General features: G+C 42.2%; 1 protein-coding gene across 1 annotated transcript; it reads left to right on the top strand.

Annotated features, from left to right (window-relative positions):
- The first annotated feature begins 37,009 nt into the window (after window positions 1–37,009).
- On the top strand, window positions 37,010–128,017 carry CERS1 (ceramide synthase 1). The gene is made up of 7 exons (XM_089670793.1): window positions 37,010–37,852; window positions 73,134–73,293; window positions 80,648–80,828; window positions 97,385–97,546; window positions 97,654–97,801; window positions 125,496–125,635; window positions 127,694–128,017. The coding sequence occupies exons 1-7, from the start codon at window positions 37,607–37,609 to the stop codon at window positions 127,734–127,736; spliced, it is 1,080 nt and encodes a 359-aa protein (XP_089526919.1). The 5' UTR covers window positions 37,010–37,606; the 3' UTR covers window positions 127,737–128,017.
- The last annotated feature ends 11,013 nt before the right edge of the window (window positions 128,018–139,030 follow it).

The raw sequence follows: 139,030 nt of genomic DNA, 5'->3' as shown, positions 1-139,030 counted from the left end.
TTACGGGAAATCAGTTTGATTTTATGGAGTTTCGGCAATCTGACATTTTGCAAGCTATTTTCTATAATTGTGCTATAGCTTTATGTATAGCCCTATACAAACCCTCAAGCTTCAACCTACTGTGCTTGTGCATTTACTTCTAGTCATTAAATATTGTGGATCATTGTTTTTCTCTGTGTTTCACCATTAGATCTTTATGACAGGTATCTCCTCTATACCTGTCATACAGATTTGACAGTGAAACACAGAGAAAAATAATGATCCGATAGTTTTAATGACTAGAAGTAAAGGCACAAGCATGGTGGGTTGAAGTTTGAAGGTTTGTATCCTGGATTCTGATCACCACCAGTGATGCTATCTACACGGAATTTGTATGTTCTTGCTTTATTTTTATGGATTTCCCCAGAGTGATCCATTTTCTTCCCACAAGAAATGGACTGGTTGAATGGGTTCCACTCAAATTGGTCCTTGTCCTGACCCTCCAATGTGGCCCTCTCCAGTAGGCACAAAACAGTCTGCTACTCATAACCTCTCTGCTCTTTTGTTTACACTCCCCTGACAGTGAAGTAGATATAAACTCAGTCACTAAAATCTCACATATGCATTAAAGCAGAACTAGCACCTTACACTTCCATCCGGTCATCTCTCAGATCCTGAGAATAGGTATTTAAGGCATCAGTGATTGTTGATGCAAAGGGCAAGGTCTCAGGAGTTCACATGAGCTCCCCATTAGGGAGAGCTCTGCTGCAGATGGCCACAGTTCCTCATTAATGTATTAACGACAAACAGGCAAACGACATTTTCAAAAAAGACAGGTTTGCAATGGCAGAGTATAAACTTACTACAGGTTTTATTTAGGCAAACCCTTCACAAGAGTTAACTAACATTATAAGGCCTCAAGAAATTAGATTGTCAGACTGTCAATCAATCCTGATTGAAAATTAATCAATCAGGATTGATTCAATTTCAAATACTGTAATTGGTATTTTGTTGTGTGTGTTTTTTATTTTTTATTTTGTAAGCTGCATCTTTGCAGTACCCAGAACCTTCACAAAAATCTTATTGGTGCCCCTATAACTTTCACACCCACTAAATATTATACACTGATTTGGGTTATTTTTTTACCAAAAAATGTAGCAGAATACGCATGGCCTAAATTTATAAGGAAAGATTTAGTTGCAAGATTTATAACAGAAACTAAGAAAAAAAAAACATTTTTTTCAAAATGTCGATTTTTTTTCATTTATACAGCAAAAAAATAAAATAAAACCTAGTAATGACCAAATACCACCAAAAGAAAGCTCTGTCTGTCTAAAGAAAATAAAGATTTAATTTGGGTACGGTGTTGCTTGATTGAATATTTGTCATGCCAAGTGTGACAGCACTGAAATCTGAGATTTGGCCTGGGCAGGAAGGGGGTGAAAGGGTTCAGTGTCGAAAGGGTTAAAAAATTGCTTTTCATTTCAATCTTCAGCACTGTAATTTTCTGTAAAATTCAGTGCTACAGTGTATATGGCAACCTACAGGTGTTCCGTACACCATTGGTGTACGGAACACCGCTAGAAATGTAATTTCCTGCTTGTGTGATCAGCTCACTGATTTTTCCAGACATCTGCAGTAAGATACAAGTCAGCTTTTAGGCATCCTCTGCAACAAAAAAGTAATTTTTAGTGAGATACTCCAAAAGGGTTAATCACTTCTAAAGAGATTCAGACCCTGCAACTTTCATCATTAGAACACTGCAAATGTATCAGCTGATTACTAATGAAAAAGTCACTTTTATTCAGATTCACTTTGCACACAATAAATAGCTTTTACTTCAGAGCAGAAATAGGTAGGAATTTGCAACAAAGTTTGTTAAAACAGTAGTAAACTCAAATTAAAGAAAAAAAAGGTCCTTTTTCTTTTAAGCCATAATGAGTTAGTGCCACATACTTGTGACTTGCACATTATGACAAACTTACCTGTCAAAGGAAGCCCTCCATGCTTTGGGTGCTTCCATCATCACCCAGTCTTCCTTCTGCAAAGCATTTTTTATGGCATCCATGAAGAGTAGCCTACCTCCTTTGTTCAGAAAGCAGCAGGGCAGTCGTTCGGCACGTAACCCGGAAGCAAGTGAAGATCCCTGGAGTAGCTGTGATATATATACATAGTTACACTCGTCCAAACTAGACCATTGTAACTATGTATAACATATCCATACCTGGAATTAATCTTTAACCACTTCCTGCCTGGTATATTGTAATAAAATGACTGGGTTGAAGCACTATTATTCCGGGAGGGTGTCATATGACATCCTGCTACTTGCATGCCTTGTGCATGTCCTAAGGGGCACACAGCATCGTATTCTGTGACCCACAGTGGCCACCAGACACCGCGGAACACAGAACGTTATAGTGGGCCACTGTGCGTGGGTCTGGTACCATTTGATCGATGTGACTAATCACAATGATCACAACAGTTGTCAACAACAACTTTCATTCGTAGCCATTGTGTGTACTATTGTGATATATGTGATTGGTCAGTGATCACATGGTACAGGGGCCAATCACAGCAGACCTGTACCAAGTTATACATGTGGCCAATCACAATCACCACCATGTGTACAATCACAGTACACAATGACACATAAATGGATTCCATTCATAAAACTAACTGTTTATATACAGTGATATTCACTGTAATAAGCAATCATAGTAGGGATGCAACGATACTAAGTATTTTCATGAATGAGAACTCGTACTCATGAAAATACTACTGATACCTTAACCGATACTTTGCGGTGTGATTTGCACTAATGGATGCCAATTGCACCGCAAAGATTAGCATGCGATTTGAATAGGAATGCAATTTCTGTCCAAATCGCATGCGGTTTCCCCACTGCTCCTGTGTTAACCCAGGCTTGTCATAGCCCGAGTTCACACAGGAGTGGTGTGGGAAACCTTCCTGCTGGACTCCCATGCTTAGTGTCATTGGTAGGAGAGGAGGGAAAGTACTGGGGATTTGAAATCCCCGCCGCTTCCTTTCCTCTCCTTGCAGCGATGACAGTTGGGGAAAAAAGCAGTGGGGAAACCGCATGCAATTTGGACAGGAATCGCATGCTATTCTTTGCCGTGCAATTTGCAAAGTATTGGTACTCAGTAGGGTATGTGACCGAAAGTATCGATACTCATACTCACCGATAAAAAAAACAGTATTGGTGCATCCCAAGTTGGTGTGATAGCACTGAGGTTGTATCATACCTGGTAGCACAATTTCACCTTTATGATAAGCCTCTGCTTACCAATAGTACAAATCTGCAAAACAATGTATTTTTGTAATACTAGATACTGACCATTGTTATTAACCACTTGTCACCTGCATTTCACTGCAAGTGGGAGGCTATTACAGCCTCAATAATGTACCTGTACATTGGTGATGGTTTCCAGTGGGACCACTCCTCCCCTCCTCCCGGCCAACTCCGGCTGTGATTGGACACAACAGGATTTTGTCGGTAGGTTTCAGCCAATAAATCATGCATGAAACCTGCTGATCAGCTGTGTCCAATTACAACCCAGAACCCTGTGTTGACAACCAACCATCTGTTGATGAGGGAACCATCTGTTTGTTTCTGTGGGGGCCTGAAATTTTTTGGGGGGGATTTTAAGTTCTTGGGTGCAACAAAAGCAGCACACATTACACATTGCTAGGTACACAGTTAACCCTTTGATCTCCCCTATATTTTAACCCATTCTGAGCCAGTGTCATTAGTACAGTGACAGTGTATCACTGATAACTGTATTAGTGTCACTGGTGATGTCATTGTCAGTTAGTGTACCTCCCAGCCAATGTCAGTTAGTGTCAGATTGCCTACCACATTATCTCAGTTTCACTATAAGTTGCTTATCACCGACATTTCAAGTATAAAAAAATTAATAAAATCCAGTCTATACAGCGAGTAAAATAAGTATTTAACACGTCACCTTTTTTCTTGGTAAACATATTTCTAACTGTGTTATTGACATGAAATTTTCACCACGTCGGTAACAACTCATGCAATCCATACATACAAAGAACCCAAAACAAATAGGTTCAGAAATTAGGTTATGTGTAATAAAATGGAATTACACAGGGTAAAAAAGTATTGAGCACACTAACTAAAATGTATTACACATACCTTAATTTCTGAACTTATTTGTTTTGGTTTCTTTGTATGGATTGCATGGGTTGTTATTGACATGTGGTGAAAATTTCATGTCAATAGCACCTTTAGAAATATAATTACTGAGAAAAATGGTGACGTGTTCAATACTTATTTTACCAGCTGTGTACCATAGTTTGTAGACACAACTTAACCAATTAATATACACTTATTGGGATTTTTTACCAAATTTTTTCAATTGAATATGTTTTATAGCAGAAAGCAAAAAATATTGTGAGGTTTTTTTTCAAAATGTTCAGTCTTTTTTTGTTTATATAATACATTTTTTTTAATCCAGTGATGATCAAATACCATCAAAGGAAAGCTCTATTTGTGTGAACAATATATATAAATTTCATTTGGATACAGAGTTGCATGACCACGTAATTACCAGTAAAAGTGGCACAGTGCTAAATAGCAAAAAAAAAAAAAAAAAACAGCCTGTCATGGATGGTGCATAACCAAGTGGTTAACCACTTCCCGACCGGCCGTTGCATATAAACGGCCGGACGGTGGCAGTACAGGGTCAGGTGGCCGTTTATAAATGGCCTCCCCGCACCCTGCTTGTGCGCGCTTCCTGGGAGCGCGCAGCACCGCGATCCGGTGCCCGCAGTGAAACACCGATCGTCGGACGGGACCTCTGTACGAGGTCCCGATCATGTGATCACTGATTGGCCAATCAGTGATCACATGCAAAGTAGTAAGCAAGATGTCACTTGTGACATCATTGCTTACTACGTGTGAAATCTGTGAATGATCACAGAGGTCACATGGTACAAGGCTATTCACAACAGCCTTGTACCATGTGACAAGCTGTGACCAATCACAGCTCACTCTGTATTTCTCAATGAGTTCAGGAATGCACACAGAGAGAAAGAGAAATGATTGCTTTTACATCCTATATGGGTGTAAAAGCAATCATTGTAAAAAAAAAAAAAAAAAAATCTTCATGACACTGTACTGCTAGGGTGACAGTATGTAAAAAAAAAAAAATAAATAAAAAATAATAATATAAAAAAATAAAATAAAAATGTAAAAATTTTTTTTAAAAAATTATAATTTTTGGTTATAAACTAATTTGTTTTTGTTTTTTTTTTACTAAAAAGATAACGAAATACATTTTGGCAAAGATTTATGATGAAATATTATTTATTTGCAAAATTTTATAAAAAAAACACTTCAAAATTTTTGGACTTTCTCATTTACATACCAAAAAAAATAAAAATCCCAGCAGTGAATAAATACCACCAAAATAAAGCTTTATCTATCGCAAAAAAATAGTAAAAAATTAATTTGGGTACAGTGTTGCATGACTGCGCAATTGTCATTCAAAGTGTGATAGCACTGAAAGCTGAAAATTGCCTTGGTCAGGAAGGGGGTAAAAGTGTCCGGTCTGGAAGTGGTTCAAGAACCCTGGTAGTTGTAAATAATAATAATTTATATTTATTTCTAAAATGCTAATAATGTATATTCTATATCACTGATGTTGTGTCAAACAATCTGAAATAGGAGAAATGTGATTGGTGGCATAGCTTTGTTTGGAGGGGCCCCAGTGATAACTTTGGCCAAGACCACTCTTAGAAGGACTTGTACCTTTCCCAGATTCCTGCTCCTTGACAAGGCAGAGATGTATTGTGACAACAAGAGCTGCACAAAGATAGACCTCAGCAGTGGCACTGTACCCAGCCACCTCTATGACTGCTGCTAACCCTTTTACTACAGCAGTGGGTGGGATACCATGCAACGGGGGGGCCCTACCAACAATTTTCTATAGCACTAAGGTGACAGCTGTCTGCATATTTATTCTTTCTACTTTCTAATGAACTTGCAGGCATCTTTACAGATTACCATGTTCTCAAATGTGACAAGAACAAAAACTTTTTTACCTTCAGCCATTCTATGCATGAAGGTAAAAAGCCTTGTGTGTGCAGCAGCCCCCCTAATACTTACCTGAGCCCAATCTCGATACAGCAATGTGCAACAGAGCCTCGGCTCTCCGGGAACTCTCCCTCCTCATTGGCTGAGACAGCAGCGGGAGCCATTGGCTCCCACTACTAACAATCACAGCCAGTGAGCCGAGTGGACAGAGTGCCCATTGCAAACTGATTGTTATGGGGACAGGAGAGAGGGACCAGGATCGCTGGCGGGGGGGACCTGCGAAGAGGGGGATCGGGACTGCTCTGTGTAAAACCACTGCACACAGCAGGTAAGTATAAAAATCAATCAGTCAATCAGCCTTTAAAATCACTATGACTTGTTCTGTTTTGGGCGAGTAAAAAAATGGTTGGTTCACCCGAGTCTTTAATACTGTCATTGACTTTAGTATGAATACCTTCTCCCCGACCCTGGTAAGGTCAGAACACGCAGGCTTTTCTGCATACTGAGATTCCTCTTGTTCTCCACATAATACCATTGTGATTCCACTAGAGGGCAATGAGCAACTGATTGTTGGGGTTTCCAGCTGTAGAGCCCTGAGCATCATTAAATTGCTAACATTGGAAGGAAGCTGACACAGGAAAATATGTCAGGGAACATCTTTCTAACAAAAACAACCACTGAAAAGATCATTGACACTAAATGAGAGAGTTAAGCCTCATTCACACTAGCACTGTCAAACTTGGGTTTATATTTGTTTAGAGGGCATTTCTAAATGCATGTCATAATTTATTTTTTATTTCAGGTACTTATATAGCGCTGTCAATTTACACAGCACTTTACATATATATTGTACATTCACATCAGTCCCTAACCCTCAAGGGGCGTACAATCTAAGGTCCCTAACTCACATTCATATACACATACTAGGGACAATTTAGACAGGAGCCAATTAACATACCAGCATGTCTTTGGAGTGTGGGAGGAAACTGGAGTACCCGGAGGAAACCCACGCAGGCACAGGGAGAACATGCAAACGCTAGGCGGGTAATGCCATGGTTGAGATTCAAACCGATAACCCTAGTACTGCCAGGCGGTAGTGCTAACCATTTAGCCACGTGCAATCGTGCCATTCACACTGTACGCAGTGGTGTATTTAGGTTTTGTACTACCCTAGGCAACACAAAAATCGTCCGCCCCCATGGACACCAACCAACACCACCAACCCCTTTTCCCCTTCTGTGGAGAGAGCCTGACATTGACCCCTGGCGATAGAGGGGTGCTGTGAAAACGCCCTGTAGGAGGAGCGAAATGTGTTGATGTACTTCCGGTTCTGCCGTCATATGTATTACGTCATGTCCGGTGAGTGGAACGCACGTGGGTGTGCAGCGTTCCTGGGGGCCATCTTGTGTATAGGAGATTCTCTATGCTGTCATCTGCTGCTGACTGTGGGATCTCTGGAAACTACCCTGGTGTTGTGACGATTGTGGATTCATCTTATGCAATTAAAATGCTGATTTTTATCTTAAAGAATGTGAGTGGCCTGGTACTTGATTATTGATATAACCAAGTGTTGCAGTATTACACTATGTTATTCTGTTTTTCCCTACATTATACTGAGTATTTCTGGAGAGTGGAGTCTGGTGGTCTTGGAGATTGGAGGAAGGCTTTCCTTTGGTGGAGTGGAGATCTGGAGGCATACTAAATGGGTCTAGGATCCCAAAAATACCTAAAAGACGTTTTTTCACCATGATCTGGTGAGTGCGGTATATATTGTTTGAGAACTATTTTTGGTGGAAGCACATTTCTTTGGAAGGAGGACTTTCTGAGTTTTTTAAGGATTTTTTTCACATATTTTTTCACCTACTTTGGAGTGGGACTTTTGTTCTATTAATATTAATTTTATTAATATTATTTATATCCTATTCATATATGTCATGACCTAACACATTATATAATTTTTTTTGCGCTGTTTGTGTTGTTTAGATATAATATTAGTAACACTTTAACCTAAATCTAATTAATGCAAAACAACTTATGTAATGTATCCAAACAACAGCGATAGTGCAAAGGGGAACGTTTGAGACTGCCAGGAGCAGGATTGGAAGCTGAGTGAATGTGCTTGACAAATAGCTGCTGGCTAATTTAAAGGTGTCAAGCCAGCACAAATAATACTGCAGATAATTTAGCTCGCACGCAACACAGTGGATAACTTTTAGATTTTAAGCAAACACAGTACATGTCTCTTCAATACAATATAAGGTGAGGCAGTTCCATGAATTGTGGAGTATACAGCTCTCAGTGGTGTAGACCCAGATTATAGGTGGTTATCACATAATAATACACTGGCTGTAGATTCACTGAGAGCCGCACAATATATGTGACTGAGGCATAGTATTGCATCCCGATGAGCATGAAAATACACTCTGACAGTTCGAACAATATAGACAGATGCCCTGTCATCCTGTCAAGTAAAGCCTTCTGGCAATTCAATATCTAGATCTCCAACTCACGTACAGGTGGCCTCACTTGCCCAAAGTTCAGGTACTGCGAGGTAGATGCATCATCCTTCTATGGTCAAATGGAATGCCGCTCTCCTTCCCAGTCTTGCACCACTTCCTCCGTTGCAGCGTGGGGGCCACACAGGTGCAGAGAGAGCTTCCCAGCACTCAGCCCCCCTCCACCGTTATACATGACAATGGGATGCCAGACATCAAGTCACTGCACCTGGGATACCATGATTATGGAAGCTACTGTCGACGCATTTCACCCGCTTGTTTGGATGCAGGTTTTCTCCTTCAAGCCACATCTATTTAGCAAAGAGACATGTCTCATATACTGTATATTTAGCGAAGAGAAATACCCCATATATTTAGCAAAGAGACATACCCCATATATTTAGCAAAGAGACACCCCCATATATATTTAGTAAAGAGACATGCCCCATATATCCAGAAAAGACACATCCCCCATATATCCATCAAGGAGACATCCTCCATATATCCATCAAAGAGAGATCTGCCATATATTCAGCAAAGAGAAATCCCCATATATCCAGCAAAGAGACATCCCCTATATATTTAGCAACGGAACATCCCCTATATATCCAACAAAGAGACATGCCCCATATATCCAGTTAACAGACAGCCCAATCCAGCTAAGAGACAGCACAATCCAGCTAATAGACACTCCAATCCAAAGTCCAATCCAGCTAAAAGATAGTTCCCATCTAAGAGACAGCCCAACTCAGCTAAGAGACAGTCCCAGCTAAGAGGCAGTTCTATCCAGCTAAGAGACAGCCCAATCCAGCTAAAAGACAGTCCAACCCAACTAAGCGACAGTCCCAGATAAGAGACAGTCCAATCCAGCTAAGAGACAGTCCCCACTAAGAGACAGTCCCAGCTAAGAGTCAGCCCAATCCAGTTAAGAGACAGTCCAAAACAGCTAAGAGATAGCCCAATCCAGCTAAGAGATTGTCCCAGCTAAGAGACAGTCCAATCCAGCTAAGAGACAGTCCAATGCAGGTAAAAGACAGCCCAATCCCTCTAAAAGACAGTCCAGCCCAGCTGAGAGACAGTCCCAGCTAAGAAACAGTCCAATCCAACTAAGAGACAGCCTAATCCTGCTAAGAGACAGTCCCAGCTAAGAGACAACTCAATCCAGCTAAGATACAGTCCAGTCCAGCTAAGGGACAGTCCCAGCTAAAAGACAGTCAAATCCAGCTAAGAGACAGCCCAAACCAGCTAAGAGAGTTCAAACCAGCTAAGAGATAGCCCAAACCAGCTAAGAGACAGTCACAGACCCATATCCAAGCAGCTAAAAGACAAAGCCCCATCCTGCAAAATTGGCAATAAATATTTACCAAGGTTGTACAACTTCTATCAACTCTCTGTTTCCACAGCAGGCAAGCTACTTCACATTCTTCTTCCACATAGCTCCAAGTGCGACTGTCGCCAAAAGGAGCATCTAGTCTGCTGGGAGAGGCAGAGTGTGGATGATATCACTCCACCTTCCACGCTCTCAGGCTGCAGCTGAAACTATAGGAGCCCTATCACCAGCTTATGAAGCCACCAGCTCACTTTGTGGCCACTTTGCTAACTGTCCTGTTAAACAGAAAGTGCTTCTGTTCCCTGACTGTGCTTGACGGAGGTGCCCAAACTCCATTCCGCCAGAAAAATTGCCCTGGCAATAGACAAATTAGGCAGCCGCGAGGTCCTTGTGAGTACAAGGCCTTAGGTGACCGTCTAATTTGCCTAATTAAAGAGCCACCTCTGTTGCTAAGTAATATTAATTCCAGGTATTTATTCCCTTTCACAGAAATTACAGTTCTCCCCTTTACAAAGCATTCATCTGACTTTCTTTCCAGAAGGAAGGCACCATAGGCCAGGGTCAGTATTTACCTTTTGGACTAAAATGCTCAGACAGATATGTAAATCTTGGTACCTGTGCAGTTCTGGGTTATGTTCACAAATGTCTGAAACAGATCAGCGCCCTTCTGCAACCTTGCTGACTTGCTGCACATTTACATTGTACAGTCTGATCACTAGGGGAAAGGAGACTGATGAATTGCTTCCTCCTGCTGCATCAGATTGATGACATCAGGAATTTATTCATGCAAATCCAATAATATATTCTTATAACTGTATGCAGTTAAACCTGAATTCCAGGTATGCATTTTTTTAGTTAAGTTACATTTGTCCAGCTTGGACCAATGTATGTGCAATGTGTCATATCTGTTAGTAACTAAGGTACCTGTCTACTTATCAGCCAGCTACTGGTGCATCCGCCCACTGACCACCACTCAGTGCATCTCTCCATGTCCGCGGTAGGTGTCTGTGCTATATACAGGGCAGGCATAGAGTTCTTAGAAAGGTTCCCATCACCACTTTTGGAATCAATTGGAGTCAGATAGTGAAAAAAGAATTAGAATTCCAATTGCAATCTTTATATGTATATGTCTAGTCTGCAGTCAGGCTTAGTGCCATCCTCCATCTTGTGAAAGCACATAGTCACACAAGCTTCCCGAATTTCTTCTGAGAGTGTTTAGGACTGTTTCTCTACATTGAACTATGTTGCCCAGCCTATTTAAATCAAGACAGTACTCATTTTCAGCAGAAAGCACAAAATGTTCATTACATCTCCTAATGCTGAAACAAAGAAAGTATATAATGCTGGTGTAACACCGTCCAGGTTTCCTAGATAGCTGTTTGTATTTTTCTCTTTTTAGGCAGATGCTGAGTAGTAGCCCGGGGATGAGTCAGCCTGTGAGTGAGACAGGAGTTCACCTCAGGACAGGTTGGGAGGCTATAACAAGTCAGGGCTTCTGGAGCCCTGCCATTCTTCCAGAAACTTAGAGAACTTTCTGGAAGAGGGATGGAGGAGAGGAGGAGGCCCAGATCTGCTTGTTTGAGGGACCTTGGCCAATCCCCAGGCAGGAAGCTGGGTATAGTGACCAAGGACAACCCTTAAAAGTGGCAGAGCCTGTACAGCAGGGTCAGTGAGTGTTGGGTGGAAGATGAAGTGAAGGCTGGAGTGTGGAGCCAGGGAGGGGGCCCAGGGAAGGGGCCTATTAACAGGCAGGTGCTGGAGGACAGGATCTCCATTGTATCACCATCCTGAACAGGAGGGAAGGAGCCAGCCCAGTGAAAGACCTGAAGGCACCAACCCTTTGAGCTATCAGGACAGGACTGTGTGTGTATTCTTACACCCCCTGGGCTGGACAAGGGGAGAGGGCAGTCAGGTGGAAAACCCAACTAGCTTCTCATCCGGGACTGCTGCATTAAGTTGGCATTTTCTGGGCCCCCTTGCCCAGGGAATACCCACAGTACAGCTGGGTGAAGAGGAGGATTCATCTGGGGTCTTAGGAGGTACATCAGAGAGCTGGAAAGCTCTCAGGGGGACAGACAATTTTTTCCATACCTGTACATAGTTGCTAAGGCGGTTGTCCTCAAGTTTGCTGTTTCATTAGGCATCCCATACACTGCTCAACCCCATCCTAGTTTTAAACCCCATAATAAAACAACAAAACCAAGCTCAAGGCCTGTTTACTGTCTCCAGTGTGCAAAGTGTGGAATTCCTGTGCAAATCACATGCGAATTGTGTGCAGTGCGACTGAAGCCATACATTTGGTATGGCTCAAATCATACCGCATCCACACCAAAAAGGTGCAGGACCCTTTTTTTGGTCCACACTAGAATCAGATCTCATGGGTATTCATACCCATGCAATCCGATTCTGAACATCGCACCGTGTTTTGCGGACTGATTTCGGGGTGTTGTTAACTTAACCTCTTGGCGCTAGCCGAACGCAAATGTGCGGCCTCCCAGCATCTGGGCCTAGACGCCGAGTGGCTGCACATTTGTGTTCTATTAAAAAAACATATGTGCTGAGAGCGTGCTCTCAGCACATATATCCGATAATCACGGAAAGATCCCGATCTCCTCTTTCGATCAAGACCTTTCCCGATCATGTGACCGCCGTGACGGCGTGTCACGGCGGTCACATGACCCTAAACTCCGCCCCGCCTCCTGAAACCCTTAAAGGGCTGGGAGGCGCCTGCGCCAAGGGGTTAACATACACACACGCAGTGGTTCGCATGAACGAGGTGCGATTCTGATGTGGTGTGGAATTCGCACAGAAAAGGCTGCAAATTCTGCACCGCATCAGTGTGAACCCAGGCTCAACCAACAAAGAGATCTGTTAGTGCAAAGTGCTAAGGAAAAGGCAGAACTCCACATTTTTCATCTGCAGATCTCACAAATTTGCATCAATTCGGTTCACAGCATGATCTTCTTTCGCTTGTGATCAGCATTTAGTGACAATCTTACAGAGGTTGGTGCAAATGTGGATGCAACTGAAGTGCTAATATCCTTTGCTATAAAAAAGAGAAGAGATTGAAGCTCAAATGAGAACTCTTCAAGCACAACAGACAGAGATGGGAGACTCTAATGAAAATAGGAGAGGCAGATGGAAACCCAAAGGAGCATACTTTAACCATTAGCCGCCCGGCCTATAGCCGTTTGGCGGCCGCAAAAATGGTTTAGCTTTTTGGGGTGTATGCCATTTGGCGCCCTCCCGCACATGCGCAGTTCGCGCGGTTGCAGAGCCGCGCAGCGGCGCGATCTGTCACTGGCCGTATACCTCGGACACGGCCGATGACAGATCTGAGTACCGGCCCCCTTTGCTGGTAAAATGTGGCCTGCTGTGACCAATCACAGCAGGTCACATGACAGTTGTATACAATGGATGGCTTCATTCATGCCATACATTGTATACTAGTGCCTAGCTGTGAATGGTCACAGCAGGTCACATGCACATGTCATGTGATTAGCTGTGGCCAAATCACAGCTAAGCACAAAAAAAAAAACCTGAATGAATCGATGTCATTCAGGTAAATGCTTGCTTATAGCAAAGTAATTCTTTGCTATAAGCAAATTGTGTAAAAAAAAAAATACTGATCTCTTCCCCAAAGTAGTACAATATTACTATGGTAACATTGTACTATTTTGGACATAGTGAAATATGAAAAAAATATTTTTTTTTTTTCATACTGTCACCAGTCGTGTCCCTGTTCACCGCCGTGCCAGTTATATGACGATGCTGTACTGCACTGGTGACAGTATGTAAAAAAAAAAAATAGTGAAAATAATTTTTTTCATTTTTTCATTTTCCGAAAAATTATGGCAAAAAATACAACTTCAAAAAACTCACCATTCCTCTTATGAAGTACGTCCGACTGTCTACTCTGCAAAAAGGGGTCATTTGGAGATATCTGTACTATTCTGACATTCTTGGACCTCAAGAAATTAGATTGGCTGTCAGTACTTCAGGATTGATCAATATTCAGATCTATACCATAGTCTGTGAACTCTATAACTTTCCTACAAACTAAATAATACATCCTGATTTGGGTTATTTTCACCGAAGACATGTAGCAGAATACATCTCGGCCTAAATTTATGAAGAACAATTATTTATTTGTAAACTATTATAACAGAAACAAAGAAAGACGTGTTTTTTTCAAAATGTTTGGTCTTTTTTTGTTAATTTAGCAAAAAATAAAAAACCCCAAAAGAAAGCTCTAGTTGTGTGAAGAAAATGATAAAATTTTAGTTTGGGTACAATGTTGTATGACCGCGCAATTGTCATTCAAAGTGTGAGAGCGCTGAAACGTGAAAAATGGCCTGGGCAGGAATGTGTAAAATTGCCGGGATTGAAATGGTTAAGTAAAGGTTCTCCAAATAGAAATGAAAGAAATAGCTGCTCCAGCAAAGTTAAAAGTACCTAACAAGCAATGGGAGAAAGCAACAATTCAGGTTGTTTTAACCTAGCAGAAAAAGAAGATTGCACCAGTGATTACCTCATAAAGCATAATATTTGCAATGATACAGAGCTGTCTTTGCACATCTTACTAGCAGCACTGCTGTGACTCTCAGTACCAAGACCTCCAAGGTACAAATGCCTGCACCACTTCAACTTTGCGTGTCTATACAGCACAATACATCACCTCCTACCATCAACAAGGTGACTTCCAGCAACAAGCCACTATTCAAGCCACAACCAGCAGAAGTCTTATAGACTAAAACACAGCCTAACACTCTTGTAACATCATTTTATCCTGGTATACTTTACCTTTATGCACCAAAGAATGTACACACCCAAGGGGTTCCACAAGTTACTTTGGCACCACAGAGATCGGATCTGTCTGACTTTGCCAGGTATATGATACATCATGAGCTCATTAGTATCGTTCTCTCAAGATTTGACAACTGTCCAAAAACCTACAGGGCCAGGATCAGCCATTAAAGCTGCAATTGCTGATTTCAACCTTACTGCCAAGGATGAACTTAATTTACCTATTTGCTTGTAAGGTAGCTAGGGCCAGAATCTTCAGAGCATTTTAGGAGATTGAGAGCAGCTCCTGTGGACTTTCCAGAAGCAAGCCTTTTGCTGTTGCACGGATAAGTCTTGAGAAAACCCATGGTAGCTCTGATGCTATAGAAAGTGCTTTATTCAAGAGACTTCTAATCTATCCAAAAGTAACCAGCAGGGATCACCACAAGCTCCAAGAACTAAGTGGTTTTCCTGATTGAGTTTTAGTTGGCAAGTGCAAACCCTTGTCTGCAGGGCTCAGCTTTTTGGACACCGCTCATGGTATAAACCCGGTGGTGTCAAAACTGCCATACAACATGCAAGAGAAATGAACAGCACAAGACTCAAAATACAAAAGAGACCATAATGTATCCTTCAATCTCATAATTTTGCAGGTTCATCAACGATTAAGCCTGGGTGAGGAATGATTCCAGTTTAAGCTTGAGCAACCCCAACCTGCCAGCCTCATCATAGTTTCATAGTCAGTCTGGCTGAAAAAAGACAAAAGTCCATCCAGTTCAACCATTAAAAAAAAAAAAAAAAAATTATAATTCTATACCCACAGTTGATCCAGAGGAAGGCAAGAAAAACCCAGCAAAGCACGATCCAATTTGCTCCTGTTGGGAAAAAAAATCCTTCCTGATCCCCCGAGAGGCAATAGAATATTCCCTGGATCAAATTTACCTGTAAATGTTAGTATCCAGTCATATTCTGTGTATCTAAGAAACAATCCAGGCCTTTTTTGAAACAATCCACTGAGCTGGCCAGAACCAACTCTTGAGGGAGTCTATTTCACATTTTCACAGCTCTCACTGTGTAGAAACCTTTCCATGTTTGGAGATTAAATTTCTTTTCCTCCAGACGTAAAGAGTGCCCCCTTGTCCTCTGTGATGACCTCAGGGTGAATAGCTCTACACCGAGTTCACTATATGAACCACTGATGTATTTATACATGTTGATCATATCCCCTCTTAATCTCCTCTTCTCAGTTTGGTTGCCCTTTTCTGTACTTTCTCCAGTTCCCCAATGTTCTTTTTGTGAATTGGTGCCCAAAACTGAACTGCATATTCTAGATGAGGTCTTACTAATGATTTGTACAGGGGTAATATGATAGCACTCTCTCTGGAGTCTATACCTTTTAATACAAAAGAGGATTTTGCTCGCTTTAGAAACCGCAGCTTGGCATTGCATGCCATTATTAAGCTTGTGATCTACCAGAACCCCCAGATCCTTCTCCACCATTGATTTCCCCAGTTGTACCCCCCCCTAGTATGTATGATGCATGCATATTCTTAGCGACCAAGTGCATAATCTTACATTTATCAACATTAAACCTCATTTGCCACATAGTTGCCCAATTAAACAGTGCATTGAGGTCGGCTTGTAAATTGAAGATATCCTGTAAGGACGTTATTCCACTGCACAGCTTGGTGTCATCTGCAAAGACTGAAATGGAATTTTTAATCCCAGACCCTATATTGTTTATAAATATAGTAATAAGTAAGGATCCCAACACTGAACCTTGGAGTACACCACTGATGACCCCAGACCATTCAGAGTATGAATCATTAACCACTACTCTCTGAATATGATCTTTTAGCCAGTTTTCTATCCATTTATCATCATCAAAGTATGACAATTCAGAAGCTAAACAGAGAGACTTAAGGAGTCTAGTATCTGTTAAAAAGACAGACATTCCACTAACCACAACATTTTCTACTGATTAGCATGTTTATGGTGATAGAAATAAAGATTCCAATCTCCAGTGCCCATTTCACATAAATATCCTCCTAAAAATGCCATGGGTTTACAACAAAGATTTTGCAAGAGTGCAAGGTGCTTCTTCAGAAATGTGGGAAATGCTATAGCTTCTGTGCCTCTTCAGATAATTTCACTAAAGAGTGTAAATTTATTATCAAGTGCATAGAATGTTACAGTGATACGCATGTTACAGTTATGCATCTTACTCCACTTATTGAAAATCCACAGCATCCAGGTGCATCCAGCCTTGCCTCAAATCATAGCAGGGAGCCCCAAAGTCATGTTCCATCTGCAGCAACTGTTCCCTCTTCATGTACTGATGTATGTAGGGAAGGCTCTGTGTGGGTGGGACTTTAACAGGGTGGTGCTAACAGACACTGGCTGGGAGGGTCACTAACTGACACTGATGTCGCTAGTGACACTAATACAGTGATCAATGATAATACTGTACACTGACACTGAACTAAGGACACTGGCTAGGTTAACATCTAGGGGCAATCAAGGGGTTAACTGTATGCCTAACAATGTGTAATGTGTGCTGCTTTTACTTTCTGATCTGGCTGTTTTTTCTCCCTGCTTTTCAGGGAGAAGAAACAGCCAGATCACTGTTCCTTGTACACAGAGTTCTTTCTTTTTGTAAACACAGAACTCTATGTGTGAGTGGCCACAGCCAATCAGCAAGTTTCAGCCAAAATCATTGACTGAAATCTGCTGCCAAACTCGTGCTGTGTCTAATCACAGCAGGGGTCAGCAGGGAAGACATGCATGCATGCCCAAAACCCGGAAGAAGGCAGTCACATACATGTAATGTGATCATGCCTGTACCTGCTGCCCACTCACAGTACATTTACTGCAGGTGGTTAAGAAATGGCATACCACTCATTTCAAACTATGTAATAATCATTATGAGGTGAAGAAGAAGAAGCCTAAAGACATCATCCAAGTGCCCAATGTCATTTCTGTCCTCTGTGATGGCAACTTAGGGAGCACAGTGCTTTGTATTATACCTGAAGACAATAAAATAGCCCTCTCAGTCGAAGACAGAGAATTCATCAGAGTAATGGTCAATGGTTTCTTCATAGATGATGCCAACAGCTGGGTTTTTACCCCTTTGTGATGTAAGAGCCAAGCTTCCAAACATTCGTGAGCAGGCCTTATCCAGATTTGTCTCACTCCAGTAAACACTAAGGGACAATCCTGAGATGAACAACCATTTTGTTGCCTTGTTGAAGAAGATATTCAGCAATGATCATGCTGAGCTAGCTCCACCATTAAAAGAACTTGCTGAGTGCTGGTAACTCCCCTTCTGTGGAGTGTATCACCCATGTAAATCTAACATCCAGTATCAAGTACTGTCCCTTCTGTATGTGGATGATGGCACTCAATATACAGCTGTCAAATGACCTAGCTCTTTCCCAGCCTGTCTGCAGGGAAACGTAAGCAGAAGAATCTTCTAGTCCTCTGCTGCTGGTCACATGTTTAAAATAAAAAAACAGCCTTTGGAATACAAAGTAAAAATAAATAAATAATATCAATTGAGTTAAATTGGCATACAAATATATATTTGAAATTAAATCTTTGTTATTTTGTGAAAATAACATGGTGTGGGTAGATTTCTGCCAGTTACAGGCTGTGTCACACCCCTCCAGCCTGTGTCTTAGAATGAGAGGGAGGTGAAGCCTCCATCAATCAAGATGTAATATCCCACCCAATTTGTGTTTAGCTGGTTAGCAGGCATTCAGGAGGAGGGCGAGAGTGGGCTGTCATTTACCACTGTGTATATGCCCACATGTGTGACTCTATAATCACACGGGCTTCTCAGATGCGATAGGGAAGAAATGCTCATCATAGAAACTCACTGAAAACTGAGCATGTGCAGAGTTGCCACTAAAGCTGCAAAATCCTTAGCTAAATTGGGGATATGAACAAAGGTGGACATAAAGAGCAGCAGGATCAACCAGGTTTTTTGCAGAATACAGAAAATGAATCTCTTAATGACTAAGTATGAACAGCATGCAATACAGCATTTATTGATCATTTTTTATGATATGGGTTTAGTGACACTTTAACCAAAAACCTTGTAGGAGTACTTATGAGGTTCAGAAGAGAGCCAGTAGCCATCAAAGCTGACATTGAACAGACTGCTTTATTGTACAAGGAGACCATAGGAGCATCCTCAGGTGTCTGTGGCACTGAGACAACAACATTGTGACATACCCAATGGGGACATGGTCTTTTGGAGGGGATTGCAGGCTAGCTTCTTGCCTACTGATCATTGCCCTTGCATCTGAGGGGGCTCTATTCTTTGGTCGGTGCCTGGGAGAATATTTTGAGTAGTTTACTTCGGATTAGGTCCATGTCTCCCCAAAACACACAGAGAGAACTGGAGTACCAGGATACAGATTTGGGGTCTCTGTGCCCAAACCAGCATCGACTGCTTCAAACCCCCCCTCTTCTTCCTAGACTCAGAGATTCTAAGAAGATGTTGAAATAATCAGCTCGAAACAACCTCATGCTGGGGACTCTTGCTCTAATCTGTTTATTAAGGTGTTATGTGTTTCCTATCTTCTCACATTGTGTGCCTCCCATTGTTATTGAGTTACCTATTGTTTGTCTGGCAAATCATTCTGGAGGTGCCTACATGATAGGATCAGACTGATGCAAGGGCGGACTGACCATTTGGAAACTCGGCACTGCCCGAGGGCCCGGGGTCAGTAGGGGGCCCCATGAGATGCCCCTGGTACCTTTTTCATAGGCTTTTTTGAGGTTGGGCAAGTACACAGGGGCCCCATGATCCCCTATTGTCCGGGGCTCCCATGAGTTGTCAGTCCGCCCCTGGACTGATGTCAGCTTCACCTCGTTATCTAATTAGTGTGGGATGTTTATCCTAATGTATAATATTTGTGTTTGTTGTACCTGTGTGCACTGCTCCTATTTCTGGAGTGTATAAAAACATATATCATATATCATATAAAAACGTTCCAAAACGCCATTCCCAGTACGATATTACGTCACTTCCGGTCACGTGGGGACGTTTTTGTCCGGACGCAGCGGCCATATTGGTTTCCCTCCCTGCATGAGAGTACACCCATGATGTGAGGTGAAAAAGCGCTGTATCCAAAGTTACCATGTGATTTCTGTTTGTGCCCTATATGACGTGGTGAGAGGAGGTGGAGTGGAAGTCCTGAGGTTCCTGCCTGAGTTGCCTGGAGGAAAGGATTGCCTTTAAGGAGAGCCTTTTTGCCTTTTGGCCCTGTGTGGGTCGAGGAGGGGAGGTGAGCAGGCATTTCTGCCGTTGGAGGATTCCTTTCTTGAGCACTAGAAGTGAAGATCACAGAGTGTTTCACATTTTTTTGCATGGATTATTTGAGTTTTTTTGAAACACTGAGTTTATCTATTTATTTAAAAAAAATTTTTTTTTTTTTTTTTTTTTGATTTAAGAAGCAATTTTTTCTAATTTGTTATAGGGTTCACCACAGACATATGTATTTACTTATCGCAGTATCACTATATATCTTTTTTTGATATTCAGTTGTGTCACAAGTATCACGATTTGTCACATTTTTATGAATTAGCAGTATTATGTTAATTGGTTTTATCACTGCTATTTGGGTATATATTATGAATTGTATATTTTGGTATTTTTATCACAGATCTATTATGAGTTAATAATATATGGGTATTTATTAGAAGTGTTTATGTAATTCTTCACTTATTGAATAATTTTTTAGATAATTTGGGAGCGCTTCACTATTTTAAGACTCAGATCTTTACCCACAGATGAGGAAGTCATCAACCTACACAAAACATGCGTTCTGAGGCCTCCGACTACACAAGATTACCTCAAACAGTGCTTCTGTCATGTAAGCATTTTAGCCTACAGATCATGCCGCAGGATTTAAAGACTTAAATCTGGGAGTGGATAAACCACCTGTACAGAGAAGTCTGGGTTTATGGTAGAACCTATTAAAAGACTCTTTTGACTTTCAAGTTAACTCTACAGACAAACTATTTACCACACCTGGTGAACAGCCTGTATAATCCACTGTGGTTCATAGCTTCTATCGCCATACAAGACAAATCCTTACTAAGAAGTTATCAAAGACTATGAAGGACATGGCTACAAACTGACAATCAAAATGGGTGTCAGGGATCCGAGTATAACCAGAGATGTGTGGACTGACACAGGGAAACAGCAGGCTTCTGGAACACTGGCGTAGTCAGGCTGGAGAGGTGGAATGGTCAGGCAGGCCGTAAGGTACTAGTGACCCACAGAACAGGATTCCCCAGGACGCGGAGTCTAAGCCCCAGTCTGCCTTTTCACCAGAGCCCCTGATGGTGGGGATGGACTTGGCGCAGGACTGAGACCAGGTCGCAGCCCCTGAGTGCACCCAACTGTGGTAGAGGGGTCCGCTGAGGGTATGTACCGGGGGAAAACCTGATGTGAAGGGGCTGGCAGGTTCGGACAGTAGTGACTGGATCCGTGCGGGATGGATAAATGACAGTATGGAGTGTAGCGTAGTCAGACAAGCCGGGTCGGTAACGGTGGAAGCAGATCAGTACAAAGCAGCAGGCAAAGAGTAAACGGGTCACAAGCCAAGGTACAGCAACAGGAGGTCAAACAGCATAGGAATAGGCAGAAGAATAGTCAGGGACGAGCCAGGAGTCAGAGCAGGAGAAGTCAGCAGAGGTCAGGATCAGGCAGGGTCGGCAACAAATCAGATAGGCAGAGGAACAGGAACACAGGATACAAGGTACAGGGGCTCATGGGAAACAACACCAAGGCACTGATCACAGGCCTGGTCCTGCTTAAATACACCTCTTGCAATCAGCCTCAGGTGATGGCCTGATTGCAGGAGTGAGATTCTGGCTGCTGAGAGCACCCGCTGGCCAGCCTTGGTACTGCAGCCCACAAGGCAGGTGAGTCCCACCACCATTGGCGAGTCCATTCCTGACAATGGGAGTTATGGAAACAATTTCCACATGCCTTAGAAAGGATTCAAATATTCTGTTGCCACACTTCCATTTCCTTTCCTGCATGTCATAGAAAGGAGATTCACATCTACTCAGATGCATCCACAGAGGCCATAGCAGCTGTTGCCTACCTCAGGGTAACCAGAAACGACCTCTCCTGCGCTCTATGACCCAGAATAAGGATGGATGGATGAAACCAGAACTTGAAAAATTCGACCACCAATGCATATAGGGTTGTGCAGCTCTAAACAAGGCTGGGGAAGCCTGACCAGTACTGCAAAGTGAAAGAAGAAAGAAAGCGCACCAACGTTGCGCATTACCTCAGTAAACCATCATTTTATTAAATTCAGAATGATACTCACAAACAACGAAGTAAATCAAGCATGTAAGTCCTCAAAGGAACTTTAGAAATGTGAAGCCTGTGCGAGTCACATCGTAGGGGTAGACTCTCAGAGTACGGCTGATGCGTTTCGAAGGGCATCCCTTCTTCAGTTAGCTCTGATGAAGAAGGGATGCCCTTCAAAACGTGTCAGCCTTCACATTTCTAAAGTTCCTTTGAGGACTTACATGCTTGATTTACTTCATTGTTTGTGAGTATCATTCTGAATTTAATAAAATTATGGTTTACTGAGGTTATGCGCAAGGTTGGTGTGCTTTCTTTCTTGTTTCACTTTGCCTACATCAAGGTAACAGACGTTTGCAATCAAACCCATTTTGGGTTTTTGTTTGGCAAAGTCACATTGGCACCTAAGCCTGAGCATACAATTCCTAGGCTTGAACTTTGCAGGAATGTGCTAGATGTGGAAATAGCAGATTTCATACTGCGTAAGCTAGACGTTCAGGTACATGATGTCAAATTCTACACAAACAGAAAAGTTGTTCTGGGCTACATAGACAATCAGACACAACACTTCTATGTATATGTCAGCAATTGAGTAGAAAAGATGAGTAAATCCTCCAAGCCTGAACAATGGATCCTACAGATCTTGCCACCAGGCCAGTGTCCACAAGCGACTTTGCAAATTAATCCTCGTCAAAAGATCCAGAGTTACTGCTGATTCATGCAGAAGGACCCACAGGTCCATCCAGAAGTCAATCCAAATCTACAGGGTTGACACTTCTTCCTGAAAAAAGACCAGCAAACACAGTCAATGTTGATGGGGGAATGCTTCCCGTAGCTCTTTTCCACCACCACCACCACCGCCACTGATGTCAGCCCTATGCCCACCACTGCCACTGATGTCATCCCTATCGCCCCATCACTACTGCCTGATGGGTGGGGGGATGGGATTGTTCAGAGACAGTGGTGGTGGTGGTGGGGGATGGGATCAATGTCAGTCAATCCCCCCTTCTTATCCTTTCTCAGTGTGTCTCTACCTGCGTCTGGCTTCCTTCACGTTCCTCCAGTGATGCCTCTCTTGACATGAGGTCTACTTGCAGAGCAAGGAGAGCTCCTCCCCTTCACTCTACTGGCTGTCAGCTTTTCCTCTTTCAGTTTCTGCCACACAGTTCCTGACATGGCATCTGACTGGCAGCAATGGGTGGAGAGGATAGGCAAGAGGTCTGGTGTGGCAGTGATAGTGACTGCTCAGCCACAATGTACTATCTCCACACCGGGCAGGTGGCCCCTCCTCACAGTGGCAGCAATTGCCCCCCCCCCCCCGGCCCAATCCACCTCTGCACTGCGTTAGGCAAATTAGGCAGCCACATGCCCCTGTGAGTGTGAGGCCTTAGGCGATAGCCTAGTTTGCCTCTGATTTAAGACTCTGACCCTGGGTTTTGGCATGCTTTATGCGTGTGGCTAGAGTAGGGAAAGGTTCCCTGTCTGGCAGGGACAGTGCTAGCGATAGGAAAGATTACGGAGGAGTCGGGGAAGAGCACGGACTACATCTACTTTCACAGGAAGCTTCCATTTTGGGTTGGACCAGCCAGGCCATACTTCGTTCCTCGTGGCAGATGCCATCGGCAGCACTGAGTCTTCTTACTGCTGTTGCTACACTGCAGTCTTGTGAGTGTCCCTGGTCCGGTGAACCTCCCAGCTGAGTCTGGTTGTACTGTTGAATTACTTTTACAGTATATCACTTTTCGCAAAACGCGACTCTGTGTGCTTACTGCCCGCCACACCACGCTGGCACTATACATCCATTAAAGTATGCTATAAGCAAGTAAGAGTTTGGACATTTTGCAGGAAATGACCAGAGCGGGATCATTTTAATGAAGTTTGAGAGCTTGAACATGTATTGCTTGAATATGTACTGTGTTTGCAATATATGCGTGTAAGTGCCCCTCTTAGTAAGGCTGCTCCTCAGAGTGTTTGTTGGGTGGAGCTAGTAATCTGTTTATAAACTGTGGTGGTTGGAGCCCTGGGCAGATAGGGTATGGGAACAGGTCACTACTGACTTTAGCTGGGTGTCCGAAAATTGGCTGGTTCAGCAGGAACTGACTGACTTTTGGAGCAGGTGTACAGCTGTCCTTCAGAGAGAAGATGATCTATGGACCAGATTTGATTGAAGGGACGTGCTGGAAAACCAGCATCCAATCAGTGCTCGCAGCCAATGGCTGTGAGCACTGATTAGTGTTTTCTGGGAGGGGTGGGGAGTCCCCCTGTCAGAACACAAAGGCACAGCGGAAGAGATCACTGTACTATATTCTTTAGTTAGTACAGTGATCTCTCAGTTTTTAAGCCTGCTGGGCTAAATGTGTGTATTAGACTTTACAATATATGTAGGTTTGTGACCTGGACAGGAGAGAGCACTTCTGGGCTGGACTGGCAGGAAGCCCTGGATGGTGAGCCACAGTAGGGGGACTCACAGTGGAGACAGCAAATGGGAGAGATGTCTGGACATTCCAAGATCAAAGTAATTTGTACTGAAATAGCATGTACTGATGGCCTACAATGTGACTTTAGAGAAGTGGCTGTACTTCATGAGGATGAGATCCTCTCTAAATGCAGTAAAGAATCTCTTGAGATTGTCTGTAGATGGTCGACCTTTATTAGGGATAGGCTGGTTCACAACCACAATACACAAAGGAGAGAACAGATATCCCCCTGTAGAAAAGGCACCTTCAGATGTGGAAGCTGCTCCTAATGTCCATGGTTTCAAGAATGTACCAATGTGATGTTACCAAATAATGAAAAGGCATCGTGTGACCTGTGATACCATTTACTTAATGATGTGCACTTGCAGTAGGTTTTATGTGGGTAAAGCCATTAGACATTTCCACCAATATATACAGGACTGCAGTTATTGCACATCAAATGGAAAGATGGTAACACCAATCAGTAAACACATCAAAGTGATGTTTATGGCACTGAACATGGAGGAGACTTTGATAGGCTAGTCCTCCAACACAAGGCAATATGGATACAAAGATTGGAGGCCACAGTAAAGCCAGGCTTAAATGAAAAGTTAAGCTATAAACCATTTTGTAGTAGATTTCAGGACTTCTGATTGATTACAACCTTGCCCATCTGACATCAGCATAGAAGCTAAGGAATGATGATATTAGTGTAGATTCTGCAATATGGCTGGGGGTAGTTGAGTTTGGTGCTTGTAAGTCCACTCCAGTCAGTTAGTACAGTTTAAGGGCTGGTTGGCCCACTTTTATTAAAACAAAAAGAAAGATTATCACAACAAATGGTTTCCATCACCAATTCAAAATATGGAAGGTAAGACCTGGACACGGGGTAGAGACTTCTTCCCTCCCAAAGCTTTTCAAAGCCTCTGGACTTCAAACCCCAGAGCAAAACCTTTGGAGTAGTATGTGTTGAGGGGGCTGATGGGGGGGGGGGGAATATGCCGGTCTATGGGCAGCCTAATATAAACAGACTTGAATCCATATACATCCACCTACCTCCAAGTCCATCCAGATCTGGAAAACAAATGGAAAAGGAATGCATCCTTTTCCTTTTTTCATGGCTTTATTATTACTGATCAGAGGTAGCCTGGTGTAAATGGACACAAGTCCGTTTACATCAGGGAGTCCATAAATCCAGCACGGGTTCATTTTTGTGACATCTGCCCCATTCTGCTCTGATTCAACAGGGGACTTGCTCACTCATCCCCTGCTAAATGGAGCAGAGCTTGCCCGGAAGAAAGGACCCTTAGGTCTGTGGCGAGGCCAATGTAAACAGTTGTGCAGCTATTTACATCCTTTTACCTCTAGGCTGTCACAATTAGGTCTGAAAAAACAGAAAAAGACACAAAATGGATGTAAATAGATTCACGACTGTTTACAACTGCCTACACATACACTATATTGCCAAATGTATTGGGCCAGCCCTCCAAATCATTGGATTCAGGTGTTCCAATCACCTCCATGACCACAGGTATATAAAATCAAGCATCTAGGCATGCAGACTGCTTCTACATACATTTGTGAAAGAATGGGTCGCTCTCAGGAGCTCAGTGAATTCAAGCGTGGTATCGTGATAGGTTGCCACCTGTGCAATAAGTCCATCCTTGAAATTCCTTGCTTAGTGGTATTATAACAAGGTGAAAACAACTGGGAACAATAGCAACTCAGCCATAAAGTGTTAGGCCATGGAAAATGACAGAGCTGGGTCAGCACATGGTGAAGCGCACAGTGCGCAGAAGTCGCCAACTGTCTGTAGAGTCAATAGCTAAAGAGCTCCAAACTTCATGTGGCCTTCAGACTAGCACAACAACAGTGCGTAGAGTGCTTCATGGAATGGGTTTCCATTACCGAGCAGCTGCATCCAAGCCTTACATCACCAAGTGCAATGCAAAGCGTTGGATGCAGTGGTGTAAAGCATGCCACCACTGGACTCTAGAGCAGTGGAGACATGTTCTCTGGAGTGACCAATCACGCTTCTCCTGTCTGGCAATTTTTAGGATGTGTCTGGGTTTGGCAGTTGCCAGGAGAATGGTACTTGCCTGACTGCATTGTGCCAAGTGTAAAGTTTGGTGGAGGGGGGATTATGGTGTGGGATTATTTTTCAGGGGTTGAGCTTGGCCCCTTAGTTCCAGTGAAGGGAACTCTTAAGACGTCATCATACCAAGACATTTTGGACAATTTCATGCCCTCAACTTTGTGGGGATGGCCCCTTCCTGTTCCAACATGACTGCGCACCAGTGCACAAAGCAAGGTCCATAAAGACATGGATGAGCGAGTTTGGGGAGAAGGAACTTGACTGGCTTGCACAGAGTCCTGACCTCAACCTGATAGAACACCTTTGGGATGAATTAGAGCAGAGACTGCAAGCCAGGCCTTCTCATCCTACATCAGCCCCTGACTTCACAAATGCTCTTCTGGAAGATTGGTCAAACATTCCCATAGACACACTCCTAAACATCATGGACAGCCTTCCCAGAAGAGCTGAAGCTGTTATAGCTGCAAAGGGTGGGCCAACTCAATATTGAACCCTATGGACTAAGACTGGGATGCCATTAAAGTTCATGTGAAGGCCTCTCAATACTTTTGGCAATATAGTGTATTTATCAGGCCACCATACAGGTTACACTTTCACTATACAATCTTTGACCAATCAACTTTAGATTTACCAGAGCAATGTAATATGATCTATGCTATCCAACCAATTTGTATCCAGTACTGTATAGTTGTCTAAAGGTGTCTAAAAGCACGCTTCACTTTTTTTTTTTACCAACGTGGGATTTGATTAGATTGACTGGATCTGCAAACAACTGAATAGCCAAAACTTCCTTTTCAATCAATTTAGACTCATATTCAACTGGATTCAGGGCTTGTTCACACCAGGTGCAGTGCGGGAATGTATGCAAAATCATATGTTTTCCTGCACCACACAAAAATACGCTACCTTTTGCAAATGCATGTGGATGCCATTAATTCTTACTGCCTCTTGGGGGATCAGTAAGGAATTTGTTTCCCCTGCTGGAGCAAATTGTTTTTTTTTTGCCATCCTCTGGATAACCTATCGGTATAGGACTGTGTAAATGGAGGTGTTCTATTTTTTTTCCATCTGTGGGTTGACCTAGATGGACTTGTGTCTTTTTTCAACCAGACTAAGCATGTAACCCCAATGTATTTACCAAAGGTGCGTGCATTTGCGCTTGTCAAAACGCATGGTATGTAAAAGAAAAAGCATGCGCTTGGTGCCCGTTTAAACCAAAAACTAAGAACAAATCAATTGTGAAAAAGCAGTATCACTCAGGTATACCAAATACAAATGTTGAGTACAATGCGTTTTGGTGTGGCCCATTTTGCACGCACTTGGATCAGTTTTTCCAAACTCCTACAGCATTTCTTACTGACATAACATGGAAAATATATTGCTGAAGCACATTTCTTTACTGACAACTTGAAAAAGGACATTAAATACTAAGACAATCAATATTTAAACAGTATAACTACCAGGGAATTTTCCAAGAGACTAGGTGCAGGAATTCCCCCCTTCTGAGTCACATATGCCCAGGGGCTGACTGACAACTCATGGGGCCCACGGGCAATAGGGGATCATGGGGCCCCTGTGTCCTTGCCCAAACTCAAAAAAGCCTATGAAAAAGGTACCAGGGGCATCTCATGGGGCCCCCTACTGACCCCGGGCCCTCGGGCCCCGAGGGTCAGTCCGCCCCTGCTTATGCCCCCCACCTCTAAGCGCCATCCCTTGGTTTCACCTCCCCACCCAACTCCCAGCAATGCCCTTTTAGAGAACACAGATCTATGAATCATTTTGTGTAATTTGTATGAAATTTGGTAATGATATGAAAAAGTAAAATAGATCCCCTGCAGCAAGCAATAGATCTCCCAGCAGCCAGCATAGACTCTCCAGCTACCAGCAACAATAGACCCCTCCCTCAACAGTAGATCCCTTCCAGCAACAATTGACCCCTCAGCAAAAATAGATCCCCCATCAGCAACGTCAGACCTCCCCAGGAACAATAGACTGCCATGAAAAAATAGATTCCCTCCAATGACAATAGATCCCCCAGCAGCCAGCATCAATAGACCCTCCAGCACACCTCAGCACTCCTTGCTATTATATACATTCAGTGCTGGAGGTGCCAGAACTGCTTTCCCCTGCGTTCCCGCTGAAAAAAAGACCTGATAACCACAATATGGAAACTCTGACAATACCCATAACAATTAATTTGACTGGTTTACACTATCATAAGTCAACACAGCATGACAAATTATCAGCCCGATATTTACAGACAGCTACAGAAATCACTGATTTTTACAAACTGTCTGTAAATTTAATGACGGTTGGCAACCCTGCCTCGCATGCACCTCCTAGATTGAACAAGCCTTCAATCAAACTGGGTCGACTGGCCAGGGTGGAATAGTATCCATCATTTTGCATTGATTAGCAGCCCTGAGATACTTTTTTCATGAATATGATTGTATTACAAACGATCAGTTTCATGAGATGACGTGGTGGAAACAGAAATGCGATCGATAACTGACAATTGTATCCACTTCCCTTGTATGCGGTATATTGATCGCAAAAGGCTGCTGACTATAGATTGAGTATTCCTATTGGGAGAGATTGATTGGAATTGAAGTATGTATGGCCACTGTGTGTCGCTGATCCCTGCAGAGCAGGCAGATGACAGGTCCGTAAGTGGACATGGACACAGCCTGCTGTCCTCAATCACATGTAAACAGACTGCCTGTCTGTTTACATCTGACTGTCATCCGATGACGTGGTGGAAACAGAAATGCGACTGATAACTGACAATCGTATCCACTTCCCTTGTATGCAGTGTATTTTTTTCGCAAAAGGCTGCTGACTATAGATTGAGCATTCCTATTGGGAAGGATCGATCGGAACTGAAGTGTGTATGGCCACTGTGTGTCCACTGATCCTTGCTGAGCAGGCAGATGACAGGTCCGTAAGTGGACATGGACACAGCCTGCTGTCCTCAATAGGAAATCACATGTAAACGGACTGCCTGTCTGTTTACATCTGACTGTCATCTGATGACGTGGTGGAAACAGAAATGCAACTGATAACTGACAGTCGTATCCACTTCCCTTGTATGCAGTGTATTTATCGCAAAAGGCTGCTGACTATAGATTGAGCATTCCTATTGGGAAAGATCGATCGGAATTGAAGTGTGTATAGCCACTGTGTGTCCACTGATCTTTGCTGAGCAGGCAGGTGACAGGTCCGTAAGTGGACATGGACACAGCCCACTGTCTTCAATGGGCGATCAGATGTAAACAGACTGCCTGTTAGTTTACATTTGACTGTCATCTGATCCGCTAGACGTTTGAGGAATGGATCTGTTAATTTTTAGTGGATAGGATTGGATGTAGGCTTGTGTAAACGGACACATGTCCATTTACATCTGCCGCTCCACAGAGGGCAATAAATGGTCCGATCAGGTCCACCTGAGAAATGGACAGGCGGACCCGATTGGTCCACCTGTGTGAAAGGGGCCTAAGAAGAATGATTAACATTATAGAAAAAGGGCAACAATTTGGTGAAAAATGTAACGAAAAGGAATTGGATGCTATGTAATACAGATATATGTCTTTATATAGAATGTTTTCTAGCCATCCTCTTTCTTCAGTTCACTCCTGATGAAACTTAGCTCTGAAACGCGTTGAATATTCCCGCTGAAGAAACACTGACCTTCCTTCCCTCTCTTCTTTTTCCACAAGTCAGCAAGTTCTCTTGCAACCGCCTGTAAATGTTGATCCTTATTCCAGCTACATGTACAAAGTGTGTTGATCTAATAGGTTTTTAATCTTTTTGTAATAAAATGTGTTCATGTTTTATCTGTGTATATGTTGCCTGTAATGTCCCATAAGGCCGCTTTCACACGGGCATTCTGTGTTTTCATCAGTTCAGTCACATTTTTTCCATGAAAAAACAAATCAGTTCACATCAGTTTTTCATCAGTTTACATCAGTTTTTTATCAGTTTACATCCGTTTCGGTCCGTTTACATCTGTTTTGTCCATTTATATAATTTTTTGTCTGTTTACATCCATTTTTTGTATGTTCCGTTCTTTTTAATGGAGGAAAAATAGGTTTTTCTTCAGTTCAAAAAAATTGATGTTAACTGCTTGCCGTCTGCCCTATAGCAGAAGTACTGCTACAGGATGGCACGGGTGCACAAAATCACATATATGTATGTGATTTTGCAGTTCCTGGTAGAGGGCATGTGCGATCTGCGCACGCTCTACCTGCGCCACGGCTGTCACTCACTAGGTCCCGGCTGGTGATTACTCGCTGGCATCCGGTGATCGCTGAGTATTACCGACGGAGGTAGAGAACTGTATGTAAACAATACAGTTCTCTCCCCTGTCAGCTCCTGCACACTGCTTTGTATGGCTCTGCATAGCAGAGCCATACAAAGCAGTGTGCTTACAATGAAAGCACACACACAGCACATAATGTGAAACAGCACACAGTTAACCCTTTGATTGCCCCATATGTTAACCCCTTCCTGCCCGGTGCCATTACTACAGTGTCAGTGCTTTCTATTAGCACTGGTCACTGCATTGGTGTCACTGGGGATGTCAGGGATACCAAGTCAGTTCCCCCCAGTGTCAGAATGCCCACAGCCGTCCCGCAGTCCTGCTAAAAGTCGCTGATCGCCACCATTACTAGTAAAAAAAAAAATTCTAGTATATATACCACCATTTTGTAAATGCTATAACGTTCATGTAAACCAATTAATTTACACGTATTGGAATTTTTTTGTAGCAAAGACATGTAGCAGAATATATTTTGGCCTAAATTTATGACGAAATTTGTTTCTTTTAATAGTTTTACTGGATATGTTTAATAGCAAAAAGTCAAAAATATTGTTTTTCTCAAAACTATCAGTCTTTTTTTTTTATAGCACAAAAAATAAAAAATGCAGAGGTGATCAAATACCACCGAAAGAAAGCTCTATTCGTGGGAAAAAAAGATCGTAAATTTCATTTGGATGCAGTGTTGCATGACCGCGCAATTGTCAGTTAAAATTACACACCGCCGTATCAAAAATGGCCTGGTCATGAAGGAGGGTAAATCCTCTGGAGCAGTGGTTCTCAACCTTTCTAATGCCACGACCCCTTAATACAGTTCCTCATGTTGTGGTGACCCCCAACCATAAAATTATTTTCGTTGCTACTTCATAACTGTAATTTTGCAGTGGGAGGAATAGTGCCTCATCATTGGTGTCAGTGGGAGGAATAGTGCCCCATCACTGATGTCAATGGGAGGAATAGTGCCCCATCATTGGTATCAGTGGTAGGAATAGTGCCCCATCATTGGTGTCAGTGGTAGGAATAGTGCCCCATCATTGGTGTCAGTGGTAGGAATAGTGCCCCATCATAGGTGTCAGTGGGGGGAATAGTGCCCCATCATTGGTGTCAGTGGGAGGAATAGTGCCCCATCATTGGTATCAGTGGGAGGAATAGTGCCACGTCATTGATGTCAGTGGGAGGAATAGTGTCCCATCACTGATGTCAATGGGAGGAATAGTGCCCCATCATTGGTATCAGTGGTAGGAATAGTGCCCCCATCATTGGTGTCAGTGGTAGGAATAGTGCCCCATCATTGGTGCCAGTGGTAGGAATAGTGCCCCATCATAGGTGTCAGTGGGGGGAATAGTGCCCCATCATTGGTGTCAGTGGGAAAAATAGTGCCCCATCATTGGTGTCAGTGGGAGGAATAGTGCCCCATCATTGGTGTCAGTGGGAGGAATAGTGCCCCATCGTTGGTGTCAGTGGGGGGAGGAATAGTGCCCCATCGTTGGTGTCAATGGGAGGAATAGTGCCCCATCATTGGTGTCAGTGGGGGGAATAGTGCCCCATCATTGGTGTCAGTGGGGGGAATAGTGCCCCATCATTGGTGTCAGTGGGGGGAATAGTGCCCCATCATTGGTGTCAGTGGGGGGAATAGTGCCCCATTATTGGTGTCAGTGGGAGGAATAGTGCCCCATCACTGGTGTCAGTGGGAGGAATAGTGTCCCATCACTGGTGTCAGTGGGAGGAAAAGTGCCCCATCACTGGTGTCAGTGGGAGGAATAGTGCCCCATCACTGGTGTCAGTGGGAGGAATAGTGCCCCATCATTGGTGTCAGTGGGGGGAATACGGCCCCATTATTGGTGTCAGTGGGAGGAATAGTGCCCCATCATTGGTGTCAGTGGGAGGAATAGTGCCCCATCATTGGTATCAGTGGGAGGAATAGTGCCCCCATCATTGGTGTCAGTGGGAGGAATAGTGCCCCATCGTTGGCATCAGGGGGAGCAATAGTGCCCCAACATTGGTGTCAGTGGGAGGAATAGTGCCCCATCGTTGGTATCAGAGGGAAGTATAGTGCCCCATCGTTGGTGTCAGTGGGAGGAATAGTGCCCCATCGTTGGTGTCAGTGGGAGGAATAGTGCCCCATCGTTGGTGTCAGTGGGAGGAATAGTGCCCCATCGTTGGTGTCAGTGGGAGGAATAGTGCCCCATCGTTGGTGTCAGTGGGAGGAATAGTGCCCCATCGTTGGTGTCAGTGGGAGGAATAGTGCCCCATCATTGGTGTCAGTGGGGGGAGGAATAGTGCCCCATCGTTGGTGTCAGTGGGGGGAGGAATAGTGCCCCATCGTTGGTGTCAATGGGAGGAATAGTGCCCCATCATAGGTGTCAGTGGGGGGAATAGTGCCCCATCATTGGTGTCAGTGGGGGGAATAGTGCCCCATCATTGGTGTCAGTGGGGGGAATAGTGCCCCATCATTGGTGTCAGTGGGGGGAATAGTGCCCCATCATTGGTGTCAGTGGGGGGAATAGTGCCCCATCATTGGTGTCAGTGGGGGGAATAGTGTCCCATCATTGGTGTCAGTGGGGGGAATAGTGCCCCATCATTGGTGTCAGTGGGGGGAATAGTGCCCCATCATTGGTGTCAGTGGGAGGAATAGTGCCCCATCACTGGTGTCAGTGGGAGGAATAGTGTCCCATCACTGGTGTCAGTGGGAGGAAAAGTGCCCCATCATTGGTGTCAGTGGGAGGAATAGTGCCCCATCACTGGTGTCAGTGGGAGGAATAGTGCCCCATCATTGGTGTCAGTGGGGGGAATACGGCCCCATTATTGGTGTCAGTGGGAGGAATAGTGCCCCATCATTGGTGTCAGTGGGAGGAATAGTGCCCCCATCATTGGTGTCAGTGGGAGGAATAGTGCCCCATCGTTGGCATCAGGGGGAGCAATAGTGCCCCATCATTGGTGTCAGTGGGAGGAATAGTGCCCCATCGTTGGCATCAGGGGGAGCAATAGTGCCCCATCATTGGTGTCAGTGGGAGGAATAGTGCCCCATCGTTGGTATCAGAGGGAAGTATAGTGCCCCATCGTTGGTGTCAGTGGGAGGAATAGTGCCCCATCGTTGGTGTCAGTGGGAGGAATAGTGCCCCATCGTTGGTGTTAGTGGGAGGAATAGTGCCCCATCGTTGGTGTCAGTGGGGGGAGGAATAGTGCCCCATCATTGGTAATAGTGACACCAATGATTGGGCACTATTCCTCCCACTGACACCAATGATACTTACCTTGCTGACCCCTGCTCCAGCCTGGGCTCGCTCGCTCCCTCCCTCTCCCATGGTACAAACACTTACCGGTCAGATGGCTTCCTTCTCCGGCCGCTTTCCTCCTCTTCACTCGCTCGTGCTTCGCGGTGCCGTTCGGCTCCTCCTTTCCAAGCTCCACCTCCTCGCCGGTGATTGGCCGCCTGTGTGCCTCTCTTGAGCTACAGTTCCGGCGGCCAATCACCGACGAGGAAGGATTGATCCCGGGGCTGTGTCCAGATGACAGGGACGGCATGTCATCCCGCCCACACCTGCAGACGGATCAAGGAGCGGTGTCTCGGTTCCTAAGGCCATCGGAAATATGTGTTTTCCGATGGTCTTAGGCGACCCCTGGGAAAGTGTCGTTCGACCCCCAGGTTGAGAACCGCTGCTCTGGAGGGTAAGTTGTTAAGTAAATGGTATCACAGGTCACACGATGCCTTTTCATTATTTGGTAACATCACATTGGTACATTCTGGAAACCATGGACATTAGGAGCAGCTTCCACTTCTGAAGGTGCCTTTACTACAGGGGGATATCTGTTCTCTCCTTTGTGTATTGTGGTTGTGAACCAGCCTATCCCTAATAGAGGTTGACCATCTACAAACAATCTCAAGAGATTCTTTAGTGGCCTGGTCAGGTAGGGGGTTAAATCCTCTGGAGAGCAAGTGGCAGATGCGGACATCAATGGATGTAAACAGATGATCATCCGTTTACATCCGCCAGTCCATAGAAATATATGGGTGTTTGTTTTTCATCCATAAACGGACAGATGAAAAACGGACCTACGGAGCACCCGCGTGAAAGGGGCCTAAGGCTGGCCATACATGGGTCTATTTTCAAACGATTTTTTGAAAATTGGACCTAAGAATAATGGGCTGATTTTCACTCTGTTAATGGGGCAATGGCATCGGACGATTTTCCTGGTTCCTTCCCATTTCGTTTATCGGGCATGCTGGAAAATTTGTGAAAAACAACCGATTTTCGAAATCATTGGTGGCACCATCGGATTACAGAACGAACGATGTTTTAAATTTTTGATCAAAAAATCATTTGGAATTCGACCCATGTATGGCATGCTTTACTTAGGCTGGCCATACATGGGTCAATTTTCCAATGATTTTTCATTTGAAAATCGGACCTAAGAATAATGGGCCGATTTTCGCTCTGTTAATGGGGCAATGGCATTGGATGGTTTTCCTAGTTCCTTCACATTTCGTTTATTGGGCATGCTGGAAAATTCGTGAAAAATGACCAATTTTAGAAATCATTGGTGGCACCGTTGGAATACAGAATGGATGATGTTTTCGATTTTCGTTCAAAAAATCGTTCGGGATTTGACCCATGTATGGCCTGCTTTACTTAGGCCGGCTATACATCGGTTGATTTTCGAACGATTTTTCATTTGAAAATTGGACCTAAGAATAATCGGCTGATTTTTGTTCAGTTAGTGGAGCAATGGGACCGGCAGATTTTCGTGGTACCTCCCCATTTTGTTTATCGGGCATGCTGGAAAATTCATGAAAAACGACCGATTATAGAAATCATTGGTGGCACCGTCGGATTACAGAACGAGCAATGTTTTCAATCGAAAAATAGTTCGGAATTCGACCCATGTATTTACTTAGGCCGGCCATACATGGGTGGATTTCTGAACGATTTTTCGTGCTTTAGGTGTGGAAAAATGCTTGCTCCAGGGGCGGACTGACAACTCATGGGGCCCCCGGGCAATAGGAGATCATGGGACCCCTGTGTTCTCGCCCACACCCAAAAACACCTATGAAAAAGCCAATGAAAGGTACCAGGGGCATCTCATGGGGCCCCCTACTGACCCCAAGCCCTCGGGCAATGCCCGAGTGTTCAAATGGTCAGTCCACCCCTGGCTTGGTCTATACCTTTCGGGATGTTTGCAACTAGGCAGTGAAACCTGTAATGAGCTCATTTACACTAAACATTATAGAGAAAAGTCTGCAGATAAGATACATTGCAATAACTGGATAATACAATGTATGCACAGTGGCTAAATGGTTAACACTTCCGCCTGGCAGTACTAGGGTCGTTGGTTTGAATCCCAACCATGGCACCATGCCTGGAGTTTGCATGTTCTCCCTGTGCCTGCGTGGGTTTCCTCCGGGTACTCCGGTTTCCTCCCACCCTCCAAAGACATGCTGGTAGGTGAATTGGCTCCTGTCTAAATTGACCCTAGTATGTGTATGTATGTAAGTGACCTTATACAGGCCATAGACGATTTATCGGCTGAATTTTCGTCTGAAAGAATAATTGGCCAATATTCGCACCGTTATTGGGGCAATGTCATCGGCTGATTTTCGCAGTTCCTCATTTCTTTTATTGGTCATGCTGGAAAATGTACGAAAAACGCATGATTTTCGTAATCATTGGTGGCAACAGAATGACCGATTTTTCATTTTTCGGCCGAAAATTCGACCGATAAAAGAACCGTCTATGGCCTGCATCAGATTGCACACCCCTTGAGGGTTAGGGACTGATGTGAATGTACAATATATATGTAAAGCGCTGCGTAAATTGATGGCTCTATATAAGTACCTGAAATGAATAAATAACTCCAAAATCCCCAATGTGATGAGTGTTCAGCATTTTGTAGAAGGTGAAACCTCTGGGCAGAATCCAGAGTTGCATTTCATCCCTTCTCAGCAGATCCAATGACAGTTGTCTCCTGGTCAGTGCTGAGCCTTAGAGAACAGTTACTTGAAGGATCTGACATCACGTGGCTTCTGTCAACTCCCCCCTCCCCGCTCTCACTCTCCTCTGCCAGTCATTGGCTGCCGGACATTCCTTCCCTGATGGCCCCGCCCCTCCATTCAAACGTGCTCTGAATATATCAGGCTGCTGCTCTCTTTCCCCAAGCAGACTCTGCCTGTACCCAGGACTGGCTGTACCAATCAGATGCCCACATCATGCCAGGCTAGCCTTGCCTGCTCACATTTCCTCTCCAGATCTGATTGCCATCTGCATACAGAACAGGCAGCAGCAGCCTCTCCTCCCTGCTAGAACCTGCCCTGCTACACTGGATTCTTCCAATCACAGGGAAAGAGATTCATTGCACCAGCTGCCCCCTCCTCCCTTATCCTCCAGCAAGAGAGAGAAGACTGGGGGCTCAGAGCCTCTCCCTCCCCTGTCCATCATCACCCCCTTGTCTGTGTCCCCTTTATTTCTAGGAGCCATCCCTGCCCTCTTCATCAGACCCACAGAGATAGCCCTTTCTACAAGGGGGTCCTCAGCAGGCAGCTTTGATGTTTCTACAAATTCCCTCTACTAAATGGATGGCTAGGCTATTTATGGATGTGTTCTTTAGCTTGCATCCTTGCTGTTTATTAATGTGCCAAGCTGGTTTGGAGCAGATCTGGTAAAAAAAAAAACGAAACGCGGTGTCGCTTGGGTCTGAATTCAACCGGAGAACAAAGTCATCCATTGTGACTGTGCCCATCATGGAGCAAGAGCATAAAATACAGAACATCCAGGTCCCTTCCTCCTTGGGGTACGTGGACCTTCTCATCAAAAGTGGGGAACAGTTCCTTGGGGCGCTGAAAGAATGTAAAGACTGTGGCCTGACATCTTCCTGGAATACATTACAAGCACATGCCAAATTCACCTGGATGGAGATGCTGTGCGTGGTCCTGTGTGCTCTGGCATGGACAGGTCTCCGAAGAGCGACTACCAAATGGATCTTCCAGGTCAGTAACACCACCGTAAAGAGGTAATAAACCCAAAACATCAACGTCATGTATTGCAGCTTATTTATTCTTCTTAGATTTAGTGGCTGCATTCGTTTTCATTTTTGTAGGCTTTTTTCCTTTTATTTTAATCTGCTGATCTGTTCGTTAGGTCTATTATTTTTTGAATTCCTTTAACAGGGCAAGCTGTCCAAAGTGGCAGCTAGAAGGTAATATATTACAGTTTATTTATTCTTAGATGTACTGGCTGCATTCATTTTCTTTTTTAGGCTTTTTTCCTTTTATTTTAATCTGCTGATCTGTCCAGTAGGTCTATTATTTTTTGACTTCCTTTAACAGGGGAAGCTGTCCAGACAAAGTGGTAGCTAGAAGGTATTATATTGCAGCTTATTTATTCTTAGATGTAATGGCTGCATTCGTTTTTCTTTTTTAGACTTTTTTCTCTTTATTTTAATCTGGTGATCTGTCCAGTACAGTCTTTCTCAACCTTTTCGAGACAGAAGAACCCCTGAGATAACTTTCAAGTCTCAGGGAGCCCCTGCTAAAAATGACTATATCTACAACTCATAATACATCAATGTGATGATCAGTGGGAAGAATGCTCCTTATACTTGTGGTTACTGGGAAGGATTACCTCCTTAAAGGTGGTTAAGATCAATGGTGTCAGTTGGGAACTTATCTGAGAGGCAGAAATTTTTCATTGCTCAATGAACCCCTAGCAACCTCTGGAGGAACACTGGTCCAGAGGGTCTGTTATTTTTTAACTTCCTTTAACAGGGCAAGCTGTCCAGACAAAGTGGCAGCTAGAAAGTAATATATTGAAGCTTATTTATTCTTAGATGTAGTGGCTGCATTATTTTTCTTTTTCTTTTTTTTTAGGCTTTTTTCCATTATTTTAATCTGGTGATCTGTCCAGTACAGTCTTTCTCAACCTTTTCGAGACAGAGGAACCCCTAAGATAACTTTCAAGTCTCAGGGAGCCCCTGCTAAAAATGACCATATCTACAACTCATGATACATCAATGTGATGATCAGTGCGAAGAATGCTCCTTATACTTGTGGTTACTGGGAAGGATTACCCCCTTAAAGATAGACTTTTTTCCTTTTATTTTAATGTGGTGATCTGTCCGGTAGGTCTATTATTTTTTTACTTCCTTTAACAGGGCAAGCTGTCCAGACAAAGTGGCAGTTAGAAGGTAATATATTGCAGATTATTTATTCTTAGATGTAGTGGCTGCATTTGTTTAAATTGTTTTAGGCTTTTTTCCCTTTATTTTAGTCTGGTGATCTGTCCAGTAGGTCTGTTATTTTTTTACTTCCTTTGACCACTTGTCTACAGGGCACTTATACCCCCTTCCTGCCCAGGCCAATTTCCAGCTTTCAGCGCTGTCACACTTTGAATGACAATTGCGCGGTCATGCAACATTGTACCCATATGAAATTTTTATCATTTTTTTGAGACAGATAGAGCTTTATTTTGGTGGTATTTAATCACCTCTGGGAGTTTTATTTTTTCTTAAACAAACCAAAAACCACTGAAAATTTTGAAAAAAAAAACGTTTTTTCTTAGTTTTTGTTATACAATTTTGTAAATAAGTGATTTTTCTCCTTCACTGATGTGCGCTAATGAGGCTGCAGTGATGGACACTGATAGGTGGCACTGATGGGCACTGATGAGGAGGCACTGGTAGGTTGCACTGATGGGCTTTGAGAGGCATCACTGATGGGCACTGAAAGGCAGCACTCATACATGACACTGATACATGACACTAATATATGGCACTGATAGGTGGCACTGATAGGCAGCACTGACTGGCACTGATAGGCGGCACTGACTGGCACTGTTGGGCAGCACTAACTGGCACTGATAGGCGACACTGATTGACAGCACTGATAGGTGGCACTGATTGGCATTGATAGGTGGCACTGACTGGCACTGATGGGTGACATTGAAAGGCAGCTCAGATGGGCACTAATATGTGGAAATTGATGTGCACTGGTATGCTCTGATATGTGGCATTGATGTGCACTGGTATGCTCTGATATGTGGCATTGATGTGGCACTGATGGGCACTGGCACGTGGCACTGATGGGCACTGGCACTGATGAGCACTCACAGGTGGCACTTCTGGGGCCACACTGATCATCAGGGCTCACTGATCATCAGTGCCCTGATGATCAGTGTACATGTCCCCTCCGCAGAAAGCCGATTACTGGCTCTCCTCTCGTCTCAAGCTGTCAGCGTGACAGCTCGAGAGGAGAGAAATGCTGATAACCAGCATTTCCGTGTTTACATGTGATCAGCTGTGATTGGACACAGCTGATCACATGACCGAGCCGACATCTTCGGCTCTTTCCATGATCCACTGTGTCCGAGGGACACAGCGGACCGGCGATCGCAGCGCTGTGTGCTCCCTGAGCCGCGCATGCGCAGTGAGAATGGTAGGACGTCATATGACGTCCTATCTGAACGAGAGAACCACCTTGCGCCCGTCTTTGTACTATAGGGCGGGCAGAAGGTGGTTAACAGGGCAAACTGTCCAGACAAAATGGCAGTTAGAGGGTAATATATTGCAGCTTATTCATTCTCAGATGTAGTGGCTGCATTCATTTTCTTTTTTTTAGGCTTTTTTCCCTTTATTTTAATCTGGTGATCTGTCCGGTAGGTCTGTTTGTTTTTTACTTCCTTTCACAGGGCAAGCTGTCCATACAAAGTGGCAGTTGGAAGGTAATATATTGCAGCTTTTTCATTCTTATGTGTAGTGGCTGCATTTGTTTTTCTTTTTTAGTCTTTTTTCCCTTTATTTTAATCCGGTGATCTGTCCAGTAGGTCTGTTATTTTTTTTACTTCCTTTAACGGCAAACTGTCCAGAGAAAGTGGAAGTTAGAAGGTAATATATTGCAGCTTATTCATTCTTAGATGTAGTAGCTGCATTAGTTTTCTTTTTTTAGACTTTTTTTCCTTTATTTTAATCTTGTGATCTGTCCAGTAAGTTTGCTATTTTTCAACTTCCTTTAACAGAGCAAGCTGTCCAGAAAAATTGGCAGTTAGAAGGTTGATGCAAATCATTTAACACTGACGGGTGAATATAGTAGTAACTTTTATTATTTTTATTTATGTAAAACCTTTATCCAGAAGGAACAAAACTGTATGCTGTAACATCTTAAGAAATTGTTATCTAGAGTTCAGCATTAGTTTGTTAGTCAACTCCATCTAAATCTGCTAGTGCATCTAATACCCTTTTTCCAGACTGCTGTCCAAAGGTGTCTCTGTTGCTCCTCCATCTACAGTGGAGACACCCTAAGACAAGAAGTGTATTACTGGCCAGATCACCAGGTGGAATTAAAGGAAAAAAATCCTAACAAAGAAAACGAATGCAGCCATCACATTTAGGCCTCATGCACATTGGACGATTTTTGATGCTGCTGTTAGCTGAGTCTGGCTTTTTTTTTCCCTGCCTCTAAACACCTCTGCAGGTTTGCCTATGTGCCATGCGCACAATGGTGTTTGGAGGCAGAAAAAAAGAACATCACAGCCAGTGCATCCAGAAACAGCAGCATTTTGGCAGAAAAAATGGCCAATGTTCCTAAATGCATGTAAACACATCTAAACGCACAATAACTCTAGGCACGTTTAGTGCTTGAGCGTTAATTCATTTCAATGACCAGAATAAATGATTATTCTGGCCAATGAAATGAATGAATTCCCAATCGCTTGATGCACCTGAATGCATCTCCATGCACTTACAAGCATTATTTCAGCCAAAACACTGGTGCCAGGAGGAAAGGTGTCTAGGTGAGCTGGGCAAAGGCCTACAATAGGTACTGTAAGCTGCAATATGTTACAGTTTTGTTTTTGGGTTTAATACTGCTTTTAAAGCGTGGACAGCACAGTGGTTAAATGGTTGCACTTCCGCCTGGTAGTACTAGGGTCGCTGGTTCGAATCCCAGCCACGGCACCACCTGCCTGGAGTTTGCATGTTCTCCCTGTGCCTGTGTGGGTTTCCCCCAGGTACTCTGGTTTCCTCCCACACTCCAAAGACATGCTGGTAGGTTAATTGGCTCCTGTCTAAATTGTCCCTAGTATGTGTATGTATGAATGTGAGTTAGGGACCTTAGATTGTACGCCCCTTGAGGGTTAGGGACTGATGTGAATGTAATATATATGTAAAGTGCTGCATAAATTGACGGCGCTATATAAGTACCTGAAATAAATAAATAAAGTGTACACTGGGCCATGTGCCTGAAGCCAAGTGAAATGTAGGAGGATTGTAACAGATAAACATTTGCCCAAGGTTCAACCATCACGATAGAAAAGCTCCTTTCAATCTGCTTACTGTGATATGAAGGAGACAGCTAGACACATGAGCCTCATCACATTCTCACTTTCACATTGTATTGAATCATGAAAAGAGTCTTTCTGCTTGCCATCAACGTTCCTTCAGTAGGCACAAGGCCCATAAGCAATGACAACTGATTAGCATGAAAGGAAAAACGTTTTCTTTTTATTTTGTAGCATGAGCTCCTATACACTTGTGGTTGAAGGGGGGGGGGGGTAAAAAAGCGTGGTCCAGCCGCATTTATACCTTCCTTCCAATCATTTCCTCTTAAGCCTCAAAAAGACAGCAGAGGGGTGTGCATATCGCAGCTTGACCCCAATCTACTCCCCTCAAGCTGCAAAGACAACAAGTGGGCGTACATATTGAAGCGCAGCAGTAATTATCCACAGTGTCGCATTTAGCAGACAGTATCACCAACTGATTAAACTGAAGTGGCGCTGAGTTAACCCTTTGAGGACCAAGGGACGTATTTGTCCCATGTTTTTAATTGCCTCTATCATCTGATTAAGAACTTAAAATACTTTTCTTTTTTTTTTTTGGTTTGAGTCAAAATATTAGTTCTTATCAACAAATGGATCTAGCTTTTTGCCAATTATTTCATGAAATGGCTTAGTTACAGCAACTGAAGTGTACGAACTTTAAAAACAAAAAATTGATTCTTTTGGCGTTCCGTAATCTTATGGTCCTCAAAGGGTTAAGGGGTTAAAACAGGTGACGAGGAGGCGATATAGTGCCTTCTTACCATCTGTTAAACTCCCTCTGAAGAGAGATTCTGATCGGAATGTGGATAATTCTTCAGAGAGCACAGAATACATGAGCAAGGCCTAAAGGTGGGAATACACGATTAGAAAATCGTCATCCGACGACCGAGAGGCGTTCGTTCGTTGGTCGAAATCATGGCCCACATTATCCAATCTAAAAAAATCTTTCGTCGGGCAATACATAGTGTTGACGTCTTCCGTACAAGTGGAAGTGATGCAGAGTGCATGTGACCTTGTAGCCACGCTCTTCCGGCCAGAACGAGCGATATACACAATTACCAGCAATGAGTATAATATATTTTATTACATTATCTATATATATATATAGTGATACATAAAATATAATATGCAGAATTCTGGTTTCATTATCTCATTAGGCCAATCTACTTTTAACATTTGGATATTTGTTCGTGTTTACGAAGATTCCTTGGACATAAACATCCGGGTCATCTTCTGTTTCCGCTCATAAGTGATAGCGCTTGATAGATTTTTTTCGTACGACTGCCATACCACTGCATAGAAAATCGGTCGTTCGTATGCGAAATTACAACATTTTTCACTGTTGTTCAACCAAAATTTTTTTGTTCACAATATCGTTATCAGTTAAAACATCCTGCTTATCAAGAAAATCGTTCGATCAGTGGTTCCGCAAAATTTTTCGTACGATTTTCTTATCGTGTGTACCTGTGTTTTTTTTTGTGTACCTACAACCTGTGTTTTTTGTTTTTGCTATCCATCTCCCATTGGGGAGATTTCCCTTCTCTTCCTGTCCCATAGTCAAAATTGGAAGTGAGAGGAAATCCATTCAATGTGAGGCAGTCCCTGGTGTCCCCATTTAAAGATTATCCCCTCTATTACTGTTCTGGGGGCAGCTCAAAGTTTGGGATTTTCTTTTACTTTCTCTCTTTGTTATAATGGTAAACAGGACAGACAGGGAGGGTGAATCTTCCTAACAGGCACAGACAGCAATAAAAACCTGGCAAGTGTTCTAATCTCTCTCTACTTTATTCAAAACGAAAAAGAAAGTTTTGCCTTTAGTTTTAATTGAAGGACACATTAATAAAGGTTCAAATCTGATTGATTGCCTTCAATTCTGCCGACTATTTTTTTTTCAACTTTTGTTAAAGAATAATGGCGGGCATAAACACTGCAATCTGATTGAATGATTTTTCACAAAGTCAGATAATATGATCAGATCTATAAATTATCGAAACAACACATACTGTGTCATTGATCAATTTCAAGCAAAGTCGATCGATTTAATTATTCTGATCAGTCCGGACAGAAAGTCCAATGGTAGGAAAGTAGATCATTCAATGTGATCTTTCTGATCAGACAGTAGGTCTATTAATAATACAATCGTATATAAAATTGTTTTGTGCATGGCCACCATAAGCCCCTTATAACAAGTATAAAAATGCAGCTTTCAAATTATCCCATTTTATCAACACATTTTAAGCCACATACCTAATATCTAGCCACAAAGGCATAACAATTACTGTCACTGATAAAGCCCTGGTTCACATACCTGCTTTGCGGCATATCGCATGTGATTCGCACAGGAAACGCACTGCATTTCTGTGCAAATCACATGCGATTTGTGTGCAGTGCGATTGGAGCCATACCTTATGTATGGCTCTAATCGCACCACACCAAAAACATGCCGGACCCCTTTTTAGGTCCGCACTAGAATCGGATCGCATGGGTATTTACACCTATGCGATTCAATTCTGCGCATCGCACCTCGTTTTGTTGACCGCTTTCGGGGTGTTGTTAACTTAACATACACACCTGCAGTGGTTCGCATGAACGGGGTGTGATTCTGTTGCGGTGCGGAATTCACACTGAAAACGCTGTGAATTCTGGACCACATCAGTGTGAACTAGGACAAAATCACTGTTGTTCCATCCTAAACATAACACATTATTAACCCCTTTCCACGCTGCCTCCCAGCCCTTTAAGAGGTTCTAAATGCTGGGGGGAGGGCATTCCAATTATGTGACTGCTGTCATTGGCAGTCACAGCGGTCACATGATTGGAAAGCTTCCAGTCGCAAATATTCATCGGGGGCTTTCCAGTGTCCGCCGGTAACTGCACTTAGGGTGCGCATTCTGAGCACAGAAAATGTTTACATAGGGAGGTATATATGTGGCCTCTCAGTGGTAAAGCCCATGGCATAGATGCAAATGGCTTGCAGGCAGGGGCGGACTGACCATTTGGAAACTCGGGCACTGCCCGAGGGCCCGCGGTCAGTAGGGGGCCCCATGAGATGCCCCTGGTACCTTTTTCATAGGCTTTTTTGAGTTTGGGCAAGGACACAGGGGCCCCATGATCCCCTATTGCCCGGGGGCCCCATGAGTTGTCAGTCCGCCCCTGCTTGCAGGAACAGGTTAAATGTGTATAAAGGATTTCGGGTAAATCCTTTTAACTGCTTGCCTACCAGGGCATTTTTGACCTATTTTACATACATGTTAAAAATCAGCTTTTTTGCTAGAAAATGGCATATCTCTCATGCGTGGTGCAAGCCCCATTTACCAGATCTGTGTATGCATTTGCACGGGGAGATGGGAGTGCTTTTACATTTTTTTTTTCTTTTAAATTTATTGCTATTACAAGAGGTGATCAAGCTTGGGACAGTGACAGGTACTCTTTATGGAGAAATCAGGACTATATTAGACCCCTGATAACTCCTCTGCCCTTCAAAGCATCAGATCTAACACAGATCTGTTTGATCAGATGCTTCCCTGGATGTAAAAGCCAGTGAAAGACAGCATTGAAACTGACTTCCAGCTTCATTCATCACAGAGGAGATGGGGGAACAGCTGTTCCTCCATCTCCTCTGTGGGCAGCTGACTCGATTGCCTACAGTGGTCTTGGGCTCCCTAGTGGAACAATGGCAGCAGGCAGCAGCGGGAGGAGGGAAGCACTTTGCAGTGCTGTAAAAGTGATTGGGTGGCTGTAAACATCACTTTTAAAGGAAAACAAAATGCCAGCTACAGCCATGATCCTGGTACAACTGCCTGCTGCCCAGGATGTTTGCTGTAGTACTAAGTAGTATTAAATGATCCCCTTTTTAAATAAATGCAATCTATAGAAACAAATAAAACCTTTTGTCATATTTTTTTTTTTTTTCATAAACACCTGCTCACTGTCATGGCACCAGGTCCCACAGTGCTGCTTCCCCCAACTTCCAGGTTGGGGAGTACACACCCTGTGCCCTTCACAGCACAGGCTCTGGCAGCTGTGAATCTAGGGACTATTTGTTTGTATGGATGCTAGAGAATCCTTCGCACTGTGAAAATGGGGAGCAGACACAAAGGTGGCTCCATGGCTCTCTTAGGGGCCAGGGTTAGCCAAAAACAAAACCCAGGGAAGGGGCATTTGGAGAGAACAAATTAAAAGCAAACTAATGATTTGAAAGAAAAACCATCATGCAAAAGTCAAGTCTACAGCACTATATTTTTTATAGGGTTTAATATCACCGGGTAGTGTAAATGCACTGGGTTAGCCCGTCACTCCCTTTAGTACCTGTAGTTTCATAGTCAGGTTGAAAAAAGGCACAAGTCCATCAAGTTCCATCACTATAACATAAAAAAACCTGTATCAGGCTAGGTTCACACCTATGCAGGTTGTGCTTGAGCCATTTCTGCATTGCATTTTTGACACGATTTTGACGTGTTTTTGATGCATTTTGGGTTTTTTTTTACTTTTTAAAATTTTTCTTGTTGCTAGGCAGATTTAAAATGTAAAAACGCAGCAAAAACACAATACATGCTTTTCTGCATTGTAGTCTATAGAACCAAAAACACAACTTTTTGCATTCAAAAAAGTCCCTGACCCTTTCCAAAAAACGCACCAGGTGAAAACGCAGAGATGTGAACATGTCCCATAGGAAATCATGTTAAATGGACCATACTGCGTTTCTGCAAAACGCAAAACACTGCAGAAACCGCTTAGGTGTGAACCTAGGGTTAGCCATTCTCAACCAGGGTTCCTCCAGAGATTGCTAGGGGTTCCTTGAGTTGCGGTTTATTAACCTCATATCTAATGGGCAAACTGATTTTGGCAGAGGCAGAGCCAAGGATTTTTTTATCTGTCTGAGGGAAGGCTGTCATCATGAGCACCAACGAATGGACATTCTTTCCATGGTTCGCTATTGAGCTGCATGCAAAGTAGGTGAAACGCAGCCTTTTCTTGTCAAACGCTTGCCAGTAGTGATCGTAACTCATATGTGCATACTGGTGCTTTGCTGCATTTGCACCATGTTTGTTTTAGGGCACATAATCCCTTTCCCACCCAGCTCTGACATCCTTTTAACTAGGACTGCCCAATCAAGTGACCACTTTGATTGGTTGCCACAAGGGTCACATGATCAGGAGCCTTTCCTGCTATTTACTAGAGACTGGGAGCTGTCTATGACAGCTCAGTTACTGTGTTGTGAGTATGTTCTCAGCAGAGAAACCTCATCTGTGTATGGAGTCATAAGAGTGAAGTGTGGGTATTAAAGACCACCTTCTCTGTGTGCAGCACGAGGTTAAGCTTGGTTGTGTATGCAGCCACAGCAGATGCTGCTTCGTTTAACTCGTATTTAAAGGATAAGTTCACCTTTGGGAACATGTTACATGTTCCACACGTTTTTACCCTAGGTTCACACCTAAGCATTTTCTGCAGTGTTTTGCAAAAATTAAGTACAGTCAATTTAACATGATTTCCTGTGGGACAGGTTCACATTTCCGTGTTTTCATCCAGTGCGTTTTGTGGAAAGGGTCAGGGACTTTTTTGAACACAAAACATTGTGTTTTTGGTTCTATAGACATCAATGAGAATGCTGCAGAAAAGCATGTACTGTGGTTTTTATGCGTTTTTCCTGCGTTTTTGATGTGTGTTGCATTTAATATCTGCCTAGCAACAAGAAAAATAAAAAAACTGGAAAAAAATGCAAAACACATAAAAAATGCGGCAAAAACGCAATGCATAAACGCTTCAAACTCAACCTGCATAGGTGTGAACCCAGACTTGGGGTGGAACATGTAATATGTTCCTGATCCCCCTCTCCCTATCACAGAAGTACGGGGAGAAGTTCCCCATACTAGCTATCACTTTTCAAAAACAGCACAGCCCACATGGCTGCGTCATTCATTCACAGTCCTCTGTGAATGAATGGACTACAGGTCCCGACAGCCTTGTGAGCGCTGTGGTAGGTCATTGAGTCTTCCTGTCAGAAATATCGGCTTGCCTGTATGGGATGTTGGAGCAAGCAGCTACATCGACGGTCTGCAGGAGACCTGCATGGCATCAGCGATTTGCTGATCACTAGTGCAATGCTTCAGAGGCTCCTAATACAAAAACTTATAAATGCACATTTTTTACCTGCAAAAAAATTTATATTAATTATTTTTTGTGTAAAGGTGAACTTATCCTTTAAAGCTAAACTCTGGGAGAAAACAATATTTTTATGGATGTGTTGTAATAGAAACATCCAACAGATGTTATATTAGGTAAAAAAACTCTTAACAGCATGAATCCTGAGCCATTTCCAATACTGAAACTTACGGTCGCAGCTGTATTACAGTTCTCATAGTGGGTGGCTTACTGTCCACCTTGGCCACTCATAAAATGTTTTGTATTCTTTTCACAGAATACAAAGTGTTCTGTGAATGGACAAGGGGAGATGTGGATAAATGACATGATCTCCACCTCATCCACTCACAGAATGCCTTGTGAAAAAATTACAAGGAATTTTTTGAATGGCTGAAGTGGAGACTGAGAGACTCGCTATACTAAAACTGTGCATGTAGGTTTCAGCGCTGGAAGTTTGGAGTTTAAAGTGATGTACAGGATTTATGACGGTAAGGGCTTGAAAAGGGGCAAGAAAAATTTATGTATTTAATTGAACCAAGTAGTTTACACTATTACAGTGCTTTCATGTGCATTTAAGCACAGCATGCTGCATTTTTAGGCATGTAAACATACCAGAATGTATGTGAACACACAGCAAGTAAATACAACTTAGTAAAAAAACAAAACAAAAAAAGGTACCGTAATAAATAATGCCTAAAAATCCACTGCAATTGCACAACAAAGGCAATGCAAATACACCATGGACTGCAGACACATGACAAATGCATGTAAATGTGCATGCAAAACTGCACACTGAATCTGGGGATTTTGGTGTAAACAAGCCATACAACAGCCCATAAAGTAGTCATTAGCCAGCAGGTTGAATAAAAAAAGTGTTTCAATTCCCTCATGCATGGGCATGTGGGTAGCACAGTGGCTAAATGGTTAGCACTTCCGCCTGGCAGCACCAGGGTCGTTGGTTCGAATCCCAGCCACGGCACCTCCTGCCTGGAGTTTGCATGTTCTCCCTGTGGCTGTGTGGGTTTCCTCTGGGTACTCTGGTTTCTTCCCACACTCCAAAGACATGCTGGTAGGTGAATTGGATCCAGTCTAAATTGTCCCTAGTATGTGTATGTATGAATGTGAGTTAGGGACCTTAGATTGTATGCCCCTTGAGGGTCAGGGACTGATGTGAATATACAATATATATGGAAAGCGCTGCGTATATTGATGGCGCTATATAAGTACCTGGAATAAATAAACTTTAGCCTAAAGCCAGCCATACACGGGTCGAATTCAGAAAGAATTTTCTTTCGAAAATCTTTTCTAAGAATTTTTGTTCGAATCTCACACCATTAGTGAGTTACAGAAATGGCCGATTTTCGTGTGACTATTGAATTTGAGTGATCAGTCATGTTGGAAATCTTTTGAAAGACAAATGAATTTCTAATCAATGATGGGAGAATCGTGCGAGAAATGTAATTGAAAAAGAAATGAGCAGGAGCTGTGACCTGGAAAGAAAAGAACATTCTTGGCCACGAAAATTCTTTTCTGTAGCAACAGGAGGTGAAATTGAAGGCTTGTTTAATAGAATTTCGAAAACAGTGGTGGCACCATTGGATTACAAAACGCACAAAATTTCTGATTTTCTAAAGAAAATTCATTCGGAATTCAATCCATGTATGGCTTGCATAGCTATCTGTGTACTCCTCTATCCCATGTAAATTAGCTGGGTGCTTAAGCCCAGGAGTCCACTCCCTCTCCTCCACACACTACAATGAAATCCACTCTCCTAATGTGTTCCACCTTTCACAGGGCTTAAACCATAGGGATCCCTAAGGCTCAACCCTGTGATGGGTGAATCAGTGGATTAAACAGAGCTGGAGTATCATTGGTGTGCTTTTCGCTTCGTTTGATTGCAGTGCATAGAGCAGAGTGAGTGGCCTCCCCCCTTCCCCATCCTTGCAAATGTAATGCAAGCCATAAATTATACAATTTTCTTTCTTTCCACCATGGGTGGAAGGAAAGAAAATTCCTTGATTCCCCCATTAACACAGTCAGGAATCTCTCCCGCAGTGCTATTGTGGGAAGGGAGCCTTCCTTGTCTGCAGAACACAATGATTACTGCTGGTGGCTAAAGTCAGCGGCAATTATCGCATGCAAAATATCTGACAGACTACTGAAGTAGATCAATGGATTGATTTCCACACAACCAATCGACTCATAGATGGATAGCATTTTGAACTGTTCAAAATTTTTTTTTCTTTGACACATTGATACATTAGTTGGTAGAATAAGTTTTTAGAGTGGGAATACACTATATTGCCAAAAGTATTGGGCCAGCCCTCCAAATCATTGGATTCAGGTGTTCCAATCGCCTCCATGTCCACAGCTGTATAAAATCAAGAACCTAGGCATGCAGACTGCTTCTACAGACATTTGTGAAAGAATGGGTCGCTCTCAGGAGCTCAGGGAATTCAAGTGTAGTACTGTGATAGGTTGTCACCTGTGCAATAAGTCCATCCGTGAAATTTCCTTATTACTAAATATTCCACAGTCAAATGTTAGTGGTATTATAACAAAGTGGAAGCAACTGGGAACAACAGCAACTCAGCTACGAAGTGGTAGTCCATGTAAAATGACAGAGTGGGGTCAGTGCATGCACAGACCTCCAAACTTTATGTGGCCTTCAGATTAGCACAACAACAGTGCATAGAGAGCTTCATAGAATGGGTTTTCATGGCCAAGCAGCTGCATCCAAGCCTTACATTACCAAGTGCAATGCAAAGCATCAGATGCAGTGGTGTAAAGCACGCCGCCACTGGACTCCAGAGTAGTGGAGACGTGTTCTCTGGAGTGACCAATCACGCTTCTCTGTCTGGCAAATCGATATACATGTCTGGGTTTGGTGGTAGCCAGGAGAACGGTACTTGCCCGAGTGCATTGTGCCACGTGTAAAGTTTGGTGGAGGAGGGATTATGGTGTGGGGTTGGTTTTCAAAGGTTGGGCTTGGCCCTTGTTCCAGTGAAGGGAACTCTTAAGGCATCAACATACCAAGACATTTTGGGCAATTTTATACTTCCAACTTCATAGGAACAGTTTGGGGATGGCCCCTTCCTGTTCCATCATGACTGCGCACCAATGCACAAAGCACAACGCAAGGTCCATAAAGACATGGATGAGCAAGTTTGGGGTGGAGGAACTTGACTGGCCTGCACAGAGTCCTGACCTCAACCTGATAGAACACCATTGGGATGAATTAGAGCGGAGACTGTGTGCCAGGCCTTCTTGTCTGACATCAGTGCCTGACCTCACAAATACGCTTCTGGAAGAATGGTCAAACATTCCCATAGACACACTCCTAAACCTTGTGGACAGCCTTCCCAGAAGCGTTGAAGCTGTTATAGCTGCAAAGGGTGGGCCAACTAAATATTGAACCATATGGACTAAGACTGGGGTTCCATTAAAGTTCATGTTCATGTAAAGGCAGGCGTCCCAATACTTTTGGCAATATAGTGTATATTATATAGGAGAACACCAGTCTCACTTTAAGATAAGGGCTTGATACACCATTATAAGCAGGGGCCTTGCTGAACTGGCCGAGAATCGATCCATCCATAGTTGGCTTAAGGGTCTATTCACACCAGGTGTGGTAGGACTCATTGAGCAGCTATTCCAGCACAGTCCCGTCCAGGGGTGGACTGACAACTCATGGGGCCCCCGGGCAATAGGGGATCATGGGGCCCCTGTGTCCTTGCCCAAACTCAAAAAAGCCTATGAAAAAGGTACCAGGGGCATCTCATGGGGCCCCCTACTCACTGCGGGCCCTGGGGCAGTGCCTGAGTTTCCAAATGGTCAGTCCGCCCCTGGTCCCGGTCACAAGACATGGCAAAATGCCTTACCTCCCTCTGTGTTGCAGTGCTGTTCACTAAAAAAATGACAGCAGGTTGTACAGGTTGTTGCAGCGCAGTGCAAGGCAATCCATGACTTCACACCACACAATGGCTGGCTGATAGAACTTGATGAGATTTCATTGTGTGACATTTCATTAAAGTATGTTTTTTTGTTTTTTTTAAAAAGTGACCAGTGCGATGTGCTGCAAATCGGCAGTGCAGTCATCCGTCATCCCACTGCATCGCACCACAGATTGGTGACTGTGTTCTTGGTGGTGTGAATAAACCCTAAGAAACTAACCAAATGCTTTAGCAGCCAGCTATTGGACAGAAATCTTTTACTTTTTACAAAGCAATTGTCAAAATATTGTTTTCTCCTGGATTTAAACACCCTTGAATACAAGATGTAGTGTTGAAGTGCATTTACTTTAAACTGATCTGAATTTGACTTCATTGTAAACTGATCCAGAACAAATGTGCCAGAGCACAAAAGCAACACAAATATGATCCAATGCAGTTCAGCTAGGAAACTAGGGATGTGAGTACAGCTGGATGTCTGCAGCTGCAGAAGAATTGCCCGCAGACGCACTGTCATCCTTCTGTGTCTCCATAGCAACCTGGTTTACTCAGTGGTACCAACCTGATTTGTAGAAAGATTAGACGACATCATTTCCTTTTCATAGCTTCTTATTTTCTAATAAAAGGTACACCTATGAAAAAGAACATTCTGAGGCTTTATAATTAAATAGTAGCATGTCAAAAATGTAAAAATGATGAAAGGTTCGGAGGACAGGTTACTGTATTTAGTCATTTACTATACTCAGGATTTTACTCAGGACGCGCCTTCACGGCTGTCACATGATCGGGAAAGGTCCCAATCGAAAGAGCAGATCGGGACCTTTCCGTGAGTACCGGACATGTGTGCTGGGAGCGCGCAGGACGTGCACTCTTGGCACATATATCCTTTTTTAATAGAATGTGAATGTGCAGCCGCTCGGCGTCTAGGCCCAGACGCTGAGCGGCCGCACATTTGCGTTTGGCCGGCGTGAAGAGGTTAAAATATTGTTGGCCAACCAGCGGCTGCATCCAGTCCAGTGCAGCTGCTGTTGGGGCATTCTAATAGATGCCACTGGTGGCTGCCAGAATGCAGTAGTCTTGCATCTGGATTCATCCCTCTGCTGTATAGCATAGATGGAGGAATCTGTTATATCTTTTACAGCCTGCAGACTGAATGAAAAAAAATCGAATATGAGGTTTTATTCAAAATCTTCACTTTTTTAAACTCTATTAATATATAAACGTGTGGAAACTTTTTGAAGATCCTTCATATATGGCCAGCTCAAGTCACTGACCTAGAGTAATACCGGCCATAGATGGGTCGAAAATCGTCCGTTTTTTAAAAAAAACAAAAAATCGGTCGTTCGATCGGCCAACGTTACCACCAACGGTAAAAAAAATCGGCCGATTTTCGTCCCGTCTATGGCCAGCATTTAACCCCATATTTACTTCTGTCCCTTGCAGAGACGGGAGCACACGGGAGCAATACATACGAATAATAAGAAGAAAAGAAGAAGATGAAGAAGAATTCCAGTCCACTATTATATTTTATATGAAAAGTCTTGCGGTTGCAACAATGTATCCATTTCGGATACAGATGTTTTTATTCAGATACAAATGGATACATTTTTGCAACCGTCAAATATAATAGCGGACTGGAATTCTTCTTCTTATTCTTCTTCATCATCTTCTTCTTCTTCTTCTTCTTATTTTTCTTCTTCTTTTTCTTCTTGCAGGCTACTGCTCATGCACATATTTTTTATCGGTAAAACGATCGGCCGATTTGCCTATCATTGCCGGGAAAATCGGCCGATCGGCAAAATCGGCCCTGAATTTTCCAACATGCCCGATAAAAAAAATATGCAAAAAGCCTGAAAAACGGCCGACCAATTAACCCACTGACGGTGCGAAAATCGTCCGTTTTTTTTTTCCGGCCGAAAAATTGGACGATTTTTGACCCGTCTATGGCCGGCATAAGGCTGGCCATACACTATACAATTTTCTGTCCAATTTCTGCCCAATTTCCTTTAGATTTACCTTCAATTATGTAGTGCAAGGGCCTGCCTAATTGGATATAATTGAAAGTGTTGTTTAGGTTTGACCTCCTATTATATGGTTTTTGATAGATCTAAAGCAAAATTCTCAAGAAAGTTGTATAATGTATGGCCAGCCTAAGCATTTGCATATTGGGTGCCAAAGTAGTAAAGCATGACAGTCCTACAGCCTGTTCCTTCAAAAATAAGTGGGCGATCACAGCTGCCACATTTTTTTCCTTTAATGGTTGGTTCACACTAGTTCGATTTCTGATGCGACTTGAGTCGCATTACAAGGGAAATCACATTGATTTCAATGATGCCAATCCTAATCAATGCAACTCAGCATGGTGGAATGTTGGAAAGGTTCCCGCACTATGTAGCTGGCAACTTTTATTGTCATAGTGGGGAATTTCTCCATTGTTCAATAGTTTTTTATCCTTGGATACTGATAGCAATGAAAACTTTGTTACACTTCCAGGTATTGCAAAAGATAGTTTGTGTCTTGGAGGAAGAGTCTGAAAATCGAGATATGAGTCAGAGGTGTTTTGCCATTAACCGGGTTACACTAAATGGACAGGTTTTTCCTTATTTCAGGTTTAATTAATGGTATGTCACCATCTTTTCTTGTAAAATTCTGCCTGGTTGCACTTTCTATCGCAATTGGTGACCTGCCTGCAAGTAAGCAGTGATTATGATAACCATTTACTGCGATCACAGCACTTTGTAGCTAATAAATCCAGTCTAGCCGTAATGATTCATCCAGCATCCAGGCTTAGAAATCTTTCTCTATCTGCAATAGACTGCTTTGTGTGCGGCTACATGCAAACAGCGGTGGCTGCTGTCAGCCTGTCATTAGGTAAATAACCTGAGTGGCCGTTGCTATTCGTATGCCCTGGTCCTTCCAAACACAAGAATACACCGATTCTTGCCACTGGAATCCTGTGATGTAAATGGACATGTGAATGTGGCCTTATTGTGGGATTTTAGATGTCTATGTAAAAATTGTTAATATAATAATGCAGTTGTTATTTACATTTAATATACACGGTATTCCTGGAAGTATGGAAATAGAGGATATATTATCATTTCGACAGTATCTATATCGAAAATTTGTTTTACGTTTTGATACAGTAGGGCAGGGCTCAAAATTTCAAGTCCTGAGCTACTAGCCAGGCCTTAAGAGTTGCTCACCACCAGGTGCTCCACCCAATGCCTACCCTGCCCCACACCTAATTCCACCCCTAAACACGTTTTCGTAAATTATCTCATGAAATGACACTGTGAAATGTTTTATGCAGAATTTACACAGACGTTACAAAATAAACATTAACAACTTTAAAAATATTAACATAAAGCAATGTACACATCTCCTCCATCCTATGTTCTCCTCCTCCTTCTCCAGTCCCATCTCCCCCATCCCATGTCCTCCTCCTTTTCCAGTCCCATCTCCCCCATCCCATGTTCTCCTCTTCTAGTATCATCTCCTCCATCCCATGTCCTCCTATTCCAGTCTTATCTTCCCCATCCCATGTCTTTCTCTTTCAGTGTGATCTCCCCCATCTCTTGTCCTCCTTTTCCAGTCCCATCTCCTCCTTCTCCAGTCCCATCTCCCTCATCCCATGCCCTCTTCTTCCAGTCTCATCTCCCCAATCCCATGTCCTCCTCTTCCAGTCTCATCTCCCCCATCCTTTGTCTTCCTCCTCCAGTCCCATCTCCTCCATTCCACGTCTTCCTCCAGCACCATCTCCTCCATCCCATGTCCTCCTCCAGTCCCCCGCAGCCAAACAGGAGTGAGAGTCCTCAGAGAACCGAGGCTCTCGTGGACATCGCTGGATCGGGATGGGGCTCAGGTAAGTGTTAGGGGTTCTGTGCTACACACAGAAGGTCTTTAACCTTCATGCATACAATGCATGAAGGTAAAAAACCTTGAGCCTTTAGAACCACTTTAAAGTATATGTTTAGCAAAACCTTAGATTTCAGACAGATTAGGAAAGGTTTAGAACCTCTGTTGAGTTTTTACTTCTATCTGCGTGGACAAGAACACTCTAGGGGTCTATTTCTAAATGCTTTTTACAGATTCACACAACTTTCACCTGGGAATTTACACATTTTGTTAATTAGATTCAATTGGAAAAATGTGTGAATCCTGGGTAATAGTAGTGTAAATATTGTTTGAAAACTTTTTAAGTTAACCCTATATATTGAATTTGTTTTGTGGTTGGTAGCCAGAAAATGGTGAACCAGAAGAGGGATGTACAGTAACAGCAGCACACAAAACATTTGCATGTATTGCATACCATTCACAACCATTTACATACATTTTGCATGTTTTGCGCCATTTTCTTTGAGAAATGTGACTATTTACATAGTAGTTCTTTACAAGGAGAGTCATCACTGTGTTTTTTCACCTTCCAATCTTTGAAAAAAGTTCAGTAGCTTTGGTTGCCTTTTTTATTACAGTTTTCTTACACCTTCAATGAACGTGTAAAAAGTTAATAAAGACTTAGAGGAAACTTGTGCTGAAAGAAATATGTTGGCTGCCATTAGAGGAAACTTGTCCTGAGAACAAAATGGTAATTGCCTACCTTTCCTTGTGAAAATACTTTTATCTGGTTGACGTGCATATTTCATGGCTTCCATACATTGTGGTTATGGAAGATCGGGAGTCATGACTTTGGGCACTGACAGGTACTACATGTTTGTCTTTGGTCAATAATTCAGAGAGTATGGAAGCCAAAAATGGCCAGGCAGGTAGCATTTCCAGAAGCAGGTCAGCTTTTCCAGCCCAAACATTTATTTTGGTTCAGGTTTCCTTCAAGCTACCTCTAATATACAAGGTACCCTATAGAAGCCAAAATATATTGCAAGGGATACTTTAAAGTGAATGTGTTCTTTGCCCAGGCAGAAGAAAGCAACAGCTTCAGGCCATAGCAATAATAATTTACTTGCCTTCTTTATCTATTCAGCCACTCTGTTACCACCTGGGAATGAAAGGAAAGCCCTGTGTAAGCTACAAGTCATGGAGTCAAAGCTTACACAGAGCTAGGGTATGGATTCCCTGTGACATCACTGATTAGCCAAGCACTATCACATGGAGTAAGTCATGTGTTGCCTCATTTCCAAAAGTACCAGGTTTTTCCTTCAGCTTCCTGGACTCCATGTAGTGGTTGGGGAGTAAAGGAAAGGTAAATATATGCTGTTGGGAATGGAGGGAATAATGCAAACCTTGCCTTCCCCTGAATGAACAACACACAGGTGTGCTTTTAAGACATACAGGTGAAACTCGAAAAATTAGAATATCGTGCAAAAGTTCATTTATTTCAGTAATGCAACTTAAAAGGTGAAACTAATATATGAGATAGACTCATTATATGCAAAGCAAGATAGTTCAAGCCGTGATTTGTCATAATTGTGATGATTATGGCTTACAGCTCATGAAAACCCTAAATCCACAATCTCAGAAAATGAGAATATTACATGCAATCAATAAAACAAGGATTGTACATAGAACAATATCGGACCTCTGAAAAGTATAAGCATGCATATGTACTCAGTACTTGGTTTGGACCCCTTTTGCAGCAATTACTGCATCAATGCGGCGTGGCATGGAGGCTATCAGCCTGTGGCACTGCTGAGGTGTTATGGAAGACCAGGATGCTTCAATAGCGGCCTTCAGCTCTTCTGCATTGTTCTGTCTCATGTCTCTCATCTTTCTCTTGGCAATGCCCCATAGATTCTCTATAGGGTTCAGGTCAGGCGAGTTTGCTGGCCGATCAGGCACAGTAATCCCACGGTCATTGAACCAGGTTTTGGTGCTTTTGGCAGTGTGGGCAGGTACCAAGTCCTGCTGGAAAATGAAGTCAGCATCCCCATAAAGCTCGTCTGTGGAAGGAAGCATGAAGTGCTCCAAAATCTCCTGGTAGACGGCTGCGTTGACCCTGGACTTAATGAAGCACAGTGGACCAACACCAGCAGATGACATGGCTCCCCAAATCAACACAGACTGTGGAAACTTCACCCTGGACTTCAAGCATCTTGCAGTGTGTGTCTCTTCATTCTTCCTCCATACTCTGGGTCCTTGGTTTCCAAATGAGATGCAAAAGTTGCTCTCAGCAGAAAAGAGGACTTTGGACCACTGTGCAACAGACCAGGTCTGTTTTTCTTTAGCCCAGGTAAGACGCTTCTGACGTTTTTGTTGTTCAGGAGTGGCTTGACAAGAGGAATACGACATTTGAAGCCCATGTCCAGGATCCGTCTGTGTGTGGTGGCTCTTGATGCACTGACTCCAGCCTCAGTCCACTCCTTGTGAAAGTCCCCAACACTTTTGAATGGCCTTTTCCTGACAATCCTCTCCAGGCTGCGGTAATCCCTGCTGCTTGTGCACCTTTTTCTTCCACACTTTTCCCTTCCACATAACTTTCTATGAATGTGCTTTGATACAGCACTTTGGGAACATTCAACTTCTTTTGCAATTACCTTTTGAGGCTTTCCCTCCTTGTGGAGGGTGTCAATCATGGTTTTCTGCACAACTGTCAGGTCAGCAGTCTTTCCCATGATTGTGATTCCTACTGAACCAGACTGAGAGACCATTTAAAGGCTCAGGAACCCTTTGCAGGTGTTATAGCTTAATTAGCTGATTAGAGTGGGACACTTTGAGCCTAGAATATTGCACCTTTTGACAATATTCTCATTTTCTGAGATTGTGGATTTGGGGTTTTCATGAGCTGTAAGCCATAATCATCACAATTATGACAAAACATGGCTTGAACGATCTTGCTTTGCATATAATGAGTCTATCTCATATATTAGTTTCACCTTTTAAGTTGCATTACTGAAATAAATGAACTTTTGCACGATGTTCTAATTTTTCGAGTTTTACCTGTACTATGTTGTACACCAGCAATCCTCGTACTACAGATTTCCAGCTGTCCACTTACACCAAATATTTCTTTCTCCCACTGACACCAATGATGGCCATTTTTTTCCTTCCACTTACATACAACAACAAGGGACATTATTCTTCCCACTGACACCAGACTGCAATTTTTCTCCCTTTAACACCACCAATGGGCCATTATTCCTCTTCCCACTTACACCACCAATGCGACATTATTCCTCCTCCCACTTACACCAACAATAGGGGGTACTATTCCTCCCACTGACACCAATTATGGGGCCCTATTCCACTGATATCAGTGGACACTCTTCCTCCAACACCAACAATAAGGCGCTATTTCTCCCACTGCCACCAATGATTGGGCACAATTCATCCCAAAGACACCAACAAGGGATCATTTCTGACACGGATACTAAGGATGAGTCACTATTCCTCCCTGTGACACCAATGTTGGAGCACTATTTTGCTTGCCACTGACCATAGGGGGCATTTTTCACTCCTACTGACTTCAGATGCAGGAGCATCTTTGCAGTCTCTTTTGATTAGGCCATTTTGTATTTCAACAAAATTTTGTTGTGAACAGCTGATAACTAAGGCTGAATTCACACAGCAGAATGACAGCGGCCAGGGATGGCCACCAACAAGATTCACTAGGTTCTTGCTGGGAGTCATAAATGCTGACTGCACACACTGGGGGAGATTACTAAAAATGGTGCACTCAGAATCTGGTGCAGCTGTGCATGGTAGCCAATCAGCTTCTAACTCCAGCTTACTCAACTAAGCTTTGACAATAAAACCTGGAAGCTGATTGGTTTCTATGCAGAGCTGCACCAGATTTTGCACTATCCAGTTTTAGTAAATCAGCCTCACTGTGTTTGACCAGCAGCAGCTGTCAGATTTGTAATCTATATCAGTGGCCTCCAAACTGTGCCCCGAGGGCCAGATGTGGCCTTAGCTTGCTTTTACCCGGCCCTTGGGGCACGGTTTCATCCACTGATACCAATAATGGGGCATAATTCCCTCCACTGACACCAATGAAAGGGCAGAATTCTTCCCAATGACACCAACAATGGGGCCCAATTACACCAATAGTGGGACAGAATTCCTCTCAATGACACTACTGATGGGGCGCCATTCCTCTCACTGACATCAGGACCTTTTCTACTTAAAGAAAAAAAAATATATATATATATTAACACATTGGTTTTTAATATATTAATGAGTTTGCAGTATTACACTATTAGTGTCCCCATTGTCTCTTTGCATTGCATGTACCCTATTGGTGGTCATTGGAGATTGTCAAGCAAAAGTTTTTCCTTGATTGGGATTCAATCTGGAGAACACATCTCACCTAAAAGCTTGTTTGACTCTTAAGCCATTTAAGCTAGGAGTCCATTAACCACCTCCCGTCCGGCCGTTGTATATAAACAGCCGGACGGTGTCAGTGCCGGGTCAGGTGGCCGTTTATAAACGGCCTCCCCGCACCCTGCTTGGAGCGCGCAGCACCACGATTCGGTGCCCACTGTGTCCTCCGGACACAGTGGAACACCGATTGTTTGACGGGACCTCTGTACGAGGTCCCGATCATGTGATCACTGATTGGCCGATCATGTGATCACTGATTGGCCAATCAGTGATCGCATGCAGAGTAGTAAGCAGGATGTCACTTGTGACATCATTGCTTACTACGTGTGAAATCTGTGAATGATCAGAGGTCACATGGTACAAGGCTATTCACAACAGCCTTGTACCATGTGACAAACTGTGACCAATCACAGCTCACTCAGTAGTTCTCAATGGCTGCAGGAATGCAGCTAGAGAAAAGGAGAAATGATTGCTGTTACATCCTTTATGGATGTAAAAGCAATCAGTGTAGAAAAAAAAATCTTCATCACCCCCCACAAGTAGTACAGTGTCACCATGGTGACACTGTACTGCTAGGGTGACAGTATGTAAAAAAAAAGAATAAATAAAAAAGAATATAAAAAAATTTAATAAAAAATGTTTAAAAATTATAATTTTTGGTTATAAACTAATTTGGGTTTTTTTTTTTTTATTAAAAATATAACGGAATAAATTTTGGCCAAGATTTATGATGATATACTATTTATTTGCAAAATTCTATAAGAAAAACACTTTTTTTCAAAATTTTTGGACTTTTTAATTTACATAGCAGAAAAAATAAAAATCCCAGTGGTGAATAAATACCACCAAAATAAAGCTTTCTCTGTCTCAAAAAAAATGCTAAAAAATTAATATGGGTACAGTGTTGCATGACCACACAATTGTCATTCAAAGTGTGATAGCACTGAAAGCTGAAAATTGGCCTGGACAGGAATGGGGTGAAAGTGTCCGGACTGAAAGTGGTTAAATTTGCTGAGTGTGGACCGTACCGGAAGGTGACGATGGAGGGTGTGGGCATGTTGAATTTCCCTTGGCACTGTTTCTTTGATTGAGCACTTTTTTCACCATTTATTTAGAACAGTGGACTTTATTTATTGACACATATATATATTTTTTATTATCACTGATGGTATTTTATTATTTGTTTTAATTTTTGCGCTGTGGTATTATTTTTACCTTTTCCCCCCCCGATGGCCAGTCCAGCCATCCTAGTCTGAAGTAAAGTGGCCCTTTGTTTAGAAAGTTTGGAGAGCCCTGATCTATACAAATCAATAGCTGGCAGCACTGCTGTCTGCATGTAACCAATCAATAATTACATGTAAATAGAGCCTTCGGACGCAGACAGTGTGTGTATAGGGCCAGCGTTTCGGTGGCGTTTTGGCTGCAACTAAACAGCCAGTTTGTATGCGGCCACAGCATAAGGGTATTTAACTGCCTCTGAACACAGCAAATTATCCACAGATATGCAGCCTAATAAAGGTAGAAAAAGCAATACATCTGCATGGTCATCCCACCCTCAAATAAAAAAAAAGTTTGAATAGTATTCTTTGCTTCACTAGATTCCTGTTACTTGTACAAAGTAAAGGATTATATCCAAAGTCTAAGAGTGCGGAGATGATATAGAGAATTAAAATTCTGTATCTGCCCTTTTCTTAAATACAGATGAGTTGTTTCTTTGTGTTTTCGTGAGAAACTGTAACTCCATTGTCCTGATACACTCAGCACAGGCTTTACAAGTTGCACATGCTAAGCAGGCTTGAATCAGCTTAAAGCGGAGGTAGTCATACCACAGTGGTTAGTAGGATGTATGCAGTGTTAGCGAAGGCAGTCAGATTCAAGTGTGTAAAGTACAGAAACAATTCATGAGACTTTGCCCTTATATCCTTTGACATATTATATTTTTCATTTGTAACAATAAAGGTTTTGGTTTTTTTTATATAAAACTACATTTTATTACCCTTTTCCTCCTTTTCATTCATTTAAGCTGTAGAACTATAGTTACATATTTAAAGTGTTACTAAACCTAGGACCCTGCATTCACTCTATCTAGTCTCCCACAGTACACAGAACATGGAAATGCAATTATTTTAGTAAATATAAACTGCTAAACAAAACAAATAAAATGGTGTTGCGCTAATATCAATAGTGCTAAGGACACAATAGTTCGAATATTGGGGAGACAGAAAAAATAACCCCAAAACAGAGGTGATAAGTATAAAGGCCTGAATCCAGACCTAATTAGGTGCAATATGAACTGTGACAAAGACAATGTGAGTAATAATCAGCAAGTGAACGTAAATAATACATAAAAATGTAAAGGCCTGAACTCATACCAAACTAAGTGCAATATAGATTGTGATGAAATACAACGTGAACAATACTGAACAAGTGAACATAAATAATGTATTCAACATAATAGGACTAACACGTCCTAAATAAAAGTGCACAAAAAACACCTTGCAAAGAAAACTGTGCCAACATCAAATGGCAAAAAATATGTGCAAAACTAATCATACAAGGTGCATGAAACTATAAATGCATTATAAATAATACATAAAAATGTAAAGGCCTGAAACCAGACCAAACTAAGTGCAATACGGATTGTGATGAAAACAACGTGCACAATAATCAACAAGTGAACATAAATGATGTATTCAGCATAATAGGACTAACACGTCCTAAATAAAAGTGCACAAAAAGCGCCGTGCAAAGAAAACTGTGACAAAATCAAAACGCAAAAAAAAAATGTGCAAAACTAATCATACAAGGTGCATCAAACTAAAAATTCACCTTATAATCAGGATTGATGCCAGTGAAAAATGCACAGTGGAAATAAACGTGCGTCAATAAGCTCAAAAAATAATTAAAGCAATGTGACATGTATTAAATAATGAGTGGCCATCAAAATAAACATAATTGATCATCAAATCGGCATAAAGTCCATGTAAACAGACTGCCAACTCCAAACAAAGCAACTGGGCGAAATGAATGATAAATCCGTCACCGGCTAAAATGCCTCCTCACCTCCACGCCAAGACCCCAAGGGGCCACACAGCTTTCAGCCATTTTATTTGTTTTGTTTCCTTGTGCTAGTGGTGTCTAGGTCCATGTGTTTGCAGCTTAATACCTTTTCTCATCAGCAGTTGGAGCAGTCTTGTGACTTCAGCAGAGCACTGGTTAAAGCTTGTAGGAGGAGTTTTAATTCTATTCTGACTGTCCTATGAGGCTGCATAACCCGTGACCCTCTGTCTGGACAGTGCTGATTGACCCTGTGCTTATCACGTGCACCCTCACTAAGAAAAAAAAAAAACACTCTAGCGATGCACACTAAACTGAGCATGTGCAGTGTGGCTCCTAGAGCTCTGTACTATCAGCGGATGGACTGGGGACAGTAGAAGAAAGGGAGGATCTGAGAAGACAGGATCAAACAGCCTTTTTACATAATGCAGAGGATAGGCCCTTAGGTTCCACAGTGAGTATAACAAGCATGCTTTACTGCATATACAGATTGATTTTACTGTTGTGGGTTTAGTAACACTTTAAACAAAGGGAAACGCTCTTAAAGAACACATGGGCCTATAACAGTTATGAAAAAGAAATGTCATAATGGCTTCTTCCTGCCTGTCAGCATTAATGTACAACAGAGGTGTCAAACTGGCGGCCCTCCAGCTGTTGCCAAACTACAAGTCCCATGAGGCATTGCAAGATTGACAGTTACAAGCATGTACCCAAAGGCATGATAGGACTTGTAGTTTTGCAACAGTTGGAGTGCCACCAGTTTGACACCCCTGATGTACAAGGAACCATGTATGCGGATGTCAGAGCACATTACACTACTCTGTGCTGCCATGATGTGACTCCTGTGCAGTGACATCTTGGCAGCACAGCCAGTCATGCGGCAGAACAGTCCAAACCTTGAAAAGAAGACTGTCAGAATTTGGAAGCGCCCAAGACCAGCGGGAGCACTTACATTACAGCACTAGAGGGGATTTGTTTGACAAGTGTGTTAGCCATATTGTGCGTATATGCTTTGCATATGTGTATATTATGGCTTACAGCTCCTCAGGTGCCATTAAAAATTTTTTAAAAAAGTTGTGGAATTTCACACTGGTGAGCTTTTGCAGCGCTTTTCCAGGCCAAGAAAAACCCTGTAAAACTATTCCCCATTAAATCCTATATAACTGTTTACACTATAGGTTTGCTGCGCTTTGACAAGTCCTGCATGCTGCATCCTTGGTACAGTTTTTCAAACATGCACCAAAAAAAGGTGATCAGAAGCAGAAGTTGTGCTCCCCCCCCCTCCCTCCCCGTAGTCTGCTGGGACACATGACAGGTCCCAGAAGACTACGGGGCCATTCACAAAGAGCAACGCTTCTCACGCATGCGCAGTGGGCACCCGGCTATGAAGCCACAAGCTGTCACAGCCTAGTGCCCACACTGAAGATGCCGGCGCCAGGGAGAGAAGATGGCCGGTGAAGCCAGTGGTGGTGAGGACACCGCTGAATCGAGGGACAGGCAAGTGTCCGTATTTTAAAAGTCAGCTTTTGTAGCTGCTGACCTATTTTTTTTTAAATCAACTGGAACTCCGCTTTAAGCTGCAGAAAAGCAGGGCCGCGCTGTGGCGAGATCTGTCACCGGCCATGTACCTTGGACACGGGGGATGACAGATCTGTGTACTGGCCCTGTTGCCAGTACCATGTGACCTGCTGTGACCAATCACACAGCAGGTCACATGACAGTTGTATACAATGGATGGCTTCCTTTCATGCCATCCATTGTATACAAGTGTGTCTATTTTTTAATGGTCACAGCGATCACATGCATAAGCTGGGCCAATCACAGCCCAGCTTTGTCATGTGATTAGCCGTGGCCAATCACCAAAATAAAACCCTGAATGAATCAATTTCATTCAGGTAAATGCTTGCTTATAACAAAGTAATTCTTTGCTATAAGCAATCAAATTGTTTAAAAAAAAAAATACTGATCACTTCCCCAAAGTAGTACAATGTTACTATGCAATATGAAAAAAAAATCTTAAAAAAGAGAAAAAAAAGTAATAAAATTTAAAAAAAAAAAAAAAAATTGAAAAAAATTATCAATTTTTTTTTTTCATACGGTCACCAGTCAGTGTCCCTGGTCACCGTCATGCCAGTTATATGATGATGCTGTACTGCACTGGTGACAGTATGTAAAAAATAATAGTGATACTCATTTTTTTATTTTCTTCATTGTCTGAACAATTATGACAAAAAATTTACAACTTCAAAAATCTCGCCATGCCTCTTATGAAGTACGTCGGACTGTCTACTCTGAAAAAAGGGGTCATTTGGGGGATATCTGTACTATTCTGACATTCTTGGATCTCAAGAAATTAGATTGGCCGTCAGTACTTCAGGATTGATCAATATTCAGATATATCCCATAGTTTGTGAACGCTATAACTTTCCTACAGACTAAATAATTACTAATTACTACTAATTTGGGTTATTTTCACCAAAGACATGTAGCAGAATACATTTTGGCCTAAATTTATGAAAAACAATTATATATTTGCAAACTTTTATAACAGAAACAAAGAAAAATGTGGGTTTTTTTTCAAAATTTTCTGACTTTTTTGGTAATTTAGCAAAAAATAAAAACCCCAGTGGTGTTTAAATACCACCAAAAGAAAGCTCTAGTTGTGTGAAGAATATGATAAAATCTGTGTTTGGGTACAGTGTTGTATGACCGCGCAATTGTCATTCAAAGTGTGAGAGCGCTGAAACCTGAAAATTGGCCTGGGCAGGAAGGGGGTAAAAGTGCCCTGTATGGAAGTGGTTAAAACTTAAAAAAAAAAGATGTAAAAAAAACCCCGCAAATGTAGGAAAACACTGCTAAACGCTAATGCAAAAATGCTAAAAAAAAGCTGAAAAACACAAGTTTTTAACGTGACTTTACACAGCTAACGTTACTAGCGTTATCAAAACGCCCCTGAAACCTTTATTGAAAAGTGCATGTGGTCCTGAGCCTACCAGTGGTTAGTCATGCATACTGGGAAAGTGTTGGCTCTCAGAAGCAAAGTGACTATGCAACTTTACAGCTCTGAATATAGCTATTATAACACACATTATTTATTTATTTAAGGTACTTATATAGCGCCATCAATTTACGCAGCACTTTACATATATATTGAACATTCACATTGGTCCCTATATCTCAAGGGGTGTACAATCTAAGGTCCCTAACTCACATTCATACATATACATACTAGGGCCAATTTGATAGGAGCCAATTCACCTACCAGCATGTCTTTGGAGTGTGGGAGGAAACCGGAGTACCCGGAGGAACCCCACGCAGGCACAGGGAGAACATGCAAACTCCAGGCAGGTGGTGCCTTAGTTGGGATTTGAACCAGCAACCCTCGTACTGCCAGGTGGAAGTGCTAACCATTTAGCCACTGTGCTACCCATTAAGGGCCCTTTCACAATGATCATTTTTTGATGCGTTTTGGTGTTTAAAAAGCGGAACAAAAATGCATGAAAACTGGATCCCTTTAAATCGTATGGAATTCTGTACACCAGTGCGCTGCAGGTGCAGTGTCCTTCGTGCTCCATTTCTGATGCATATTTAAAAAGTGCACCTCCTCTTTGAAATGAATGGAAAATGCATCATAAATGCACCACAGTTGCATTTTTGGTTCGCTTTTTGAGTCACTTGTCCATGTTTCCCAGGTGTATGGTCGAAGACAGGCAAGCAAAAAGGCACCAAAAATGCATATGCGTTTTTACTGCATTTTTTCAGCGGAACAATGTGAAAGAGCCTACTGTAGCATTTTCTCTAAGGGCCCTTTAACAATGGCGACTGGGGTGCAGTTGGCTAAGCTGCAGTTTTATTGCCCCCTTTGGCCTCCCATAGTAATTCTAATATTACAACCTGACAGGGCTGTACATGTGCCGCAGCCATGATGCTTTGATTCACAATTTTAACTCAGACTACAGAGTTTGACAGACGGCACTGCCTGTCAAACTTGCCCATTGAGATCAAGAGGGCCGCACTACAACCAAGATGCTTGGCTCTCAGTTGTGGCACAGTCCCATAGATTTGCTGTTCGGCATTAAAAAAAAACAAAAAACAAGAGCAAAGAAGCAGCAGTAGTGCCTCCTAAGTGCCTGCCAGACACTGCTATACCTTTGTTTCCAAAACATTTGTGATGAAGGGGTCAGCTATGATCAATTTCTCTTGATCATAGGGGTGATTGGCACCACGTGCAGCAGTAGATGTAAGTATTTACAGTACATTTATCGCTATTGCCACAGCTTTAAAGTGACCCTATCAGTATAGGTTCACAAATATTGAATTACTTACCAGCTAAAAGAAGAGGCACTATACATTTATTGAAACATGGAGGGGGGTTACTAAAATTGGTGAACGCAGAATCTGGTTAATTGAACAAGCTGACGTTAAAAGTTGATTGGTTACTATGCACAACTGCCCCAGATTCTGAGTGCACCGGTTTTAGTAAATCTCCCCCATTACCTCCTCCTGGCTGCCTGGCCACTGCATCTATTCCACACTTTCAAGTGCACTATATTGCAAAATTATTGGGACACCCCTCCAAATCATTGGATTCAGGTGTTCCAATCGCCTCCATGGCCGCAGGTGTATAAAATCAAGCACCTAGGCATGCAGACTGCTTCTACAAACATTTGTGAAAGAATGGGTCGCTCTCAGGAGATCAGTGAATTCAAGTGTGGTACCATGATAGGTTGTCACCTGTGCAATAAGTCTATCCATGAAATTTCCTTGCTACTAAATATTCCACGGTCAACTGTTAGTGGTATTATAACAAAGTGGAAGCAACTGGGAAGAACAGCAACTCAGACACTAAGTGGTAGGCCATGTAAAATGACAGAGGGGGGTCAGTGCATGCTGAAGCGCACAGGTGCAGAAGTCGCCAACTGTCTGCAATAACTAAAGACCTGCAAACTTCGTTTGGCCTTCAGATTAGTACTGCAACATTGCATAGAGAGCTTCATGGAATGGGTTTTCATGTCCGAGCAGCTGAATCCAAACCTTACGTCACCAAGTACAATGCAAAGTGTCGGATGCAGTGGTGTAAAGCACGCCACCACTTTACTCTAGATCAGTGGAGACGTGTTCTCTGGAGTGATGAATCATGATTCTCTGTCTGGCAATCCAATGGACATGTCTGGGTTGGCGGTTGCCTGGAGAACGATACTTTCCTGACTGCATTGTGTCAAGTGTAAAGTTTGGTGAAGGGGGGATTATAGTGTGGGGTTGTTTTTCAGGGGTTGGGCTTGGCCCCTTAGTTCCAGTGAAGGGAACTCTTAAGGGATCAGCATACCAAGACATTTTGGACAATTTCATGCTCCCAACTTTGTGGGAACAGTTTGGGGATGGTCCCTTCCTGTTCCAACATGACTGCACACCAGTGCACAAAGCAAGGTCCATAAAGACATGGATGAGCGAGTTTGGGGTGGAGGAACTTGACTGGCCAGCAGAGTCCTGACCTCAACCTGATAGAACACCTTTGGGATGAATTAGAGCGGAGACTGTGAGCCAGGCCTTCTCCTCCGACATCAGTGCCTGACCTCACAAATGCACTTCTGGAAGAATGGTCAAACATTCCCATAGACACACTCCTAAACCTTGTGGACAGCCTTCCCAGAAGAGTTGAAGCTGTTATAGCTGCAAAGGGTGGACCAACTCAATATTGAACCCTACGGACTAAGACTGGGATGCCATTAAAGTTCATGTGCGTGTAAAGGCAGGCGTCCCTATACTTTTGGCAATATAGTGTATGTGGAACATCTGCTCCTCCTGCCACATGCTGTGGTTTCTTGTACTAGTTAATTCACTACAGGATATACAAGCTGGTGGGAGGAACTGTAGTGTGAAAAGGGAAAAACAGTGACCAGGAAGGATCGAAGAGGCGTTGTTTCAACAAACAGGCTGCTGGAAAGGTAAGTGCAGTGCCTCTTCTGTAATCCTATACTGCACAGATGACCCTGTGTAGACAGGGTCACTTTATTTCAAACATTAATTTATAGTGGTATTAAACCCAAAAGCAAACATTTATTGCATTGCAGTTTACCAATTCTTAGATGTGATGGCTGCATTCATTTTCTTTTTGGGCTTTCTTTCTTCTATTTTCCCCTGGTGATCCAGCCATTAAGTCTGTTGTTTTTCAAAAGAACACATTCTCCTGCAAATACAACAGTTATAGAGATGAGACAAACCATTTACAATGATCAGCTTTTATTTATTTATTTATTTATTTATGTATGTATGTAAAACCTTTATCCCAAAAGGAACAAAACTGTTTGCTGTAACTGCTTATAAAGTGTTAGCTGGAGTTTGGTTTCAGTTTGTTTGTATGTGAACTCTACATTTCATATTCCTGATATGTGCCTGCTGTACCGTGTACTTGTATGAAAAAGTATCCTGTTCTCTTTCTATTGCTTCATTTGTGTGAAATCCCTGGTGATCCTTCCAGTCCCTCTGCTTTCCTGTTAATACCTGGACACTTTCACCCCCATTCCTGCCCAGGCCAAATTTTCACCTTTGAGTGCTGTCGCACTTTAAATGACAATTGTGCGGTCATGCAACACTGTACCCATATGAATATTTTATCATTTTATTGAGACAGATAGAACTTGCTTTTGGTGGCATTTTCACCCAGTTTCTAATTTTTGCTGAACAAACGAAAAAAGACCAAAATTAGGAAAAAAATTCTTCGTTTCTGTTATAAAATTTAGCAAATAAGTCATTTTTCTTGTTCACTTATGTGCACTGTTGGGCAATGATAGGCTGCACTGATGGGCACTAATGAGGCTGCACTGATGAGGCGGCACTGGTGGGCATTGATAGGCGGCACTGATGGACAATGATAGGTGGCACTGATAAGCTGCACGGATGGGCACTGGCAAGCTGCATTAATGGGTACTGCTGGGGCTGCACTGATGATCAGTGCCTTGATTATCAGTGTAAACAAAGCTCTGTCAGGATTGCCAGTTATCGGCAAAAGACACAGCAGTCACAGAGTGCACCCGATGCACACCCCAGGGGGAGAATGTGAGGCATGTTCTGGAAGGATGTCTATAGATGCCCTCTCAGAACGAGAGTACCATGTTTTTCAGCTATAACGCGGTAATGAGGTTAAAAATTGACCCCATTAGACACGAGATCACAGTGTGGTCAGTTTTCTGGCTGTGCTGAGAACTCTGTCTGCCTTCCTCTAATGATTAGACTTGTGCTGACATGCCTCCCCCTGCACAACCATTCACTAGGAAGACCAGTGTAATGCTGTTTCTCCACCCCCAGCTCTCTAACCTCCTTATGCTGCTGAGAACAGAATGGTATGTGATCAATGATAAAAAAAGAAAAGAAAGGTATTTATAATGTTTTTTATACACAAATGTTTTGCCTTTCATTTCCATTATAAACTGAATGGGTTCTTTTACAGGTTGAGTGTTCACATATACTTTAAATCTGCTAGTACATCTAACACTCCCTCCACACAGACTAACAATGCTGGTGTCTGCTGTGCCCCCTGTGCTCTTTCATCCAGATCAGGGGCACTCTAATACAGGAGGTGTGTTACTGACCAGGTCATCAGATGAAAACAGACTAAAAAAAAGGAAACTAATGCAGCCACCACTAATGATTGGTAAGCTGCACTATATTACATTTTTGGTTTAACCACCTCCCATCCGGCCGTTGTATATAAACAGCCGGACGGTGGCAGTGCAGGGTTGGGTGGTCGTTTATAAATGGCCTCCCTGCACCCTTCTTGTGCGCGCTCCCTGGGAGCTCGCAGCACCATGATTCGGTGCCCGCTGTGTCCTCTGGACACAGTGGAACACCGATCGTCGGACGAGGTCCCGATCATGTGATCACTGATTGGCCAATCAGTGATCACATGTAGAGTAGTAAGCAAGATGTCATTTGTGACATCATTGCTTACTACGTGTGAAATCTGTGAATGATCATAGAGGTCACATGGTACAAGGCTATTCACAATAACCTTGTACCATGTGACAAGCTGTGACCAATCACAGCTCACTCAGTAGTTCTCAATGGCTGCAAGAATGCAGCTAGAGAGAAGGAGAAATGATTGCTTTTACATCCTTTATGGATGTAAAAGCAATCAGTGTAAAAAAAAAAAAATCTTCATCACCCCCCACTAGTAGTACAGTGTCACTGCTAGGGTGACAGTATGTAAAAAAAAATAATAAATAAAAAAAATAAAAAATGTAAAAAAAGTTTAAAAATTATAATTTTTGGTTATAAACTAATTTGGGTTATTTTATTTTACTAAAAATATAACGGAATACATTTTGGCCAAGATTTATGATGAAATACTATTTATTTGCAAAATTTTATAAGAAAAACACTTTTTTTCAAAATTTTTGGACATTTTAATTTACATAGCAAAAAAAATAAAAATCTCAGTGGTGAACAAATACCACCAAAATAAAGCTTTATCTGTCTCAAGACAATGCTGAAAAATTAATATGGGTACAGTGTTGCATGACCGTGCAATTGTCATTCAAAGTGTGATAGCACTGAAAGCTGAAAATTGGCCTGGACAGGAAGGGGTTAAAAGTGTCCGGACTGGAAGTGGTTAATACCACTGTAAGCTATAGTCTCTTTAAAGACCCTGTTTTAGGCTAGTGCATGGTGGTAAAATGTTACCGCATGCTATCAAAATTGCAATAAACAGTGCAATGAATTGTCATTCATTGTGGTGTGCTGCATTAAAAAGTGGTGCATGTCTGTTTTTTTTTGTGCATTGTGGTGATTTGGAAGCCCATTCAAAATTCACATTTCTGTAATATGTATATCTACAGCTCACATTAAACCCATGCACAATACCGCAGCACATTTTGCCGGGATAATAAATCCCAGCTGGATAGTAAATAACTTGTATAGATCATATTGTAATCTGTATGTGCTGTATGAAGAGTACTGGTATGTTTCTTGTTTATATCTCCTGATACATGGTGCCTAATTTTAGACCTCAGGGAACAGCACAGGAAAACTGCTGAGGGTTACAAGAGGTACGATTACCTCCCATCCTAAACATAGCAAGCTGACAGGAGAAAAGAACCTAGAGGCTTCCCGTATTTCCAGGCTCACGAATTGTAAACTTTCATTCACACTACATCTTGACTAGGGGGATATTTATATAGCTCCGGTTCTTTTAGTAGGGTTATCAATGACATTATCCAGTCAGTGGAGAGTGTCTGTTTCATTCCATTCCAGAACAGCTGTGTACAGATACTGTCAGATTTCTTGGCACCGATGACTTCAATCATTGTGAAGTCTCCAATTCACTGCTTTAAGCATGACGTGTCCTAATTAGTCACTGCAGAGCAATTCCTTAGGCACTTAAAGCTTTCTGAGGCCTCATGTGCATTGTGATTTTATCTGAAAGGCCCTCTTAATGCACAATTTTTTCTTCAGCAGATTTTCTTTTTGTTACCACAAATGTATCTTATGTGTGTTCTGGCGCTGAACCCATGGTATGTGTTTCTGCATCTCTTTACAGCCATTTAGTAAATGGTGCCGATTGCGGCCAAAAGAAGCAGAGAAAGTTCCTGAGAGTGCCTGGAAATTCCTTTTCTACTGTGCATCATGGTCCTATTGCTCGTACCTTCTCTTCTTCACCAAGCACAACTTCTTTCACGATCCACCCTCTGCCTTCCGTGGTATGTGTAAAGATGTATTGTTCGTATGGAAGATACAAATATGCTATATACTAGTCTTTAGGATCCAGAGTTAATGGAACCCTAGGGTTCCTTTAGAGATTGATAAGGGTTCCATGACTAAACTAATGAAACCAGAACAGCACAGGGGCAGCACAGTGGCTAAATGGTTAGCACTTTTGCCTGGCAGTACTAGGGTCGTTGGTTCGAATCCCAGCCACGGCACCACCTGTCTGGAGTTTGCATGTTCTCCCTGTGCCTGCGTGGGTTTCCTCCCACACTCCAAATACATGCTGGTAGGTTAATTGGCTCCTGTCTAAATTGGCCCTAGTATATCTATGAATGTGAGTTAGGGACCTTAGATTGTATGCCCCTTGAGGGTTAGGGACTGATGTGAATGTACAATATATATATGTAAAGCGCTGTGTAAATTGACGGCGCTATATAAGTACCCGAAATAAATAAATAATGTAAGACATTTGTGCTCCAGCTATCCACCAGGACCCTTGTTCTTCTAACATGAATGTGAGGGCTCTTTTCTGCTGGCCACCAATGTAATAGAGGCCTTTCTCCACTGTTTGTCAATAGTGGGTACATTCTACTGACCACCAATGTAAAGGAGTGTGTGTTCATTTACATCAGGCTACATCCTATCTCTGGACTCAGAGGTAGGCAAATGTAAAAGAACACAAGTCTGTTTATATCAGCCTGCCCATAGAGCTGTTTGAAGGTTCTGATCAAGTTGGCCTGAAAATTTGACAGGTGGACCTGATAGGAAAGCTGGTGTGAAAGAGGCCCTAGGGTTTACATTCAAGCAGGGGTCCCTAAACGTTTCAGTACAAGGCCACGTTGCATATTTTTCAAATATTTGCAGGACAAAAAAATGAGTTTAAATGAATGAATAAGTTTTACCTGGAGTTTTTTTTTGTAATCATGATTTATCAAAAAAAAAAAGAAAAGCTTCAGTAAAAAGAGAAAAAATTCCAAAGGAACTTAAGCTCATCAGAGCCCCCTTATATCAGAGTCCCCTTTAAAGTCCCTCCTTACATCAGCTTCCCCCTTAAATAAAGGTCCCATCAGAGTCCCCCCTGGCATCAGGGTCCTTATCAGTGTCTCCTCTTACAGATTTGTCCCATGGGCCGTAGTTTGGAGACCCCTGCTTTAACCGCTTGACCTCCAGCAGGTGTTACCACTTTCTTGACTAGAGCATTTTTTGCTATTTAGCACTGTGATAATTTAACTGGCAATTGCTTGGTCATGCAACACTAAGCAATGAAATGTCTGTATTTTTTTTTAACACAAATAGAGCTTTCTTTTGGTGGTTTTTGGTCGCCATGAGCTTTTTTGTTTTTTTATTATATAAATTAACAAAAACTTTTTGGGAAAAAAAACTTATCTTTTACTTTTTGTTATAAAACATACAATAAAATCAAATTTCTTCATACCTTTAGGCATTTATAAATCAATGGGGATACTATACTATTGGGGACACTAGTATAGTTCTAATCGTGCTCAAGATACTGATCCATACAGACACTATACTAGCAATGGCGGTGATCAGTGACTTATAGCATGACTGTGATATTGTGACGGGCAATCTGGTACTAACTGACAATGGCTGGGAGGGACACTAACTGACACAGACGTCATTAGTGACACTTATACAGTGATTAGTGATAATACTCTACACTGTACTAATGACACTGGCTGGGAAGGGGTTAACATCAAGGGGCAATGAAGGGGTTAACTGTGTGCCTAATAAGTGTAATGTGTGCTGCTTTTACTCATAGGTCTGGCTGCTTTTTCTCCCTGCTTTTCACTGCTGTGCACATGCTTGCCCAAAAACCAGGAAGTTCTCCTTGACATACAGGTCTAGTAAATCTACTGTGGGTGGGCAGGAAGTGGTTTATAAAGGACAGATGCTAGTTTCTGTCCGCACCTCATTTCTGTTTGCTTTTTTTCAGTCACTTGTACTGACTAGTAGGGGACAAGCAGGAGTTTGTGCTAGTTTAAAGCATATTTCCACTTTTTCAGTCAAATTTCAGAAAACCCCACTCTGTTTATCTGTTCCCCATCACACTGCATGCTTAAAAAAATTAAGTATTTCTTACCTTTTAGATGTTTCTCAGGAGAGAGTGTCATGGCTGACTGCAAGGTTTTTTCTTTACAATGGATTTTATTATAGACAACGCAACAACATAGGAACAGTCAGAGACAAGCTCATTAACACAAAAAAGTAGGGTGTACATTTCTGTTAATGAAGGACATAACAAATGCACTAAAATATTGACACAGAGAGAAACGGGATATAAAAACACAATCTCAAAAGGAATAGAGTGAGGCCATATAGAATTATGTTGGCAGCACATAGTAACCAATGAGCTGATGGGCAAAGACCAAGGATAGTCACTAAAGTTGCATACAGATGATGGGAAAAGTTGAGCATAAAATCTCGCTGGAGGTATATCAGAACTCTACATCTAGAACTTCCAAATAAGTCAAACCGATATATAAAACATTACAGACACAGTTCTCTAGGGGTAGCTCAATCAGTGCATATAACATAAAAAACTGACAGAAACAAAAAAAAAGCAAAGAAAAGGGAAAGAAAAAGCGAAGAAAGAAGAAACAAGAATAGTAAAGGCAAAGAAGAAGAAAGGGCTCCAGGGGAACGCACCAGGAGAATCTTATATCGACAGAAAGGTCTGATCAAATCTAGACGGTTGAGCCACATCAATCCAAGGACGCCAGATCTGTAGAAACTTAGTGTGGGTGTCAAGCAGCATAGCCGTTAGCTTCTCATTAACCATTATAAAGTTCATTTGATTCTTAACGGCTTCAAAGCTAAGAAGAGGGGTTTTCCAGGCTTTTGCGATCGTCAATTTTGTAGCCATAAATAGATGCGATGCTAACTGCTGTTCAGGATGGAGCAGGCCTACTAGTGGTTTAAATAATAGTGCCTCACATGGGTTACGCTTAATATCCATGTGTAGCGTAGTGTGGAAGAGGGCATAGACCAGCAATGGGCAAACTACGGCCCGCGGGCCGAATACGGCCCGGCGGACCTTTTAATCCGGCCCGCGGAGCTAGGCTCCCGCTAGGCTCCTCTCACAGTCCGCCCTGAAGACCGGTGTAGCATGAAAATCTGTCTCCTATGAGGATCTGTCCCCCTCGACGTATCTGCGCATGTGCCGGAGATCGCCGATCGGCTGCTAATGCCGGAAACTGGCACATGCGCAGATACGTCGAGGGGGACAGATCCTCATAGGAGACAGATTTTCATGCTACACCGGAATGGCGCGAGAACACGGCGAGAGGAACGCGCGGAGCAAAGGTAAGTGAATTGACACAGGGGGGACTTACTATAGGGGGGATGAATTACTATATGGGGGATGAATTACTATAGGGGGGATGAATTACTATATGGGGGATGAATTACTATACGGGGGATGAATTACTATATGGGGGATGAATTACTATATGGGGGATGAATTACTATATGGGGGATGAATTACTATGGGGGATGAATTACTATATGGGGGATGAATTACTATATGGGGGACTTACTATAGGGGGGATGAATTACTATATGGGGGATGAATTACTATACGGGGGATGAATTACTATACGGGGGATAAATTACTATGGGGGATGAATTACTATGGGGGATGAATTACTATATGGGGGATGAATTACTATATGGGGGATGAATTACTATGGGGGATGAATTACTATGGGGGATTAATTACTATAGGGGGGATGAATTACTATATGGGGGATGAATTACTATAGGGGGGATGAATTACTATAGGGGGGATGAATTACTATATGGGGGATGAATTACTATGGGGGATGAATTACTATATGGGGGATGAATTACTATGGGGGATGAATTACTATAGGGGGGATGAATTACTATATGGGGGATGAATTACTATGGGGGATGAATTACTATATGGGGGATTAATAAATATGGGGGATGAATTACTATGGGGGATGAATTACTATGGGGGATGAATTACTATATGGGGGATTAATTACTATGCTTACTATGGGGGAATATTACTATACTTACTATGGATGACACATACACATCATTCATCTACTCTTGGTCCGGCCCCCGGGTCCAATATATGAACCCATTGCGGCCCTCAAGTCAAAAAGTTTGCCCACCCCTGGCATAGACCCTAATCCATACTTTGCATACCTTGGGGCAAGTCCACAAAATATGGGCCAAGGTGCCTATTTGTTGACAACCCTGAAAGCAAGTCGGAGAATATGATGGAAAAAAGTGAGCCAATGGGACAGGCATATAATAATACCATCTATAAAGGACCTTGTAGGTGTTTTCTAGGATAATAACATTCCTTGAGCATTTAGACAATGCCTGAGTCATGATCCGCCAGTCCTGCTGATCTAGGCAACCCCTGAGTTCCGATTGCCACTGCTGATGATAGGAGCGAATCAGGGGAGCCCGATAAGAAATGATAGCGGAGTAGACAAGTGAGATCAAGCCTGGAGCATGAGGCCTATGCCTACAAAGACTTTCGAAGGGAATCAGCCTATAGGGGCCCGAATGGGTTCGTAATAATGTAAGAAAATGCTGAAGTTGAAGGTAGCTAAAATGTTCCCTCAACGGGATGTCATGTGAAGAACGCAAAGTCGCGAAAGTAAGTATCCGGATGGGAGAGAGCATGGAATGTATGTCATTGAAGCCATGGGCTGACCACCACGCAAACTGGCCAGGATTATCGAGGCCTGGGGGAAACAATGGGTTGTGAAATAGGTGCATCAAGAGTAGGTGAGCAGAAATAAAACCAGCCAAATATTTAATTGAGTCCCAGAGACGAAGCGTATGTGTTAATGTCAGGCTTAGGGGTGATGGGCGATGAATAAGGGGGAGCCACGTCAAAAGAAAGTGACATCGGATGGGAGTACATCATATCCACTGTGGCCCATAAGGGAATATTGTGAGACGTGTAAAGATGGGCTAGTGGGGCTATGCTTGCCACTAAATAGTATGCATGGAGATTCGGGACAGACAATCCACCTTCGCCCCTACGGGCAAATAAAATTCTTTTATTAATTCTAGGGCAGGAGGAGCCCCAGACAAAAGATAGAAGCATTAATTCTAAGCTTCTAAAGCGGGAGATGAGTCCAGTTACCGATCTGGTAAAAGGTTTAAAGGAATTGGGCCATCAGGCTCATCAATTAGAACATTATTTATTTGCAAAATTTTATAACAGAAACTGTCTTTTTTGTTTAGCAAAATATAAAAACCAAGTCTTGATTAAATACCACCAAAAGAAAGCTCTCTTTGTTTGAACAAAATGATACAAATTTCATATGGGTACAGCGTTGCATGACCGCACAATTGTCATTCAAAGTGCAAACAGCACTGAAAGCTGAAAATTGGCCTGGGCAGGAAGGGGGTGAAAGTGTCCGGTATTGAAGTGGTTAAGCCCGGGTTTACACCAATGTGGTGTGGGAAACGCTGTGAATCCTGTGCGATTCCCGCACCGCATTGCAATCGCATTGTGTTCACGCGATCTGGTGCAGGTATTAATGATAAATCACTGACACCCCGAAACAGATTGAAAAATGTGATATGATTGCCAGAAATGGCATCTCGTGGGTGAGAACACCCAGGCGATATGATTGAGGTGCAGATTTAAAAATGGGTTCTGCACCTTTTTGGTGCGGATACGATGCAATTGGATTAAATCGCACTGCTGAGACACTTGCATGTAATTCGCACAGAAATACTGTGCGATTCCTGTGTGAATTATTATTATTATTATACATGATTTATATAGCGCCAACAGTTTGCTCATCGCATTACAATATATAACGGGAGACAATACAGCAGCAGTACAGTTCAATACAAGAGGGATTGGAGGGCCCTGATCCTTGGAGCTTACAATCTAAGACAGTACTCAGATGTTTTTCCCTCTGACCTCCACATTATAGGACTCCGTCCACTGAACACTGCTCCTTGGAGCTTACAATCTAGGAGGGAGGGGCTAGTAGTACAAAAGGTAGTAACTGTGGGGGATGGACTGGTTGGAAGAGTAGAAGATTCCATTGTTAGCTGAGGGCTGGATAGGCTTCCCTGAAGAGATAGGTTTTCAGAGATCGCCTAAAAGTGAGCAGAGTAGGCGATAGTCTGATAAATTGGGGTAGAGAGTTCCAGAGGATGGGGGAAGCTCTGGAGAAGTCCTGGAGACGAGCATGGGAGGAGGAGGCAAGGGAGCTAGAGAGCAGGAGGTCCTGCAAGGAGCAAAGAGTACGGTTTGGGTGATATTTGGAGACAAGATTGGTGATGTAATTTGGGGCAGAGTTATAAATGGCTTTATACGTTATTGTTAGTGTTTTGAATTTTATCCGTTGGGCAATGGGAAGTCAGTGGAGGGATTGGCAGAGAGGGGTGGCAGATACAGAACGGTTAGTAAGGTGGATGAGTCTGGCAGCAGTATTCATGATAGACTGAAGAGGGGATAGCCTGCAATGAGGTAGGCCAATGAGGAGGGAGTTACAATAGTCAAGGCGAGATATAACAAGGGAGTGGATGAGTTGCTTAGTGGTTTCCGAGGTTAAGAACGGGCGTATCTTGGAGATGTTGCGGAAGTGAAGTCTACAAGATTTGGACAGTGATTGGATTTGGGACTGAAAGGACAGATAGGAGTCTAGGATCACACCTAGTACCCTGGCATGAGGGGAGGGACTGATGATTGTGTTATTGATCTTGATGGAGAAGTCAGGGGAAGGGGCACGGGCTAGGGGGAATACTAGGAACTCAGTTTTGGAAAGATTGAGTTTGAGGAAGTGGAGTGACATCCAAGCCGATATGTCGCTTAGTAGGTTAGTGATGCGAGAGGAGACTGAAGGGGTGAGGTGAGGGGTAGAAAGATAGATTTGTGTGTCATCAGCATAGAGATGGTACATGCGGTATCCCTAAAGCAAACCTGTGTTTTGTAGATTGAGGTTTGCTTTAATCTCCCACCCCTCCTAAGCATATACTTATGTTTCCCTGGTTCCCCTGCTGCTCCGTTCAGGATCAGGAGATACCAAATACTTTTGGATATGGAGGAGCATGTGACTAAGGCCATGCGTCAACGATGGGCTAATAAGTGCCGTTGCACATGAAGCCCTTAGCCCCATATTATCTACAACACTGGGGACTCATAGCTTACACCAGGTTTTTCTTTTGCTCCCTGCAGTTGAACAGAGAAGCAGAAGGAGCATAAGAAAGGTAAGTATATGGATCTATGATGTTCTGCATTAAATAAACCTATTGAACTGATTCACTTTAAGCCTACCTCTGTTTAATTGTTTAATTTTTCTTTGGTGGATTCAGGTTGGACATCAGGAGCAGACGTTCCTGCAGAAATTGCCTTTCTGTATCTGGTTCAAGGCAGTTTCTACGCACATTCGACATACGCAACCCTGTACATGGATGCATGGAGAAAGGACTCTATTGTCATGATTCTGCACCATTTAGTCACTTTTACCCTAATACTTTTCTCCTATGCTTTCCGGTAAGTTAAATATTGGATCTGTATCAATCTAAAAACACCCTTCAGAGTACTGGACACTTCTCTGGATCAGCTTCTCTTAAAGTGGTAGTACAGTCCAAAATGTTTTTTTTTAGGGGCCCCCTACAGGTATATGCCATAATGTGCTAGTATGTACCGCATATTAGCACATTATAGCAGACTTACCTGTCAAAGAAGTCCTCCAGTGCTGCGGTGTGATCAATCCGGAGGGTCCTGGGCACTTCCATCTTTACCCGGTCTTCTTCCTGGTTTCACTCCTGTTATAAATATCTTGCCTGTGTCTTGGAAATTCGCTTTAACGAATTTCTCCTTACCGTGAGTACTCGCAGTTGGATGCGCAGAAATCCCCCATAAAGCTGTGCGAATCTCGCTTACCACGACTGCAGCCAAACTACACGATTCCTGCCCATCCAAATACTTTGGTTCTGTTGAATTTGTGGGTGATGGAGCTCCGTTACCCTGGAATGATCACACGACACTCTAAGGCTGGTTGCAACTCACATAAGGCTGATTTTAGGCTCAGCTCTCTGTTTTATTAAGAATACACACATGCCCCCCACATGAATAAAGTCAATCCCTCCCACCGAACAATACAATGGGGATTGCTTATACAGAGGATGTACATTCCAATTGGAGCATAGCCTTTGCTATTATCTATCACTGGTCCTCCCCCATGAACCTTCTGAGGTCAGCAGACTTCCTCCCCTTCCCCCCTATGAGCCATCTGAGGTCATATTTCCTGTCCTACTATCTTCTATTGGTATGTACATTCTCTGTACAAGCACTCTCTAAAAATATCAGTCTGTACCTGGATGGGCCCGATACGATCTTTATTAAAACACATCCATCCCAGATACAGTTTCAAGTTGGTAATGGGTTGTAAGATATGCATAAGCCTACACGTGGAGTTCACACCGCTTGCGCATTGCGTTATGAAGCCCACGTGGTACCATGCTGCTGATATGTGGATACAGGCCCACGGTCTACTGACAGCGGCATTCGCATGGAATGCCGTGGTGGTATACACGCCGGTCTATAAGCGCAGATCTGCCATCTCATCCATTACCAAGCCGAGTACTGTAATACATACATTGTACATGCGCATGGCCCAATTGCAGCCTTCAGAGCTTTAATTAAGCCACACGAGAGACATATGAATAACACGAATACATGACACATTTAAAGTTCGACCAACAATACAAAATTTCCATGACATTCCCTCCTGTTTTATCATATTCTCCTCGTGTCCCTTCTTGATCTTCTTCAGCTTGATGGGTGTAGTCTCAAACTTCAAAGAGTTCCTGTAGTTGTCCCTGAGAATAAAGCTCCACGGGGTACCTGAAACAACAAGACCCGACGCAGACTCGACGCAAACAGGCTTGATTGAAGCGATGATCCTCAAGAGCGTTGGAACCTTCACTACAGGAAGGCTCTTGCAGAAACCACAAACAGACTTGTGGTATGAATAAGGCTTGTGATCCCACGGTGGTCTGGGGAGATCCAGCAATAGATTCTCAAATTGCCCCTGCAGACGGGGCCACACAAGGCTGGTCTCGACCCAGACAGTTTTCCAAATCGCAGACACAAACAATGATGAGGCTTGAAGCTTGCTTGAAGGTCTTGGAGAATGTGGTCTTCAGAGAGATAAATTAGAGGGAAGCCAGGACGTAATCTGTAGAGAAGGTGGATGGTTGGTGAGGTCTTCCTCCGATCAGTGGTTGGAGTGGGATCCCAGGAGCGGGCATGGAGATGTGGTCGTCTGCCCGAGCTTGGTTTACACGGTCGATGAGGCAACAGGAACATCTCACCGCGGCATATAAAAGGCAGATGAAAAAGAGAAGCATCAGGATATACACTCCCACTTCCTTCAACCAAGATCCGATGGAGAACAGGAAATCTCCCAATCCTCCCAAACCCTTGAACGGATTCCAACCCTCACTAGCTATAGCTCTAGCTTTTCCCTGTAGTTCACTAACTTTGTCCATATGGGCCTGGACCTTGTCATCGGTGTCTTCTATCCAAGTACAACAATCCTCTCCGATGAACTCACAGAACCCCCCTTTGGCGGCTAAAAGATAATCGAGGGCCATCTTCTCCTGAAGCACTAAAATTCCCATCTGCCGTTGTTCTTGGGCAATTTCTCTGACAGCCTCTACGGTCTCGTTAAACATACTATCCACGATGACAGAAAAATTGTTCAGGCGCTTCATAAGTTCTATTCCCCATCCTGTCCATGAGGGGAACCAAGCCCATGCCTGGTCGCCCTCAGAGAACAGCTCCCTGCGAACTCTCCCTGCCATCCTTACCTTCTTGTGGACCATCAACTCTTCATGGTCCATCACTACATAGGATGCGGGGACTAGCTTTATGAGGGCACACGAACCTTTCGCGTTCTGGGGAAATGTTCTATAGGCTGCCGAACCACACAGAAAATAGTATGGACCTGTCAGAGCAGAACAGGAGGAGTTCCTCGTTCGGCCTCTGGTACTGAGCAACAGTTGCACAGACTGGGGGATTGCTCCCTCAGTCTGCACATCACATCCGTCCTTCCAACACACGTGGTCTGGTCGGTCAGTGCGGTTACTCAGAAAGGAAGTCTGGTTAGTCAGATTGACAGTTATACCTCCCTCGCAGGTGGTAATCCCAACAAACTTGTTACCTGTGCCAAAGCTGATGTTAAAGCACACCTGAGGGCTGCCTAGCTGCCCAGTTACCCATAATGGACTGGTGAGGGCCCTACAGGAGCTAGAGCTAATATTGGTGCTGAAACTGATGTTACCTGCTAAAAATGTGTCATTAAGTTCTACCGACAAATGTCTACGTGGGGGCTGACCAGGGGTCCCTTGCTTTTTCATGCCGACGCGGATGTCATATAGGGCATGAACAGCGGCCATTGCGGACATGTGATGACTGGGTGGGGGCTTAGAGCATACCCAACAGTTGGTTTTGTTGGCGGTTCTGGCTAAACGCAGGTGCATTTTAAATAAAAGGTTGGGGTATCTGCCGTCTTTTCCTCCGTTCACACACATGTATGACATACAAACAAAAAGAAAAAGGAAAATGACACCCCTCATTCTCTGGTGTAGCTGAGAAGCTTCTTGCAGTGGCTTGCGTGCACCCAGTTGTCTCGTCCCTCGAGCTTGAGTGAGGTAGGTGTCGTCAGCTGGACTTGGTATGGTCCGGTGAACCGTGGCTCGAGTCCGGTTCTTTGATGTTTCTTTAGGACGACCCAATCACCTGGCTCAATAGAAAGAACACCTGTTATTGTATTTGGATCGGGGAGCGATTCGCGAACCCGATGGTGTATCTTCTGCAGCTCCCGTTGCAGAGATTGCACATAACCTGTAAGCTGTGAATGCAAAGACGACAACTGTTGAGGAAAGTACAACCCTGTTTTGGGAGGTCCCCCAAACAACACCTCGTAGGGTGACAGCCCATGTGGTTGCCGAGGGGCATTCCGGATGGAATAGGGGGCAATGGGGAGACACTCAGGCCAAGGTTTTTGGGTATCGGAAGACGTTCAACCTTACCGCTACTCTCGGGGTGATATGGGGTGTGTCGCCGCTGACTCCAGTTCCACCAAAGAGATGCAGTCGTGTCCTTTGGAAGAGAGATTAGTAGTGGACAAAGAAGACATGTTAGCAGAAGAGGTGTTAGTATTGTTAGTCGTGTTGCAAAATTCAGCACTGTCATTGCTGTCCTCCCCCCCCTTCTCATCTTCCGACACAGGAAGAAGAGAAGCTGGGTTAAGAATAGTGCATCGTTTGATAGTGAGGTTAGTAGGGGTTAGGAGGGTTTTCCCCTGAGAGGGGTACCTTGCCTTGGATGTCCTGTTTTCGCAGGACCGTTCTTGCTGCACTGGTGTCGGTGAGGCAAGGGAGGGGATATTTTAATTCCTCTAGAAAAAGATGGATCTGGGCCGACACCGATTTGTCAACTTCCTATGAGAATTCATAGGAGTTACTTACCATGGTGGTCATAGGGGCGGAGGACTCATCAGGAATGAACTGCCACCGACCTTTAGGTAATTGGGGACAGCTCCTCCTCATGTGCCCCGTTTGGTGGCACTGGAAGCACCTGGGTGGGGGCCTATTCTTCCTGTGACCCAGATCCCTTGGTTTTTCGTGTGGGTTCTGGGACATAAGAACTTTGGCCTTGTCTTGTTTTCTTCTATCCATTTCCCTCTCTATTGCCGCAAGAGTGGAAAGGATAGCAGGGATAGACATCTCATTATATTCGGGTCGGGCCAGAACCAGCCTTTCCCGAATTTTAATATTGATGCCTTCCAAAAATTTGGCCCGCAACAGAATGTGCGTCGCGGTCACCTTTACCCCTTCAGTTGGAGCATCAGGTCCAACTTCCAGATCCGCATCCAGTGCCGTCTGCTTGAGACGGCGCCAGAAGCAGGCGCTTTCCTCATTAGGACCCTGGGTGAGCTTCATCATGTCCGTAGTAGAGGTAGCACCATACATTTCTGGAAGCTTTGCCTTTAGCTGTGTACAGAACTCTTTGCCCCCTGAAGTCATCTCCTCATGCGTGGTTATAGAGCACCCTGCAATCACTGTACTGGCCACTTCCATGCCCACCTTTGCCCGTAGGATCTGTGCACAATCTGACCCGCTCATACCATAGCTGAACTGGTTTTGTCCAAACATTCGAGCAAATCCTCTCGGATTGACTCGATAGTCCGGGAGCTCAGCCAGAATAGTGCGGATCTCTGCCGGGGTGAAGGGGACATGCCAAACTACCCGTTCCCCTAAAGTCCGTTCCCCCCGTGCATTGGGAGGACCTTCAAATTGCTGCACCCTGACTGGATAGGCCTCGGTCCGGGAAGAGTGCAAGGGCTGACCCAGCATCATCGGTGGGCTTAGATTAACCACCTCGCTTACTGCACCTTCAGGTTTGAGGTCCCTCAGATCAGGGTATAGCTGGGGGGCAGGGGTCTGATCAGTGGTTCGTAGCGCTTTGATGCAATCCGCCCTGTTTTTTTTAACCGGGTGTCTACTCCCCTTGATTCACAGATAGTCTGCAAATCGGTTGTTGAGAAGGCTTCATAGTTGGAAACAGAAGGAGCTGGGGTGAAGCAGGGAGAAGGGAGAGGTAGAGGCAGAGGCTGAGGCATAGATACAGAAGACACAGAAGGTATGTCAAGAGTGACGTCACTAACAGAAGAGACAGGTGCAGTTATACTTATCTCAGCCACTGTTGGTTGTTGGGGAACCCCAGCAGACCCTGATCCTGCCTGCCTTAGTAGAGTCAGCCCTGAAAGAGCTTCCTCCACCTCTGACACTGGATCCTCCTGTTTTATTCCCTCTGGAGGCCAGGTATACATCACCTGGTTCTTCCGGACAGACACCAGTTTATGTATGCCTTGCTTCCCTAATCGGATTGACCTGTGAAGCCATAGCTGTGCGATCTCTAGTTCTGACGCCTGCATCCGTGGTCCAAATTCAGAGATGAATTTTTCCCACCTCCATGCGTCAAATGTACCTTCCCGGGGAATTTCCCATCTGGTACCCTTCGACCATTTATTCCACCTTTTGAGGGGTTCTGTAGACTTCCCCCCCAAACTCACCTTCATCAGTTGTGCAGCTGTCCTTACCCTGAAGAGGGCTGGTTCCCCCTCTCTCTTCATGGACTGACTACTGCCCATCGTGACTAGTCACTGGTATATATCCCGCGTCCGGGTACCTGTTTACCCCCTGGAGCACTCGGTGGGATCCTACCGAGAGGCCTGATTCCACCACTTTCCCAGCACAGCGTAATTTATGTGATACTTATCGATCACCCGAAGCGCATCAAGTGGCGGTCAGACTGAGAGCACACCTCCCACTCCCACAGCGCAATTTGTGTGATCCTGACCACCCGAAGTGTTTGTGGTGACCAGGACTTCCCTGGACCGCCCACTCACACAGCGTAATTTATGTGGTTCTCATCACCCACTGTGTTTGGCAGGCCACACCGCACAATGATGAAAGTGGCTTTTCTCTCCCTGCACACAGTAGCTAACACAAGTCAAAACAAAAAGAGGGGTTCTTGGATGTTACTTAGGGGTCACTGGTTGGGCAGAAACCTGCTAACTGACCTTTAGGAAATTTGTGTAAAAAGAAAAAAAACTTTCCTAATACACACAGAAAAACCCTTTTTCAACCTGAAAAACTGTTAAAAAGGACAAAGTGGATCCTTATGAAAAACATGGGACGTTTCACAGTAAAACAATTACACAGAGGTAAACCGAAAAACTGCGCCAAAAGTAACCTTGTTGCTGACGCAAAAATCACTCCTATCAGCACCGCTAAACGATCCACGTTATACACGCAATCTTTACTGCAACCACCTAGAACCGTTTACACAAAAAGTCTGCTGGACGTGAAACACGCGACACAGCAGCTTAAAACAAACCCGCTTTACAATAAGGAACTACTTTTAACAGGAAAAACACAAGAAAAACATAATCACTATACAAGAAATCTATGTGCAAAAACCCAGACTACACCGCGCTCAATAAATGTGGAACACGTGAGGGAAAACTCGCTTAATACACTTTAAATTGGCTGGCAATACGCAAATTTAAAGCTAAAAGCAAACAAATGAAACTGTAAAAAATTTGGATTAAAAACACAATATGGGTCAAATGCATATAGGAAACTTCATGCACATTGCATAGAGATTACTGCACATTTGGTAGCCAACGAAATGGCCACCAAACAAAAGGAGTCCATGTGGTTTAGTCAAGAAAATGACCCCCCACAGAGGAGCACATGGCAGATACTAGAATGACCCCCCACAGGGAAGCACATGGTAACACTAGAATGGCCCCCCACAGGGAAGCACACGGCAGCCTCTAGCCTCAAAATTGCCTCTTACATAAAACAGACGTTTGGACAGAACATACACTGGACAATTACACAACAATATGAAGCACACATACAACACAATTTGGGCACAATCACAGAACGGACATAAAACACCAACATATCACACTAACATGCACATGTAACAGAAAGGACCCCCTGCTGCATGCTTGCTGGGAGCAGTAATACCACAAAACATTGTACAGATCACATACACACAGAGATCTTACAACAGTTAACAATTAACCTAAGCCTTTCAGCACTGTAATAATTACCTCACGTGGAGGGGGGTAAAGCAATCACCACAGTACCTACAGCCCACAAATACTTACCTAACACTATGCAACAACTTTTACCCACTAAAACATATACCCGTTTAATTTTTGGTTGGAAGATTTTTAAACTTGACCAAATCCAGCCAACCAAAACCCACCCCCCCCTGCTGCTCTCAGCAGAGACAAACCCTCGTCTTTTCACCCACAAATCAAGAGTTTAGGACAAAAAACGAGGTCCTTGTTAAGCGGTATTTCTTGTTAGCTAACAGAGAGCGAAATCAGCCACACGAACACGCAAAAAGCGATCCTCTTAATGGCAGAGAGACCTGAAATGTGCCGGCATACTTTTTGCTAGTTCATGATGGCCATTCCCCCCTCGTTCTAGGTTAGCTACGCAAGAATACGCGTTAGTATCCACCAGGCTCGCCAAACTGTCTTGGAAATTCGCTTTAACGAATTTCTCCTTACCGTGAGTACTCGCAGTTGGATGCGCAGAAATCCCCCATAAAGCTGTGCGAATCTCGCTTACCACGACTGCAGCCAAACTACACGATTCCTGCCCATCCAAATACTTTGGTTCTGTTGAATTTGTGGGTGATGGAGCTCCGTTACCCTGGAATGATCACACGACACTCTAAGGCTGGTTGCAACTCACATAAGGCTGATTTTAGGCTCAGCTCTCTGTTTTATTAAGAATACACACATGCCCCCCACATGAATAAAGTCAATCCCTCCCACCGAACAATACAATGGGGATTGCTTATACAGAGGATGTACATTCCAATTGGAGCATAGCCTTTGCTATTATCTATCACTGGTCCTCCCCCATGAACCTTCTGAGGTCAGCAGACTTCCTCCCCTTCCCCCCTATGAGCCATCTGAGGTCATATTTCCTGTCCTACTATCTTCTATTGGTATGTACATTCTCTGTACAAGCACTCTCTAAAAATATCAGTCTGTACCTGGATGGGCCCGATACGATCTTTATTAAAACACATCCATCCCAGATACAGTTTCAAGTTGGTAATGGGTTGTAAGATATGCATAAGCCTACACGTGGAGTTCACACCGCTTGCGCATTGCGTTATGAAGCCCACGTGGTACCATGCTGCTGATATGTGGATACAGGCCCACGGTCTACTGACAGCGGCATTCGCATGGAATGCCGTGGTGGTATACACGCCGGTCTATAAGCGCAGATCTGCCATCTCATCCATTACCAAGCCGAGTACTGTAATACATACATTGTACATGCGCATGGCCCAATTGCAGCCTTCAGAGCTTTAATTAAGCCACACGAGAGACATATGAATAACACGAATACATGACACATTTAAAGTTCGACCAACAATACAAAATTTCCATGACACCTGTCAGCAATTTCTCAAAAATATGGCTTTACTACCACTTTAAGTCTTGGATACTCCAACAGGGAAATTTCACTGCCATTTTTCTAGACTGTCTTCTCCATCTAGGAGTTGTGGGTGTTCCTACTTACCTTTGTGTGTTCCAGCTCTTCTTGCTGCATTCTCCATAATATAAAATAAATAGAATCAAACAGAGAGTGGGAACACCTCGTAATGGCCAGATGTGCAGACCCAGAAACACAAGCACAAATACCTTACCAACAGAGTTCCTGAGTATTATAAGACATTTTTGGGTGGCTCAGCACTCAGTCTTCTACCAAAAATGTAAATATCAGCTTTGGGTGAACTGACTCTTTAAAGTGAACCTTGCATTACGTATCAAATTGTAGCCATTCCTGAAAAAGAAGCAAGTGACCTTACCTATCCTGTGCTGCCAGGATGCTGCTCTTATCGCAAGAAAAACCTGTCTGAAGTCTGAAGGAAAACCAACACTTCCAGGAGTGTCAATCTCCTGGGTCCCTCATTATTATGATTATTATTATTATACAGGATTTATATAGCGCATAATACAGCAACAGTACAGTTCAATATAAGAGGGTTAGGAGGGCCTGATCCTGGGAGCTTACAATCTAACATTATTATTATACAGGATTTATATAGCACCAACAGTTTGCTCAGCGCTTTACAATATAATGGGAGACAATACAGAAACAATACAGTTCAATACAAGAGGGTTAGGAGGGCCCTGATCCTTGGAGCTTACAATCTAAGATTATTATTATACAGGATTTATATAGCGCCAACAGTTTGCTCAGCGCTTTACAATATAACAGGAGACAATACAGCAACAATACAGTTCAATACAAGAGGGTTAGGAGGGCCCTGCTCCTTGGAGCTTATAATCTAAGATTATTATTATACAGGATTTATATAGAGCCAACAGTTTGCTCAGCACTTTACAATATAATGGGAGACAATACAGCAACAATACAGTTCAATACAAGAGGGATAGGAGGGCCCTGCTCCTTGGAGCTTACAATCTAAGATTATTATTATACAAGATTTATATAGCACCAACAGTTTGCTCAGCGCTTTACAATATAACGGGAGACAATACAGTTCAATACAGTTCAATACAAGAGGGATAGGAGGGCCCTGATCCTTGGAGCTTACAATCTAAGATTATTATTATACAGGATTTATATAGCGCCAACAGTTTGCTCAGCGCTTTACAATATAACAGGAGACAATACAGCAACAATACAGTTCAATACAAGAGGGTTAGGAGGGCCCTGCTCCTTGGAGCTTATAATCTAAGATTATTATTATACAGGATTTATATAGAGCCAACAGTTTGCTCAGCACTTTACAATATAATGGGAGACAATACAGCAACAATACAGTTCAATACAAGAGGGATAGGAGGGCCCTGCTCCTTGGAGCTTACAATCTAAGATTATTATTATACAAGATTTATATAGCACCAACAGTTTGCTCAGCGCTTTACAATATAACGGGAGACAATACAGTTCAATACAGTTCAATACAAGAGGGATAGGAGGGCCCTGATCCTTGGAGCTTACAATCTAAGATTATTATTATACAGGATTTATATAGCGCCAACAGTTTGCTCAGTGCTTTACAATATAACGGGAGACAATACAGCAACAATACAGTTCAATACAAGAGGGATAGGAGGGCCCTGATCCTTGGAGCTTACAATCTAAGATTATTATTATACAGGATTTCTATAGCGCCAACAGTTTGCTCAGTGCTTTACAATATAACGGGAGACAATACAGCAACAATACAGTTCAATACAAGAGGGTTAGGAGGGCCCTGATCCTTGGAGCTTACAATCTAAGACAGTACTCAGATGTTTTTCCCTCTGACCTCCACATTATAGGACTCCGTCCACTGAGCACTATAGGGGACCCTGAGGTTCATAACTGTTTTCCTTTTGACTTCAACTGGAGATTTCTCACAAAGTGTCAATGGGATGGTGTGAGCAGTGGGAAAGGTATGTAATTATTTACTTGTTACTTTTCCAGGTGTGACTATTTTGAATTTTGATACATAATAACAGGGTTGCTTTAACCAGAGACAGCTAGACCAACAGTTTCACATTCTATTGCAATAGCTAAGGTGATCATAAATTCAATTAAACTAAATGCATATGCTGATGCTTGCATTTCTAGGAATTGTGTGTCAGGAATAGAAAGGTGCCGCCCTGCCCAACTGCATGATTTATTCAGGCAGTGATAGCATTTGGCTAATAAACTTTGTTTAAAATGAATGTGTATAAAGTTTGCGTGTCTAAAAGAAATAGAATAATAGAGTGTTATTTATTGTATTCAGACAGGACAGATCTAGGTGTACTTGCCTTTAAGGACTGTAGTCTAAATCAAAAACTATTTTACAGTATCTGATGGCAGAAATGTTTAAAGCCCAACTCCAGGATATTAGCAAACCCACCCTCTAGCTTTGGTATGAAAAAAACTATGCAAATGCCCATTTTATTTACCTGAAGCTGCATCCATGTGATGCTGCTGGCCAGATGATTCTCTCTTCTTCTGTTTAGTTGGGGGGGGGGGTGCTTCTTCAAGTATCCACATCACTGTCCGTGTGATGTCTCCCATTGGTAGATGTGACACACACCAGTTCCTCTCCCAAAGTGGAGGCAGAAGAACTCCTGGGGGTGATGAATGGCCCAGTGAAGATAATGAGCAAGCAAACATATCTGATTCCCAGGGCAGGATATTAGCTTTGCTCATAGAGGAAACTGGGGGACATTTACTAAAACTGGAGCACTCAAAAGCAAGTTCAGCTGTACATGTTAGCCAATCAGCTTCTAACCTTGGCTTGTTCAATTAAGCTTTGGCAATAAAACCTGAAAGCTGATTTGTTTTCTATGCAGAGCTGCACCAGATTTTGCCCCATGCAACTTTAGTAAATGACCCCCATTGTGACTTTGATTCACTACCCTGCAGGATGGCTTAGTAAGACACGTTTGGAATCAACATTGTGGAGTAAAGTGATGCACAATGTACTATTTAAATTTAATTTTTGCCTGGAGTTGGGCTTTAAATCTTTAAAATATAATCCATTAACCTCCCTGGCGGTATTCCCGAGTGTAGCTCGGGGTAAAGTTTCAGTACCACAAGCGGTAACCCCGAGCTACACTCGGGCTTACCATGCAGCGCTGCTCCGGGGTCTGTTCTTCACTTACCTTGTTCTGCGCTCTCGCGATGTCCCTCCTGCAGTGTCCTCTGCAATGTCCTCGGGCGGATGCCAGCATCTGTCTTCTGGGTTCCGTTCCCTGTGACGTCAGGACAAACGGGGACGGAACTGGCGGGAAATTTGAAAGTTGTAAAAGTGAGATTCACTCAATACACTAAAATCACATAGTAAAACATTACTGTATCAAACCATTTCACATACATTTTGTCCCTAGTGCTTTGTCCTGTGCCCTGCCTGCATTTTTACTGTTCTTTCTGCCTGGAAACTGAGAAACGTCCATGGTGTCCAAAAAGCGTCCCTTTAGTTCAAAAGCAGTTTTAGACCAGCTAGAGAACAGCGATAGTAAATTATAATCACTTGCAGAATTGAGTGATAATGATTCGTGGGGAAATTCGTCATCAGACACTGAAAACGACTTTGCTCAGTGATGTGCGAACTTGGCGTTATATTTCAAATTTCAGTTTTTTTGGTTTGATTCTATTATTTAATTAAATTTATTATTATTATATTATTATTTTTTATGATTATTTATTAAATTATAATTTATGATTTCGTGTTTCAAATTTTAACATACCCGGGATGTTTACTAGACTCTTGTTCGGACAGATTTCAGTGAGTTATTCCTAAAAATTACAGGCCTACAATAAAAAAAAATACATATTTCCATGCTAAAAAATGTACCACTTTGAGCACAGAAATATGGATATAATCAGACCGCTAGGGAGGTTAATAATTTTGTGCCAGTTTCTGATGCTGAAAGGGAAACCCCTAAACCATATTATAATTTTGATCCATAGACCTGCTCAGCTATGACAAGCTGAAAGGAAAAAAATGGCTATATACTTTATATATTTGTCTTTACTTGTGTATAATTGTAAGAGGTATGAGATTCAATTTGTCGTTTTCTAAAAATATTTTGGGGCAATGGTATACAGTATGGTCTGTTTAGGTACAACTCTACCTTTGAGATAGCGCCTGGAAAGTCAGTATGCCGCACAGTGACTTTCCAGCAGAGGCATATTGGTTATGCCCCTGGTTACCAGGTGTTGGAAATTGGATCTCCTGTCAGTCTTTTGTATTGAAGGGTGACAGCAGCTCCATTTGTTTTCATTAGAAGGGTGACAGCAGCTCCATTTGTTTTCATTAAACTCTGGTGATCAATACCAGTTCAGCGGAGGACAGGAAACTCTACTGCCAGTGCAGAGAAAACATGAACTGAAGTAGAGCAGTATATACTAGCGAGAGTGGTCATTTCGGAGTGTCAATGATGCAGTCAAAACAAGTATATGATTTCACTGAAAAATACAAAAGATGTGTTAACATTTACTTTCCCAGTATTGCCCATGTGTAAATTATCTATGGAGGCATGCAGATTTGTTTGTGAACAGGTTCAGGCTGGTGTGGGCAAACGCCCTGTGTTTGGGGTGTCGTTAACTTTCCACTGACACCCCCAGCTGATGGCAAGGGGAGTAAGATTGGAATGCGGTGCAAAAGCCGCATAGAAATGCAGCTTTCACGCACTACGTTCTAGTTTGAACGGGTTATTAAAAATTACGTTTCTTATTCAAACCGCAATGATTTAATTTTCTGTATATATAAATGCAATATGGAGACCTAGAGGCATTCTGTATACCGTTGGTTTATAAAACTCCCCCAGAAATGTAATTTCCTACTTGGGTGAAGGACTCTGCACTGAGATATGAGTCAGTCTAGGCATCCTCTGCACCAAATAGGCCATTCTTGGTGATATACTCCCTAAGGGTTAATCACTTCTAAAGGGATGCGGACACTGCAACTTTTCTCTTCAGAACCCTGAAAGTGTACCAGCTGATTGAAATGAATTAGTCACTCCCATTCAGGATCGGTATCAAAAGGACAAACAGCTTTTTTTTCAGAGCAGAAACAGATAGGAATCTGCAGCACAGATTGTTAAAAGCATTGCAATGTAGATTGGCTGCCCAAAGAGGTTAGCTTTTTCTCAACAAAAGTGGAGTTACTCTTTAAATTCCAGAAGCAACAAATAGGCAGTCCTAACAATATGCAGGCAACAAATGGGAAATTGTAACATAATGAGAGTTTCAAGTGAGAAATCATGACACTATATAGGCAACAAATGGACGATCTTGACAATGATCCACGATGATGATCACAATGACAGTAGCGAGATAGGAATTACAAATCTCATATTCCAGTCTCCTCTCCTTTGTGGAGCTAATAGTTCCAGTATAAATTCTAGGACATGTTGTTCCAAAAAGACTTAGAATTGTGTATCAGACTAAACAGAGCAGCCTAAGATAAGGACTCTTTTTCACTTCTCAGTCCTCTTTCAGAGGAACCTGTTAGTAAAAGCTGCTGTGTGGATGCACTAACCTGCTCCTATACTAGTCTGCTCCTCACTATGATAGAGTGGAAGGTCTCTCACTATTGACTTTCAGCCCTCTCTGGCAGGACGTCTTATAAATAGTGGGTGAAGCTTAGTGTGGTCAGAGTGTACATCACTGAGTGTAGGACAGTGGACTGTGTCCTTGGCTTCCTCCTTGTGGGCCTCCCTTGGAGTTTGGCTCATTTTCTAAGTGCCCCCCCCCCCCCCCCCCCGGCCATGAATGTAAGAACTTAGATTGGAACTTAGATCATGCCACTGAAGTTGGATAAAGACTTACTTTTTTTCTTGTTATTTTAGCTTATGAATGTAAGGCTGCATCATTGAACTGTACCTTTCAAACATTAGGTAAAAGGCATGGATGTTGTTTCTGACAGTAGTGACTTTATTCACAAGAGATGTCTAAGTGTAAGCATGTGAAGTGGCCTAGTGCACAGCTGTAGGTGGCTGGATGGATACGACCCACTGATGGGGTAGAACCTGGTTAGGCCAGTTGATGGTGGTTGTGGCCAGTGGAAAGAAGTGTCCAAAGAAGAAGTGTCCTGTCCTGAGTGAGGACACCTCAACATAGCTTTTCTATGTGGTAATACAACAAATAGAATGTATTTTATCCATGTTTTACACCGTGACCAGTTGGGATTTGTTGCAGCACCCTTTCCATCACATGGTCAATTTCAGTATGGTGTGCGAGAGGAATATACCTCAACCAAAACAGACAGCGGGTGACCTGAGTCCCTATGACCATGGACCTAGGTGCTCAGTGAGATTGTCGGAGCCATAGCCTGGAACCATGGAGTCAGAATACAAGGCCTTGCGAAAGTGTGATTCCTGACCACTAGAGGACAAGGGGGATGGTGCCTTGGGGTACAGCTCACCAACTGTACACATGGTGGGCAGGGCAGTAGTTTTGCGTGGGCTCAGGCAGGTGCAGTGCTAAGGAGAGCCCTGTACTTCTGCGGGCTCCTCAGTGGTGCAGTGATCTTGTAAGACTACAAGGTCCCTTCTTACACAGTGAGGAGCCAGAAGTGTGACTCCCTTCTGTACAGATCAGAATCTTGCATTTGAGCTTAGCGAGCTTCTGCAGTAGTAAATGAATTACATTATTTATATGTTAATTGTGTTAATTAAATATTTGTTAAAAAACATAGAACTTGCAATGCCGGAAGTTGGGCTTTAATGTATGCAGATTTTGTGACATGAGTGATCTAATTTACAGTAAGCCATACTAGCATGACCTGTTTTATCAGGGAGAAATGTGTCCATCCCTGCATTTCACAATTACTGTTTGTCTACGTCAGCATGGGATCACTACCTGATAATTAGGGATATAAAGCTGAGTTATAATTTTCTGTGAACTGCAGCACTTATATATTACATTCCATGTGACATTTAGGAACATGTGCAATGGTCTGACACAGAAGGCAAATATTTACAATGTGGCACCTTAAAATTTCTTCAACGACTTAAACAGCATATGATCACCTACGCTAGCCACATGGATACCTAATCAGCCCTCTCCTACAGTTTCAAGGAGGACTATACTGTGGGATAGAGAATAGATGTGTGAAGTCAATTGGCACCATTGTTGCTACTGAATCAGGACCTGTATAAAGGCATGTTATTGGCATGGCAAGCCCTTAAAAACTTAATGAGGCAATGATCAATCTACAATATGCAGGATAGTTATATATACAAAGTGATTAACATTTAATTTGGATCTGATCTATTGATCTCTATTCCATGTACTGAAAGCAAGCAGTATCTGCATAGATAACATTCTGGTGTTATCCATATACATATGCAGTAATTGCGTTTAGTTCAGTTGCCTACTGTGTTCACTGTAAATTTTCTACCTGTGTCACCAGACCCACATGAGATAAGCAAAAGACAGATCAGGTAACCATCTTCTCTGTTTTTCCTTACCCTTAAGCCTAGTACACACGATGAGAATGTCTAATGAATGATCATCGTTTTTCTTCTGCATGCTAGTCTCATATCAAAAACGCATAGGTTACTAGAGTAACGAAAATTCTTATAAGACAGGATACAACTTCCCGGAATGTATTGTTTTGTGTTGTACTGTATTCTTTTATGTCCGAGTATGCGTGATCTTGGTCACTCAATCTACTGATTAAATGAAAATCGTCCGTTCTGTTATCTTACGAAAAAAATGTTTGCGCTTGCCCTTTTGGATAATTTTGCATGAACTGTCACGATTGGCTCTCAAAACCTGTGTACTAATGATTAGATTATCGGACAGTCGCTCTTAAAATGGTTTTTTTTTCCATCTGATTTTCTCATCGTGTGTACAAGACATTACTAAGAAATCTGGCTACTTTCAGTCCATTTTAACTAAAACTGTACTGATAATGATAGTATGGTCACAGAAGATGACAATCTTATTTATCACCTGTTTTTATAGGTACCACAACATTGGGATTCTGGTCCTTTTTCATCATGACATTAATGACATAGTATTAGAATTTTCCAAACTAAACGTCTACTTCAAAACAAGAGGTGGAACCTACCACAGAGTCAACAGCATCATTACAGATATTGGATCTGTCTTATTTAGTGTGAGCTGGTAAGGTGATACATTTGTAACCTGTTGTATGTGTGACCTCAACATCAGCTGCTAAATATCTCATTATTTATATAGTTCTACATAGTGTCACATTCCTGTTCCTACAGGTTCTGGTTCCGACTCTACTGGTTTCCTATGAAAGTGCTTTATGTCACATGTTGTTCCAGCCTTGAGTCTAATCCAGACATCCCTTTTTATTTCTTCTTCAATGTTCTGCTATTTGCACTGACACTCATGAATATTTATTGGTTTCTGGTAAGTACGCAACTTTGTGACAGTTGCTTACACATCTTGCAGTTATCTAATGTCTCAAAACAAAACATTAATGTTGCATGTTTCTAGCCGATTGTATTAAAGTGGACCTGAGCTGAAAAAAATTTCGATTTTTTATACTCACCATAAAATCCTTGTATCTGAGTTCATTGTTGGACACAGCTTTCTCTGTTCTTCATGATTGGGTTATACTACCATCTGCAGGAGAACTCAGCCTAGGGGCAGCTTCTGCTGGTGACAATGTCCCCTTGTAGAATGTGCTGTGCTTTGGGTTTAATTGATTTTTAATGAAGGACAGTTAGATGTTAAAATAAGGGTTTATGAAGAGTCAGTCTATTCCACAGCTTGCATATTTATTCTCACTATACCTCTCATACACACAATCACACTATGCCTCCGTCTATTCTTGGAACACTTCCATCAGGTGGGTCCCAGCAAATCATATTCATGCTTGTGAGACTAATGAAGGCTTGTCAAACAAGTCATCCAAAAGGTATTCATTGTCCATTGTTCCATCCTTGTGATCTCCAAAGGTGGTAGACACAGGATGAGAAAGTTTTGCTTTCAGCTGGCCCCAGTAACAGCTATGTTTCCCAGGAGTTATAGTGGATAACTATTTAGGTGGCTTCGTCCAGAAGATCAATCAGTGACACTGCTCCTCTAGCCTTAGATGGTTTGTTACCTCTACATGCAGTCTGTTCACACTCTAAAATCATACAGTATGTCACTTGTACAGTACATCAAAGTTGCATGGTGATCAACACCCCTCACGTTCTGAAGATCTCAATTAGTGAACAACTAGGAACAAAAGTAGGAAAACACTCCAACACTCCAACATGGAAAACAGCCAACAGAGGTGTGGGTCCATCAATGAACTCAGAGAAAAGTATTTTACTGGGAGTAAAAAAAAAATTCTATTTTCCGTTTCCTTCATTGATGGACACAACTTTCTATATTATTTATAACTGGGATGTCAAAAAGGAGTGCCTATAGAGAAGAGCACAATACCACTAACTTGTAAACAACTCTTCACCAAGGTGAGAATGTTACACCAGCACCTGAAGGATCTTGCATCCAAAACTAGAACCTGAAGATATAACATCAACCTTGTAAAACGTGGTAAAGTTAAGAGTAGATAACCAGGTAGTTGCTTGCAGATCTGTGAAACAGATGCCTCGTAGAGTAAAGCTCACAAGGCACCTACAGCCTTAGGGGAAAGGGCCATAATTAGAAACTGAGGTTTCACATGTAGATGGCATAACCCTGAAATAAAGTCTGGTGAACTCAACAAAACCTGGTGGCCAAAGAGTCCAGCTGGTCTTTCTGTGACCCAAGAGTGACCACAAAGAAGGTATTCCTCTGGTGAAAGGAGGCTGCTGCTTTCAAATAGAAATGAACACATATCCTTTAATAAATACTACCCTAGAAGATTATTTATCTTTTATTAAATACTACTCTATGAGATTACTTGCCTTCTGGCATACACTGATTCTTTACTGAGGGAGAGCTGTATGCCATTCTGAGGAAGAGATCCATAGAGAGGAAGGATACCAGCAGGGAGCTGAATCAGGATCCTGAGATAACAAGCATTTATGACCTTCCTTTTAAATAAGGGTCATAGATCTGTGTTGAGTTCATTGGTGTGGCACATGTGGTGGAGCACTGAAATAACCAAATAGGAGGAAAATATATTACTAAGCACTACATCAAGCACTTTATTATTCATCGTATGGTGTGGGACATTATAATACAGAATTTTGCACTTTTAGGTTTTATATATATATATATATATATATATATATATATATATGTTAAAGGATTGGTATAATGCATGTTATTGTTTACCATTTGCGGATAGATGTACTTGTAGGGTGTAGTTTTCCATCATTTTGCAGGTGCATAATTAAAAAATGTAAATTATATATTTTTTTTTTTTTTGCCCCCTGCACACATGCTAATGCTAATTCATGCATAGTGTGTACACATGTTAAGTATCACCACAAAAACAATAATTCTAGGACCATCATTCACAGTTAACTCTAAATTGATAACCTTAATGGCTTTTGAAGTGTAGTTTATGGACAATTTTGGATACCGTCATTTTTTACCATTTTGCGGGTGCAAACAATTTTAATTCCTCACATGTTTTGTATTTATTTACTCGATGCAACCCTAACATGTTTGATATCTATTTATTCAATGCACCCCATCTTTTACGTTTTCCAAAAATTGGATATTATATTGTACTTGTATTTAATAAAATTAATTTTTGTGTATTCTTTCCAAAAGATATAGTTTTGATAATAAGTTATGCAAACATTGTGCACCATAAAAATTGTAACTGCCACCATTTTGTTCTACAGGGTCTCTGCTTTCATGATTGGTGGTTTAGTGTAATTTTCAAGCAAAAAGTGCAGATTTTAACATTTGTGTAAAAAAAAAAAAAAAAAAAAAAAAAAAAAAGTAGAAAGTAGTAGGAAAGTAGAAAAGTGGTTAAACAAGAATTATCACTACAACTTGAAAATAATTTGTAACTCCCTCAGGACCCGGTGCATGTAGCATTCAGTCCTGTTTAGAGCTGTGCTAGTGTTTGGAAATGATTACTAACTACTTATTAATCATAACCCATTATTACCACTGTCATTGATGGCTTTAGCTCCACCCTGGCCAAAAAGTCAAAATATGGGTGTTCCCATGGAGAGCCACCGCCTCTCCTCTGTGCTGTGTGTTTCCAGTGTAGAGTAACATGCCCATGGATTACTTTATTACAGGCTCGTTACTCAGTGCCTGTCAACAGGTAATCCACATACAAGAAGTACAGTAAACAGAGAAAAAGTGTAATGCAGATTGGTGAACTGTACTTGGGTGCTATACTGTTATGTTCTATAATGACATCGATCTTGTTATTGAACACAAAAAAAGATCAGGGTCCACTCTGCAATACATTACATGGCTTTACTGACTAGAGCTGTATTGCTCTGAACTTCTGGTGTTTTGGCTACACTAGAATTTAGGAAATTAATTATGTAAGGGGGGAATACCACCTGGCATAAATGCCCCATAATTTTAAGCATTCTTGCTCAAAGTGGAAAACTCCTTTTATATTTTCAGCTGTTAGCCCTGTGGCTCTTACCACTTTCCAGTGAATAGATGAACTTGAATTAAGGCTGCCATAGATGGACCGAATTTCTTTTGCTTGATTCACATAGAGTGTTGACAGGGGAAACCCTCCTGTGGAGCTATTGTGTTCTTGTTCATGCCAAATACAGGGCAATCTCAGAAGAAAACCTGTTATGCAGGCTATAGACGGGCCATTTATCGGCCGAATTTTCAGCTGATAAACAAAATAAATCGGTCGGCCCCGTTGCTGATGCTGCCACCAATGATTTTCCAGCATGACCGATGAACGGCGTGAATATTGGCCGATTTTTCGTGCGGACAAAAATTCGGCCGATAAACAACCCATCTATGGCCGGCATTAGAGTCTGCAAACAACTTGAGACTGGGGCGAAGGTTCACCTTTCAGCAGGACAATGACCCTAAACATACAGCCAGAGCTACAATGGAATGGTTTGGATCAGGTATGTCAGACTGTGGCAGCACCCAAATATTGCAGAGTTCCCCTTTAAACTTTAACATTTCTAGCAGACTCTTCTTGCAAAGCAAGGTTTTCAGCTCATTTTCGCCCTCCCTTATTTCCTGTAAAGTAATGTGTACCAGCCTGTAGCTAGCACCCTTATATGTAGCTGAAATTCAAGGCCATATACTGCCCAGTTTAGAAAGCCATTTGAATGTACAGAAAGTGAAATAGGAAAAATATGCATTGTGACATAATTGTTAATATGCATACTCTGTGAGATGCTTTTGAAGCCACTTCGCTTTGCAGACATGAGTCTGGCTAAGGGCTCGTTCACACTTGGCTGTTTTACCAACGCTTGCCAAACGCCCCTAGAGCGTTTGGCAAGCGTTGGTCCGGCGTTTACGAAGCATTTTTTAACGCTCGGCAAACGCTGCACGCGTGGTTTAGCGGAAGTTGCTAGGTGTTTGCAGAGCGTTAAAAATGCCCCACAAACGCCTATAATGCAGTTTGAATGGTGTTACCGCTTGCAACCGCATCGCAAACGCCGGCCGGACATTTGCGGAGCAGCACCATAGACTAGAATAGGAGGCTTCAATGCCTCCTGACTCGACCAGAGGCGTCTGTTTTGCCGCGACGCAAATGCTCCCGTTAGAACAGCACCATGTGCTGTAATGTGCAGAATTGGCAGAGGCGTTTGGGAAGCGGTAAAAACGCTTCCCAAACGCCTCTCTGCTGCCTGCACACAACGCTAGTGTGAACATAGCCTAAGTCTTAACCAGCGCTGGTTAAATAAAAGGTTTGTTTTCCTCGAGTGCGTGTCTGGAGTTTGCCTGGTATCCCCAAAGTTGCCTCTACAAAACTGACAGCCTTCCAGCTGTTGTGAAACTACAAGTCCCATCATGCCTCTACATTTGTGAGTCATGCTTGTAACTGTCAATTTTGCAATGCCTCATTGGACTTGTAGTTTGGCAACAGCTGGAGGGCTACCAGTTTGCCACCCGTGGTCTTGATGGAGGGGGACAGATTCCCTTCCATTTTTTTCAGTGGACCGGAATGGATTGGAGGTAGGCAGATGTAAATGGAAAGAAGTCAGTTTACACCCGCCAGTCCATCGGGATACATGGACCATCTGATCGGGATCGCTTGAAAAAGTGACAGGGCGACCTGATCGGATTGCCCATAGGAAAATGTTCCTTAACTGCAGCAGAGAAAATCAGGTCATCTGCACTATCAGACAGAGCTGTGTAAATCTCCAGACTGGACAGACAAATACAAATCCTTTTGCCAGCTACTATAGATGTTGGGTCAAGCTCAAGTATTAGGGCTCATGTACACAGGACGTTTGGAAAACACTTCTGAACAATGGAAACTGACTGCTGGAAAACATAGGTTAAAAAACATCTGTTACCGCATTTATGCACATTTGCATTTAGAAGCGTTTTTTAATGATAACATCAGGATACCTTCCAAAACTCCCAGAATGCACTGAAAAACAGTAAAAAAATAACTATTTCAGACATTGTAAGAGAAATAGAGAAAGCAGAAACAGAGAGATCAGTATGTGTTGAGATTACCTGTCTTTTCTGGTTGTATTCACTATGGATCCCATGACTGGGGTATTGCCTATAGCTCAGCTTCTATGACACCAACCACACTTCTATAACCACCACCCACACCTACCTAACATAATCATAAAAAACACAATACACTTTGGAATTTAAATGGCCATAGCAGCCAGTTTATTTAAATAACATCAATACCAAATACTACATACATTTTTTTATTGTATGTAAAAAACCATAACAAAAATTTACCATAAATGATAGATTTTTGAAGGCACTGAAAACGAAATACCCGGCTGTATCTGATACCATTTTACAAATTAAGGCCCCCAGCCGCACATACATTGGCTCGGGGACAACTCCTTCCTGAATCACCATCCGATACAGCCCCACCAATCCAATAACCCATTCCTGCTGCGCCTATTAGGGAAGGTACACCCATACCAAAGACGGGCCCAACCCTATTTTAAACGGTTTACCATCCCCGCCTTCAAAAAACCCTGATACCTCTGCCCCCTGCTATGACAATACTCAAAAAAGAAAAATTCCCCCCAAAGCAAAGCACACCATTTCAGCATCCTGAACCGCAAAAACAGAGCAGCAGTAACTGCCCAACTAAAACCAGAAAAAGTGGGATGGTGGAAGAAGCTCCTCCAACGCTACCCGTGCTGGGAATAGTGATAAAGGAATACCACCTCCCACAAAACCCCTCTCCAGCCTGGCTTGATCCCTCCCCACCACACCCCATGATCCTCTAATAAGGTAAGGCTGTCAATATTCAAACATGACCCCACTTAACCCTTTCTCACCCACAGCCCTGCTTCAGCAAACCCAGTCATGCAGGCCTTTCACTAATGCTGTGCATAAGTTACTGGCCTGATGCTTCATGAGCATAATGCAGCGCGTTCTACCATTTTTTCCTTCACGCAAAACCTGCAACTGACTGCGCTGCTGTACTAGGTCCATTTGAAGACATGGAAAACGCTTTGCATGCATTTCTGATGATGAAAAAAGGCTCTGGACAGCACTTGGATATGGAACTGTTAAAAAAACGCTTCTAAATGCAAACGCTTATAAATGCGGATAGCCTCGTTTACACATGTTTACAAGCGTTTGGCGTTTGAAATGCTGATAAAATCTACTCCTGAATGTAAGTTTGGTGCGTTCAAAAAAACGACTGTAAACTCAACTGCCTGTAAACGACATAGTCTACATGGACACATAGGAAAACATTAGGGAGAGTTCAGGGGCTGCTGAAAAAAAACGCAGAAAAGTTCCTGAACGTGAGTTTGTCAGCTGCAGTGTACATGAGCCCTTACAGAAGTGGAAGGGGGTACTTTTCACAAAAAGGTACCCCCCCAAAAAACAAAACATTTTTTGTTAGAGGAAGAGGGAAGAAAAGGGATGAGCTGTACTTTCAGTTTAAGTGAAGGTCCGCTTTAAAGTTGCTGTAAAGTATAATGGAAACAGAAGTAAAAGCAGAAACAATTTTTGTTGCATTGTCAAATGAAGTCAATATGAAAGACTTGGGTGTTTAACCTCCCTAGCGGTATTCCCGAGTGTAGCTCGGGGTAAAATGTCAGTGCCACAAGCGGTAACCCCGAGCTACACTCGGGCTTACCATGCGGCGCTGCATAGGGAGTCCCTGCAGAGCTTACCTTGTCCTTTGCTCCCACGATGTGTCCCCTGCAGCGTCCCCGGCCATCTCTGCCGGCATCCGGCTTCTGTGTTCCGGTCCCTGTGACGTCGGGACGTACGGGCGCCACCGGCGGCGGGAAATTTGAAAATGTTTAAAAATGTCATTTTTTTCCAAACATATTTTACATAGCAAAACATTGCTGTTTCAACCCATTTCACATACATTTTGTCCCTAGTGCTTTGTCCTGTGCCTTGCCTGCATTTTGTCTGTTCTTTCTGCCTGGAAACTGAGAAAAGTCCATGGCGTCCAAAAAGTGTCCCTTCAGGTCAAAAGCGGGTTTAGACCAGCTAGAGAACAGCGATAGTAAATCAGAAATTCGTCATCAAACAGTGAAAACGATTTTGCAACTTTGCTCAGCAATGTGTGAACTTGGCGCTCTATTTCAAATTTCAGTGTTTTTGGTTTGATTATATTATTGAATTAAATGTATTATTATTATATTATTATTTTTTAGGATTATTTATTAAATTATAATTTATGATTTTGTGTTTCAAATTTTATCATACCCGGGATGTTTAATAGACTCTTGTTCGGACAGATTTCAGTGAGTTATTCCTAAAAATTACAGCCTACAATAAAAAAACTACATATTTCCATGCAAAATAATGGTACCGCTTTCAGCACCAAAAATCTGAAATAATCAGACCACTAGGGAGGTTAAAAAATATGAGAGAGACTTCTGGGATAATAATAATAATAATAATAAAAAAAAAAAAAAAAGTTCACTGTTGTAACACTGTAACTGCTTATCCCATACTTGCGCTCCTTTCCTTGTCATTTCCTGTCTAGTTGTCTACAACTGTCAGTGAAGTCAGGGTGTAGTAGATTCCATGGTATTCCAAAGGACTTCTGCTCTGCAGTTATAGGAGACTGAAGTGAAAGGTCACAAAGTGGAATTTTAATAAACAATAGAATGATGTAATCATGGATGTTTAAATATTACAGTGAGGTTATATGTAGTGTTGTTTATGTAGAGTACCCGTAAATCTGCATTTGGGTGCAACAGCTAATAATATTCATTGTGTGGAACTGTTACTTTGTTATACATTGAAGGTCTTCTTTCTTTGTATACTCCCTCATTTAACAATGAATGTTTTGTCATGTGTTTGGCAAGTACTGCTGACTGTTGATTTCAGCATGTGGGAAACAGCCATATATCAATGCACAATGTGCGCTGGCTGAAAAAAGAAGCAGTGAGACTTCTTTAATCTACAGTTGCTGGATATTTCAAGTTCCTGTGGTTATTATTTTGGGGAGAAGGGAGTGGGTTATGGAGGTTTTTAGGTCTAGGAGAATTTGGTGATTATTATTTGGGTGGCTGGAGATCATGGGTAGCTATCAGCTTGCAGCTGTTCATCTATAGAGCCTGCCTATAATCACACATGTCATCAGTTAGAGTCAAAGCAGAACAAAACCCTCCTATCCTTTATCGCCAAGGAAGCTTCCATCTTAGCCTTTGTTTGATCTGCAGATGCTATGGCGCTGCACATGTGATGAGCAATGACAGTCGAGTTGATAGCACCAGCAAATGCTAGTTATCATTCACAGCATTCCTTGAATGTAACTGTTTTGGGAAGCAGCTAAATCAATGGATTTAGTTCTGCTGTAAAGTGGTTGTAAAGGTTGAAGGTGTTTTACCTTTATGTATTCTGTGTGCAGTCCCCCCCCCAATACATATCTGAGCCCGATGTGCACAAAAGCAGCAGCCCTCTTGACTCTCTCCCTCCTCATTGGCTCAGAAACAGCAGCAGGAGCCATTTGTTCCCTCTGTTGTCAATCACATCCAGTGAGGAGGAAGCGGGGAATGAGGCTGAGCGCACTGTGTGTGTCAATGGACACACAGAGTAAGGCTTGAGAGTGAGCACACATGAGTGCCCCCATAGCAAGCAGCTTGCTATGGGGGAACTCAGCAAAGGTAGGAGCCAGTAGCGTCGCTGGGGGACACGAAAGATCGGGGCTGCTGTGTGCAAAACCTTTACACAGAGCAGGTAAGTATAACATGTTTATTAAAAAAAATAAAAATGTACCTTTAATATCACCTTAAAGTGGAGTTCCACTCACCCTGTTAAAAATTAAAAGTCGGGGCGTGGCCGGCCGCAGAAGGAGATGGCCGCATAGTACAGGAGCATTCACAGTGGCTCACGGCGACGAGGGACAGAGTTGACATCTCCCTCCCTGTCTGGCACCTGTCCAAATACCCGATCGGTAACATGCGGAAGCGCAGGATCAAAAAGTAAAGGAGTTCTTCACTCGGGCGGGCAGCCCCTCTCCCTCACCACAGCCATATATGGCAGAGGAGATTCAGCGCTCACGCCGACAGCCTCCTAGCCCTGCAATACCTGCAGGTACTACACCTGCTGGCAGTCCTCCACAATTAAAACAGCGCTGCTCCCTGGATCCACAGCTGACTGGTGAGCATGCCACGGATTCATTTTCTCATACCACATTTCTAATACCACAGAGTTTGTTGAGCGTTTGGAAGATTACCCTGCTGAAAATATGCCTCTAACTGCCGCTGTCATGAAGGATATGCTTGTTACTCTTAAAGGTTCCTTGCACAAGGACATGATGAGTTTTGTGACACGGGTGAATGCAGAGATTGAACAGCTGGGTGAGCGGGTCAATCATGTGGAAACTAAGATGGGTGAATTTGCGACTGCTCACAACGAATTGGTGGACGCACACAATGATGCGGAAGAGGAATTGAAAGCATTGAGATCAAAAATGGTGGATCCTGAGGATCGCTCACGCAGGAATAATGTTAAGTTTCGGCGGGTGAGCGAAACGGTCCCTGCCGCTGACCTGAGACTGTATATTCAGCAGTTAATTACAGCTTTATTGCCGAGTCTGTCTGAAAGGGATGTGATTGTGGATAGAGTGCATAGACTGTCGAAACCTTCCTTTCTCCCTGACCATGTCCCCAGGGATGTCATCGCTAGAATCCACTTTTACCATGCAAAGGAGTCGCTGATGGCGTTTGCGAGAACGCACAATCTTTTACCGGCGCCGTATAGTGGGATATCTTTGTTCGCTGACCTCTCCCAGTATACCATTCTTGCCCGTAAAAAATTAATTTCTTTCACAAAGTTACTCCATAATAACAATATAAAATACCAATGGGGATTCCCCACAAAATTGCTGATATCTAAGGATAACCGCACACTGACTGTCACCTCAGAATTAGACGGATTTCAGCTTGCGCAGAAATGGGGGATTGTACCCGAAGAAGGGGATATGTCGACCGATAAATCCTCCCCTAGAAAAGTTTCTTCTGACTGGGACAGAGTAGCAGAATGAGGCGCTATTTAGCAGTGTTGTGTGATGATAGGGCCGAGGGTGGGCTCCGCCTCTAGTCCAGCACCGCGTTTATTTGGCGGGTGTGTTTGCTCGCGGATCCCGGAAGTTACCCCCAACTTGTTGCAGTGATTTGGTTCAACTGCTCTATCTTAATGTGTGTTGTTTTTATTGTTTATTTTCAATTTTATTTTCTCTCTATTATTTCTGATCTTCTTAACAGAGTATCGACAACTGTTTTATCTCAGGAATTCTTATAGGTCATTGAATTGTCTATGCTGCCGGCGCTGTCTGTGCATCTGCTCAAGGGAGAGTTGGTACTTGTTAGTGGTTTTGTACATGCTAACATTGATGCGCTGCTAATATCTTTCAGGCCACTAGATGGCGAACATGTCATATCTATTTTGTATGCTTTAAAATGGTACTGAATGTTGTATTTACTAATGCCCATGGCCTTAACAACCCATTTAAATGCAGTATGTTGTGGAAGGAGGCAAAGAATCTACATGGGGATGTCCTTTGTGTGCAAGAAACTCATTTCTCCGCACTTAAGGCCCCACGCTCTTCCCATAAATTGTTCCCCCATGTGTTTACAGCTAATAGCCCCCAGAAAAAATGTGGGGTCCTGATTGCTATTAAACAGTCCGTAGCATTCTCTCTTCTTTCCCTGGAGAGAGATAGGAAGGGCAGGTTTTTATTAATGGTGTGCAAACTTAATAACACTCTTTACACAATTGTGAACCTTTATGCTCCCAACACTAACCAAATTTAGTTTTTTAATTCACTACGGAAAAAAGTTTAAAAAAATCAGAAAGGCTATCTACTTTATTGTGGCGATTTCAATGCTATTGCCCATAGATCATTGGATGTTTTGGGGCAGTCACGGGGAGTGCGGTGTTCGATGGCGTTGTCCCTTCGGGAGTCCAATCTCTATGTTCCCTGGAGGTGTCTCCATTATTCAGAGAAATACTTTACGTATTACTCGTCCCCGCATAAATCCTATTCGAGAATAGATTATTTCCTGACTGATCTACAACTTCTTCAACAAATCACCAAAGCGACCATTCATCCTATGATGTGGTCAGACCACGCGCCCATATCCCAAGGTATAAAAGAGAATTTAAAGTTTTTACCGATATTCCTGTGGCACAATGACTCCTCTATGTTCCTCAACCCTAGTAGCCGTGCTCATATCTATAAATCATTACAGGAGTACTTCACTGTGAATGCCTCTTCAGACACGGATGTATTTAACGTGTGGTGTGCACATAAGGCCATGTGCCAAGGTGTGCTGCTCCAGTTGGCTTCCAGGGAGAAGTGCAGACAGGGTGCTCTGTTGGATATTTTAGCTAAGATCACTGGTTTGGAATCCCAACATAAGCAGAGTCTGTCAGCTACAGTGCTACAGGAGTTACAGACTCATAGATTAGCCCTTAGGGAACTTTTCTTACTCCAACATGAAAAATATCTTCGAAGGGCCAAGGCTACTTACTATACCCAGGGTAATAAGGCCGGTAGGCTGTTGGCATCTTTCATTATTACTAAACAGGCGAAAGACAAAATCCCTTCTATGATAGATCCCATATCGCTGAAAAAAGTCTTCCATCCTAACAAAATTGCTGAGGCATTTCGAGCCTACTACGCTCAATTGTACAATCTCAAAGATGACCCAAATACTCATCAACCTACCCCTGCTCTTATTGAGACCTTTTTTTGAGAGTCTCTCTTTACCTAGGCTGGATCAGTCTAGGTTGGAGATTCTGAACCAACCTATATCAGATAGTGAGGTGAGAACCGCCATCAAAGCGTTGCCAACGGGGAAATTGTCAGGGGCAGACGGGTTCACTGCAGAATATTATAAGGAATTTTAAGACATCTTATTGCCCCATCTTAAAAGAGTCCTAGAGGCAGCCAGTACGGTGACCCTTCCCCCTGAGATGTTGAAAGCAATTATAGTTACTTTACCAAAACCAGGTAAATCCCCAGATTGTCCTCAACATTTTCACCCCATATCCTTACTGAATACAGATCTAAAAATCTATGCTAAAATCCTTGCTACTAGATTATTACCAGTGACCCCTTCGCTTATCCAATCAGACCAAGTGGGTTTTGTGAAAGGTAGGCAGGCAGCGGATGGTACACGTAGAGTGCTTAATTTGTTACGAATCACTGAACTCCGTAACTCGCAAACTGTATTCTTGGCCCTGGATGCTGGGAAGGTGTTTGATAGAGTTCATTGGCGATATCTTGACTCTACTCTTGGCAACTTTGGTGTGCATGGGTACATTAAATCAGCTATTACGGCATTATACACTGTGCCATCTGCGCAAGTTTTTACTTCCAATGCTATGTTGGATCCTATATCAATTACCAACGGGACTAGACAGGAATGTCCTCTTTCCCCTATCATTTTCTCTTTAGTGATTGAACTTTTGGCGACAGCTATTAGATTGAACCCCTTGATCTCCGGTATACAGACTGCACAGATGGCTCACGAGATCGCTCTATTTGCGGATGATGTTATCCTCACTGTGACGGACCCCTTGACTTCCCTGACAACAATTTCTTCCACTTTGGATACGTTTAGCAAGGTTTCCTACTACAAACTCAATATTACAAAATCTTGTGCGCTTCCTATAGGTGTAACGAGGAAAGTTTTACAATGCCTGCAGGATAGGTTCCCGTATAGCTGGTCCTCTAAAAGTCTAGACTACTTGGGTATTCGTGTATCCTTTCCCTCTTCTAACATGTTTAGGAATAATTACGAGACACTGCTTCAGGCACTTTTAAGGGAGTTGGTGGCCGTTGGAAAAACAGAGCTCTCCTGGTTGGGTAGATTAGTGGCCTTTAAGATGCTGATCCTGCCTAAACTCCTATACTTTTTCAGAACAATTCCTATCATCATTCCCCACTCATACTTCCGTAAAGTAGATGTTGCACTGAGAAAATATATTTGGATTGGGAGGAAACCTAGAATTCCGTTTTCCTCTCTCATTAAACACAAATCTAAGGGGGCCTCCCTGTAATATCCACCTATTACTATGCAGCATTATTGGATCAACTCCAGCATTGGTTTCTTCAATCGGATAAGTTATGGGTACAAATAGAGAGGAGTACAGTCCTGGCTCAAGACCTCCAGGCATTATTATTTGCAAAAGTTATCACTCCGAAGTTAATACGTACCTATCTTCCTTCGATCTCAGCAACTTTGGAGGCATGGCTAATGGGTCTATCTAAATCTACTCCAGCTTTCCCCAAAATAAGGCGGGTCTTACCATTGGCAACCTATGACCATATCATCCCTAACCTTAATACGAAGCCTATGAGAGATGCAGGTTTTTATACTATTTCGGATATCACTACTCTGCAGTCCAAGGGAAGCCTTTATCCATACTTCCAGATCCGAGCTTATCTTGGTGCCACTTCCAATGCATGGGTGGAGGTGGATTCAAAGATCTGGCAAGCTCTGACAAACCCATGGGGACTGAAGAAGGGTATATCGTGGTTCTACAAATTTTTGCAACATGATTCAGATAACTCTGTGTTAACGTGTGTGGGTAAATGGGAGAGAGATCTGCATAGATCGTTTACTCCAGAGGATTGGCAAGCGGCCTCGTCCTGTAATATCAGTCTTTAAAAATGCACTAATTATTAGGACAACTCCCTAAAAATTCTACATCGCAGCTATCTAACCCCATTTAGACTTTCAAAAGTTTATCCTGATGCATCTCCTTCCTGTTGGAGGAATTGTGGTGGTATTGGCACTTTGCTACATGTATTGTGGGAATGTGGATATATCCGGAATTTCTGGAAAGATGTGTTTAATTTGATTTCTCGGGTGTCCAAAGTATACACAACTCCTAATTCCCATTTGGCGTTGTTAAATCTTACGTTGAATGTATTTTCAATCCAGTCCCGCACAGTGGTCGCTCACATTTTATTCGCAGCCCGATTAACTCTTACTAAAGCATGGAAATCCACAGTTCAAACTGCATCCAAACCGCATATACGTATGTGAATCAGTACTTATGCTGCACCACTTGATATCCTTGTATTTGTTAGAGTCAGAGTCAAATTAACCAATTTACTCAGTCTAGGTTGTGGAAGCGATTATCAAATGGAACTGTGGACTAGACACTAGAATAAGTCGTTAAAATGATTACAAAAAACACAAAACTCACATTTTCCAGCTTCTTTACAAAAAAAAACTGTAACCTTTTATTATTGGCAGGTTTCAGGTCACTTTATATAAGGAATGAGCTCTGTGAATTGTATTCTTGGTGTTTATGAGATGTTGCAGAGAAGATCTGTGTACTTAGGGACATACACATTGGAGTTCATTTCCTAAAGACAAATTGACAGTTCACTTTGCAGAGTTTTTTTTTTGTTCCTTTTGCTTATTGAAGGTGAAGACAATCCACAAGGAAAATTTAAAAAAGAAACTTTATTTTTTGCTTGCACATGATTGGATAATGAAAGTCATCAGAGCTATAGTTTATTCAGTAAGCTAAGGAAAAGTGAACAGCCTATTTGCCTTTGGGAAATCAACCCCATTTAGTTAAAACCATGAAAGAACTCTGTTGCCTCTTGTAAACTAACAGCTGACACTAGTGTATGCTGTGCATAAGCCAGAATTCCTTCTAATTAAAATTGGTACTCTTGGACCTTGTAAAGTCCTCAGGCCTGAATGATGTCTAGGGGCTCAAATTCAACCTTCATACTCCTGCACTAAACCATGGAGATAGTGCAGTAAGTCAAAGCACTGCCTCTGATTGTCCAGTACTATCTTACATACAATGCAAATATGACAGATTCTTTGTGCCTACTGCAATCTGTCCTAATATCAGTCAAAGGGATGGTTGTCCATCCAGTCAAAGCTGATACTTTTCCCAGACCCCTTAATCCGTCTCTGGAAAGAGCACGCAAAAGTAGGAAATTGATATACAGACAGAAGGCACTTTCTCAAGAAATGTTGTGGTTATTGCTTTTATACTGTATAAGCTAACTTACATAAACTGATATTTTTAAGGGGTCTGATTAAATTTTTTCACACAGGAGTTACACAACTTTAATCCTGCATGAATCCATTTTTAAAAAGGTGAGGATCTTGGGTCAAAGTTGTGTGACAAAAATTATGAATAGACCCCTAAGTGTTTCAGTTGTCCAAATCTACTTTAGTATAGCTGTGCCGCATGATATTTGCAATAATGAGAATGGGTATTTTTGAACACACTTATTTCATTTTTTTCCATAATAATTTTTAGTAAACATTTTCAAGGAAGACATGAAAACTGCAGTACGGTTTACATAGGTAACTTCAGAGACATACAGTGCTGTGAGAAAATATTTGCCCCCTTCCTGATTTGTTTGTTTTTTTGCATATTTGTCACACTTAAATGATTCAGATCATAAAACAAAATTTAAGATCACACAAAGATAACCCGAGTAAATACAAAATGCAGTTTTTAAATGATGATTTCATTTATTAAAGGAAAAATGCTGTTCAATCCTGCCTGGCCTTATCTGAAAAAGTAATTGCCTCCTAAAGTTAACAATTGGTTGTGCCACTCTTGGTGGCAACAACTGCAGTCAAGCATTTGTGATAACTGGCAATGAGTCTTTCACATCACTATGGGGGAATTTTGGCCCACTCTTCTTTGCCGAATTTTTTTAATTTAGCCACACTGGAAGGTTTTCCAGCATGAATGGACTTTTTAAGGTCATGCCACAGCATCTCAATCAGATTTAAGTCTGGACTTTGACTAGGCCGCTCCAAAACCTTAATTTTTTTTTTTGAGCCATTCAGAGGTGGACTTGCTGGTGTCTTTCAAATCATTGTCCTTCTGCATAACCCAAGTGCGCTTGAGCTGGAGATCACAAACTGATGGCCAGACATTCTCCTTCAGGATTTTCTGGCAGAGCGCAGAATTCATGGTTTCATCAGTTATGGCAAGTTGTCTAGGTCCTAAAGCTGCAAAGCAGTCCCAGACCATCACACTTCCACTACAATGTTTGACTGTTGGTATGTTCTTTTTATGGAATGGTGTGTTCGTTTTACCTCAATGTAACGGGACACACACCCTCCACAGAATATTTGGCCAAAAGTCTTGAGGATAATCAAGATGCTTTTTGGCAAATGTGAGCCAAGCCTTTGTGTTCATTTTGGTCAGCAGTGGCTTTCGCCTTGGAACTCTCCCATGCATGCCATTTTTGCCCAGTCTCATTCTTATTGTTAAATCATGAACACTGATCTTAAGTGAGGCAAGTGAGGCCTACAGTTCTTTAGATGTTGTTCTGGGTTCTTTTATGACCTCCTGGATGAGTTGTCGTGCTCTTGGAGTAATTTTGGTGAGCCGGCCACTCCTGGGAAGGTTCACTACTGTTCCAAGTTTTCTCCATTTGTGAATAATAGCTGACTGTGGTTCACTGGAGTCTTAAAGACTTAGAAATGGCTTTGTAACACTTTCCACACTGATACATGTCAATTACTTTGTTTCTCTTCTGTTCTTGAATTGTGTGATTTCTTGATTCAACAGGTCTGTCAATAATTACGCCTGGGTGGGGCAAGTGAAATTTAACTTGGCTTTCCCAAAAATGTGGATAATCAAAGTTTGATCAAAATTAGCAAGTGGGGGGCAGTTACTTTTTCACATAGGGCCAGGCAGGTTTGGACAGCTTTTTTCCCGTAATAAATTAAATCATTGTTTAAAAACTGCATTTTGTTTTTACTCCGCTTATCTTTGTGTAATATTAAGATTTGTTTGATTATCTGAATCATTTAAGTGTGACAAATTTGCAAAAAAAACAGGAAGGGGGCAAATACTTTTTCACAGCACTGTAGAAGAAAAGCCAATAAGATGAAACATACCTTAATATCTTACATAGTCAGGTTGAAAAAAGACACTTGTCCACCTACTTCAACCAATTAAAAAATAAAACCTCAATATATCTTATCCAATACCCAGAGTTGATCCAGAGTAAAGCAAAAAAAAAAACTCCAATAATGCATGGTCCAATTCGCTCCAGTGGGGGAAAAAAATTTCCTTCCAGATCCCCCTGGAGACATTTGGATATTCCCTGGATCAACTATCCCTGGCATCTAAAAATTAGTGTCCAGTTATATTTTGTGCATTTAGGAATTCATTCAGCTGTTTTATAAAACAATCCACTAAGCTGGCCAGAACTAGTTTTTGAGGGAATCTATTCCAAATTTTCACAGCTCCTGTTGTAAAAAAGCCTTTTCAAATGTGAAGGTTAAATCTCTTTTCCTCCAGACATAAAGAATGCCCCTTTTGTCCTCTGTAATGACCTGAAACTGCATAATTTTACACCAAGTTCACTATACCATCTATATATTTATACATGTTGACCATATCCCCCTTAATCTCCTCTTCTCAAGAGAGAATAAATTCAGTTCCTCTAATCTTTCCTCTTAGCTGAGCTTCTCCATGCCTCTTATCAGTTTTGTTGCCCTTCTCTGCACTTTCTCCAGTTCTCCGATATCCTTTTTGTGAACCTGTGCCCAAAACTGATTTGCATATTCCAAATGAGGTCTTACTAATGATTTGTACAGGGCAAAAATTCTCTCTCTCTCTCTCTCTCTCTCTCTGCAATCTATACCTCTTTTAAAACAAGAAAGGATTTTGCTCGCTTTAGAAACCGCAGCTTGGCATTGCTTTCTATTATTAAGCCTATGATCTACCAGAACTCCCAGATCCTTCTCCACCATTGACTCCTCAGGTGTTCTCCTAGTATGTATGATGCATGCATATTCTTAGCCCCCAAGTGCATAATTTTACATTTATCAACATTAAACCTCATTTGCTACATTGTTGCCCAATTAAAGAGTGCATTGAGGTTATCTTATAAATTGGAGATATCCTGTAAGGACGTAATTCCACTGCATAGCTTAGTGTCATCTGCTAATGCTGAACTAGTACTTTTAATCCCAGACCCTATATCATTTATAAATATATTAAAAAGTAAGGGTCCCAACACTGAACTTGGGGTACACTACTGACAACCCCAGACCATTCGGAGTATGAATCATTAATCACTACTATTTGAATACGGTATTTTAGCCAGTTTTCTATCCATTTATAATCTAAGCCTCTAGACTTTAATATACACACACAGCTGTGGGGAACTGTGTCAAACGCTTTGGCAAAATCCAAGTAAACTATATCCACAGCCACTTCTTTGTCTAAGTTTTTGCTTACTTTCTCATAAAAAGAAATCAGAGTTGTTTGACAATTTCTGTCTTTCATGAATATATGCTGACTAATGCTTAAAATATTGTTTTCTAGCAAAAACCCATCTATGTGGTCTTTTATTAAACTCTCCTGTATTTTCCCGACTATAGAAGTTAATTTAACTGGGCTGTAGTTACTTGGTAAAGACTTTAATCCCTTTTTAAATTTGGGCACCACATTGGTCTTACACCAATCCAGTGGTACAATGCCAGTCATTAAAGAGTCTCTAAAAATTAGAAACAAAGGCTTAGATTTAACAGAGCTCAGCTCTTTGAGGACCCTTGGGTGTAATCCAACAGGTCCAGGTGCTTTATTTACCTTCATTCTATCTAAATGTTTCTAGACCATGTCAGTTTTGATCCATTGTGGATCATGTGGGGCTATGTCAATACTATCCCCATTAAGAACTTGAACTTCCCAATTTTCTTTTGTATACACAGAGTTGAAGAAAGTATTTAATACATTTGCCTTCTCTATGTCCCCAGTACCCAACTCAAAATGATCTAGTAAAGGGCCTACATACTCAGACCTGACCTTTTTACTGTGAGTACATTTGAAGAATGTTTTGGAGTTTGTTCTACTCTCTTTTGCAACCTTTCATTCGTTTTTAGTTTCTGCGACCTTGATTTCCTCCTTACATATTCTGTTATATCCTTTGTAACCTTTAAATAATGATCTTTTATCTTTCAGTATTTTTATTTAAAAATTGGTGTACACAGAAATAGAAACGTTGCCCACCTACATGGTGAGATGGGGTGAATAAACATATTCATAAAATATATAGGCACGTGAAAAAACATTAGTTGATGATGTTGTAAACAGGAAACATTATCCCCACAGGGTAGCAAATGCTCCATCAGTCAGTAAACATACGCAGTTCCATATAGATATTTACCAACAATAAGAAAACCAAAAAAGAAGAAAAAGGATTAAAAATAGAAAAATTCAAAAGAAAATATCCAGGATAAGTCAGAAAAGAAGAGGAGAGAAAAAAGGAAAAAGGGAGAGAGAGAGGGTCAGCCGTAGTACTATTAAGTAATAGAGATATATCTGATCCATAGTTCCCATGTCACCTCAAATTTAGAAGTATCATTTTTGACAATGCTCATCAGTTTATCGTTTATCATTATCCAATTAAGTTTTTGTTTAACCCCGTCTAGCGGAATTAATGATTGTTTCCAACATCTGGCTATGGTAATATGTGCCGCCAGTAAGAGGTAAAGAATTAATTTAGTCGATTTTTTGGGAATGTCAGCAGGCAGCAAATGAAATAAAGCCACTTCCAGTGATCTACGAATATTAATTCCTGTTACCGAATAAATGAAGTTAAACATTGGGATCCAAAATCTATTCACTACCGGACATTTCCACCAGATATGGAGCATAGTGCCCTCTTGTCCGCAGTATCGGAAGCAATTAGCTGGTACTGATGGATACATTTTAGCAAGTAGTGTTTTGCAATTGAATTCGATAAGAGCAACATTAATCAAAATCTTTGATAGAGTATGGGCCGCATTCTGCCAAGTGTCCAGGTCCAGTGAGCTATTCAAATTCCTTTCCCATTGAGTCATATAAGATTATTTAGTGAGTGGATTAACAAGGGAAGCATAGATAATGGACAAACGACCCTTCATCATCCCAGTTGCCCCACAGGAGACCTCTAAAGGAGTAAGTGTGCAAGGTTCTACAAGTAATTTGAGTTTACTAGTGATAAAAGATAAAAGTTGATTGTAGCGAAATAATTCACTGGAAGGCATCTGATACTTTGTAAAAAAGTACTGGAGAGAACGAGGACGAAGTCCATCCAGGAAATCTCCAATAGGCAGTAAACCCTTATTCAGCCACCATTGGAATACAGATGGTGATAAGCCAGGAATAAACTTGGGATTACAAAAAACTGGAGCTAATGGGGTATGTGGGGAGCAGAAAGGTTTGCAAACCGCCATCTATCCCACACCATTGACGAATAAGACAATGTAGGACATAGGATAGGAGGATGCAATCGACTGGGGAGCCACATGAGAGCACCAATAGTGTAAGGATGGCAAGATAAGGCCTCGATGCCAACCCATTGGGGAATGTAACCCCTGACAGTAGTGCAAGATAACTGTGCTATTTGAGCTGCCTGAAAAAAGATCAAGAGATTAGGAAGTCCCAAACCGCCATGCTTTTTTAGGGAAAATAGAGTTGACTTGTTAACCCTAGGACGTTTTCCTTTCCAGATAAACCTAGAGACTGCTGCTTGTAACAGTTCCCATTTGGGAACCATGATCGGTGACGTCCTAAAGTAGTACAATAGTTTTGGTAAAAAGGTCATCTTAATAGAGCTAATTCTACCAAACCAGGATAGTGGAAGATCCTCCCAGTCTAATAAGTCAGATTTGAGTCGTTTGAAGAGTGGGGGATAATTTGTCTTATATAACGATGAAATAGAGTTCATGAGGTGAATCCCCAAATAAGGGAGAGAACGAGAGGCTCACTGGAAATCAAAATTGTCCTGGAGGTAATGAACCTCCGAGTCAGGTAGAGAGATATTTAAAGCAATTGTTTTAGAGGAATTAAACATAAGACCAGAGGCCTCAGAGAAACGATGAAACAGGTGGAGGAGACCAGGTAAAGACATTTGAGGATTAGATATATACTTAAGGACATCATCAGCAAATAAGGCACATTTATGGTCTCGCTGACCACAGCGGATGCCCGAGATAGTGGGATCAGAGCAGATGGCAATCGCAAGTGGTTCCATTGCCAAAGCAAATAGTAGTGGAGAAAGAGGGCATCCCTGTCTAGTACCTCGCTCTATCGATAGGGAGGCTGATTTGTATCTGCGAATAGAGACTTGAGCTGAAGGGTTAGAATATAGGGCCCGTATTAATATCGTGAAACAAGGGCCAAACCCTAACCTACCCAACATCTGAAATAGGTAGTCCCAAGATAAACTGTCAAACGCTTTATGAATGTCTAGTGATAACAATAAGATTTCCCTCTGTGAGGATTTGTCCCAATTGGATTGTACAGCTGACAGCAGGGCCAGAGTCCGACAAATTTGGTCCAATGTTTGTCGGCCACTGATGAATCCTAACTGATCATCATGAATATAAAGGGCCAAAAATCTGTGATGGCATAAAGCCAGGATTTTAGTAAGAATCTTTAGATCACAAGGCGATAGGTCGATAATTAGAGACTATAGTAGCATCCTTGTGGGGTTTGGGAATAACACTGATGAATGCCTTGTTTTCGTCAGGAGGCACAAGTCCCCCATCCTGTAAATAATTAAAATAATGGGCCATATGTGGAATCAGGATATCAGGGAAAACTTTATAATAGTTATGAGAAAGACCATCTGGTCCTGGGGATTTATGAGGGGCAAGAGTTTTCAAGGCACTCTGAATCTCCTTGCACGAGATAGGCCGTTCCATCAACTCCCTATGGGCCTCCTGAAGGGAGGGAAGAGCAACAGAGCTCAAGAAGGTGTCGGGAGACAAAGAAACATCCCCCTGAGGTGAGCGATATAGGTCAGTGTAAAAAGAATGAAATTTTTGGAGAATCTTACTGGGATCTTGAGATAAAGTGCCGTTATTCAGTCTGAGTTTAGGGAGAGCCATTTGGGAGTGTCTAGGGGTCAACTTGTGTGCCAATAAAGTGCCTGGTCTATCCGTCCAAGTGAAGAATTTATGGTTAGACCATTGTAGCTGTTTGTGAGCAGTGGTAGTAAGACATAGATTAAGTTCCAATCGGGCTTGATCAAGTTTAATCAGCAGATCCGGTCTGGGATTTCGCTTATGCTGGGCAACCAGGTCAGTATATATTTGCGTTTTAGTGGAGAGTAGGTCATTTTGGACTTTTTTAAGTCGTGAGGAGAGTTGAATAATAAACCCCCTAACCGAGGCCTTATGGGCTGCCCAATTAATAGCCGGGTTCGTATCCTCTGCTTTATTGAGTTCAAAGTACGTTTGTAGATGTGAGGAGATGTCCTGACAATATGAGGTGTTACCCAAAATAGATTTGTTAAGGCGCCAGTAATAAGCAGTCCTATCAGGAGTCCAGGATGACAATGTTATAGAAATCGGGTCATGGTCAGACCAAGGCATGGAAAGGATTTTAGCAGTGAGCAGTCTGGGGAGTGAGTGTGTATGAAGGAATATATGGTCGATGCGAGAATAACAATTATGAGCCCTAGAATAATGGGAATAATCCCAAGAAGTTGGGTTAGCTTCTCTCCAAGCATCGACAAAGTCATAACGATACAGTAGCTGGGCAAACTTACGGCTCTGTCTGGAAGGGGGCTGAAGCATGGCGGTTCGGGAACGATCCAAAATCTGATCCAATGCTAAATTAGAGTCACCAGTCAAAATAACATTGTCTTCGAATTCCGGGGCCATGGAGCTCAATAAGGATTGAAAAAATTCCACCTGATTGGTATTTGGAGTGCAGTAGATTAAAAAAGTGAGTAGGTGTCCTCCTAAATGAACTTTCACCAGAAGATATCGCCCCTCCCTATCCCGGATAATTTTAGATTTGGTAAATGACAGACGGCAAGACAAGCAAAGAGCAACCCCCTGTATTTTCTCTGTAGCATTAGCAAAATAACAGACAGGATAATCTTTATGAACATATTGTGGGGTGAATGAAGGGGGAAAATGTGTCTCCTGCAGGGCAACAATGTCCACCCCAAAAGAGCGGTATGAATTAAAGGTCTTTATATGTTTTGAGGGGGAATTGAGCCCCTGAACGTTGTGAGAAAGTAAACGGATAGCTCAGCTATTAGACCGTGGAGAAGACATAACTGACAATTAAGGAACTATGTAAGATGGAAACCATCCACTCTCGGAGCACAAGAATGGTCCAAAGAATCCAGATATACTGACGACTGAGCCTGGAAAAAAAAGAAAAAGCAAAAGAATCCAAAAAAAAAAGGAGAGCAGTAAAAAGAAAAAAAAAAGGAGACATTTGGAATATAAAAATACTTGTGTCGAGTAACCAATGGTAATATACATAATAACATAATATAAGCAATTCAAACAATATATTGGTAGTATCAGGGCTATAGCCCTGCAAAGGAATGGATCTACCCAGAGAGAACAACTCAGGGAAGAGTCTTCCAATCTAGGAGGGCCCATAGACACTCCCTGGCACCAACAAGAACAATAACCCATTAATAACATATCAAATAGCAGTAAAGGAAAAATAACTGAGTCCTCTGATATTGTAATCAGCTGACAGATCTGATGTAACCTTATAGTCCCCCCCTCCCCCCCCAATCCTCCCACAGCCCCCGAGCAGTGGTGGCCAATGTTCCCAAGGAACCACTGAGAAGCCACCTCATGTCAAGAAATGACATAAGAAAACCCACAAAATGACATGTTAACCTCAAGAAGTCTTTCCGGGTGATTTCGGTGACTTCGTCTTCCTAGAATTTGGAGCAGTCCACAATGGTGAAAGCGGCGGAGGTCGAGAAGCCAATCTTGCTGAAGAATTGGATGTAGGACTACGGGAGATAATGCCCAGTTGAAGTAACAGTTCCGTTCTGGAATGTAGAGAACCCGTAAAGTTTTCCATGAAATTGAATTGAGGTGGGAAAGTAGTGGCTTAAGAGATCGCCGTTTCTGGATAGTGGTCGGAGAGACATCAGCAAAAATTTGTATCTTATGTCCCGCAAACTTTAGATCCGGAGTCTCCCTACTATACTTCATAACCGCTTCCTTGACCTGCAAAAAAGTGTGGCTTTACGACGATATCCCTAGGAGGCCCACCTTGTCTAGGGGGGATCAATGCTCTATGTATACAATCAATTTTTGTATGAAGATCATCGATATCGGGTAATGCAGACCGCATGAGGGTTCGTGCGCAGCTAGTGAGCTCTTTAACTGACTCAGGGAGCCCTCGAATGTGGAAATTGTAGCGCCTAGCCCGATTTTCCAAATCATCAATTTTAGAATAAGCTTCCTTCAATTGATCTTGCAAGTTGGTAATCATATTAGGATTTTGGGATACACTATGGACTGTCGCATCAACTTTAGACTCGATACTCTCCAGGTGTTGGCCCAATTCCAGAAAATCCTGTTTAAGGTCAGCTGCCAATTTTGTTGTAGCTCTATCCAGTTCGCGTTGCAGTAAATCAGCTAACTGAGCTATTAGGGTTGCATCACCTGAGTATTGTGGTAGATCCGGAAGGATTGCTGGTGAATGAGCAGGGCTGTCAGTTTCAGGTTCTGGGCCTCTATTCTGGCTAAAAAAGATGGCCGCTATCCCCATTGGATATCTCACTATCCAATGCGGAAGAGGCAGAGTAATCACGGCCTAGTGAACAGGCTGAAGCCTGGGACTCAGGCAGTGCAGGGCTGGAAGGTGACTGGGGGGGCCGTGGAGAGTCACTCACTCTAGATGGTGGAGCTGCTTCTGTCCGGTCCTGGCCAGTAACAGAGGTAGGGCCCGATTTCGCCCTCTGAGGGAGAGGTGCTGCTTTATTGGAAGCAGAGGAGGCGGCAGGGACCGTGGACGCCGAGCCAGGCGCCATCTTGGATCCCCCGTTCCCCGCAGGGATCGAGAGCTGGGAGCCACCGCGGCTCCTCCCTGGAGTCCACCCTGGCATGATTCCGGGGTCCGGTTCAGGTCCAGGGAGAGTCCTGGGAGCGGTGGGGGCTCGGTGCCGTTGCTGGCGCCGGGGGGTGTGCGGAGCTAGTGCCGGGACATGTAGACCAGCCACCCACGCATGCACACTCTAAATGATGATATTTTAACTTTGGCTGTCAGCCGCATAGGTTTTATTTTAGTCTTTTAAACCTATTGCCCATGGGAATTTATTTTGCAGTGTGTTTGCATATACGAAAATGAAGCAGTCCCATTTCTGTTCTGTGTTCTTTAATGACAACATTCCCTCCCTGTCCAAATCTCAGAAAGCAAGCCCAAAACATAGGGGAAAAGATGGGAGATGGTAATTGGTGATGAGAACTATGGATTCAGACTGTAGGCTGTAATGAAAGACGTCTTTCACCAAGTCTTCTATGGATGACTTGTTGAGGTAAGGCAAATGGACTCGCATAGCGCAAAGGGTACATGAGGGAAAGAAAGAAGAAAGGTCTCTCCTTGTTGGAGCTCTCAGGGTCAAATCCCATCAAAAGGGGGGGGGGTTCAAAGTGTGGGGTTGTTACTCCAATTAATACATGGTTATTCATGTAATCTGGTGTTGATTATAGTGAGACCAGCATGCTCATGTTCACTTTCTTAATTTAAATGTACGTCTTTAACATTTTGCACCTTTGCTTTAGAAATTATTATATATTTCAAAAAGTTTACAAACTTACTTACTAAATGATTGTCACATGTGACTGTCATTTATTTGGTATCGTGTATGCATGTAATTCATTTATATCTATATAACTTGTTGGTAAGAATTTTAAATAGAAGACAAAACTAATGACATTTTAAGTCTATGCTAATGGTGATCATCTCCATCCCTGTCTAGCTGGCATCAACAATTTTGCAGTTGCATAATTTGGGGTATCAGGCATTCAGTATGTTAATCTGTCCTATCCACAAGCCGTTTGTGCCGTGACCTTAGTCCACTCCACGCTACTGCTATCTCCTTTGATTATACAGAAAAAAACATTATTAATTTTAGAGAATTGTGATCAACTTCAGCACAGCATTTAGCAGAGAAAAAAAGAAATGAGATAAATACATTTGTTACTTATATAAGTATGAAATGACAAGACGATTGCATGTGATTCGCAGAGAAACCGCATTCTTGTACAAATCACATGTGATTTGTGTGCGGTGCGAATGGAGCCATACATTTTTGTATGGGTCTAATCGCACCGCACCCACACCAAAAACCTGCAGGACCCTTTTTTTGGTCTGCACTAGAATCGTATGGCATGGGTATTCACACCTATGTGATCCGATTCTGCACATCACACCACGTTTTGCGGACTGCTTTCAGGGTATTGTTAACTTAACATACACACCCGCAGCGGTTCCCATGAACGGGGTGTGATTCTGATGCGGTGCCGAATTCCGCACCACATCAGTGTGAACCAGGGCTAAAGCTTGTAGCAGTCCAGTAGAGTGTATGTTACTGGTCATCGCTGCTCTCACACTTCCTGCTGCTTGTGATACAATGGTGGCACCATGGCTGCCGACACAACAGGAAGTGAGAAGAAATCTCTATAAAGTAACGGCTGTAAAATTGTGGATTTCCCCTCAACTTCTGTCTCAGTGGCCACTGGTACAAATAGGGTGATATGGCGATTCAAATGAGGTTGAACCCTCCCAGTGGGGACACGGAGACATCTCATAGGGGTCTAACCATAACTTTAAAAAGTTTTGGCTATACATACACTTTAACAATAAACTCACATTTCACAAATTTAGGCTAACTTAAAGGGTTAGTTCTTTACATAAAAAATGTAAAGGTGAACGAACACCGGACACCCTCCCCACAACCAGTCCCCACTGTACTTAAATCCGGAGTACCTGAGATGTCAGTATCATCAATGTGATGGTGCTGACCAGTCAAAATCCATCTGGTACTTCCTGGAAGCATTGACAGAAAAGAAGGAATCTTTTTTGTCAATGCAGAACTTTTCTGACCATCTTCACACAGAGTTCAGTGGTCAGAAAGGAAGGTGTGTACCAGGCCAGTCCTGTTAGATTGTGGAGTGCATGGGCCAGCATCTGGACGTCTAAAACAGCTTACATATTCTTTTATATTCAAAAGTATCCCATAGATAACCTATCATATGATGCTGCCCAAATCACAAGTATAAGAAATCATGTATTTAATATCTAAAAATATTGTACCTATAGATTTTGGTACATTGTCAATATCATATATCCGAAGTAGAATTACAGCCGAATACAAAAATCACATGCATGATGCAGTCTATTACTAGCAGTAACACAGACGGTTTTCTTTTTCTGAGTCCCCCCTTTAACATTGTTTTATTATCTAATGATCCTGCAAATATATCAGTTATCATACCACTTCCTTTAACAGGTCAGATTTTCCAGCAGAAGTGGTAGTTAGAGAATTGGGACAAACAATATAACACAGACGGGGGCTTTCAATATTTGGTGTTTATTTTTATGGTCTAAAGCCCAACTCCAGGCAGTGTTTTGTACATTCTTTAAAATATTTTAATATTTGCTATGCCTCTCTTTTAATCCATATTGCCTGTAGTAACCAAATACATTTCTGGCAGTATACACAAGTTAAAAAGAACTAACAAAAATGTGTAGTTTAGCATTTTGCTTCCCACTCAAAATGTGTCTCTATTTACCTCCTCAGTACATAGTGATGTTTGTCGTGAAAGTGGTAACAGGTCAAGAAGTGAATGATGTCCGGGAATATGATATTTCTGAAACCCAGAAAGCAAAAGTCTCAAATGATTCTAAAACATTTTCACTCAAGAACACATCGGACAACAAGTAAGTCCAATAGCTGTCTGTAATATGGAATAAATGGGAAATTCAGAAATTAACATGTGGTAGATACGACTTTGAAAGTATTTAGAGAAATCATTTTTACAATTTTTTTATTTTTATTTTTTGATGTGAGAATGTAGTTAACAATGAAAATGGCCACAACATTTGGCCAGTAGAACAATACAAAAATGAATATAGAAATCATTTTAAACTTACATATGCACTAATACAAAATAAACCTATGACAGGTCAGTTACAGAAATCCATGGCCTTGTTTCAGAATGGACACGTGCGTATTAGTTACCACATTACATTTAATATAATTCCATATAGCAGAGTCCACTCTCAGATGCTGCTGATTTCAAGTCTATTCAGCTTCTGTAAACAGAAGGTTAATGATCAATAAAGAATACAATCTATAACAAGAGAGGTATAAAAGGTATAGATTTATATTTTCATAGTGTTTCCAGAGTTGAATTCCAGTGTGTTACAGTGCTCCAAAAATCCAAATCCTCCTCCTGCCCAGCCCTGGCACCCCTTTAAATGGATCTTTAGGCCATAAGAAGGGACAGGCATCCTGACCACTATAATGGCTATCACAGTAGTCACATGATCAGTAGTCCATTCCATTGTCTCCTGATCATGAATAAAAAAGCTTCGGCTGCCCAGAGATCCATGCAGTATGTGCAGCGTGTGGGCAGCAAGGGGGTAATGCAGTTTCCCCTAATAAGATCCTTACTTACCAAAAGAAAAGACTCCTTTTGTGCAAAAAAGTCCAACAACATTTAAAAAGAAGAGCAAAGCCAAGCGGGAGAGATCTGGGAAACTTTGACCTGGGGAGCAGGAACACAACCATCTAGCTCTTTTATGGTAGGGTCAGATTTCTTTGGGCTGCAGTGGTTGATGTGACATAGTTTATTGTGATATACCCACACATCTTCCTGCGCCAGCTTCCATTGCAGATTTGGACAGAGGAAGTCAATGCTGGAAGGCTGGAATGTCTTAACAGGGGGCAGGACACTATATAAAACTTACCATGTGTCACTGACTGCAGATTCCTCTGATAGAGGTCTGAATGATGAACTATCTCCAGCCAGGGTCACATTAAACCACATTAAAATACTTAAAAAGGGCATCCAGCTATCTTGCTATGATACTACAGCATGGGGACTCCAACTTACATGTTTCCGGCAATCAGGCTTTTTCATGAGCTTTTGTTGATATCATTCATGATATCATGAATGAAAAAATAAAACTAATAAAATTATTATGGTTCATAGAATTGAATCTTTGTTTTAGCTAGGTTAGGACACATGCCCTGTCCCACTTTCTTAAATCCAGGATTAAAGTGTACAGCAAGTCAAAACCAAACAAAGGTTAAACCTACTCCTACCCCCATTTTAAGCCTATTCTGTAAAAAGAAAAATGTCTCTACTTACCTATTCTGACATTGCTCTGATCTGGTCACATGATTGGGGTCCCAGTGCCGGCTTTAGCGTAGAGGAGGGACAGCCAAAGGATGCCCCATAGTAAACCTATGGGTGACATTATTACCCAGGCTCTACAGCTATTGTCAGCAATCTCTCATCTAGACTGAAGCCGGCGGTGGAGAGATCATGTGACCAGATTGGAGCAACTTCAGAAAAAGTAAGTAAAGACATCTTACCTCTTACAGGGTAGATAGAATAAGCTTAGTATGGAGGTGGGAGTAGATTTAAGCTTAGTTAGGTTTGGACTTGCCTACCACTTTAGGCTCTGTATGAATTTAGTCATGTAGGTTATCTACTAGAATATGTAAGCCATGATTTTTATTGTTTAAACATTTGGGTGACTGTATGCAAGTATTACTCTACTTGGCCGGCAGAATTGTAGGAAAGGTATGCAGTGAAAATAGGGAACGCAATTCACTTTATACAACTTTGACAAGCTACAGGTACATTACATTACATAATTATTGTAATTGCAAAATGTAAACAAAACTAAATCATTTTATATATGTAATGTATTTTAATGTAAGTCAATATAGTACAGTAATATAATACTATACTTCTTTTAACACAGGCAACCCATGGTAAATGGCTTTGTAAAGAAAAAGAAAGTATAGCAACCGCAGATCGGTCTCATGCAGAGGTCCCGTGCCCTTATCTCCATCCAGTGAAAAGACGTTTTCATGTTTGCTGTCAACAAGGTGTTACAACGAACTGACACTTAATTTAGCTACTGTATTGTCAGATCTGCTACATAATTCTCCCAGTCTTGAAACTAGAGTATTAACTTGCTATCGACCATTATTACCTCTTTTATGTTTTTTTTTTTTAAGGTGCATTTGCTGCAGAATCTAATGAAATGTTACAGTATTTCTTAAATATAACAAACTAAACATAATAGTGTTTGTTTTTTTTCTCAATATGTTGCTGGGGTTTCAATATTGCATGGTTAATCATACGATGCTGCAACTGAAATTTTGCTGCAATATAAATATTTAAAGTTAGTCAAAATTAGAAATCAAAATTAATCACATTAGAAGAGGCAGCAATGTCAAGATCATTGAAACCTCTAATCCAGCCTATTAAAGTAGCTATTAAAAAAAGGTTACTTTAGGCGTTCTGTTCTCACAACAGAAATATCAGCTCTAGTCCTGAAATAATAGAGGAATCTCAGTCGCCACTAATTGTTCTTTAGTGGGTTCTGTGTAAAACAGTGGCAAAAACTGAGCTTCTTTGTAAGAAACAGGTGTTAGTGAAGCAGCAGATGGTGGGACCAAGGAGGTTGCTTCAGATTTTAACTGTTACTTTATGGAAGCTGTGATCATAAAAGTCATGGGTGAGGACAGCACAGTGGCTAAGTGGTTAGCACTTCTGCCTAGCAACACTAGGGTCATTGGTTTGAAACATAGCCACGACACTACCTGCCTGGAGTTTGCAAGGTCTCCCTGTGCCTGTGTGGGTTTCCTCCCACACTCCAGAGACATGCTGGTAGGTTAATTGGCTCCTGTTTAAATTGGCCCTAGTATGTGTAAGTATGAATTTTAGTTTGGGACCTTAGATTGTATACTCCTTGATGGCAGGGACTGATGTGAATGTGTAATGAACATGTAAAGTGCTGCAAAAATTGGTAGCACTATACCTGTAATAAATAAATACCTTAGGTCCATTGTTAAAGTGAACACCTGCCCATACTATGGGCATGAAATTATTTACATATTTATAACAAGCAGTAAGCCCGCATTCATACCTGAGAGTTTTGTACTGTGTTTCCCTACACCTGACTGCACCCAACATCCAGAATCTTATTGTTGATAATTGTGCCTGTTCACATTTCAACACTTAGTCACTTGTATGCCACTTTCCCTGTATTCAAAAATATTTTTTTTTTTAATTCTTTTAGCCTAATCAGGTGTTTTTGGCTACATAGATTTCAATATGAATGCTTGTTTTTGCACCTGAAGAACCCCACTCTTCCTCTAGGAAACAAACTTGCAAAAAATGCTTGTAAAACACTTGCTTTAAATGCCAAAAACATTCTTCAAAATCACCAGGAATACACTTTGCTCAGGTGTGAATGCAGGCTTAAAAAAAATTAAAACAAGGCCTCAGTCACCTCCTTAGCTACTTGTACTAGGAAGTAATTCATTCTCAAGATCTCAACAAGGACTCTGATGTCAGTTTCTTAAAGAAGGTCTAAGCCACTTCTCTAGCTGCTTGTAATAGAAAGCAATTCATTCTCAAAATCTCAACAAAGACTGTGAAGTCAGTTTATAACACCTTTGAAACCCCTGTTTTGTGTATACTTTAAGACTGACAGACTGCCAAGGTCTGCTATCAGATTTCTGTGCCTCTGATGTGAAATATAGGCCTTTTTCACATGAACACTTTGAGGCATCTGATGTATATTGCAGGCATATTTCCATATTTAGGAGAGACAGCAGCAATGCACAGCAGCTCACATTGATGAATGGACATACAGTAGTTATACGCGGGTATAGGACGTGCTTGCGTAACTCACCCACCTTTTGCCTGTTTACACAAGCACGGAAGCACTTGCATTTAACATACAGCCATTCATTACTATGTGCAGCTGTATGCTGCAGGTCTCTCTCCTAGACCTGAAAACACACCCACAATTGACCACAGATACCTCAAAGTGTCTGTGCATAAAGCCTAAAAATGAATTTCCCTACAATCCTAATAGCTAGAGAGGTGAATGAGGGTTTGTTTTAAAGTGCTTTTACGGCTTGTTTAGAATATGCAAATCCTTTAGTATGCCTAGTCTGGGTTCAGGTTCAGTATAAAGGGTGTCAGAGTAGATCAAACAATAAAACAGAAAGTATTAGTATACCATGTATGTATTACTTTTCATTGGATACCCTGTGACACAGATTGTTAAAAAAATGTCTATATTTATGTTCATGTTTGATGATATATATTATACAGTATGCCCTAAGGCCGAATTTACACTTGGCGTTTCCTGAACTCATAACAAAATTCACAGGAAATGGCTGCACGAAAAGCACGCTGCAAACGCGCATCATGCTTTCAGTCCCATTAATTGTTAATAGTACCCCAAATATGCTTTTCGCATTTTTTGCGCAGAAAACAAGCTACAAACATGCCAAAATGCACGCTGGGAAACCGTGCAAAAAAAAGGTTCTGGAGCTTATTTTTTTTTAAGTGACGCACTGAAACGCATTCCCTCTACACAAAGTGTGAAAGGGGCCTAAAGGTAGTAACATTTGCAAGGGCAGCTTCAGCCAAATAGATAAATGTCTAATTAGAAATTAAAGAAACTGTTATCTGCCAAGAGATTTGCTATATATTGGATATATTAAGCCAGCTACCGATGCTATGCTATATGGGTGTTTAGCCTAATAAGAGTGCTATCTCTATACAGAGCTTGTAGTTCTGTAGGATCTCTGCCACTCTCCTGCAGCAGTAAAGGAGAATAAAGCATGCTTACTAGACACAGAGCAACTGCTGGATTAGGAATGGAGGCCCAGGAATGTGTTTAGGGTCAACATAACACTCCACTAGGAACATGCAAACTACATAGAAGTCTATTGAAAGGGTAAAAATAGCACATAGGAACATGCTGAGTGCATTGAATGATTTTCCTGGGCAGCATCAACCACACAGAGAATTCTGCTAGGGACATGCTGAGTACAAGAGTTATGCTTCCAGGGGCATTCTGTCTAATTGGGTCTCTACTGTGCAAAAGCTGACTATATAGGACAATGCATGCAAAGTCATGCTATGCACATGATTCCTTAGTAGGAACATGCAGAGCACTTGGACACTCTTCCAGGGAAATGCTGTATACATTGGGCACCACACAAGGCGCTAGAAACACTCTGAAAGGTCAATGCTAACCACACTGGACACTCTGCCAGGGAGGTTTTGACCATGTGGGATTCTTTGTCAAGGACAAGCTAAGCACCAGGGTCCTTCTGCAAGGGTTTGCTGACTACATACTCAGCTAGAGACATACCAACTATGTTGGATTCTATGCCAAGGACATGCAAAGCACACTGAACTTTCCGCCAGAGACCTGCTGATCACAAGAGGCACTCTACCATGGACATGCACAACACTATGGACACTGTCAGGGATATGCTGAGTACACTGTGTGAGCTGCCAGTCATATAGTAGGTTATTTACTAAAACTGGAGAGTGTAAAATCTGGTGCATCTCTGCATAGAAACCAATCAGCTTCCAGGTTTTATTGCAAAAGCTTAAATTGAACAAGTTGAAGTCAGAAGATGATTGGTTACTGTGCAGAGATGCACAGTATGATGATTCTGAATGCACCAGTTTTAGTAAATCTACCCCCATAGTGAGCACAAGAGGACATTGGAAGGGACAACTGAACATAGAGGATTTTTTGCCAGGGACATGCTGTCACTAGGATCACTGAGACAGGGTCAAATGGGAGACAAAAAGCACTTTGCCTGGGACATGGTGACTATATGAAACATTCTGACAGGGACATGTTGGTCAAAATGAGCACTCTGCCAGGGACACATTCACTGTATGAGATTCTCTGCCAGGAACATTCTGAATACACTAGCTAAGGATATAATGAGTGCATAGGTCATGCTACCAAGAACATGCTAGCATCATAGAATACTCTAGCTGGTACAGGGTATTCTATTCCAGGGGCGTACTCATCACCCAAAGCACTGTGCTCAGCATACAGAGCTCTGGGAACACTCTGGAAGGAACATGTTGACCACATTGGGCAAACACATGCCAAGTCCATGGGATACATTTTCAAGGACAAGCTAATTACATGGAGAATTCTGACATAGTTAAACGTGCTTTTAGTGTAACCAGTGATATCTGTGACAGTGCTGTCTTACTGATATGCAGTGACACTTATATATTTGGACTGAGGAACATTTTCTTACTTTACACAATTTTGTACATTGCTACCACTCAGTGGTCACAGTTTTGCTAGAGTAGAAAAAAAGATGGTTTTCTGGTAACTATCTCAGCAGAACTGAAAAAAATATTTTGACACCTGAAAGGAATACATAAGTGGACATAAAAGCATTTTCCTGAAGTTATTTATAACTTTGGTTTGTTTGCGTCAAATGTCAATGTCACTCAAATGATTTTGACAATGAAGTAAAAATGATAGCTTTAATGCTTTTTTTAAATGCACTATAAAAGGACCACTATTGTGAAAAATATTATAACCATATGTACAGTACATATGATAATAGTCATAGTATTCTGGACATAAATTCAGTTTTTTAGTTCATGGACCTTCACATAGAACCCAAGCTGTCCAGTTTCAGTGAAAGTGGCAGGCGTTGGAACATACAGCACTAGTAGATTGGGAAAGAGAACCTGTTTTTTTGGTCATCTTTTTGTCCCAGTGACAATGGTCACCAGGAAAAATTGTCAGGGAAAGTTTTTTCTAACGAGATCCCAACAGCATTAAAAACCCGAGAGACATTTTAACCTTTTCTTAGAACATTTAAAACAAAAAAATGGTTTTGGCCAGAGCTCCACTTTGGACTTCATGCACATTGGGCAACTAGACTCTAGTGTTTAGGTGCAGGTGAAAAGTACATCCCCATTGCCTGCAGCCTGTAAAACTCTGAGAAGTTGAGTGCTGCCGTGGCTGACCGGTACACTGAGTGTTACCAACGTTTAGGGCAGGGTGCACCCAGGAATCAATGCCTGGAATGCAAGCAATCTGCATTTCCAAGTTTTCGTCTCTGGGACTGGACATTGAGCCTGTGCCATCCACCCATACTTAAACACCAGAACCTTATACACTGATTCTAAATACCCATTGTGCATGAGGCCTTCATGATAGTGTCCTTGGCTATGCCATGTAAAGTGCAGTTTAAAGCTAACAGGTTTATATTAAAGAATGCAAATAATGATGAGTTTGGCTGGCCATACATTATACAATTTTCTTCAAAATGTTGCTTTAGATTTACCAAAAACTATATAATATGAGGTCAAACCTAAACAACAATTTCAATTGTATTCAATTAGTCAGGCCCTTGCGCTACATAGTTGAAGGTAATTCTAAAGGAAATTGGGCTGAAATTGGACAGATTATAGTAAGAAAATTGTATAGTATACAATTTTCTGTCCATTTTCTGCCCAATTTCCTTTAGATTTACCTTCAACTATGTAGTACAAAAACCTGCCTAATTGGATACAATTGAAAGTGTTGTTAGGTTTGACCTCATATTATATGGTTTTTGGTAAATCTAGACCAAAAATCTCAAGAAAATTGTATATCGTATGGCCAGCCTTATGCAGGCCATAGACAGCTCGAAAACCGTCCGTTTTTCATTCGATAAACGAAACATTGGTCATTCGTTAAACGTAACCACCAATTATTACGAAAATTGGCTGACCAAGTCATAAAAATCAAGACATATAACAGGAAATGATGTCATTTTTGACCTTTCAGACCCTCCCACACTGTACAGAGAGCGTGACGGAACGAACATCACTATCGTTTTGTACACACAAAGAAATCTGTGCAGCTTGTACAAAAATGCCCGGCAACATCTCAAAAAGACAAATTGCCATAATGGTGCTTGGCTTGGTAGCGCTAGAGGAGCAAAAAAAGAATAAAAAAGGAAGAACAGAGTATGGTCCAAAGACTGGCTTCTTTGACGGGCCATGTTTTCCCACATATATTCCACATTCCCGCATATTTTTTTTGTAAAAACGATCGTACGATTTGACCATCATTGACGCGAAAATCGGTCGTTTTCCACAAATTTTCCAACATGACCGATAATCCAAAAGTGGAGAAAACGCGAACGGCCAATGAATTAACCCACTAACAGTGCGATTAATATTTCAAACGAAAAATCGGCTGATTTTCGAACCATCTATGGCCGGCATAAGTTGAATATTTTAGATACATAAAAAAGTAGGTTTCTGTGAGTGTGTGAATTTATAGAGCTGGCTATAGATTGAAGAGATTTTTTAGCTTTAGAATATTTTTTGAACAGTTTTACATTACCATCCTATTGTTTAAAGAGAATCGGTATTATGTTACATCTGTTAAACATTTACCAGCCATTTCACTGATCTGAGGGACAGTTTTGATAGCAGTAAATGAAAATTACATTACCGTTAGTGCTGAACCAATCCTTTCACACTAATGGCAAAAGTATGCTGATATTGAGATATGATGCTAATGCATTTGTATTGACAAGAAAAGATAATGGCTTTAAAGGGTAACTCCATTTTCGTGGGAAAAAAATGAGCATATAAAAAAATAATAGCATATATAATTGCGACTCGAATCATATTGTAATATGCACAGTTCAGAGTAGAGCTTGGGTCATCAGTCCCTAGTAGGTAGCTCATGCCCATGGACCACTGACATTGCTTCCTGAAAAGAACTTCAGGTTGCAATGGTTTTACAAAGAATAAATATTTATTGGACACAAAATTTTGAAGCCAACACATGGACTGAAGACAATAAATATCCATCATGTAACCGCACATTAAAAGTACAGAGAACACAAATTCTGGGTAAAGGATTACACATAAAAAGCAAAATGTTTATAATTTCTTTTGGATGCGAAGTATACTTTTGTCTCACCATATATTCTGCTAGGAAGGCTCAGGTTTGCACTCAAGGGGAAACTTTGTGCTGTTATTCTGGTGGCTGTATATGTATCAAGTCCATTGTAAGTGTATGGAAACGCATTTTATTTGTTTTTAATTTGTGGGTGATGAAGTGTGAGGAGAATTTTGCTACTATGTAATTTATATGAATCTGGTTAATAAAATGGTATTTGGTTTTGTAAGTGGTGTAACATTTTTTGGTATATTTTGGTATATTTAAAAGGATTTTTTCCTGTCTTCTGTTCAAGCAAACAATATAGTGAAAGGAATATCACCAGTAGGGCGATAAGTAGTGCTACCTATTCTATCCAAAACTGTAAAATATGTTTACTTTCAGAGTAGGTAAATAGTGAATTATTGTTTGATTTCAGCCTTCATTTGTTTGCTAGTTTTCTATCTGTTTTCATTCTCAGTGTATTTGTACCTCTGTTTTTATAAATAACTTTGCCCCAAAATATATTGAGCCCTTAATATTAGCAATGTCCAAAAAGATTGATTAGGCTATTTTCTAAACATGTGCTTCATAAATAACATCTGTCATGACATTCCAAACTACTACCTATCCATATATGTGCAGGTGATCCCTTAAAACATTAGGACATGAAAATAGTCAATCTTAGAAGCGTGACCATTTTGCAGGATATGTAAAGGGTTTTAATGAATACTGGTTGGCTGCACAGGTGAATTGTTAGGAGTCTAGGCTATATATTGTATTCATAAACTGTTATGGTTGTTCTTAAAGCCCAGCTGAGCTAAATACATTCACTGTGCATCTACAAAAAGGGTTCATGGTCCCACAGTCCATATTTTTAATACAGCCACAGCCTGAGAAGAAAAGCCTGTCCCCTGCCACCATGCTGCAATGAAGGAACCTTGCCCTCTGCTGAGTCAAAACTTTAGACTTGGAATCAGTAATGCTGATGGTCAATGCTAGCTAGAGAGCTCTGGCTCAAACCCAGCCAGGGGGAGTTCAGCATTCTGCAGATAGACCACTGCTTTCACAAGGGTCCATTTTTACAGCATGTTGGGAAGGTACAGACTTCTATTTAGGTTCTGGCTGCTTTTTAAGGAAAACCAACAGTTTGAATTTGCAGTTTTAAAAGCACAGTGCACCTTTATGACCATGCTTCATGTTATACCAATATTTAAAGTGCAGCTTGAAACATGGTCACATTCTACAGCCCTGACCCTCAAACAGATCCCCTCTTAGCTGAACATGTGTATCTTTACATAAGGGTACCTCTCATCCGTCATCCTCCCACGGAGCACTGGGGCATGCAGCGGTGCGGTCCTGTGACCTCTGTGTCCAGTGAAAACAGCAGATAACAGCTCTCAGTACATAGTAGCTATGAGCGGCTGGGGTATCGTGATCACTATGACCAGTCATAGTGATCACATGATCTTTATGTAAACAAGCTGTCATGAATGGGTTTCCATTCATAACACATCAATTACTGTTGCGATGCTGTTATCAACCCACATGGTACCTGGCTACCTGTACCAAATGATTACCTGTAGCCAATCACAGCATGTCAACTGTTATAAGCACTAACATTGTAAAAAAAAAAAATCCCTGATCACCCCACCACCACCACCTGGAGTAGTACAGTGTCACTATGCTGACACTGAACTGATCTGATGAATGTATTATTGTTTTTTTTTTAATTGTAAAAAAAAAAGAAATAATGTTAAGAAAAAAAGTTTGAAAATTAAATTAAAAAATTATTTAAAACATCACCAGTCAGTATCCCTGATCACCGTTATACCAGTCATATGATGACGCTGTACTGCACTGGTGACAGTATGTAAAAAAAACTGAAATAGATTTTTTTCATTTTCTAAAAGAATTGTGACAAAAAACTATAACTTCAAGAACTTGCCATGCCTCTTACTAAATACCTGGGACTGTCTATTTTCCAAAAAGGTCATTTGGGTGGTATTTGTTCAGTCCTGGAATATTAGAGCCCCAAGAAATGAGATAGGCCATCAGCACATCAGGACAGATCAATTTTCAAATACCGTATTTTTCGCTCCATAAGACGCACCTGACCATAAGACGCACCTAGGTTTTAGAGGCAGAAAACAGGAAAAAAAAATTCTGAACTAATGGACTGCAGACACAGTACAGGAGATGACCAGAGACTGCGGACAGCACAGGGATGACCAGAGACTGCGGACAGCACAGGGATGACCAGAGACTGCGGACAGCACAGGGATGACCAGAGACTGCGGACAGCACAGGGATGACCAGAGACTGCGGACAGCACAGGGATGACCAGAGACTGCGGACAGCACAGGGGATGACCAGAGACTGCAGATAGTACAGATGACTGCTGACCTTTGGGGAGGTGGGGAGCGGGTACCTGAATTTGACAGGTACCCGCTCTTACTTCCGCGGAGTTGTTCTTTGATCTTACCTGTTCCTCGATCCAGCCGCGCGCTGTCTTCCCGGCTTCTGTAATGGCGCTCAGCATGACAGCCGGGTGCCCAGTGCGCATGAGCGAGAAGCACTTGCGCTTTGTGATTGGTCTGGTGGCTTCTGGGATCTGTCATGTGTCCCAGGTACCGCCTTACCATTCACAAAAAGCACCGCTTGGCACCCGGCTGTCATGCCCAGTGCCCACACTACAGAAGCCGGAAGACAGCGCGCCGCTGGATAGAGGAACAGGTAAGGTCAAAGAACAACTCCGCGGAAGTAAGAGCGGGTACCTGTCAAATTCAGGTACCCGCTCCCACCTCCCCAAAGGTCAGCAGTCATCTCCATAAGGTCCCGCTGCAGAGCTGAGCGGCCGGCCCGGTATTCTGACACGGCCGCGGTGTAAATACCGGACCGGCCGCTCCATATTCGCACCATAAGACGCACTGACATTTTCCCCCCTTTTTTGGGGGGAAAAAAAGTGCGTCTTATGGAGCGAAAAATACGGTATATTGTATATACCATAGTTTGTAGACTCTATAACTTTTACACAGACTAAATAATATACACTGATTTGGGTTATTTTTACCAAAGAAATGTAGCAGACTACATTGTAACCTGCATTTATGAAGAATGTACATTTATGAAGAATGTTTGCAAAATTTTATAACAGAAACTAAGAAAAATGTGTTTTTGTTCCAAAAATGTCAGTCTTTTTTGTTTATATAGCAAAAATTAAATTGATATTAATTTAATAACATTAACATTTAATAAAATATAAAAGTATTAAATATAGATATTGATATTTGGTGATTAAATATCAGCAAAATGAAGCTCTGTGTGAAAAAAATGATATAACTTTCATTTGGATAAAGTGTAGGATGACTATGCAATTGCCAGGTAAAGTAGCAAAGTGGCGACTAGCAAAAAATGGCCTGGTCATAAAAGTGGGAAAAAACCTTCTGGAGGTCAAGTGGTTAATTAGGGCTGATCAGGGTAAATTAAGGGTTCATAAGGGGTGAAATAGGAACAAATATTTAAAAAAAGATTGCTTTGACTCACATCTCATGCAGATCAAATCTTATTCCTTTCATCTACAGATGAAGAATACAGAGAAGATGCAAAAGTATCAGATACTTTGTATCTATCTTTTTCTAAATACATGCCAAATTTTGGTATAATGCTTTCATTGTATTCTTCCATGATGACATGTTTTTACCTGCAAAATACATGATTGTGTTAGTGTAAAACTTTGTGTTTGTTCTTCACATACTGTATGTACAGTAGCTAGTGTTACCACAGATGATCAGAGTAATCTGAGACTACATTGTTGCTTCTGAGAACTAAAATAGTGTGCTTTCAAGCAGTGGTGGCATATGGTGCTGTAATAAAAGAACAAAATACAATGCATCATTTTACTAGGCTGAAGTTGCAAGACATACTGTATATACAACATGTCACATCTGTCTGCAATTGGTCCTAAGACACCCAGGTAACTGTACCTGCCAACACAAAACTGCTCTGATACTCATCACTACCATCTTTCATGGATTTTATATATATGTACAGTTGTGTTCAAAATAATAGCAGTGTGTTGAAAAAAGTGAATAAAGCTCAAAATCCTTCTAATAGCTTTTATTTCCATATACACAAATGCATTGGGAACACTACACATTCTATTCCAAATCAAAACATGAAGAAAAATATATCAAATTTGTGTTGTTCCTCTAAAAAAATTGAAGAAAAGTTAATATTAGACTGTTCAAAAAATAGCAGTGTTTGTATTCTTCTTTACAAACTCAAACATTCACTATATAAACTGAAAAATGTTTGAAGATTTTACTTTCCTTTGAATCACTTAATTAATAT

The sequence above is a fragment of the Staurois parvus genome, unplaced genomic scaffold, assembly GCF_062004578.1.
Source record: "Staurois parvus isolate SC_StPar_1 unplaced genomic scaffold, SC_StPar_1.0 ptg000096l, whole genome shotgun sequence".
Taxonomy (NCBI): Eukaryota; Metazoa; Chordata; class Amphibia; order Anura; family Ranidae; genus Staurois; species Staurois parvus.
This window is presented reverse-complemented; position numbering and strand designations above follow the sequence as displayed.

Coding starts and splice junctions, on each gene's coding strand:
- CERS1 (XM_089670793.1), top strand. CDS start 37,607: ATGGAGCAAGAGCATAAAATACAGAACATCCAGGTCCCTTCCTCCTTG. Junction 97,547..97,653: donor GTCTTATTTAGTGTGAGCTG/GTAAGGTGATAC, acceptor CTGTTCCTACAG/GTTCTGGTTCCGACTCTACT. Junction 97,802..125,495: donor TGAATATTTATTGGTTTCTG/GTAAGTACGCAA, acceptor TTACCTCCTCAG/TACATAGTGATGTTTGTCGT.